The 144,179-nt window shown below is 45.0% G+C and overlaps 2 protein-coding genes across 4 annotated transcripts; one reads left to right on the top strand and one right to left on the bottom strand.

The window, feature by feature from the left end:
- Positions 1 to 16,651: 16,651 nt before the first annotated feature.
- On the bottom strand, positions 16,652 to 17,911 carry FJX1 (four-jointed box kinase 1). Its single transcript, XM_086613971.1, has one exon. It carries the CDS (start codon positions 17,909 to 17,911, stop codon positions 16,652 to 16,654), a length of 1,260 nt encoding a protein of 419 aa, XP_086470097.1.
- A 39,528-nt stretch (positions 17,912 to 57,439) lies between these two features.
- On the top strand, positions 57,440 to 122,611 carry PAMR1 (peptidase domain containing associated with muscle regeneration 1). 3 transcript variants are annotated; one of them, XM_086613513.1, is made up of 13 exons: positions 57,440 to 57,466; positions 57,571 to 57,670; positions 70,449 to 70,625; positions 71,386 to 71,514; positions 81,345 to 81,459; positions 86,592 to 86,809; positions 90,881 to 90,988; positions 111,976 to 112,146; positions 114,904 to 115,116; positions 116,715 to 116,781; positions 118,895 to 119,127; positions 120,514 to 120,809; positions 122,075 to 122,611. In XM_086613513.1, exons 2-13 carry the CDS (start codon positions 57,598 to 57,600, stop codon positions 122,609 to 122,611), a joined length of 2,337 nt encoding a protein of 778 aa, XP_086469639.1. In that variant the 5' UTR covers positions 57,440 to 57,466; positions 57,571 to 57,597. The 3 variants fall into 3 exon arrangements, with proteins under 3 accessions (XP_086469639.1, XP_086469640.1, XP_086469641.1); XM_086613514.1 differs by lacking the exons at positions 57,440 to 57,466; positions 57,571 to 57,670; positions 111,976 to 112,146 and having other exon boundaries at positions 70,457 to 70,625; XM_086613515.1 differs by lacking the exons at positions 57,440 to 57,466; positions 57,571 to 57,670; positions 81,345 to 81,459; positions 86,592 to 86,809; positions 111,976 to 112,146 and having other exon boundaries at positions 70,457 to 70,625.
- The last annotated feature ends 21,568 nt before the right edge of the window (positions 122,612 to 144,179 follow it).

The raw sequence follows: 144,179 nt of genomic DNA, 5'->3' as shown, positions 1-144,179 counted from the left end.
CAGGCTCACAGCAGCTCACCCTTTGCCTGCAGGCAGTGTGCAAGCCAGTGGCTCCTTGGGGAGAGCTGAAACAGCAATGCCCATGGCCGAGGGCTGCCATGTGTTTCACCTCCTTGTCTTGCACAGATGAACGCATCCAGAGCTCACTCCCGCATCAGCCATATCAGCCAGAGCCAACCTCTCACCCAAAAATACCGACAAAGACGCAGAGGCACTGTCCCACCCACGTGAGGCTCAGGACAGGAACTGTGCTGCGGCTCTGGCAGGGGAGGTGAGCACAGGTGGCTGCAAATGACGGCGCTGAAGTCTTTGAAACCATCAGTGGAGACGGATGCAGCTCTGAGCTTCCTCTGGTGCTGCACTTTCATGAGAGTGGGCCGAGGAGTTTGAGTCCAGAGCTGCAGTGGTGCAAACCTTACTCCTGCGAGCATTTATCAGCTTACTTTCATACAAAACTGCAGTTGTAGTCAAAATGCCACCCAGACAGCAATTTCAGCCCTCACTCCTCCATCTGACCATGGCAGGGGGAAAGCCACTCAACTGGCAGCTGAGAAAACCCCTCTATGCCCCAGGGAATCCCACAGGTGCCCTGTGGAGGGATGGCTGCAGTAGAGGGGACATGAGCATCATTCTCTGCTCCTCTCTATTTCGTAATACAACAGACTACGGCATCTCCTTGGCATGGTCCTTGGGTGCTTTTGAAATAAGGCTTGTCAAGAAAGAAGTTGAAGGCTCGAGAGAGCCATCTGATGAAGAGCAAGTGAGTTTTTATGTACCCTCCCACCCAATTTTTCCCCTGCTGCCAGGCAGTCCACCCCTTTCAGCACGCATTAGTGAACATCACAAACCTATTGAAAAAGTGCTGGAAATGAAAAAATGAAATGTGCTCTATTTAGTCTTCAATTAAGGAAGAAGAGTTTACTCCATCTCTCTAGGGCAGCAAAAACTGGAGCAGAGTGTTAGGTTCATTGAACATTAATGATCTTTTCCTATTATGCTAAATTATTGTTTCCTTAGCCAGTGATCAAATACAATAGCTTTATTAAAACCCATTTCAGTTAGAATAAAGAAAGTGCCTTTCTGCTGCAGTAGCTCTTACGAATGACAAAGGAGTGAGGGCCCTACAACAGGGTGATTGTTGGAAACAAGTCCCCGCTGCTTCTGCAGATGCCCTCACCTTTCCCCTGCCCCAGTAACAGACAGCGAGCTGCCTGAATGAGAAGCTAATTTCAGCTTGGTGCTCACCTGATTGCAGGGTCCTCTGACCCTCTCTGCTATGCAGCAGGCACCATTGAGCAGGTCTCTGGTAGTGCCCTGCCCACAAGTACACAGAGCTTGCCCCACAAAAAAAAAAATATAAAAAAAAAACACTAAAAGACATTTAACTCGTGACCTGAGCTAGATTAAAATGTATGCTTCCAGCAGCGAGGAGCAAGTGCAGGCCATAATGCAGGAAAAAGATAACCTGAAGCAAAAAGAGCCAATTTTGTTGCAAGTCTATGGAGGCAATACTACACTCTTTAGACAAAATTAAATAAAATAATTTTAATGGAGTTCTGTGGAGGTCACAGTCCAATGTAATTACAATGGCAAATTGATGTTTTGATATAAGTATGATGCCACCGAAAGGAAAGGATATGAAGCCATGGCAAGTACAATTGGTATAAAAAATTAGGTTGAAACTAAGTTAGGGGAACATTGTAAACCAGTTTTGAAATGTATTTATTTATACTACACCCCCTCTGTGTCCCTCTCTGGCACTATAGAGCTCTTGTGAGATGATCGCCTCTTGTCCACGGCTCGACACCTACCCCACGTGCTGCTCATGAAACCTGGGTGCACGGCCTCATCTGCTGCAAGAGGAGAACACAGAGGCAGAGGTGTCATCTCCAGAAGTCCCTGAGCCATGAGTGTCCATGTGTTCCCCTCTCCCTACCTGCTGGCCCTAGATGGATGAGCAGCTTGACCCTGCTGGGTCATTCAGCAGTCCGGGATCCTCCTGCAGGACTCTCAGACACTGATCTTCACACCACTCTCTTGCAGTATTTAAAATGCCATTGCTCCTTAACTCGAAGCATACACAAAAAACGACTTTTTCAGGCCATAGCTCAAATTTGAGTGGCTTGGGTGGGAAATGGGAATGACCTGTGCCATTTTCGTGACAGAAGGCACATAGAGAAGGGGAGGGAGGAAACGGAGTGCTGGCAGAGGAATGCTGCTGAGCACATGGAGAACAAGTTCAGCCACCCCCTGAGAGGCACAAGATTTGCTTTATTTCAACAAGACACTTTCGAGTGACGGGAACTACAATTTTAAAGTTGTTTCTCCCAGCCCCAATCTGTCTCTGTCTCTCATCCATGCTGCAGTGCCCTCTGAAGTTAAATATCCTGCTTGAAATCTAGCTGGATAAGGGGAAGATCAACAGGCTCTCAGTTTTGCATCCATGGCAACACATACTTTACATATCATTTTATCCTGAACAAAGGAAAATTAAATACTTGATGTGAAAAGACTTGGGGTTTCAGGGAAGGAGTGGGGGAAGGGAACAGGGTTTGCCTCCAGGTGCAAACCTGTCGTGTCGAATCCTTAATGCAATGCACTTAAGAAAAGTGTTGATAGAGCAAAACTCGAGGCTCTGTGGGGAACATATGAATGCCAGACTTATTTCAGTTGACACTACTCACAGTCTAGTGCAAACTAACAGAGCTGTCACCAGCCCTCAACAGACAAACATGTAAACAAGTCATTCTCAAAAAGTAATAATGGAAAAAAGAGACCCAAATGCCCACAAAAAAAAAAAAAAGACAAAAACACCAAGAAAGATCAAATGTTTACATTTTGGACTAATCACATTCTAAACCTGATTCTGATCTGACTTCTGCTGGCAGAAAGCTAGAAAATCAGTTTTCAAGCTGCAGTGATTTAAATCAAAAGAAAGTCCTTCTTGTGTTCCTGAACCATGGAAGTGTGGCTAATGCTAGCTGACGTTTGTGATTACATCGGGTTTGGTATCTGATGATCTACAGAAGCCTCACCTACATCTAATGATTTAAGTTCGTTACTTTTCTGTCTTAATAAAGGTATATTTATTTTCTTTTTTTCAAACCCAGTTATTCTGAAATTGGGTTGAACAGTAATTAAATTAGGTACTCAACATCATAAAATGGCGTGACTTTCTTCTCCTGTGTCCTCAGGGTTTTATTTACACAACCACAGAGTGAGTAAAATGCATAAAACTATTCATTTCTTGTATGGTTTAATTTTACAATCATTATGATCCACGCTTTTAAAAATGCAAATTCCTACACCAACAGCAAGGCAGTGGAAAAATAATTTCCTAGTTGTGTCTACCCACACAAAAACCAGCACTGAAATCCCAAACCTTTCCAAGTCATTCCTGTTTCCCTGTGAAGCGCACATACCTATGCTAATGTATAGCGTTGCACTGTCTCCTCGAATTATGCAGTTTCAAATTTTAATTTTAAAGCTCTGCTCTTCCAGGAACGGCTTTGAACTAGGCGTGCCTTGAGGCTGCGTGTGCTTCTGCCAAGGCAAAGGGAACCCAAGCATCAGGCCAGCTGGTGAGTGGCAGAGGGCACCGCTTGCTACAAGCGAGTCTGGGGACAACCCCAGAGGGATTGGTGCATCGCATCAGAGTAACCACCCTGCAAACTTGGACCTTGAGTCTTGAGTCAACAGCACCTAAGGAGCAGGAGGTTGGCCTGAAAGGCTTCACTGGCACAGAGCTTCTTCCTAGGCTCTTGTTAATGTATCCCAGATGCTCTAGCTGGTTGCTAGCAAAGGCAAGAAGGCAAAAAGACTGTAGTCTCAACGGAAAATGTGTACAGTTAATACAGCATTGTTGGGTAAAACTTATAGATTTTCAGCATACTTTAAGGTTGTGTATTAAGCTTTTCCCCAGGGGAGGGATCCCAGAAGACAACAGATGTAGGTATGTGAGCTACTGATGCTGCATTTGTGCTCGTTAAGAACAGAAAGACCTAGTGTAAATATGGGGAAAAAGAGAAATAATTCATCTGGATGCTGAGGAGTGCCTGCGCTTGGGTGCAGGCATTAAATCCACATCACTGCTCTTCAAGACACTTGTCACATGAGGACTGTGAGAGAAATATGAGACTGACAAAGATGTCACGTTAAATACAGGCTATAACCATGTCACAGCTTTCTTTTACTTGTAGTTATGACCCTGAGGCTGGTAACTATAATCCTAAGACTGCGTTACCTTTTGTTTACTCTGAAGCCTACCTGGCATTGTTGGGAAACAAGGTGAGCTCTGCAACGTAGCTGTGCTGCTCCTGCAAGGGCAGCAACACAGCACCAGGGGAAGCCAAGCAGCAGGAGCAAGCTTCCTGCCGGCTCCCAGCGGCAGCACGGGCATCCTGAGCTGCCAGCTGCTAGCGTGGGAAGCAGGTCTCCTGCGGGGCCATGAACAAGAGCCGCCCTGGCCCACAGCAGATGGTGAAGGCTCCCGCCAGCCTGCAGCGTAAAGAGCACCTCTGAAGCGAGAGCGTGCTGCTGCCCACCCAGCATGGCCAGCAGAAGAAAACCTGTGCTCAAGTCTTGGCCACTCCAGTGCAAGGTTCACTTTAGTTTACTTCCACCTTCAGTGCAATATTTGCTAGAGCTGGCCTTACTTTCCAGCTAAGTTAGGTGCTCTGGCTCTGCCAATGCCAAGCCACGTGCCCTTGGCTTCTCCATTCCAGTTTTCCTCTCTGTAACAGAAGGGAGAGCAATAAGAGACTCACTACAAGAGCATTGTGATGCCTAACTCATCTTTGTAAAGTGCTTCGAATCCATCATTAAATGCTCTGCACCAGTGCAGCATCATCAATATTACCACAGTATTTATTGTACTGCTGTCTCTGAATGGTCCATGCCGTTATCACTACGCGTGAATAATATTATTTGTTATCTACCCATGCTATATCTCAGCTCCTTGGCAGTTGTACAGAGATGCTCTAAATGCTTTTCTTATATTTGCCCTTTCCCAACAATTTCAGGAAGATGTACTCACATCTGCCATGTTAGAAGTCAGAATTCTGACATTTGTAGTGCACAAAAGGCTCCATCTGGCACACTTATATTTTTCAGCTATTACACAAACTGGGAACTGAAATGTTAACGAGCTTTGTGAGTAATTCATATCAGGCAGGATAATTTTTAAAGTTGTTCAGAGAGTGCACTTTTCTTTCTGAGAAGAAATTATCTTGATGACTGTGAACATACCAATAGTTGCTGCAACTGAAAGAAACGGATGGGTATCATTAAATTGACAGCAGATTGAAAAATCACAATGAAGAAAACGCTTATTTGCATTTCAACATAAAATAGCATGTCATGTGTTCCTTACCACTCTAGCTGGTATTTCTGAGGCACTGTGTGTAATTATGGGTAGGTCCTCCTAGCCCAGTGTAGCAAAGAGGAGGTAGCACACCCCACAGGGTGGGCAGACTTGCCTGTCTATGGTATAACATGTACCAGCATGTGCCAATATCAGTGGTGCCCAAGAACTTGCAGCAAAGTGTGGACAGGAGCAAACATGATCCAGATGGTAAAGAAAAGGAGCTGAGCGGTTTGGACAAGGCAAGGGGTCAATATGCTCAAGTTCCCTTTCCAGATGTGTCGTTTGCTCTTACCCTATAGGCTTACCATATAGCAAGGCACTCAGATGTGCCAGGGTGCCATAAATAAGGATTTAAGCATTTTAAGTGCCATCGGAATGGATGAGCTCACTGGAGCATATTCCTTCCTGCTGGCCAGACTCTGCTGAGTCTTTTGTGGAAGCAGTTGTCCTGCCCTCACCTTTCCGCGGTGCCCCTGGCTCAGCCTTTCCATCGCGGGGACCGCGAAGCTCAGCTGAGCGGCACACAGCTGCAGCCTCGGCTTGCGGGATGGCACTCCCTGCTTCCTAATAGATCCTTCTGCTTTTTCTCCCCAGCTCCGAGGTCGAACCCTGTGTCTCAAGAGCAAACTTAGCTGCTGAAGTGCTGAGGATGATCTTGGCAGGGAGAAGCACCAAGTCTGGAGCAAGGCAATACTTTTCATTGGCAAATATACAGAAATATCCATTTTTTTGCCACTTAGTACCTGCTAGAAATCACATGTTAGGTTTCCCACTTGCATCAGATAAGAGCTGTGCCTGTCCTGGCTCCTGGCATCAAGCATAGGCAACGACATGGCATGTGTGGTCCCACAGCTGTGGGGCAAGCTGGAGCACAGAGCTGTGGCACAGTGCTTGTGGCAGACAAGGTGACTGTGCCTGAGGAGCCCAGCTCCATCCCCTGTGCCAGCTGCCACTCTGCTGACACCAGATTATACTTACACCAGTGAGGTTAGCATGGATCTTGCAGCTTCCTAGGCTACCTGTTTTGATCCTGTATGAATGTGCTTTGGGGTCCTCCGTGACTTAAACTTCTATTTTCAAACAAAGGGGGTGGGAGGTGAAGGAGGAGGAAAGGAGATGGTTGCACTGGGGCTGATCCTGAGGGTTTTCTTCTCCCAGGGCCAAACAAAGCCTCTCTAACACTTGCACTCCCCAGTGTCCCGACTCATATTGATTGCTGACACTGTGTATGCATCCATGATCTACATACTAACCCAAACTGACCATGCCTTCACAAATCGTCAATACATCACCCGTGAAGCAATCAAGCCTTAGATCCATACTTCAGTATGTAACCTACCTGTCCTATGCCTCTTTGATCAGAGAAAGCTTTCCTGGAGTCACCAAAAGCACTGTTAAGACAGATGGGATTGTCGTGCTGTTTTATAGGAAATAGATGTTGCCACATGAAGCGGTTGTCTGCTCTCCTTTCAGCATAAAGGATCTAAACTTGACAGTTTGAAAGAGGAAAAAATCATAGCCTGGCTTGTTAAGATTCACAAGGAAAAAGTCCTAAATATTCTCTTTTACAAAATATATGAAGAAATAATGTTAATGATTTTTATGGGAATAGCTTAATTTGATGGAATGCCAATTGTAGAGTCTACAGTACAGTTACTGCAGTGTCCTGATTGTGTAGGAAAGGTCTAGAAAATGAAACTGCCTGCAGACTCATTATTGACAAAAAGTGCCTCATTTACATGCCTTGACTAGGAGGAGCAAAATATAAGTAAAATAACTATCTAGACTATTCACTGACAAGTAGCTTACTTTTCTAATTTAGTTTTAATCTTCTGAAGCACTAATAGAAACATAAGGCAGGGAAAGGGTGTGGTTTTCTTCTTAAAGAAAAACAGGAGACTTGACCCAGGAGCATCTGTTTAACAGATCTATATCGGCTCCAACAACTCATCTTCAGAAAGTCAGACATTTCACCAGCTCCATAATAAATGACAAACTGGCAAGAAAACTGTCAGTCATTGGTTGTGGTCCTTTGTTCTACAGCTGACAGGCACCTGACAAGCCTGGTTAGCAGCTCCTCTGCACTGGCTTGAATGGAGGGATAAATGCATGCACTGGGCTCTGTCATTTGTGATTTTGGAAGCCTCAGGCTCTATCATCACCGGACAGCATCCCACGTAACGTGCAGTCCTGGTCCCCAGTCTGTTTCCATCCCTCTCTGCACTGTGCCATGTTGTTGGACAGAGAATGACTCAATGCTATCTACTAACCACTTTAATGAGCCTTGAAAGCAATACAGCTGGACTCAGGGTAACATTCCTAGTTCGAACGTGTTTTTTTTTTCTTCATTGCCTCTACTTCTGATAAATTTCTACATAGGTAATTGTTTTTGTGAGACAGAAGATGACTGTCTCATTTTCAGCACAACCTGAAATATTCCTTGATAGAGAAGCTCATAAAACCTCCCGTCAGTCTGCTGGCTTAGTTGGCAAAGAAACGAGCAAGAAGCACCACTGTCACTCCCCCTCATAATTTCTAAAAGCGAGACGAAGCGTATCTTAAATAATACTCATCGTGGATATACTCATCCACATTGCAGTCAAATTCATGTTCTTATCCCTGCAGAGTCGTAACTCACTGTACTGGTTTTGTCTGGGATAGAGTTAATTATCTTCATAGTAGCTAGTATGGGGCTACATTCTGGATTTCTTCTGGAAGCAGTGTGGATAACACAGGGATGTTTTAGTTACTGCTGAGCAGTGCTTACACAGAGTCAAGGACTTTTCAGCTTCTCACACTGCCCCACCAGCGAGCAGGCTGGGGGTGCACAAGAAATCAGGAGGGGACACAGCTGGGACAGCTGACCCCAACTGACCAAAGGAGTATTCCACACCATATGACGTCATGCTCAGCATATAAAGCTGGAGGAAGAAAAAGGAAGAGGGAGAACGTTTGGAGTGATGGCATTTGTCTTCCCAAGTAACCGTTATGCATGATGGAGCTCTGCTTTCCTGGAGATGGCTGAACACCTGCCTCCCAATGGGAAGTAATGACTGAATTCCTTGTTTTACTTTGCTTGTGTGTGTGGCCTTTTCTTTACCTCTTAAACTGTCTTTATCTCAACTCATGAGTTTTCTCACTTTTACCCTTCCGATTCTTCTCCCCCATCCCACTGCGGGGAAGTGAGCGAGTGGCTGCGTGGGACTTGGTTGCCGGCTGGGGTTAAACCATGACAATCAGAAAACAATTTAGCCTGTTACTTGCATTTAACAAATTGCAAACAGAGGGCCTGGTTTTGATCTCTGGTGGCTATGAAACCAGAAGTATCTCCACTGAACAGTTGCCTTGCTGGGTAGCTGGGATGAAAGGAAATAATACCATTAATATAATCCAGATCGTTGCATCTAGGTTTATCCATAATGTATGCCACCTGATTTTACACTGCAATGTTAAAACATAAAAAATGACTCTTTGTCAGAGGAGCAAATCCTGTGTGTCTTTAACAAAACAAAGGAAGCAATTACTTTTCCGTAGCTTGAACGTACTAAAGGGCATTGAAAACTTTGCGGATTATGAAGGTGACCCAGCTAAACTAAAGCAAATTGACCAACTGCAATCACTTAAAAAATAAATACTGCGAGCAGACTCCTAGCTCATCTACCAGAAATCATGTATGGATAAAAAAATTCACAACGGCAGCTTTAAACCATAGTTTATTAATGCCCTTTCCCCCGCAGCAGGACACAAAAAGGAAACTGGCAAGACATGAGCATTAAAAAATGATGACTCCTCTGACTGAAACATATGCTATGCAGAAATACGCCCCTCTTCTTTTGTGCTGGGGCTGGAGATACTGATATAAAACGTGTTTGTTCCTTACCTCATCACCAGCTTGCATCAGACTGTTAGTATCACTTGAGGTAAATGCCTGTCTGTCCTCACTGCAAGGCATTAGTTAAGATTCCAGCCATGAGGGCAGACGGCTTTTGGCAGCAGAAGACGAGTTTAAGGGAGGGGTAGTTGGTGGGAGGAGTGGAACAGACACAAACACTTTAACAACTGCCTTTTGCTTTCTGTGAGATACCTTTGGCAACAAAGCCCTTCAGTGACATTTCAGTTACAAGAGGAAAATGAACTTCAACTCAGTCCATGCAGACAAACAGGAATTTGAACTCCCACACGTGCTTTTGGGGAACACAAAGCGAGTGGCAGCAGCAAGGGGCCCTCTCAGCCTCACTCCTCACCCGAAACCACACCGACCTCAAACCTCTGTGAATCCTCACTATTGCACAGCTGCAGGTGTCAGCTGTGAGGATGCCTCAAGGCCGACAGCATCCCCTAGTCCAAACAGTCTGGGAAACTCTGGGTTGTTACATACTTGGATATTACATTATACATTTGGACTTTAGGGTACCAAAAGGGAGCTATTTAATGAACTGGTCACAACTCAGACAAGGGAAAGTAAAAACATTTTCAAAATTTCATGAGTTTTGGTAAATAATATTGAATGGGTTGAATTAAATATTATGGTCAGTAAAAATTATTGATCATACATAAAGTTATACAGACTGAAATCCATCAGATAACAAAAACATTTAATGATAGGTTTTAAAAATGAGCCTGTGCTTTCAAGATCACAAATTGTCAGTAGTGTACGCAGGGGAAGGGCAGGTCCACGCAGGGGCTGCGGAGGACACGCTGTCTCTGTATCCATGCAATTTCCTCAGAGGATGTTTGCTGCTGACCATCCCCAGCATCTGCAAGGATTCAACTGTTTCTCTGTCTTTTCTAGAGAGCTTTCCCCTCTGTCTCTGTGTCTCTCTATACCTTGCAAGGAAGCACACGTGAATTCATTGAACATGTTCCATTGCTGCAGACATAGCTGGGGTGGAATTCACGTACTTTGAAGTGCCTCAAAATCTATTTCTTTTTGGAACTTTCATGCCTTTGACTACTTAGAATTATAGAATCATAGAATCATAGAATGGTTAGGGTTGGAATGGACCTTAAAGATCATCTTGTTCCAACCCCTCTGCAATGGGCAGGGACACCTTCCACTACACCAGGTTGCCTAAAGCCTCATCCAACCTGGCCTTGAACACTTCCAGGGATGAGCCATCTACAACTTCTCTGGGCAACCTGTGCCTCTGCCTCACCACCCTCAGAGTGAAAAATTTCTTCCTTATATCTAATCTAAATCTCCCCTCTTTCAGTTTAAAGCCGTTGCCCCTTGTCCTATCACTACATGCCCTTGGAAAAAGTCCCTCTCCAGCCTTCCTGTAGGCCCCCTTTAAGTACTGGAAGGCTGCTAGAAGATCACCCCAGAGCCTTCTCTTCTCCAGGATGAACAGCCCCAACTCTCTCAGCCTGTCTTCATAGCAGAGGTGTTCCTGCCCTCGGATCATCTTCGTGGCCTCGTCTGGACTCACTCCAACAGCTCCATGTCCTTCTTGTGTTGGGGACCCCAGAGCTGAATGCAGTAGTCCAGGTGGGGTCTCAAGAGAGCAGAGTAGAGGGGCAGAATCACCTCCCTCGCCCTGCTGCCCACACTTCTTTGGATGCACTCAGGATACAGTTGGCTTTCTGGGCTGCCAGCGCACATTGCCGGCTCATGTTGAGCTTCTCATCCACCAGCACTCCCAGCTGGCTTGACACCACAGACTGGCCTGAGACTGTGTGACACTTAAAAAAGCCCAGGTAACAGGGTAGACAAGAGTTAACGATATCCTGGCAGTACATGTAACGGTGCAATTTACATCTGCCTGTATTAACTGGCATATGTAATATGCTGTAACTTACTCTTCCCCAGCTTGCATTCTGCTTGTATCCTACCTGAAATCCCCCTACCTGTGTTTCCCTCCCTGGGATAGAAACTGGAGGAGTTCGGGTCTTCAGGATATCTGCTCAATTTTCCCTGCATCAGCCAGCGATAGCTGCATTTTGCAGTCAGACTTCCCTTGGGTTTTTTTTCTTCGCAGAAATGGTCCAAGTGCCACACGCACAAAAATCCATGAAAACCCACAAGAAGTGGTTGAATAGCAGGATCACTCAAAAACAGCCCATCCAATTGCCGCACCAGACCCTCTTTGTTGTCCTATTACTGTCACTCATCCTCCAATAATCCAGCCAGAGCTCTTTTCCTGGAGCGCAGTGTTGGATGGCTTTCAGATGAGATTACTCTCCCTCCTTCACCTGCACAGCTCCTTCCACACCTGCACAGAGCAGCGGTCCCGATTCACACAGGCCTGTGTGCATGCCTCTTTCCCATAAGCTCATCCTGTGCCTCTGCCTGGGCCGGGCAACAGAAAGCCACAGCACAAAAGGAGGTTAAGACGTTATAGGTTCAACATCTTGTTTCTACCCCATATGCAAAGTACACTGAGATTAAACAGTCCCTGAGGGTGGGTCTGATAATGTTTGTTAAAATACCAGTTGATTCACAACAAAATACTGTTTGTGGATGCAAGTTACCGAAGCAAGCTTCTGCTATCATAGAATAGTTTGGGTTGGAAGGGACCTTAAAGATCATCTAGTTCCAATCCCCCTGCCACAGGAAGGGACACCTTCCCCTAGACCAGGTTGCTCAAAGCCTCATCCAACCTGGCCTTGAACACTTCCAGGGGGATGGGGCAGCCACAACTTCTCTGGGCAACCTGTCCCAGTGTTTCATGTTGGGAAATAACTTCTGCTCAGGTGAGCGTGCATTACTTCAGTGGGGAGAGCTACATTAGCACCCAAGACATCAAGGTAAAAGGTTTTCTAGGTCATTGAGAGTGACAGGAGCTACGCAGATGCCTGGCAGGCACTGTGCAGCCCAGCCCATTCTTGTGGGAGCTTTGCTGCATTCAACCCAGGGAGCGCAGCTATGAAGAAGAGATTAAATTTTATGCTGTGGTTGTAAAGTAGGAATAACATGCAAAATGGGATTAAGTCTTAATATGATCTCATATCCAAGCTAGTCCTGGACCACCTAGTACTGACAGTGAGAACATTCTAAGTATTATTACCATTAAAAAAACACACCAAACTTCAAAGGCAAAGCAAACCACAAAAACTATGCTGGTGATGTTAAGAGCGTGCTGTGTGCCCAGTAAGTCGAAGTGTAAATAAGTACATTTTCACTGTCTTCCACTGGCCTCGAGTTATTTCCCAAATCTTTGAATGGGCTGACATGGCCTCAGTCAGGCAGCCAAGTGTGGCACCACTGGTCCACTCGGCTCTGTCACCAGGGCAGCTGCTTTTGTGTGAGAGGCAAGGGGACTCTGGGCCTGGGAAGAGCTTCCTAAGCAGGGAGGGAAATGCCGAAAGGGAAACCCACAATGAAAATAAATCCATATTGGAAATTACTTCGGATGCAAGCAAACAAAAGCAAAGGAGACTTGTGCTGCGAATGCCAGTCTTGCTTTTTTCACCAAGTGGGACCCTCACTGAATTCACCCAGGCTCTGCTGTCCAGTGCTCCCTGGGGGTGCAGTAGCCACTGCAAGCACCATTTTGATACCCCTTAGGCAGTTCTCGGAAACTGTGAACTCAGTCCTTCTTTCACACTAATAGGATTTGGAGGTAACATTCTAGTGACTATGAACTCAAGCTAGGAGTAGCAACACCCCCTACCCTACACACCTCCTTAGAGTCCAATGAAAGAAAAAATCTGGGAGCGGCACTCAATTTAATCTGGGAAACATACAGAAATATGAGACTAGATGAAGTGCATTCCAATTAGGACATCCTCCAGATTTTTTTTTCCTGTTTTTTTCTGAAGCTAGTGTTATCAGTTAAGCACATGAGTCTCCACAGAGCTCAAAAACAGACCTCCTGTCTTGCATCTGGGACAGACAGCATGTTGCCAAGTCCACTCAACCTTTTTGAGACCCTACTCAGAACCGTGCAACAGCCCACATCTGACTGAGGCACCAGTGCAGCCAACTCGTAAGCACGTACTTCCCTGAAAGTCTGTGAAAACTGGTGGGAAGTGACGTGCACCGTTCAGTGTTCTGCTGAGTGAGGCCTAAAGCACCACAGCCCCAATCTGACACAAGGTGCACGGCCAGTTCCTTCGGACTCAGGCAAAGTGCTGCTGAGCTGCAGGCAATGCACAGCCAGAACCAGCTTATCCTGCTATGGAGAACAATGTTCCACTCACAACTTCCCGGCCTAAAGCCTTCTTGTTCTCAAATAAGCAATGGCCTTCCTTGCCTGCCTGATGACTGTAACTCAAAGGAAACTCCACTGGAAGAAAGCAGAGTTAGGTGAGTGCCATTGAAACTTTTACAGAATTTCACCCTTCGGTTCTGCAGGAAAATAGTCAAACATCAGACAGCATATACAGCAAAAATGTAATGCAAAAAGTGTACCAGACCACTAATTTACAAAGCACTGTTTGCCTTAAAGAAATTACATGGAAGAAAGTAAGTTCTCCTTAATGTGATGGTAATTTAAAGCTTTCTCTGGCACAGAAGCAGATGATCTGCACCAGAAGAATAAACTGCAGCAACGAAGGGAAGTATCATCATCCATCCGAGCTAGTTTTCTCCATCCTCTTTGAATAAACACATTTCCCAGTACAGCACAGCTTCTCTAGCACAGCATCTCTAGTTTCACTCCAACGTACCACTACACCGTTTTTGAACACGTAACCTATATACAACTTGAGGTAGTTACCAGTCACCAAATAGAAAACCATGTTCCTTCTCAAAAGGTGAAATTATCTAGACTCTGGCTCTAAAGACGTTGCAAAGATTTATTTCCCATTAGCAGTCAAAATCACAGTTGTGCCACACTTATAGAAGTCCTTAAACAGAGATGTAACCTTAGATGCTTGTGGCATAGCAGTTTGCTCTTCACAGTGGTTTAAAATTTATGCCAGCAGTTTATTATTTAAATATATTTTCATTAGGTAAATGCGACAGAGCTGCTGCACTGAACGCTAAGGAAGAATTGAGAATTACACAGTTAAATTGTGTATTATCATGTAAATGGAAAAGGAATGTCACATGGGATTCTGTGCATTGTTCGAAGAGATAAATGCAGTGAACTATAAATACAAGTTCAATAGTGAGCCTTGTCAGGCAGTTGAATGAAAGCTAGTCTTGGAGGCTGCTGGTAGGTTTTAAAATAAATACTTATACACACAGTTGCAATATCTAATATAGCTATCTAATTGACCATTAATTTTGTTTGTAAAACTGTTGCCTTGTCCTATTAAAAAAAAAAAAAGAAAAAAAACCTGTGGAAAGCACTGTAACGGTCAAAGAAATTATCTTTACGTGAAATTTAATCTAAATAAATGAATATTAACAGACCAAAGAGCTCCTGCAGGTATGAATGCACAGCCCTCTCTGTGTTCAGGGCAAGGTTAGTGCTCAGCATACTGAAGACAGCACCTGCTTGCACAGCAGCCACTGAGCACACTGCTGCGTTCATCACGAGGTGCCTGTCCAGATGTAGAAGAGATTATGCTGCTGTTTGGTTATAGCAGGATATATACCGGCATTCAGGGTTTAAAGAGGATTAGTTTGTCCTTTGTCCTTATTCTGGCTGTATTTTGACCCACTGCTACTGTTTCACCCTACCTAGAACAACTTTTGTAGGAAAAAATACACCAACTACTTCAGCACGATTGAAAAGCTTTTCTGTTCTCCAATTCTTCCTCAGTTTCCATTACAAAGATAACCAAATTGGGAAGAGGACCGAGAACCATTATAAACATCTACTGAAAGCAACAGCAACCTCCGCTGATGTTTCTGGTACAGTAACACTGGTGGGTGGTTGGTAAGAGGTTAAGAGGTTGGTACCTTGTCCCAGCACCTGAAGAAGCTGACAGCAGCTAAGTCCACACCATTCGTACCAGTTTGCTGAAACTAACTGCTTCATCTATCTCAGTGCTAGTCAAGGCAGTTCATTTCAGGCTTTAAAAACAACAACAAAAATGTCTATTCAGCTAAAGTATGCAATAGTCACGTTATTTTAGCCACTTGAAGAGCTTTTGCTCTTTCAGTGACACAACAGCGGGGGGGAGGTGGGGTGGGGTGGTCGGGGCGCGGGGAGAGAGAGGAAGGGTAGCATTTGAAAGCTTAGCTTAACTCTCCCCGGCCTTGCATTGGAGGGGAACAAGTGAAAGTTCATTCCGTGCAGTGGAATGAGAAACTGGAAAGACAGCGTTTTCATCACCCATCAGAGAAGACCGAGGAGGTGCATGCTTCCTTGCCAAAGCTCAGGCAAACATTCAGGACAAAGAAGGCAAAACATTAACACACTTTACTGAAATATCAGTTTCTTTAGTATGTTACAGAAAAGCTTACGAACACATATAACGTACATAAAAGGCAGACTTTGTAAAATAAAAAGGTCTTCTTTTATAAAAAAGTCAAAAGTAAAGTGCATGAAACAGTTTTTCCTCCACTTTAACAATTGCGTCAAAGTCTTAGCACACAGCAATGTTTTTAAAACCTGGGAGATCCTCTTGTGTCACCCATTAGTCAGTCACTTTACTGGTCAGACAAAACGATGATGGTGACGATTACAAACAAAGGCTTAAGAATCGAAACAGTTCAGCCAGACGCCTCCACAACAAAGACTAAGAGCTAATGGAATATGGGCTTCCTATACACTTCTCATCTACACGATTTAACAATCAGCAGAAAGGTTCACTCTCGTTAAAGAAAACCGGTAAGAAACAAGCTTCATAAATAGGGCAGTTTTGCTAGTTCGGGGCTCCCCTCTTGTGCAATCAGTTCTTGGTCTACGAGTATCAACATTCGTACTTTAATATGCTGTTGCAAAAAGAACATATAAAAAAAAAGTTTCCGCCTGCTTCCTTTGGAAGAAGGTAGTCGACCTCAATCCAGACAAAGACGACAGCTTTCCTACAGGGTCTCTTGCAAGGGCGAGTGCACCAAGAGTTAAGGAAATCACTCAGGAAGCTGAATCCTCTCACTTTTTCAAGCTCCGGGAGCAGAGCCGCGGCGTGGAACTCGGCTATAATCATCCCGATTGCGCTCTGCATCTTCAGAGATCTTGACAAACGCGAATTAACTGCTTCTCTCCACAGCCCCGGCAGGCGGGGAGCCCGTGATTACCCGCACCCGAGCATGAGCGGCCGCTCCCGGCGGCCGCCACCCCCCCGCCCCGCCCATCCCCGGTAGGGTCAGCCCCGGCAGTCGCGGCGGTGACCAGGCACCGAGCACCGAGGTGGCGGACAAGGCCCGTCAGGAGGTCCCGCTCCCTCGGAGGGGAGAAAAACCGGAGCGATGCGGGTCGCCGGTTCTCGCCGCCGCCCTCGGGGCGGTCAGAGCACGGCGGCCTGTGCGCGGCAGTGGGCGATGTGGCGGTGCACGAAGTCGACGCGGGCCTGCAGCAGCTCGGCCTGCCGCTCCGAGAGGAAGCCGAGGCGCGCCCAGAGCGGCTCCCGCGCCCGGTAGCGGCGGCGCAGCTCGGCGGCTGCGCTGCGGCGCCGGTGCAGCTCGGCCACGCGCCGCGCCGTGCTCTCGCGGAAGACGCAGACGGAGCGGAGCAGCGGCTCGTTGTAGGGGTCCCACATGGCGAGGAGGCGGTAGCCGTGCACCAGCCCCGCCTCGTTGTCCATGAAAACGAGCCCGCCATCAGGGGCGCGGAGCAGGTTGCTGGTGGCGCGGCGCATCACCCGCGGGTCCCACTGCAGGCTGAAGAGGTTGCTGACCAGGCGGTCGAAGTTGGCCGTCAGGTAGTCGAAGAGGATCAGGTCGCTCCACTGCACCAGCTCCACCAGCTGCGACGGCGTCAGGCCGCCCAGCTCCCCCGCCGACAGCGGCTGCAGCCGCCGGCCGGCGCCCGCCTCGGCGCCCCAGGGCGCGGGGGCCACCACGGCGGTGAGGTTGTCCACCCAGCGGGTCAGGCTGACGACGGCGCCGTCGGCCCAGTGCGATCCGCGCAGCTCCTCCCGCACCGGCTCCCACTGCCGCCCGCGGGCCTCCACCAGGGCGAGGGCCATGGGCGGCAGCCGCTCCTGCATGCCCAGCACGCCGGCCAGGTGGTACGAAAGCGCTTCCCCTTGGATCTGCTCCGGGTTGATGCCGTAGCGGACGCAGGCGCGGCTGCCGTCCGACAGCAGCGCCAGCCGGTTGGAGCTGCGCCCGCAGCCGCCCCGCTCCAGCGAGGCCACGCGGGCGGCGCGGGCGGCCGACAGCCACGCCGCCGCATCCTCCGCCGCGAAGCCCGGCGGCACCTGCTCCTCCAGCTCACGGCTCCAGAAGATGCCCCGCTCCACGGGAGAGGCGCCGCCGGCCGGCGGCCGCCCTTCGCCGCCCCGCTGCTCGCGATCCGCCGCCGGCAGCGCCAGCAGCGCCCGGAAAGTTTTCCGCCCACCGCCGTCGGGCTCGGCCCGCGCTTCCGGGGAGCGCCCCCAGCCCCACCGCCCCGGAGGCGGCCCCGCGGGCGGGCGCGGCTCCGGCTCCGGCTGCGCCGCCGCCTCCCGCCGCAGTAGCACCGTCCAGAGCCCCGGCAGGGCTCCCAGCAGCAGCAGCCCCAGTACGGGCAGGGGGCCCGGCGCCACCCGCCTCGCCCACTTCATCCTGCCGCCGCTTCACGCCGCTGCCGCGGGAGGCGGCGGCGGCGCAGCCCCGCCGCTCGGCCGCTCGGCGCGGCGCTGGCGCATGGCCGCGGGCCGGGCCGGGCCGGACCAGCCGCCCGGGGAGCGGCAGCGGGAGCAGCCGAGCCCAGCACGCCCCGGCAGCAGCCCTGCGCCGTGTGCGCCCCTCTCCGCCGGCGACCGGGAGGCACGGGCACCCGCACCACGTGGGGCAGCCGGGGGGGAGGCTGGGGGCGCGCCCGGCCCGCCCCGTTTCCCGGCGTGGCCCTCCGCTTAAAGCGGCGATGCCACGCGCGGCGGTGGGTCCGTGGGCGACGGGGCCCCGCGTCGAGCAGGCGGAAGGGGGTGGTGCTGCGGCGTGGGGGCCGCGCCGGCCGCCCACGGGAAGGGAGAAGGCTGCGGCGGGGCCGCTCCGCTGCTTCCTCCTCCCGCGGCAGGCTCCACACCGGAGCCTGCACACCGAGGGAGGGAAGGAGGGAGGGAGGGAGGGCGGGCGAGGGGACAGGAGAAGGCGGTGCGCACGCCGCTGGGGCCGCCCTCCGTGCCGGTACGCGGGCTCCCGCGGAGGCCCCGGGCGCCGCTGCGCCGCTTCCCGCGCTGCGGTCACCGGCGGATCGGCACCGCCTCCGCTGCCCTGGCCGGGGGCGGAGGCCGGGAGCCGGTAGGTGATTGCGCGAAGGGAGCGAAACGCGCCCCTGTGCACATATAGCGTGTGTATGGGTACTTGTAGGGACACGCACGGCTGTAACGCCCGAGGAGCGGGACCAAGCCGGGACACTGTGGCGTGACGCCGAGGCTCCCTGCTGGGCCGTGGGTGAGGCGCGGTCGTGAGACCCCACGGAATATCACCTCCTTCTCCGACTCCTCCTGCTTCGGCGGCAGCAGGGGACAGCCGGTGCAGGGCCCTTCTGCACGGAGGGGAGCACCGTTCGCGTCCTTACACACCGGTGTGCGCGGCGTGCTCGCCCATCAAATGTGTCACGGCGTGTGCGGGGCGGACCAGCTTTTCCTGGCGTGTTAACCCTCTCGAGAGAAAGTTTAAAGCCGGCGGAGCTCCACGGCATTTCCTGCTCGAGGGAACGCCAGCCAACCCTTCTCTTCCAGTTTTGTCTCTTTGTGTATACTGGAAGATCAGCTCAGAGAAGAGCAGCTCTTTCTCTGTTCCCCCGTTTCCCGTTTCTTGCCTTCCCAAGGCAAGGAAGCTTAGCTCTGCTCTTTCTGTATTTTACTAGAGACCTCTCTTGGGAAGAACGCGTTTATGAGCAGAGTTAGATTAAACACCTCTCCCTTCTTCAGTCCGTGCTGCGGCTGTCCTCCAAAGTGGTTACTGAAGTTGGATCAGTAAAGCAAAACCACCACATACAGAATCTTAAACATCACAAAAGAAATCTTTCTCCTTCTCACCTCCTCAACTCTTCCTGCTCTCTTGAGATATCACAACTCCTAGTTTTCCAGCTACACCACAGTCCTCCAGGTTAGATGGAATGCAATTTATTTTGGTTTAGTGTAAGAAAAAGGGAATTCTCTTTCCGGCTGTAAGACACCAATGCCTTATTCCGCGTTGCCTGCAGCGCGCCCCGCATTATTTGCGGGCGGCGGCGCCTCTCCTGCGGTCACACGGCGGGGGGCGGCCCCGGCTGCCCCCAAGCCCGGGCAGAGCGGGAGAATAGCGAAGCGGGCGCTTCCCAGCCGCTCCAGCGGCGAGCCGAGCGGTCGTGTCGCACCAGCTCCTCCCGCCGGACCCAGCGCCGTGCTGCAGCCGCTCCGGCGGCACCGACGGGACCGGGCGGGCAGCCTGGCCCCGCCACCCCTATCCCCCCCAGTCCCGGCAGGGCTCAGGCCGAGGAGGACTGGCAGGAAGCCCTTCGGAGGTGAAGGGCTCACTCCTGGGTGGAGGGTTCTCTTGGCAAGAAAGAGGAGTGCCAGGTGCAGAAGGGACAGCCAGCACACGTCAAAAATTGTGGCTGATGCCTTTTCTAACAGCAAGACCTTGCATCTAATTGAGACTGTTGTAACTGGGAGCATTAGTGCTGTTGGGTCCCTCATGCACACAGGGACTTGCTGAAATAATGGGGAATAATCACCATTCTGGCTTCCCTCGAATGCAGTACAAGCTGTAATCATTCCCCTTGTTACCGTGAATTCAGGCCTCACGCTATTCCGACCCTGAAGCCCGATTGCCAGATGATGCTACACACTTTCACCTTCAGCAGCCACACGAGCTGCACGGTGAACACCAGGTGTGTGAATTGGAGCTGATGATTGCTACGATTCACGGAGGCCAATAAGAACAGTACCATTACACTAAGCAGGAGGCTTTCATCCAAAGGTAGGCTGAACGTTTTTACCAAAGGAATAGCAGAATTGCCTCTGTTCTCTGCCATTTTCTGGATTGACATAGCTTTAAGAAAACTCATAGCTTGTTGGAAAAGGACTGAAAGCAGAAAATGAATTTGATTCCATACATAGGCTGGACATGTATTTTGACTTAAGTGAATTATTTGCATTTCTTTCAGGGTGAATTATGCTTATAGTTAGCATCCAGCTGCCAGTGCATGTACTGGGAAGTCCCCCTGGAGAAGTACCATTGCCATGGATTAGGACACTATATTTCCTGTTATTAAGGTGAATAAAAGCTCAAAGTTATGCATTACCTTAATTTCAATTACAGCTTGCTTCTTGTAAGCTAAGCAGTTAATCAACAAGCTTAACTCTTAAATCAATAGCTGGGAAAACAGCATCTCCCCCAAATACTCAGCCTCCTAACTACACTGTTTGGAAGGAGAACAAGCCAGAGTTTTGCTGAGCCATCCAGCTGGCTAATAGTCTTGCTTACAAGCTGGAATACTTTTAAAACCAGACAACTAGTAGAGGGTTAACATAAGCCAAGCTGACGTGCTGTTCAATTTACAGCATGTTAAGCATTCCTGAAACTGTGATCATGGATATATTTGGGTCAATCAGACGCCTTGTTACTGCTTCACAGACACTGCAATGAGCAGCTTGGAGATAGAGAACAGTCTCCAGGCTTCTCAGCCCTATACTGAGGTAGGGAGGGCTGGCCACTGTCCAGACCCAGAATCCTAGTAAATGAAAAGATAACAAAATAATTTCTGGCTTCCCTGCATTGTTTCTTGTATTAACATGATTTTAGCTGCCTGACAAAGCTAGACTCCTAGAATACCGAGCTGCCAGTGTATTCCTCCCTGACCCCTAGTACTCAGCTTCCTGGTGTCATTCCTGTCATTGCAGGCAGCAGTGACTCCTTCTATCAAAGGTAGACGAAAAGGAGACTGAACAGAGACCTCAAGATTTCTCCCTTGCGGTGAAAGTTATTTCGTACTCAAGTCAAAAGCCAGACTTTAATGGCCTTTGATAAGATTAGGATCATGGGGAAGCAGATGAAGGCTTTACTTCTCTGGACACACAGCTTTGCTATGCTGGACTTGAGGAGCCCTACCTCTGCTAACAACCTCTGCTGGGCAAGGAGGGTTGGCAAAGCAGGTGCAGAGCGAGTCTCCGTTGCACCAGAGCCTGAAACTATCAACAGCTTGAAAGCACCTAGAGATCCACCAGCACTCTCTGGGGCAGGAGGGAGCTTCCACCCATGGCTGGAGCTGCAGCTGGCAGAGGAGATGCAGCTGCAGCCTGCTGCAGGGAGGACGGATTGGGAGGGCTGCCCCAGCCACGCATAGGCACCTTCTGGCTCAGGCAAGTTCTGGTCTGTGGTAGCATTTTGTATCTTCATCTGATACTCTCCTGCATCTCAAGGCTTCAGTACAATCCCTCCACCTCCGCCTCTCAGAGGCATTGCCATGGAAGTTATTTCCCAGCACAGACCTTTCTGGACTACCAAGATTAGCCTTCCCACAATACTTCCCACTCTCATGGAAATTTTTCTTCCTTCACTGAGTACTGACAGACACTTTCTGTTCACCATTGGTTTTGATGTATACCCAATGCCACATCTAACTCACCTCAACACCAAGCTACCGAGTCTAGTGGCTGCCACATTAACCTCAGCAGATCGGTGAGCTCCTTCTCTGGAGACTGCAGTGGGGGGAGCCTGAGCTATTGCTTCCTGTGGTGATCTCTCTCAGGAGCACAACACATGAAGTCCTTCATTTACTCTGAATTGTAGTTCAGGATCCTGAGTGGGGCGGGAATAAGGACTTTTTACTCCAGTCTAGCACAATTTTTCTAGATTTCACCCTCCTGAGACTTTTTATATAGCTTGTTCCTACCTTGAATACTTCTCCATCTCTACCAGCACTCTTTCTTCTTTATCCATCAGGTTACCAAACACCTCTATTTCTATCCAGCACTTCCTCAACTGTCCCTGAGCAGCTTGTTCCCACATCAATTTAGTAGCTTTGGCTCCTGGCAGTGAGCTGGTTCCAATGAGCTCGCAAACTAGTGATAGTCATTTTTAAAGAGACCACCTGAGATCACTGTCAAAGAGAAGCATTGAGCACATGGTGCAATGTGCCTTGCACCTGTGGAACTGGGGTCTTCCCTTGGGATGCGAAAGTGGCTGCAGACAGGCTGTAGCGAAATGATGCCCCTGCTTCCTCAGTGCTGCATGTTCCTGCCCCTCCAAACTTCCTCTGTGTTTTGAGCCACTGGATCAGTGAAAACATGGGTCTCAGGAGCCTTCCATCAGGGCAGTATCAGCTCTCCACATCCCAGTAACCTATACTGGCTGATTTTCAGCATTCCTGTTCTGCTGATGGCAGGTTCCTCCCGATGCAGCCTCCCCAGTGCAAGTGGTGGTGAGAGCACCTTACGCTGCCCTTCTGTGCTGCCTAAACCTGTGGCCTCCTGGAGGAAGGGCAACTCCTGCACAGAGCCTCTCGTCCATGTGGCCCGTGTGTTTCAATTCTTCCCTTCTCAAGGAAGTTGCTTAGACTAGCTGGCTAGGGGAGAACAGTTGTGCCTGCAAAGCCGCCTAGTACAGATGCAGGGTTACCATCAAAACAATGCTACTGCCAATACATCTTGTTTCTCTTGGGGAAGGGTGGGAATTTTGGAATAAACTATACTGGCAAAAAGTTAATGCATAAAAATTTTATGTGCTTAGTGTCATTATAAGTTATTTCCACACTAGGAGTGCTTTGTTCAAATATATCAGCAACGCAGCCCATGTGTGTGCCTGACTATGACTCTGTCAAGGTGGATTTGTATTTCTCAACCTAAAAAAAGCATTCCTCATGATGAGATATTCCAGCCACCAAAGGCCAGGATTTATAGCTGGTTGTGAATGAGGGAGTGCTGAAGAAGTTACGGTACTCTGCATTTCATAGCAGGGAGGTGAACATTAGAGACCTTGCCCTGCAGGCATGTTGGCAATTTCTGTAAGTGTTTACAAACTTGTCTCAGCCTGGAATAGAGAAATTTGGAAGCTTTTCTATTGCTTTGACTCCATAGTTGATTTTGCAGAAAAGATCCAAGACAGATGGGACTCAACAAGGATTTTTTTTTGTAATCTGAAGCACCATGTAGAACGTGAAGCTAGGCAATTTCCGTACACAGAAAATATCCTATTTCCCCTGTACTCTGGGACTCTCTTTTTAATATCTGGGCTTTCTGCTTTTAATATCAAAGCAATAAATGAGTAAGTGCTTGAGGTCTTGTACCTGGCTCTTGAAAGTGTTCATAAGACTTGTCAGGTGCCTGATGATGCTCAGTCATTTAGGGGATTTGTTCTTATCCCTATTAAAGGTGAACTGCAAAGATGGAAAGAAATTTGTGTTATGCTTAGACTGATGTTCTCAGGGTCTCTGACAAGCAGGCTCTGCAGAACAGTCATGAAAGAAATACATTGAAATGATAGGTAGTAGTGTCTGTTATACAAATATAATCCAGCCTCTCCAGACAACTGATGATTCAGCTGGGAGGATTTTCCATATAAGCAGCATCAGGCACAGCACAATGGCCTTTCTTTTCATGGCTTGGGGTGAGATCCTTAGCTGATCTGAACTGGCAAAGCTGCAGAGTGATGAGCAGCTCACTGAAACTTAGAGCATACACATTAGAACAGTTCTGGGAGGTCACTGCTCACTGCTCACTCTGTCCATTCTGGAGGGAAACAGAGTAGCCACAGTAGTAACAGTAGTAACACACAGTAGTAGTGTTCATTACAAAAAATAAATTTTTTTAGGCCAGAAAGTAAAGAGGTTCAAGAAACCTCTTCAAGTGAAACTGCTGAGATGATTTAGGGAGACAAAAGGTAATTACTACATGAGACCGTAAATAATGCATTGGGTATCAGCCTCTGCTTTCAAGCAGGGTTTCCTGAAGGGTCGGATCCCGTGGCCTGCAACATTTGTGTCATATATATCAATAACTTTTCTCCTCTCCTTCTTCTGACTGCCATAAGATGTGAGTGAAGAATATTGTTCAATACAGTTCACAGTAATTCCAGGCACCTGCCTTGGTGTGGCATAGCAGAAGAGAGAGGGGAAACCCAAACTCAGTGTCTTTCCAGAAGAGAGAAGGTCAAACCACCTTGGTAATAGCTCATAGACCTTCTTTCCTCCTGAGCCATCCTGCAAACCCATGAAATTGTACTTGAAGAAGTATGTATGATTTGGAAAGATACTGCCTTTAGGTAGAGACTCTCTGTCACCTTCTGGTAAGCTGAGACAGGGGTTAAATATCCTCACTATTAAAAATATCCTCACTTTAATGTGTTCTCTAGGCACTTAGCCCTGTGATGGGCCCAGTTAAAAACTGGGATGGACCATACTTGACTAGAAGAATGAGGCCAGGCTAGAGGCAGAGTTACTATTGTTACAGGAAGGAAAAAATTTAGCTTCTACTGCAAAAATACCCCCAGGACACATATTAAACTTTTCAACAAGTCCTAAGAAAGGTAAGCTTTTACTCTGCCAGTGAAACTCTTCTAATTAGCCTTAAGGTAAAAAATCCAGCTGTGCCAGTGGAAAGCCAGCTGCTCAGTTCTCTCTAAGCGAAGCAGAGAAAAGGACCAGCTTAAATAGCAAACCCAGTTTCCAGGCCTCTAATATCATCTCTCTGTTGCGTTGCCTGGAGAGGCAGCTGGATTCTTTCCAAGGACATAGGAGCCCCTCCGGCTGCCAAAAGTGCTGGAGGGGGAAGACACAGAAGCAAGAAATGTTTGAATTGCCTGGACCTTTGCTTTTCTTCCCCCAGTCTCTCCCCTCCTTGAAGGTGTCCTCTGCCCCTGCATGAAGCTGTGAGGTGAAGTGGTGAGAAATGTGGAGCAGCATCTCAGTGCATCTCCTTTGGCCCATGGGTCTTGCGAGAGGAGGTTGTGTCTGCGCTGTGCCTGTGTGGTACAGGGTTTCTCAGCTCTGCCTGTCTCTTACCCACACCAGGCACTCCAGGAAGCCTGTAGCTTGCCCATAGGGGCATCTCTGGCCTGATACTCAGTCGCTTAGGACTGTGCAATAGCATGCTGAAACAGCAGCATATACATCAGCGTATGCAGCGCCCCGTGGGCTCCAGGATGTGACCTTCAGCCACATATGGGGAGCCAGTCTACTACTGAAGACAGGTATGGTCCCATCTCGGGTGACAGTATAGTCTTTTGCATCAGGCCACACTGAGGGTCTCTCCTCACTTATGGAGACTCTTCCTTCCTCACATTCTCTAGGGTTTTGTTTAGTCTAATTTTAAGCGTCTCAGATGATGAGACTTCCACCCCTCCTAGCTCTATCCAGCAGACGTCTCTGCTGGGAGCATTGGCTGTGGCTGCAATTCCTATTGTAATAGTTTTTCTACACGTTCCAGCTGTTGGGATCAAGTTATTGACTGACACTCAGTCTTCACTGAAGAAAAACAGGATCTACCTTGATGTATGTAAGGACAGCCAAACTGTCTAAAGGTAAGCCAGCTGAGCCTGCATGTGAGCTAACTGCATTAGCCAGGCTCCCCTGTCTGAGCTCAGGAGCCCAGGTTCAGGTTATTAGCACTGGAGTGCTGCCATGCTTGCATGACTAGACTAAATTAAGACTGAAGTGGACTTCTCAGTTTGGGTCTCTGCAACCGCAGTGATCTCTACGCTGAAGTCCATTCTGCAGTGGAGATGTTACCTGTCAGCAGCCCTCCCACTGACGAGGTAAGAAGCAGGAAACAAAAGAACCCCCCAACATCTGGGTCACGAAGGTGTTCCAGTTTTGAAGGTCCCAGCTCATGATTTCTCTGTGGTTGGGGTTGGTGACATTGAGAAGTTTTCCTGCTTCGCACTCTCCATCTTAATGTGACCCATTTAAATTTCTAAGCCTTGTTAAACAGAGCATTAACATTCAATAAATGTCTCATTGATTACGTATTTACTTATCTGGCATTTAACTAACATTCTTTTAAGGAATGAATAAAGAGTCAGAAGCAAGTGATAGTTCCTGTATGTGATTCAAAAGGAACTGGGAAAGTACTTGTCAGGTTAAGACACAATATCATGTCGACAGAGGACAGAACAGGGCACTACCTCGAGCCTTTGTCAATTTGACCAGTCTGCCTCTTTCCCAAGGAAGCACAGGCAGCGGCACCAGCACAAATCCCTTATATCCTCTGTGTCAATTATTGAAGTTTCCGGAAACTTATATTTATATATAACAAGTTTATTACATATACTCGTGACAGGATACAGATTCAAAGATAGCCGGTGATAGGGACTGACTGCAAAAACAGATTTGATTTGGAATAATATAAAACTAGAACTGATCAGTGATAATACTCAATAGCCAGCAAAATGTTAGTAACTAAGTGCACGTAACACAGAGCTCTTACCCAATAGGCGTCCCTAGTGGGGGGGAGAAGAGAGGTCCAGCCTGTTGACTGATCCCAAATGTTTCAATGGGGGGCTTCTTCCTAACATCCCCCTTCTCTTTCACCATTTAATACTATTTCTTTACTTTCAGGTGGAGCTTGAGTGACTTTAGTCATACATACCTTTGTTAGGATTGCTGTAAATTTTCCTCGCTTTGATTTAAAGGTATAGGCAAGAAGAAATTCAGGGCACGCACTCAGTGAGGGGTGGTCACAGCCCGGAGGCGGGTAGCTTTCGAGGTGGAGGTGTGTTTAGGTATTATAATGACATTATGATGAACAAAGTTCAACTAAAGGACAAGATTTTACCATTATTGCTGAGGCAACAGTTGCGATCCATCTTCCTTGATGGCAATTAGATGGTTATCTCCACCAGATGTTCTTTGCCCCTGATAACAGGGATGAGCCATAGTACCTCCATACCACTCTAATCCCCACTTCAAGGACATTGCTCATTCCATCTGACCAGCAGGCCATGTTTGTCCTGGGAGCAGCAACTGTTTCTCACCTCAAAGCTGCTCTAATATTGCAGCCTTTGAGCTGAAGTTTGCAAAGCTGTATTTCTCCATTTTCCCTAGTTTCGGTTATTTTCCCACAGTACTCTTCAGAGGTTAAGGACTGCAGTCAGGAGCTGAATCTGCCCAATATCTAAGTCCCATAAACATTTTATATTCAACAGGTTTTTATTAAAAATATCATCATGCTTTTGTTAAATCAAAATGTATTTTGAACCTGAACACTTTGTCTACAAACAGGAAAGCATTTCAGTTAGTGCATGGCTTAACTGGCCCAAAGCCATGCTTGGTTCTTTAGCTTGCAGAGCCTATGGCTGTAAACCCACAAAATAAAGATATGATTTACAGTTCTACTGTAGCTGGGCTCTACGTTCTACCATGTGCTGTGGTAGGACATGCCTCATCCACCTTGCTGGGGAAAGAGCTGCTGCTCATCTTCCTTTAAAAGCCTAAGACAGGTTTAGGACTCCTGGCAGCCAATTTAGAAGCCGTGTAAGAGGCTCCATGTTGTGCTTCCCATGTGCTGCATGAAGTCTCTCTTTTATCAGGAATGATGAAATACAAAAGCATAACGATGAGCCTTTCCCTCAGCCTTTCTTGTATCCAGTAGTTTGACAAGACAGGTAATGTAGGTGTTAGCTTCTACAACTGGCCCTTCTGCATTTTCCCTCTGACATCGGGTGGGTCACTTAGCTTGCCTGTGCCTCAGTTTCTCCACTTCCAGAACGGGATGCTGTGAAGATAAGTTATTTGATGACATCTGAAGAGGTCTTTGAGTTCTCCTTGAGAGCTGGGAAGAGCTGATGGACACTCAAGAAAGTCAATGCAGCAGAACTTTGAGATTTTTGTTGTTGCTATACACTGTCATTTCATGTAACTCCTGAAATGTCTGGGACTGTGTCCTTCTCATTGATGTCAACCTAAAAATTGGAAAAAAGCAAAAAGTTTCAGGAGATAAATGAGCTTCCCTGTCTTCCAGACCAGCTACAGTTCATTCTGTTTTCATCCCTGCTCAACTCCTCATTAGCACATTTGAACTTTCCCAGTATGTGGGTGGAGAGAGGAAGAGCAGCACAGACATTACAGAAAAGAGCTCTTTTCCCTCCGGGAAACTGACCAACTTTTATTTTATTTTTTTTTTTAATTTAGCCCAGTTTCCTTGCAAATTACTTTCTGCCTAGCTGTTGAACTTTCTGTAAACAGTTTAGTGAGAGTCATAAAATAAATCCCCCAAAGAAGAGAAAAATAAACACAGTCATGAGTTACTGAAGTGAGCTCTCTCATCCTCCTGCTCTGTTACCCATCACAGGAGCTGATTTTCCACTGAGTCACAAAAAACAAACCAGGGAGATAACAGGAGACAGCACAAACAAACAAAGGCATAACAGAGAAAATATACTTTTTTTTTTTTAAGCTTTGAGATGGATTTGAACAGACATCTGAACCTTCTCAGAGGCAGTGGCACTAGAGACGCAGCTTAATGTAGTCTGCCCCACAAGAAATGGCAAGTAGTGATGTGGAGGAGCTGAGCTGGTCCTGGGTGTCTCCAGGCTGGAAAAGCAGCAGCATGGGCATGTGTGCTACATCAGCCCACCGTTCAGATCACCAGGACCCGCTTGCATCCCTCTCTGGCTTCCTGTCCTTGGATTAAAGATTGTCTTTAAGGTCTGCATGAGGATTTTGGAACCACTGAGGCAGATACAGGCACTACAGGTCCCTTCGCAAGCTCTATACCAAATGTTTTTTATTCTGGGACAGAACTAAATGAAAGAAATACATTGCATTTCTCTAATTGCCCTTTTACACAGTGCCTCAAATTAAGCACCAACACGGAGCAATTCAGCTTTGTAGGGCGTGTATCACCACGAACCCTCTCAGCACTCTGTACCGCAACTTGAAGCAATCACGTAAAATGACTTTTGGTGCTCTCTCCTGTGTCTGCTAGGGTGAAGGACAACACGGACAAAGCCTATGTGAAGTCCTTGGACCTTCCTTCTGTATACCCCCCACCATGAGCTGCAGCACTCTGCACTCCCACATGAGGAGTTTGAGAGCTTTCTGTCTTCTCCTGCCAAAACCAAAGAAAGCACAATATTCGCTAGGTTAAATATGCAGTGTGAGGATGATGCTCAGGCTGTGCTTAGGACTACGCTTGCGACATGCTTAGATGGGCTTATAGTATGAATTCTGCTCAGGAAACAAAATAACATTTAATGTGCAACAGCCATCGTAATTGCTTTAGTGTCTTAAAATGTCAAGGTTGAATTTGCTTATGGTCAAATGCTCTGAAATGTCCAAAGTAGTCAAAACGCTGCCAATGTACCACTAAGAGTCTCTACTTAAATGCAAATTATTCCGTGATTTGCTATTTTTTGTAGGGCTCAATGGTCAGAATACCAACATAGAAGTAAACAGCTCAGCTCTCTCAAGACATGTCTATATGAGACTTCTTCCTCATCCTGGATGAAATGAGGTCAAGGATGCAAAAGGCATGTGAAAACAAAGCATTTAATCAATAAGGTGTTGAGCTAAAAGGAGTCACAGAAACAAGGGAGGTCAGGTTCTTTTATGACCAAGCAGAACAAGAATCTGGATTGCACGTTCGCCACGTGCAGCTTGCACAGGACTTGTGTTTGCAGCACATGGGGCTATCACTGTGTGTGAGAAAGTCAAAACCACACAAAAATCAATCCTCGTGATGAGCTCTGCAGATTGGGATGTCAGCTTTGACATGAGATAGCGACTTCTTTCTGTGCACTTGCACACTGTGTCCGGAAGCCAAAGGGAGCCAAGAGCCAGCTGAGACATTTCTTGGAGCTCAGAGCCTTTGACACTCTGTATTCTTGGATGTGGTTGACTGTGTGTCGTGGTTTAGCTCAGCCGGCGGCTGAGCTACCACGCTGCCGCTCGCTCAACTCCTCCCTCCGGCGGGATGGGAGGAGAAAAATCAGAACGAGAGGGGCGAGACCAGTAGGTTGGGATAAGGATGATTTAATAGAACAATATCAGGAAAAGGAAAAAAACAGAGTAAACAACTATGAACGTACAAACGTGAAAACAATACGAACCGACCGCATGCGAAATGCGACGCACCGCCCGCTCCCGATCACCGAAGCGAACCCCTCCCCCGGCTGCTCCCCCAATATATACCCTGAGCATGATGCCACATGGTATAGAACAGCCATTGGCCAGGCTGGGTCAGCTGCCTGAACCGTGTCCCTTTCAGCTTCCCACGAAAAAGAAAAAAAAAAAAAAAAAAGAAAAAAAAAAATTAACCCTTTCCCGGCCCAACCCAGAACACTGTGCTAACAGGGGTGTAGTTGGCAAAAAGGCGACAATCTGGGATCTGGGTCTTTAAAATAAAACAACAGAAGATAGAATCAATCTTTGCTCTAGGGGAGCTGGTTGCCTGTAGGAGTTCCCTTCAGACAGCCTTGGTAGGTGAAGAGTTGTGCTATTAAATTTCTATTGGTGAAAATCTGAACATTGAATTTAGCTTGGCTATTAATTGACTGGTGAGGCGGCAATTAGCTGGGCAATTAGGTTGGCTGGTGAGGAGGCAGGGACAGAAATCATCTGTAGCCTGACATACAGAAGAGAGCTCAGGGAAGAGAAGGTGTATCCCAAGGCTGCCCCAACCCTGACTTACCCCTTGGGGTAAGTCAGGAGCCCCGCACTAATAAGAAACTTGAGCTGAGGACGTCCTATGTGCAGTCTCAGTACATGGTTGTATGCCTCTAATCTTTGTGAAACTCATCTGTCATGGATCTTTATTTAGGATCCTCTTCAGGATCCTCTGTAGGGTCCTTTAAAATCCTCTTTAGAATTTTAGATTCAACTTAAGTTTTTCCACTCTCAAGCCATGATTTGATTTTCACAATTGCAGTTCTGCTGTACAGCGTCAGATAGCACTGCTTTAATGTGCATCTTGATTTTACAAATGTTTTTATATCTCCCTTGATATTTACCACAGGCTCTAATTCGACCTGCCTGGAAATGGGCAGGTTCACTAATAGCCAGGGAGCCTGGAAAAGGAGAAGATCCAGATCACCTTACTTAGCTCTCAGTCTTTACTAGTTACTTCTTGTGCTCCTTGTTGGTCAGTTGAATAGACTTCATTATGGATGCTGGCAAAGCTAGAGAGACACTATGATGTGAACTGTTCAGGTAACAGAAATCTCAGCTGGGGATCTGTTGGGAAGGTCAGGTATTGTCCACCAGTCATTCATCTAGACTGCCCAACAAATGTACCTTGCTCCGCTGTAGATCCGCTTTGTGCTATGCCAGAGCTTACCAGCCTCTACTGAAGAGTCTCCATAGGGAAGCCAGAACTTGCCGGTGCCTTTTCAGAGCAGTGGCTCTTCACTGCTGCTGCAGCAAGTTTCTGCATGGTTACACAGTGCTCTGGTAGCAAGGCTTGGGAATTCCTGCTTGCTGAGGAATGGCATGCGGATCAACATTTTCTGCTTCCCTAACCATGATTTATCGAGCTCCCTCAGTTTTGTTGCTGTGTTAGCCCTCTTTTCTCCATGGACTTTCTAGAAAGTCCAAATGAGAGACTGTCACCCTGAGGATTTTATTAGTTTCCTGTTTGCCAGAAACATTTTTTACTTTCATATGCAAAGTGAAAAATAAAAAAAAGATACTATTTCTAGTGGTAATAAAAATAAGTCATGGTAGTATGGCCAACAAGCTCTTTATTGACATTCCTTTCTTTCAGGGGTTTTCCCTGTACATCAATGTAACCCATAAGTATTAGACAGGAAGTATTCATCCAAAGCCACAAGAAAACACAAGCGGGTAGAAACTAAGAAAATTGTTTGATTTTGGCACCACACTTCCCATTTTAGTCTCATTAAAAGTTCCAGGGATGATCTTGGATTTGCTTCTCAAAATCTGAGGCTCATGAATAGAATTTGAATGAAAAAAAGTGTTCAAAATTTAAAAAACACTGTAGAAAATGTTTGCATCTCCATCACAATTTTACTTCAAATTTAATTTAATTTCCCCGCTTTTTAAATGGCTTGCATTTTTTCACGTAATTTCCTGATACATTACTAGCACGCACTGCTGCTTCTGATATATTACAATATGACACAATATAGCAGCTGAAATGCTTTATTATTTTAACATAATTTAGCAAAAAGTATAATTTTAATAATTAGCAGTAGCTCTTACTTAGAGCTAGTTACTTTGCGCCATATTCCCTAGAGTATTTTCTCTTATTTTTCAATCTGTACTGCGATGTAACAGATTGACATTTTGTGCAGCATAAATAATTTGAGCACCAGGGTGAGTCAACAGCACTGATTTGTAGAAAGCAGTGTTAACAACACTGTAAGAAATAGCTTAATATTAGTGGCACTTTGTGATTAGCTCATATTTTCCATGCCTATATCAGCAGATGCTTTAGTAAGACAATCAAACGTCCACTCATTACTTCTGTTTTACAGATTGGTAACTGAAGGCTCAGACCAACGCAGTGATTTCAGGGCAGCGTTAATATCTGGGATCTGCGTTTTGTGAGTGCTGCCATACCTTTTCCACACCATTGTTTCCTAGGGGTTTGCAGATGTTGCAGGAATCCAGCACAAGAAGCGACACAGCACTTATACTATGCCTAGCCAAATTTTCCCTCTGAACTCTCTGGTATTCAGGAAAATTTCACTTCAGAAGGCTCAGGTTATCCCTCTTACACCAGCCACTTCTGGTCTCTTGAGGGACCCTTAATCTTGCTCATCCCTGAACACAGAGAGAAGACTTGACTCCAGTTTTATGCAGGTTGCAAAGATGGAATGTAGCAAAGGAGGGGCCACCGTTGTCATGCTTTCTCCCACATCCACTGCATGCCAGCAAAGATCTTAGCAACAAGCTAGGTCTAACCATGGACCAGCACCTCTTAAAGGGCTGGCTGAGTTTCTATTGCCTTGGACCAGGCCCAAACTGAACAATTTCTTTTGTCTTTGAGTCATTGTATTCTTGAGTGGGTGACACCTTCCCTCAACTACGGCTCAGACCAGGCCCTTACATATGGGTCAGCATGTAAGGTGGGGCTTGCTGGCCTTGGCCATCTCTCTTGGAGGTGCAACCTGGAGGCAAGCATCCTTCACACGCACGAAAAAGCCATAGGGATCACTGCTGTTCCATGAGAGGACAGATGGACTCAGAGGAATGAGACAAGATGCATAGAGGTCCGTTTGCTTCTTCCTCTCCTCTCTCATTCACTCTCAGCTGTGCTGCTATTCCTAGACACAGGGAACTACATCTGAGCCACAGACATTTACATGGTTTGATATTTTTATAGCAACGAAAATGACTTTCCCTTTAGCCAAAAGTGGCTGGAATCCCAGGTCTGGAACTGTGCTGATGGGGTAATGTCTGGGAAAAAAAAAAAAAAAAGGAAATCTCCAACATGGAAACACTAAATACTACGGTAACAAGAGGAGCAACAAACAGAGCTTAAAGACACAGGCTCAACATTAATTTAAGAGCTGAAAATTAGAGAGAGGGAAATATCAGTAATTTATAATGCTGTACTTTATCTGGGATGAGAAGATGTGATCCTATGCCCTTAAGCAGCAAGGTATAGGCACCAGAGGTAGGGAGACAGGCAGATTCCTGCTGCAGGCTGCTGGCTTTCATCAGAATCCCTTCTGGCCACTCAGCTGACGTTACATGTGGAAACTGAACTCTTCTCACATTATCCTTTTTTTCTGAGTCTTCTTTCCAGTCATGTGCTGTAAACGCAAAGCAGGGAGCATATCTGTGTAATTTGTTAATCCAGTGATAGGAGTTGGCTGAACTGCTGCTGCCAAACCATCCACTCTTGACTCATGGTGAGATTCCTCCCTTCCTGAAAAAGCAGAGATTTTTTTCCAGTGACATCTGACTTGCTCTGTGCTAATTGACAGCTCCCTGTTGAAAATGATGTATGCGTTCAGGATATGCTGAATTTTGTCCCAGTTTATCCTGGCCCTACCGACTACACTTCACAGGTCTCCCTTCAACCCCTAAAATCCCTGGCAAACACATAATTTCCATACGTAAACCTTCTGACTTCTATTCAGAGTAGCCCAAAGAAGGTTTTTCTTGTTCCTTTTATTTCCTTTGTAGATCTCAATCTTTAACTAGCACGCCACAGTAGTTTCCAGCAAACATCTGGAGAAGAGCGATAGGTAAAACGTAGCCTGAAAGTGCTCAGTGGAAGGCAGCGGCTTTTGAAGTTGGGATACAGGCTTCAGCTCAGCAGATCTGAATTTAATGTGTTTGCACTTCTGCCATAAACTTCCTTTGAGATCCTTGACAAGGCATCCCCTTGCACTATGCCTTCGAGCTCTGAAGCATCTGTGTTAGAGAGAGACCATAACCCATCTGGGCAAGGACTCTCTCATATACAGCATCCACCATAGTGAGTTTTCAACCCAAGCTGAGGCCTGACGAAGCTACTTCCAAACAACCACCAGGAGAACTTGTTGTGTAAGGTATTGACAGGCTGTTCCCTTGCAGTACATCATATGGCAAAGCTCAGTGCCTGGATTTCCGCGCTCCTGGAGCTGCTGCCTCCTAACGATGTATGTATAATACAAAGATTTAGAAGTCATTTTTGTGAAACAGACATACTTCCTTGTAAAAAATGGAGCAATTCTCCACTGTGTGTTTAACTCGTTCTGGTTTTTTAATTTAAAAAAAACGACATCACAAGATTCTACTTCTCTGCATCTGTCGTGGTTCAGCCCAGCTGGCAGCGCAGCCACCACTCAGCTGCTCGCTCACTCCTCCCTCTTGGAGAGGGGCAGAGGAGAAAAGTGTAACAAAAGACTGAGGGTCGAGACAGGAACAGGGAGGGAGCTCCCACTGACCATGGACCCAGGCAAAACGGACCCGGCTTGGGGACAAATCAGTTTAATCTGTTAGTAGTTCGATCAGAGAGGACAATGAGAAACAAAGCCAGATCTTACAAACACCTTCCCCCCCACCCCTCCCTTCTTCCCGACTCTACCTCCTCCCCCAGCGGCCCAGGGGGATGGGGAATGTGGGCTGCAGGTCAGTTCATCATGTGTTGTTCTGCTGCTCCTGCCTTGAAGGAGGAGGACTCCTGACACTCTTTTCCCTGCTCCAGTGGATCCTCTCCTCACGGGACGGTCCATGGACTTCTTCAACATGAGTCTTTCCCGCAGGATGCGATCCTGACCCATCGGATCGCTCCGGCGTGGGCTGTTACCACAGTCACGGTTCTGAGGGAGCTGCCACCCGCTTTGTTGTGGATTTTTCCATGAACTTCAGATGCGTCTCTTCTTCGTCGCCAGTCTCTCCAGCAGACAATTCTCTACGACTTCATTCAGGCACAGGCATCTCTGCTCCATTGTGGGGTTCTCCACGGGCTGTGGGTGGGTCTCTGCCCCACCGTGTCTCTCATGGCTGCGGGGGGCCGCTGCTGCCTCACCACGAGCTGAGGGGAATCTCAGCTCCGGCACCTCCTCCTGCTCCATCTTCACTGACCTTCATGTCTGCATGGCCATTTCTCTCAGGCATCAGCCCTCTCTCTGCTGCAGCCATGCCGGGTCCGAAAAACCTCAGCAGTCCCGGCAGGATAAACTCTGCCCAGTGACACCCCAGGGGCGAGGCGCTTCTGAGCTCTCCCAGACCTGGCCAGAGACTGGTCTGACCAGTTTTGGAGCCTGGGAGGTTACAGGGGCCCTCTCTGCAGCCCCTCCCTGCTACCAAACCCATCCCATAAACCCAGCACAGCATCCAATGGCAATGACATCTGCAAGTTGGGCAAGTGACTCCATCTCTTTTTCTGCTCTGAGCATCTCTTCCCCAGACTGGCCAATTTTTTCCTCCCGTAAGACAATATTGTGTTTCCTCACTGTCCTTCCCAAGGCCCTTGCTGTGAGCCTGTCCCAGGCTATGAGGAGTCATAAGGAGGAGACCTATGTCCTGAACGTCTGCTGCTCTGGGGACAGGACAGGCTACTGCAGCACTTCAGGAGCGCTGTGGGTCACGGTGTGCGTGTGAGCCATCCTTGCATGTGCGCGGTACACAATGTTGGTGTCACATACTCTTCGGAGCACTGATCACAGTGCAGCAAAGCAAGGAAAGCCACAGCAAACCTGCCCTCTCGTAGTGATGTTGTTTCTGTGTCCAGGCTGCTCAGGGTTTGGAGAAAACGTGCCAGGGTGGCAAGAGAGGATGAAGAATAGAAAAGATGAAATTTCATCAGTGTGCATTCCTCCCTCTGAAGAGCAGGTTGAGGAAGCAGCTCTCATCTTCAGCATGTTTCACAGGGCAGGCTAATCATGGGGGACAGGAACAGGAAAGTGGTTATTTCTCTTCCCCTGACCTACCATTTGATCTTGGACTATTTCCTTCATTTCTTGTTGTATAACTTCCCATTTTCTGTAATGACAGGATAAGAATACCCTCCTTTGTGAATTCTTTTGATATTTGAGGAGGAAAAACATCATGCAGAAGTTACAGATTTTTAGCTTTATCAGCATCACAGCCATCTTGCTCTTGGACAAAAATCTCTCACTTGTACAAAGAACATCATTGTTGAATAACTCTGGTGTCACACCAAAACATATCTGCTTTCATTGTACAAAGAGAGAGTTGTGTTCCTTCATTCAAGGACTTGTTAAACTTCTCAACATGTGTCCTGGCAAGGCATCATGAAGAAGTGGGTACAAGGGTAAATGAGAATAATGACAAACTTTTTCTTTGGCTTCTGTCTCAGTGGATTTCTGTTCCCTGAGTTTCAGCAATTTCCAAGTTAAAAAAAAAAAAAAAAGGCAGTTTATGGTTTTCACAATTTCTTCCAAGTTTCCCCAGAACTGTGGTGAGGTACGTTCCAGATGAAGGGATCCTTTTTGACCAAACTGCTCTGTTTCAAGTGTGTAACATTCATTCTGTGTGATTTTCTTCATCAGCTGAGCACGTTTCACACAGCTCTATTCAGGACTAGAGCTCTCATCTTATGCCAGCTCCTAGAGGACAACATAGTGCCAGTGCTTTCAGTCTCACTTGCCTGCCTATTTCATGCACGTGTGAACAGGTTCTGTCTGTATTAAGCATTGGTAGAGTACTGCTCAAGGTGCAATGGAAAGCTCTGTGATGCTATTCCCTGATGCAACCCTGATACATTTTGCATGGAGGTAGAACCCAACATTTTTGAAATAGTAGTCAGTGGGATCAGAGATTCATTGTTCGAGGAACATCTTTTGAAGACTGAAAGGCTTTTTTCTCTATGTCAGCTGTGCGTCCCTTGTATCTGGAAAGCAGCATACAGACCCAGAGCAGGAGAAATCAGCAAACTCTTAGAATCGTAGAATTTAGGTTGGAAAAGACCCTTAAGATCATCAAGTCCAACCATAAACCTAACACTGCCAAGTCATCACTAAACCTAATCCCTAATCACCATGTCTACATGTCTTTTAAATACTTCCATGGATGGCGACTCAAACCCCTTTCCTGGGCAGCCTGTTGCAATACTTGATGACCTTTTCAGAGAAAAACTTTTTCCTAATATCCGGTCTAAACCTTCCCTGGTGCAACTTGAGGCAATTTCCTCTTATCCTATTGCTTGTTGCTTGGCGAAAGAGACCAACACCCACCTTGCTACAACCTCCTTTCATGTGGTTGTAGAGAGCAAGAGGGTCTCCTTTCAGCCTCCTTTTCTCCAGGCTAAACAACCCTAATTCCCTCACCTGCTCCTCATAAGACTTGTGCTCTAGACTCTTCACTAGCTTCATTGCCCTTCTCTGGGGCAATGAATGCTCCAGCACCCAAGTTTTTCTTGTAGTGAGAGGCCCAAAACTGAACACAGTATTCAAGGTGTGGCCTCACCAGTGCTGAGTACAGGGGGACGATCACTTCCCTAGTCCTGCTGGCCACACTGTTTCTGATACAAGCCAGGATGCTATTGGCTTTCTTGGCCACCTGGGCACTCTGCGGGCTCATTGAGCCAGCTGTTGACCAGCACCCCTGGGTGCTTTTCTGCCAGGCAGCTTTCCAGCCACTGTTTCCCAAGCCTGTAGTGTTGCATGGGGTTGTTGTGACCCAAGTGCGGGACCCGGCACTTGGCCTTGCTGGCTCTTGTGCTGCAGTGTCAGAATTCAAAACTGGTGGCCACGGACTGTCAGGCCAACCTGGGCCATGGTATCCTGGTATGAGTTGAGTTGAGCTTATTTGAGTTAAATTCAGTTCTTTTCCCAGCTTTTGGAGATGATCTCAAGAGAGAGACAAATGGGTCTGAGTCTTTCCTTTTCTAGTATTAAAGAAAGCTTGGAAGAGTTTTTATTTTACAGATATTTTGAGAGAACTTTTCAGCAGATACTTTGTACGTGAAAAATTCAGATCTTGTCTCTACTGTTTTTCCTGATAGACTCTCTGGACAGCTTGAGAACTAATAGGATTATTATATCTATGATAAAGGTATAACACAAATAGCTGAAAGAGGAAGTAAAATTTATCTAGACTGTTTAAAATGCTGTGTTTTGTTAGTACGTATTTAATGCAACCTCCCTATAGACAGTTGGAGAAAAAAAAATCAATTTGCTAAAGATTCAGCTCAGTCTGCTCTATACAGCCAATATCACAGATATCCATGCAGTTTCACAAGAGAAAGTAGTGAAGATAAGTCCTGACCTTTCTGATGCTTCAAAGGTTAAAAACAAGAGGAGAATGGAGACTTTTCAATAGGGAGAAAAAGTCCCACTTTTCAGGCCTTTTTCACCTGTCTCAAAAAGAAACAAGAAGAGCACAGACTCATCTTGCACTTCCTTTTGCCATTTCACCTTTCTGCTTCTCCTTACAGCTCAGGAAATGTCAGAAAAGAGCCACAGTAAAAGCAAATGTTTCTGGCTGGAGAGTCTCCAAGTGGCAAGCAGCCCAGCTGTGTGTTTCCACCTTAGCCTTGAGAAGCCAACCTTGCAACTGGTTCTGGGCTCGAAACATCCCAGAATGTTTAAAGTAATGAAATAAAAACAAAATAGTGATTGCTCAGACAGCAGGATTTTCTGGGAGCACTGAAAGCGCTGAACAAAGGCACATCATCCAAACAACCATTTCTACCAATTGCTTTGCATATCTTGTATAAAATGACACAAAAAGAAAACTTTGCCAGATGTTGCCTTATGGTGTTTTAGCAAGTGTGGAAAGTAGTCAGACCTCTGCCTTAAATCCTGCAGAAATTACCAGTATTGTGGAGAATTAAATCAAGGAATACAAGAAGAAGAGGATGCCTTCTGCTCAAAGAAGCAGAATCCTGCAAATTTTATCCACAGTACTGTTATAGCATGGTGCAGAAGAGCTGAACACCTCATCTAGGTTCCTTAAGCCAAGCTTTTCAGCTATTTGCATTTCATTTTTCCAGGTTCCTCACTTGCCATCTCAAGATTTGACCAGTAGGAGAGTGGGCACTCACAGCAGTATCAGAAGCCAATAGGAGTCTGCTCTGGTATTGTTAGAAGGAAAAACAGAATTTAAAAGCAAACAAAGAAAGGACCAAAAACACTGTCTAAGCATCTCATTTTGGACAGCAGAAACAAATACACTTCTGAGCTTAATCTGTCAGCCCGTCTGTCTCAGTCTCTCAAGTAAAAAACGAAACACAGTCACCACCTCCTTGCTCAGAGCTGTGAGAAAGCATTCATTGTTGTGAGGCATGAGGGTAGGACGTTTATTCAAGTGTGTTTAGAAGAAAGATGACAAACCTGATAGCCTTTTATGAGGGTATCACCCAGTGGGTGGATGATGGTAGAGCAGTGGATGTGGTCTATCTTGACTTCAGTAAGGCGGTTGACATAGTCTCCCACAGCATCCTCACAGCTAAACTGAGGACGTGTGGTCTGGATGATCGGGTAGTGAGATGGATTGTGAACTGGCTGAAGGATAGAAGCCAGAGAGTAGTAGTCAATGGGACAGAGTCCAGTTGGAGGCCTGTGTCCAGTGGAGTCCCTCAAGGGTCAGTACTGGGACCAGTATTGTTCAACATATTCATCGATGATTTGGATGAGGGAATAGAGTGCATGGTCAGCAAGTTTGCTGATGACACTAAACTGGGAGGAGTGGCTGACACACCTGAAGGCTGTGCTGCCATTCAGAGAGACCTGGACAGGCTGGAGAGTTGGGCGGGGAGAAATTTAATGAAATACAACAAGGGCAAGTGTAGCATCTTGCACCTGGGTAAGAAAAACCCCATGTACCAGTACAAGTTGGGGACTGAACTGTTGGGGAACAGCACAGGGGAAAGGGACTTGGGGTTCTGGTGGACAGCAGGATGACCATGAGCCAGCAATGTGCCCTTGTGGCCAAGAAGGCCAATGGCATCCTGGGGTGTATTAGAAGGGGTGTGGTTAGTAGGTCGAGAGAGGTTCTCCTCCCCCTCTACTCTGCCCTGGTGAGGCTGCATCTGGAATATTGTGTCCAGTTCTGGGCCCCTCAGTTCGAGAAGGACAAGGAACTGCTTGAGAGAGTCCAGCGCAGGGCCACAAAGATGATGAAGGGAGTGGAGCATCTCCCTTATGAGGAAAGGCTGAGGGAGCGGGGTCTCTTTAACTTGGAGAAGAGGAGATTGAGGGGGGACCTCATTAATGTTTGTAAATATGTAAAGGGTGACTGTCATGAGGATGGAGCCAGGCTCTTCTCACTGGCATCCAATGATAGGACAAGGGGAAATGGATATAAGCTGGAACATAGGAGGTTCTGCTTAAACATGAGGAAGATCTTCTTCCCAGTGAGGGTAACAGAACACTGGAACAGGCTGCCCAGAGAGTTGTGGAGTCTCCTTCTCTGGAGATGTTCAAAACCTGCCTGGACACCTTCTTGTGTGATCTGATCTAGGTGGCCCTGCTCCGGCAGGGAGATTGGACTAGATGATCCTTTGAGGTCCCTTCCAATCCCTAACATTCTGTGATTCTGTGAAAGATATTCGCAGTCAACAACCCGAAATCCACTATTGCCATAAAGAGGTTAATTACCTTCGTGTCTGCTTTCTGTCCAAATCCAGTCAGGAGATGTACACAGTTATCCCACAGAGATGCTGGTATCAAGTACACTTGTTAAGGTACAGATTACTATGACGTATGGGGTTCAGTATCAGGTCATGAACTCAGAGTCACACATGTAAGGCAGTGGGAGGACATGGAAGGAAGCATAATGCGTGGGCAAGTGGTCAGAAAAGAATGAGAAATAACACCCAGTCCATTGCAGAGATGTTTAAATTCCCAAGAAAGTCAAGCAATCATATTTTCATATAGAATGATCAGGCTCCTGCCTGGATAGAAAGGAAATAAGCTAGTGTCAGAGAGGCGGATCACACCTGCCTGCATCCCCTGGAAGGCTTCAAAGGGGAGACCAGGCTTGAGAGATGTCATGATCTGTGTAGCCAAGTCCTTCTGCAGGTTAAGGCTGAGGTGAGAGGCATATGGACAGAGACCACCCCTGCCAGGTGAGCATGGGGAAAGACCGCAATGAACTGCTGAGAGAAAGGCAGGGAGAAAGGGAGGAAGAGTGTAAGAGATGAATCTCAAATGTTTTTTTCCTTCTATTGCTTCACCTTTACCTTTTATAAATTTTGTGACAACATTTTCTATTTTGGATCTCATGAATAAATACTTTTATTTGTAACTGATCTTATTCTGGCTTGAATTAAGAGCAATTTCAAGGCAACTGGATGATAAGCCACTTTTCACCCAAGGCTATGCCAATTTATAAAGCGAGATGCTAGGGACACTTCAGTAGGGTCTCTTGCTCCCAGTACATTCTCCACACTCTGTCCCCAGAGGATCCATACAAGCCAGTCTACAGAAAGAGGAAACAGCTCTTGTTATACCAAATGATATGGCAGAGAAAAACTGACAAACTTCTGGGCTCACTCATGCTTGTGTGCCTGAAAGCCTCTCTGTTTTTTCCAGCTATATCACTTGGCCTAATCAATAATTTCCTCCTCCTGTAAACTGTGCCATATTATTAGCCATGTGATTTTTATCGTATCTTTTGCCTCTGTTACACAAGGATAATATATTTAAAGAGGCTGAGATAGGCCAGAAAAACCAAAGGATAAGAAAAAACAGTGGCTAATCCCTTATGCCAGGAATATAAGGTAATTATACTTCTGGAGATACCTGAAAACTTTGTAAGCCTCACATTTGATAGGTAAATGTAAGCCAGATTTTGATTGTGATATGACAGTTCTTCCCCTCAGGAAAGTGCAACAACTGTGGCTGGTGAAAGTGTTTCAGTCCATCTCCATTCAAGAAAGCATTTAAGGACCCATTCAATTGTAGACATTATCCTTTTGAAGAGAAGCATCTATTTGAGAGCTTTTTTGACTGTGTGTGCTCCACCATAGGAAGCGGTTGCCTGTTTCTGTTGCAGTTCCCCATACTAGCCAGCCACCAGGTCATGACTGAGCCTCCCCATAAGGTGCCTTCTCTTCCCAGTTGTCTGAGGGCATTGTCTGTAAAGATGCTGGGTTACCCTCCCCAAAGTGCCCTTATGGAAGTGTCACTGTGGCATCACTTCTGCTGCAATCCTGTGAAGTACAGGAATAGGAGCATCTCTTCCAGGCATGTCTGCCTGGAGGGTGTTTGGGATAATATTGTAACTCCCACGGCAGAGAAAAGAAACACTCTGGATGCAAAATCTTGCAGAATACAATGATTTACTTAAATAAAAGCAAAAGTTCAAAAAAGTAGTAGACAAGTAGTGAAAAATGCCTGTGTTTTAATTTTCTCTGACAGGCATTTGACTTGAACAACAAAATGAAAATTACTGTGCTCTTCATTCATGGTGTTTCTGTCTCACTCTTTTCTTCCTTGCTACAGAACTGGTTGCTTTGACTGCCTATTTCCACACATTAGGAGAAGACCTTCTGCTGTGAAAACATTTCTTTGATCCTCTCACCTGCTAATATTTCCTGTCCTTTACAGCCCATCATCAACATCTGGTCCTTTTGCTTTGATGTTAGGCATCTTCTACTTTCCACTTCCCTTTTCTCTCTTGCAGAGAAGTTGGAGGTGCTAATGAACACTTGTAGCCAGCTCATCCTCCTAAAGCGTTTCCCTTAGTCAGGCTATCAGTAAGGTTTAATGACCAATACGTTCCCTTTCTGGCAGGCACTTGTTGAGAATCTGACAGGCCCACTTTCCATGGCAGAGCAGTTCTGGAAACCAGGGTTCATGCTTGGTACTGGAGCACCCGCTCTAAAGCAGGGTTTCTGTCTCAAGCAAAGGTACTCGCAGAACATGCTAGGGAGTTCGCTGTCACACTGGCCCAGCACCTATTTAGTTTTGTGTTTCATAAATTAAAAGTTATCTTACACAACAGGTAAGATGGGTAAATCAAAGGCAATTTGCAATGCTAAAAGAATCTCTCCAATAGTATTTGCCCAAGGGTGCTCTCCAGAATAAATAACTGTCTGGCAATTAATACTCAGAACACTCATGTATTAGTTTCTGAAGAGTCAAAACAGAGTACAGAAAAGGTAAAGGCCTTTCATGGGAAATCCACTATCTAGAGATTAATCTTCCATAAATACATTCCTTATTGTGGGTAATGACAAAAAAATAAAAGAAACGATGCATTTCTGTGGAGGCTGAAATTAGATGTTCATTGCCTGTGATCTCCAGGGAGTTCATATTTATTTTGCTGAACATTTTACTAACACTGGGAAAATATTCTCTTTCCCTGAACATTTGCCCTTTGCCACATTGCCAAAGCTTTACAGAATGATGAATCATTCTTTAGTGACAGTAGTGCTATTATTTCTCATTTGTAACGTAACCAATTTTTTTGTGCAAAAATTTCAGACACCTCATAGTGATGTTGCAGTGCGACCCAATGTCTGTATACTTGAGCGTATGGGAAAAAATGCAATAAGTGATATAAAAATTCATGATTTCTGTGGTAAAATTAGGCAATACTCACACTGATCACTCATACCAATAAGGCTGCACGTATACTTGACAGTGAAATCCACATCCTAAATAATGGGGAATTGCACAGGTGAAGACAGAAGTTCAGCCAGAACCATCTGAGGCTGCAGATGAGGATAGTGGTAGCTATGCCAGCACCATGAGGAGCTCTGGGCTCAAAATAGCAACAGGCATTGCAAGAAAGAAATCCAGTGAATTTACATGCAAGCAAAGCAGTGGGGAGAGGTAGCAGGTTGCCATAGCTCAGTTAGACTTCCCTGCAACCCCTTCTGAGGTGCCTTATAGAAGGACACAAATACATTTCAACTATCATGACTGAGAAACAAAGTATATAGGCCAAAATTGTCTGAGAGACAGGAAGAAAGAGTAGGTTTTCTTCTCATAGCTGGCAACATAGGGGTGGCGACGTGTCTAACATGGATGTGAAGCCATATGTAGTTTAATACACATCTTAAAGAGGGGTGAGCTGAGAAGCAAAAGAAGCGTGGGCAGCAGGTCAAGGGAGGTGATTCTGCCCCTCTACTTGACTCTCATCAGACCCCCCCGGCAGTGCTGCGTTGATCTCTGGAGTCCCCAGCACAAGAAGGACATGGAGGTGTTGGAGTGAGTCCAGAGGAGGCCACAAAGATGATCCAAGGGCTGGAGCACCTCTCCTATGAAGACAGGCTGAGAGAGTTGGGACTGTTCAGCCTGGAGAAGAGAAGGCTCTGGGGTGATCTTCTAGCAGCCTTCCAGTACTTAAAGGGGGCCTACAGGAAAGCTGGAGAGGGACTTTTTACAAGGGCGTGTAGTGATAGGACAAGGGGCAATGGCTTTAAACTGAAAGAGGGGAGATTGAGATTAGATATAAGGAAGAAATTCTTCACTCAGAGGGTGGTGAGGCACTGGAACAGGTTGCCCAGAGAAGTTGTGGCTGCCCCATCCCTGGAAGTGTTCAAGGCCAGGTTGGATGAGACTTTGGGCAACCTGGTGTGGTGGAGGGTGTCCCGGCCCATGGCAGGGGGGTTGGAACTAGACGATCTTTGAGGTCCCTTCCAACCCTAACCATTCCATGATTCTATGATTCTATAACTGTGGCAGAGAGCATAAGATTAAGCTGATCAGTGCAGACCAAGGAATGTTTGTCTATGAGGAACCTGCAAAGGGTGCAAGCACAGTCTAAGCAAGGTTCTAGGGAAGCAGACAACATGACAAGGAGAGTTCAATATAAGCATCAGCAGAGCAAGTTACCCCTGCACTCCTCAGTTATAGGTTAGTTACATCAGCTCAGACAAGTGAGTTGGGTCCTGCTCTGGGCAGGCCAAAGAGGTGGCAGTGGCAGCTGCAACCCAGCAAGCCAGCAAGTATGGACAGAGGAGAGCATGATCAAGATAATGATGTGACTCTGATCTTATCAGTGGGATACTCACCTCATCCCAATCACTGCATTTCAAATGCATGCTGTAGGACTAGAGGATGGAGAGGAAAAGGGGAGAGGCAAAGAAAAACCATTAAACTAGTCTCTTGGTAGCAATTAAAAAAACCATGAGAATCGTCTTTCAAAAAATAGTATCCTGCTGAATCAAGAAAATGCTAGAGAGGTAGAGTTTAAGTGTTTGCCTTGGTTTTTAGGAACCAAAGGGTAATTTAATGAAATAGAAGGAGGCTAGTTCAAATCTGACCGGAGAAATGATTCTTGGTGCAATGTGTAGTTAGATAATTGATAATTTCCACTGCATACCTTTGGGAGCAAAATCTTAGCAAGTTTAAAAGGAGTATTAGACATATGTGTAGACAACAAGAGGTAAGGAGTATAATTGCTAAACCATAAACACTGTAGGAGTTGAGTTAGTCTTTTTTAGTGGAGAACAGGATAAAACTGTGAGCTGTTAGAAATATATAGTTCTGGTCATTTCTGGAGGTAGAACACTGTTCAAAGAGGATACTCAACCTTGTCTGGCCTGACTGTGTTTATGCAACAATATTCCAACAGACCTATGAATCACAGGTGTGAAAGAAAAGGAGGGATTGAGGAGTGAGGCTTTTTGGCAGAGCAGTTTGTAGTCCAATAATGACATAGCAGGGGATACTTCAGGTCAGTCCTGAAGTGCACTGCAAGAGCCATCCAGTAATAGAAGTCATTCATTATCACTCAGGCACAAATATTTTGAAAGGAAAAATTCTGGACAGGCTCAGAAAAGCTGGCTGGCTCATAATTCTGATGAGATTTCCATAGGGAAGTTACAATATTTGCAAGGTTGCCAATTTTTAAGCAATCCTATCTCAGCCAGTTTCTTTATTTCCCTCTCCACACTACCAAACATGATTAGATCATATTATGAATGCATTGCCTGCCAAATTTCATCTCCAGTTAATCATACTGAGTGCTGTGACCTTATAAAAGAATCTTAAACTGATTAACCTGTTTACTCTGTGCCTACATACAGAGAAAAAAAATCTCACCAACTTATTTTGGAGTATTATTTATTAAGGCATCCTGGTTTGTTTTCCTCCTCTTTTTGCAGTTGATATGTCATGCTTCAAAAGAAAAGGCTGTAAAAGAAACCAGTGGTTCCACCTTAGTTGCAATCACATGCAGGAAGGGGGTGATATATTAGTAAATACACTCCAGATAGCCGGGAATATACAGAGCTCTGTCATCTGCATGTTGCTGTTCTCATTTATTTATTTACATTGTGGCCCATGTGGCTTCTTTTGGTTGAGAAAATCATAAAAGATTTAAAGCAGCTCATCTGTGCTGGCCAGTAAGGCTTTACTCTGGTAAAACAGCAGAGAAAGGCTGTCACTGAAAGCCAGATCCTCACGTGGTACTTAGCTACCACCCTTCTGGCACCTGTGCACCACAGAAGCAGACAATATTTTGCTTCGTTATGAATGGCAACCTGAACAAGTGCAATCTGTTCCATGACATATAGGTTTGCACATTCAGTCAGTACTGTGTTTTACTTTCTTACATGGCATGAAGTCCTCACATAAGTTCACCAGACTGGGTTTAGATTCACCTTATCTAGAATCAGACATCCTAAATGACAGTGTTTACATCAAAGGTAGTCATCTAAAAACCCTTTTTAGTGCATGGAGAAGAACAGAAAACTCATCCTAATGCTAATTTTTAAAAAAGTGCTAATAAATCACATACCAGATGTTTCGAGTTCTCTCCATTTACAATGAAAAGCACCTAAAGTGCTCAGACATCTATGTACCATCATCTAACATTTGGTGAGATGGATGCTATACTCATGTCTGAAATGGAAGACCCATGAAAGAGTACAAAATGCTAGAGGCCAGGACTGAGCCATGTTGGTTGAATTACATCTTAGATCAGGAATACAAGATGAGGCAGGAGAATCAATTTTCACTGATTGATGCCATTGAAAGAGTAAAAATGCCATGTATTATGAAAAGGAAACTGATTGCTGTCCACATTAGTTATGCATTGTAATATTCCACCACACACAACGATCCCATTAAGTGGGTCATTGAGTTGTTATTGTAGGCTTCTGCCTAAGATCTTTCACTCATAATGACCTATGTAACAGTTGCATGTTTAGAGCAGAGAGATAAAAACTGCATGTGAAAACTAATTAAACATTTCAAGGTGCTGGTATTGGCTTCGGCCTTGAGATACTACTGTTACAAGCTAATTGTCTAAAAGCCAATGCTTACTAGGTGGCTCAGGAAAGATTCATGGTTTATACATTTCAACATGCCAAAATATTTGGGAAATACAGCTGAGGATATTGACAAGAGATCCAATAGCTGGACTTACTCAGTCTTTGACAGTGGCTACTTCTGAAGGCATAGAAAAGCCAACTTTGGATAGTTCTGACACAAACAATCCCCATAGGAAATTTCTTCTTAATGCTTGTTTTGATAGCATTTGGGAAAATCCTTGTTCGTAAGCACATTTAATACAGGAAGAAGTACTATACTTAATTTACAATTTCGACTGTAGTCACATGGATCTAGATGATAAAGTTATATGAAGTGGCGCACTCATGTTAACTATGTCTATATTGCCTGCAAAGAAGGGTCCCAGTCCCATGACTGTCCCAAGAAATGAATTGCCTGCCATATGGTGAGCTTCCATGGCTTGAGGTACAACTGGAGGACCATTTCCATCATCTATAGGATCATGTATGCTCAGGCCAGCCAAGAGGTAAGTCAAGACAAGCAGGAAAGGAAACAAATCAGGCTCACAAACACTCCAGAGGGTTCTGTTTAAACATGGGAAAGACATGGCCTTCAATTTCAGACAAATTTGTATAAACCAGTCATCACGATCCTTACGGGCCTGCTCTGAAGGCCATTGAACTCAGTGATAGTCTTTCCATTCACTTCAGTGGCTTTGGATCAAGCTGGTTTGGATTAAAAATACATGAAGAGGAATCTAAAACAAATGTCAACGGCTAAGAGATTCTTCACATAGAAGACAACGACCGAATATAAGCAATGCAATTATGGACAGAACCAAACATATAGGAAAAAAAAGGCACAATAGCCAATGGTTTTTCAGCACCAATTAAAAATTCTCCACAGGATCCAAGACTGGCTCTTCTGAGGTCCTTCCTGAAGCAGTTTAGACTACTCGAAACAGATTTTTCTGTGTAGACTTTTCTTTCCTTGCAAAATTTTTTTGTGTTATAGTGCAATGGGAGTTCAGGAAGGTCTCAAGGAGCCATGAATAGATATCAGACATTTAAAGCTATGCTGTCATGAGGCACGTGCTCTCATTGTGGTTTCAAGATAGAGAAATAATAACAAAGATGGAGAAATGCAGATTTTCTAGCAGGACAGAGTGCAATGGAATAGACTATTCTTTTCTTTTACTGCTTAAACTTGTAAGATCCAAGTCCTGCTGGAGAAAACAAGAAGTGCTATTATTTATTTTCTACTCTTTTTTGTTGCTTCTCTTCTACAAAGAAGTGTTCAAAGTAATAAAAATCAATACCCTCTCTGTCAGCTTGCACGCCACTGAATGCTAACAGTCAAGGGGACCAACAACAGTGTGGTAAAATCTTTTACCTTACCTCAACTGATTTTTTTCAGTCTTTAAAGGGAAGCAGCAGTGTTGATTTCTAATCCTGGAGATTTTTACTAAAAACTCTGATATACCTAATAACAATGAATGTTGAAGACTGTCCTGTTTAGAAACTCCTGTCACTCTTTCAGTATCCCCAAAGTAGCAGTCTGGTTCTAGCCCGTTGGTAATCCCAGTGGGAAATCTGGTGTGATGGAATCTAATTCTTTTTATTTCTTGTGCAAAGCAGGCAGCACACTGCAAAACGAGAGCCTCATTCCTGTTTGCTGCTGAGAGCAGCAACTGCAGTACTGACAGCAACACTGCACACCTCTGGAGGTGTGGGAAGCCCAGCCAGCCCAGGACTTGGGCAGAAAGCTTTCCATGCGAACCCTGATGTTGTCACTTCTCCCAGTTTCAGTTATGGTTATCCACTCAGACCTTTAGGCTTCAAAAACTTAAAAGAGTGTCATTTAGCCCTGCTGAATTCAGTGGGATTACTGATTTAACCAAAGGTAAGCACATGCTTAAACCTTCACTAGGTCAGAGCTTAAAATACCATTGCCTCAGTACTGTGTAGTATCTCCATGGATATTTTAAAGAGATGTCTTACGAGCTGTACAAAGTCTTCCATTAACTTAAATGAACTTGCTAGCTCATGCTTTTGTGTATAGAGTCTTTTTCCTTGATTAACAGCTTGTAAGTCTTCTAAATCTCCACATATTATACAGCTATAAGTAACAGAATTATATTAAGATTTATTTTTTTTTGGTGGTGTTAGATCCACAGTATTTCCTGAAACAAAAATATCCTACTACTCACTGAACATGCATTCCTGAAAAGTGCGACAGTTAGTGATTTGGCAGAGAGCGAAACAAATTTTCCCATAGGAATTAATGTAGGGGTGGTGAGTGGGATCAGTGCTTCAGAATTACACACAGTTTAAATACTGAGGGACAGTATGTTTCAACATATGATCTTTCCGATTCATATCCCAATATCACTGCCTAAAAAATAATAAAAGAAAAATTATTAGGAAACATTTTTCTTTTTTTTTTTTTTTTTTTAAGTTTTCAAGTGAAACATCAGTAACGGTCTGGCATGCCAGAGTTCAAAGATGACAAGGATGACATGGAAAATAAATATGTGGTAGCAGAATCACTGGGACTGTCATCTGCCACATCAGTGTCTTGATAGGGACAGAAGAGGTAGACAAGATGCTACTTTTCAGTAACTTGCTTTTCAGCATGTGGTTTTGCCCTAGCTGAAGACGCTAAAGACTTTTCTAAAAATAAAATTGAAGACATGACTCCATATTGGCCTGTGATTTTGATCAATATATCTTTTTATATCATGAGACCAAATTCTCCAATGCCCCGGTGATCTTATCCAATTGTTCTCAGAATGGCCAACTGCTCTGAAAGACCTCAGCCACTTCATCTATTAGTTTGAGCAATCTTGCTCTCTCTTTCTAAATCATTATATTTTTATTGTCTTTGTCGTCTTATTCAGGTCTCCCCTTTTTGTCAAGGTCAGTCAAATCAATCAGAGGAGAAAAACAGAAAAACTGGGAAGTTATTAGCAGATGAGGGTATTAAATGATTGGTGGCAGAACTTCCAAAATATACATCGGGAAGATACATTGTGTGTTACTGTACATTTCCCTATTTACTTGTATGACATGTAAGAGAACTGTATAAAAGGTGAATGATTTCATTACTTCTTGTAATTAGAATTTCATAAGTGTTCCTAACTAGACTTTTTCACAGAACTTTCGTAAGGACATTTTGGCAAATTTGACCTACAGGGACAGAGAAAGTGAGCCTTAATATCAGTTTTTACGGGGATCAATGGAAGGAGAAAAGGAGATCACAAAAAACCCTGCACTTCAAACTAAGCTCTTAATTTGTTAGACAGCCCTGCTTAAGTCTTACGTCACTCCATTATCTAACTGTCCATTATGTAACAAGTTACAGCTTGTGTGAATGGTATTTCCAGAAGCGCTATACTTCTACGTTTCCGGTAGAAAAACATTAGACATTCAGTACCTCTGAAAAATTAACCTTCCACCAATTACTTCCAATGTACATTTTCCTGACCTTTATTTCATGCACACATTCATCTGGTTGGACTTCATGCTGCAGTGATAGGCTGGCCTTCTAGGTGGAGCGTGGTTAGGTTTCTATATCAAAATCATTTTCTCTTCTTGGCTTCCATGCTGACTCCTGTGTACTCAAGGCCATAAAACATAAACTTAACCTAAATAATACCAAAACATTTGCTAATTTTCTGTGTCTCTGTTCTTTTGGTGATCAGTTTGAATCTGCTATACAGTCTAAAAGTTTTATTCATTAATCTAGAAAGCCTTATTAGCCTATGAAGCAAAAATGTATATCACAAGAATTACTGAATCTACAGGTTGTTCTTGTCCACGGAGGGAAATATGTAATTGCAGCTCTTTTTTGTTACCACCTTAGACTGTAATATCAGTGCCTGGCTGATTGTTAAGTAGGCTTGACTTGCTAGTTCTAATTTCCCTAAGTTCTGTATCTTCCACCTGTTTCTTTTCTTACATGTTGCTATGGTGAAGATCATCATAGACTGTATATAAAAGTGAAACACAGAAGGATCACTGAAAAAAATTTCTGGATAGGCTAAGACATGAAATAACAACCGAAAAAAAGCCTATTGCTTTTAGTGCCACTAAGCAGTTGTATTTTTCTGGCCATATTTTGATGATCACCTGCCCAGAAATGTATTTGGAATTATAAACTTTAAACTACCTCGATTTTCCTCACAAAATCTTTTTTACAAATACAAGTATTACCATTGTCATTACAAGTCCCATTAGGTCAGGGACTTAATGTGTGCTAGCACTACAGCTCCTAGCTCTTTTGGCTTCTCCCATTCTCATTCACCTAGCTTTCCTGGATTGTGATGCCTCAGTCACTGAGGATTAACATCCCACACAGAGCTGAGAATAGTTTGTGCCCTTGCCTGTAGATGCCTGTGTAGGTAGGCTGCTGCAATCCTACTGTGGTTCATAAATGCTGGACATGGCATTGCACACATTTGGCAGAACTTGAAACCCAAAGGGCAAAGTATACTCTTAATACTCCTAGAAATTTAAAAAATGGTCCTCAGATGTTACAGTAAGGTTGAGGATTTCTTGTAACAGCTGTGTTTTAAAGGCAAACACTTTGTAATGTCCTCTAAAAGGACCCCTTATTTGACAATAATGCTTTGAGAGGAGGAATAAAACATTAATGCTACTCTTTCATTAGCTGCTCTTGCTGCTACTCTTAAAGCTCCAGGTCTGAGTTTCATTTGAACTTAATTTTCCCTTTGAGATACAAGCCCTTTCTAGCCTCTCAATGGGTCCATTTTCCTTTAAAATATCTTTCACATGGTTTCTTCAGATTTGTTTGAGTGGGATGGGCATTAATGGGCAGTCACTAAAGTTCAAGACCTAGCTCCATGCTGGGAGCATATCTGAGCTCAGATGATTCAAACTCTTTCTTTGGCAGAAGACTCTACGAGTTTCAAGTGGGGATCTTGCCTGTGAGAAAAGAAAGGAATGGGTTTGTAAGAAGGATGTCCTGTGAAGTCATCCAATTTGTAGTAGCATAAATGAATAACATTGAAAATCACAGATTTCCTTCCAGCAGAACTTCTGGAGCTTTGGAAGATGATCAGGGCCATTTGGGATGGGATCATCTGAGCAGAAGTCATAAAAGAAGAAAGTTTTCTGGTAATGTTTCAGTAACAGAAACCACAGATTTCAGTAGTTTGTGAAAATGGGGAAAATAAAAAGTTCATTAAAATTTCAAAGACTGAAAAAAAGTCCTTCTGGCTCCAAAACAGTGATTTTATTTCAAGTCCAATTTGATTTTATTCAGAACTATACATTCACCTCTAGTTATTCTTCTCTGAGTCCTCTCAAGCAGGACCGTCTAGAGCTTCAGGTATGGAATGGGGGGTGAAGTTACTGTCTTCCCTTCTTGACCCACCACTGCTTCGGGATATGAAGCTCAGCTCACCTCCCTGCATCTCAGTTTTTCCCCAGTATAAAATGGTGACGTTCTTTCTGCTCTTCCAGACTGGACCACACAGTGTTTTCAGGTCTCAGATTTGATGGCAGATTATTAGAAATACGAGTTAGTGGTATTAATTACACATTAATTATTCACTCAGCCATGAATTATTCATTACCAAAGGGCTTATTTTACTTTAGGTTGAAATGGATACTTATTTTACTCTAAGTTGCTAGATACTTTAAAAAGACTATTAAAATATGATAACTTTATCAATTTTTGCAGCACTCTGTTTTACAATTCAGCTTCAGTGGAATGCGATTTTCAAACCTGTGCTTAAGTATGTTCAACAATAGAGCAGACACAAACCTTGCAGCCAAATGCTACAGTGAGATTCTTCAGCAGCCAGACACATGGTTAAGAGCTTTTAGCTTTCTTTCGTGGAGGATTAGATACAGCCTGAAATATTTGGCCGGTGCAATCTGCCTGGTTTGGTCCTTGCCTCTTAATAGGAATACAAGAAGTGCATTCAGGAGCACTGTATGAGTTGCCCAGAGTCATTCCTGGGGCTAAAGCTACATCTCACCAGACAACCCATGCAAATAGGCCATGTGCAAATCTGTGGGATCGTGGCTGAATTCACTTCTTTGGGTGCTGAGCCATTCTCTAAGGAGGCAGTGGATCCACCAACTAAACTGATTTTGCAAGGTGCCAAACTAAGTTAAGTGCGGTAGAGTAACGTGGAGCGCAATTATATTTCCTGGTGACCTAATTACCATCTCTCAGAGACAAGAAAAATAAAAAGATGTCATAGATCTACCAGTTTTGCCCTTCAGCCTACTCCTCCATAAAATGGAAAGGCCACTTTTCCACCCTAAAACAGAAGGTGTCCTTCCACAGCTGCTCCTTGCACAGGACAAAGACACAACTTCAGCTATTCCTTTTCTACCGTGTTGAAGCCACAGAAACCAGTTCAAATAAACAAATAGTTGTGGCCGTTGTGGGTGTGTTTGCCCCTACGGTTCTGGCCTTTGTGAGAAACCTAAGCATTAGGTCCTCTCCATGTCTGGCCTTAACACTGTTTCCTTGTGTCCAGACTCCTTCGGTTCTCTGGGATTTCCCTTCACTTCACACACCTAAGTCAGATTTTGGCTTATGTCCTCATGAGACTCCTCCGCAGAGATATCTAAGCCTCAGATAGCTGTAAGTCAACTTTCAGTCCTAAAGGACTTCCTAGGTTAAATAATTTGTTTACTAGAAATAAGATTGAGGAAATAAACTAATCATGGTTTCACAGACATTATTAAAATAGTTTTGCGTTTCTCTGTGAAGAGGTTAGGGCTCCCTGTTTTCACTGTTTTCATTTGGTTTGAGGGGCTTCAGTTTTTTTCCTCAGTTTTTTTCCTCCTGCCACTGACCAGCAATGGCTTGTTAGAGGAACCCAAATTTAATCAGCAAATTAGGAAAGAGTTTTGACAATATGTGTGAGCGATCAGAAAGGAGCAAGGAGCCACCAGAGCAGGGTTTCAGGGCTCTGAGGCATAAGACACCCATCAAGGGCTCTGGGGTAATGTGGCAGCTGAACCATAATAGGGTCCAGTGGGGCTTGGAGAGCTTTGGCAGCCTCCTCCTGAGCTGCTGAGCACCCTGAGCACCCGGGCTGGCTCAGCAAGGATGACTCATATGCTAGGATTGGTGGAAAAGCTTTAGTCCACTTGTTAGGACATCTGGTGTCAGATTGCTATGGACTGTTGTTGCAATGATACCTGTGCTATGGACTGTTGTTGCAATGATACCTGTGCCCAGAGAGCCTTGGTTCCACTCGAGAGCCTTGGTTTCTTCACCTTTTACAAAAGCCGTGAACATTTTGCTTGTGATGTCAGAGGTGGAGAACAGGAGCTACTATGAAATATAGGGAGGTGTGGAAACTCAATTACTGTATGGTGTCCCTGGTGACGTTCTGGCAGCAGAGGCCGCAGAGGCTTCTGAGGAGGGATCAGGGCTGCCCCATGCCCCACACGGCCAGTTCCAATGGCCCCACCACAGGGCACAGCCAAGCCCCTCAGCTAGGCTGGTGGCGCCTTGGAGAAAGCGTGTTTAAGAAAGGGCAAAAAACACTGGACGGACAGAGAAAGAGAGAAAAAAAGCAAGTAACAGTCCTGAAAACATCAACGTCAGAGAAGGAAGAGGAGGAGGAGGTGCTCCAAGGAGATAAGGGATTCCCACAGAGACCCCACACCAGAGCAGATATCCACACCACAGCCTTTGGAGGACCCCACGCCAGAGCAGATGGACATTTCCTGAAGGACTGCAGCCTGCAGACAGCCCATACTGGAGCAGAGTAAAAGTGTGAGGAGGAAGGAGCGGCAAAGAGGAGCTGCAATGGACTGACCACAGCCCCAATTCCCTGTCCCCTGACACTGCTGGGAAGGGAGGTAGAGTCATAGGGAGTGAAGGTGTGAAGTTTTAGCCTGGGAAACGGGTAAGGGACAATGTGTTGCTTTTCTTTTTTTGTTTTCGCTACTCAAACTTACTTTAATTGGCAATAAATTGAGTCAAGTCTGTTTTGCCTGTGACAGTAACTGGTAACCAGCTTCCCTGTCTTTATTCACCCTCTATTGTGCTGAGAAGGAGGGGTGAGTGAGTGGCTGGGTGGGAATCTGGCCCTTAGCCAAAGTTACCCTGCCACAATTAGGATCTACAGATTGTACTGAAAGAGTTAAAAAGATGGTGTTTGAGAAGTGAGAACTATGTTTATTGACTGATCGTTACTGTATTTGCAGTTAGTGTCAGTTCCACTGTTGGGAGCCATGCAGAAAGTCGAACAGCAGCTAAGTGCAAAATGTCCTTCAAATACCATGTGATGTTGACATGTTCTGAGTAGCACTATGTGCCATAATGGTTAAAATCTTGGCATCTATCTCAGGTCTTCTTGTATTAGTATTGTCAATGGTGAGTTTGGATCAGTGTTAAGAGACTTCGAGAAAATAAACGATCATGAATACTTTTGTATTGTTCTATATAGAAGGTGCACAAACACTAATCAATAGGTTTGTAGACAGACAAGCTTAACCTAGAGAGATGTCTGGATAAAGTAATCCACCCTGTGAAAGACCGCCTAAAGATGCAATGGATTTTCCACTGCAGTAGAGAACTCAAGGATTCCATTTGCTATTGTTGTGAAATTTTTGAGGTTGCTCAACATGTCTAAGAGCTTACGAACAGCTGCAGGTATTTGTTAGAGCTTTTTGAGGTACTTGAGTTTCTACTTCAAAACAAATGTCAATATTTCAATTTTTCCCCCTCACAATATAAGCAAATTTTGAAAACTTGCTTTAGAAATGGAATTGAGAAAGTCTGATTTAGAACTATGAAATATTTCCTTTGGATAGTATTGAAAAATTGTGAAAGAAAAAAAAATAGAAAAAATAAAGTGTGCTGCTATGAAATATGGCCTGAAGACCAGACAAAATCAGTAACACGTGCTCATAGAAAAGGCAAAACAAAATATAACACAAAGATAAAATCTCAATTAAATGGTCTCCTTTGTTTCAATTGAACATTTCCTCAATATCAACATGTTCTGACAAAACATTTCAATTTTGCCAAAATTGCATTTTCTGGCAGAAATGGACTCTGTAAAAAGGTTTTGACTAGCTCGAGCGCATGTATGCCAAGTGATTCCTTTTGTGTTTTGTGGTTTTCATCCACTGTGGAGTGAACTTTTACTGAGCCTCATTCATTCATCTGACCCACCATAAAAACGTATGGCTATTTTAAGCACATCGTAAAGTGGAACATGTCACTTGGCCACGCTGCCCAGTCATGGGAGCATGGGCCAGGAATCCCTCCCTGCACTGACCCCATGCCCAGCCCTGCTGTTAGGGGCAGCACCCCTGGGACACATGGACCTCTGCAAGCCCAAAGGGGGCATGTATGAAGTGCCTCCTTCTGGAGACATCCGTTAACTTCAGCTCACTCCCAGCATCTGGCGTGACTCATATAAATAGATACTCGCATTTCTGTTTCTTCCCCCTTTACAAATCTTTCTTTCTGGGATGAAAATCGCTATCTCAGAGCTGAGCGCTGAGGCAGTAAACCCATCACAAAAGGGATCGGCTGCCAGAGTCCAGAAAGGGTTAAGGCAGCAGTTGGAGAGGTTTGGGGTGACGTCGTGCTTCTGGACGCCTGAGAAGTCTCTTGAAGGTAGTTCCCCTCTAGTGAGGATGGGAGCGAGCGGAGGTCTGAAATCCGAGATCCCTTGCAGTCTGGAGCTGGTGAGGTCCCAGTAAAAGCTGTTTGCCTGCTTTCCCTTCCTGAGCAGTCACACCACTGCACTGGCCTGGGCAGTATGGAGCGAGCTCCCTGGACACATGTAGGACTCACTCTCCTCCAGCTCCTGCACATCTCCTGCTTGCCAAGAGGTACCGTAAGTGAGCGTGTGCGTTCCCGGCACGGCCGAATGAGTCCCTTTCCTTCAGGGTAGTCAGAGGGGTTTGGTCTCATGTGCTGTCATGGGAAGCAGAGAGATCTGCAGGGATGGTAATAATAGAAAGAAGGGGCTCTGCTTTATTTATTTATTTCTTGCTAGCATGGAGTGTGTGTGCAGGGGGAGGTTTGCCCAGGGATGATTTCCAGGCAAACTTAAAGAGAAACAACTGGCTGGATTTGTTTGCCAATGGCCATCAAGAAAAGGGTATGCAACCACTTTGCTTACTACTGCTTTATTTTCTCAACCCTCAGTGCTAAGGAAATGATGATAAAAAGAGGTATTCAAGTCTCTGAGTTATAAAGCGTAATTTGTTTAGTTTGGCAAGACAGAGACTTTCCTCTCCAGCCCCAACACCAAGAATGAAGGCAAGGGAGGGAAAAAGTGAAGGAAAAAAGAAAACAAAAGCCACACATTGTTTCCGATCTGGGCTTTAGTTCTGCCAGTATTATTCTTTCGAAGGGGAAGCCTCGTTAAAGCAGAATGATCTTTTTTATACTCCAGTTTCTGCTGAACCAGCATGTATGGTTTCTTCTTGATAAGGTTAAGAAAAAGCATTTACTGTTGAGTGCAAATTTGCTGTTGTTATGACCACGAACATGGGCTGTTTACACCTGGAAGTGGCTGGAGCTCCTTGCAGCAGCTAGTGTCAGCATTGCAGGCTGCTTTCTCAGGAGCTGCAGCCCTAAGGACTGGGAGGTGAGGTGCCCTCAAACCACCCACCCTTCAAGCTGCCACAGATTGCGGTGATCCTGGCAAAGTAAGAGCCTCTTCCTGGGGAGCTGTCAGGTACGCAGTGACCCTGACTGTGATGGCTGTAAATAATCGGTGTCAAGGACAGCGCTTCAGTGCCCGACCTTGCCAGGGACCACAGCAGAGGGTCTGCCTCTGCAATGTCCTTCCCTGATGGTCCCTTGGGGCCCAGGGTGCCGGTGACAGGTGGTGACCAGGGATGTCTGCCTGCTGCAGTGTCCACCATCACCCGCAGCAGTCCTGGGACACCAACCTCCTGCCAAAGTTTCCCCCTGGGGCACAAGCACAGAGAGCTTTTCCACACCTCTGTCCCACATGCATCGACTTGTCCCTGTGGTGGCCTGTCCCTCAACCATGTGCCACCTTGCACACTGGCCAGGTGAGATGGCTCCATGGCACATGCTGGAGTGACACAGCAGTAGCCCTGCCAGTGGCTGAGCAGCCCTAGGCATGGGCTGCAGTTGTCAAGCAGCTAGATGGGCTACAAATCTCTCCTGCTGCAGGGGTGTCTCTCATGGTGAGAAGCTGGTCTGCAGAGCAGGCAGGTGCTGGACTGCTGGGGCCTGCCTTGGCAGCAGTGATGATGGGAGGCGGGAGGAAAGACAGCAATGGGCAACAGGACGTGAGGGCTATGGGGCTGCAAGCTTGGGAGGGAGGATGCCAGTTTCCCCTGACACCAGGAGAGCTGTCCTTGCTCCCTCTCCTTCCTTGCCATGTCTCCCCTGCCCTGCTGCTGGTGGAGTGGGCAGCATGCAGGCTTGCCCAGCACACAGCTGGCAGCATGAGGAGGAGGCCAGGAGCTCCCCTCCAGCAGTGGGCAGGAAGGGCAGTCAGGGAAAGGGGAGTGATTCAAAAGTGCAGTGGCCTTAGCATGTCAGGGCAGGTTGGAAAATAGCATTTTGCCTCCTCCCCACAGATGTATCCAATTTTTATCCATATTTATTACACCCAGTTGCACAGGGCCTGCCTCAAGAGTTGGGGGCAGGAGTTGGGGAGGTCTGGGAATTGATTTTTGGAATAAACTCAAAGTGCAAGTGACTCACATTTCCTTAAAAGTATATGTGTGTTTGTGTGTGTTTCTGCCTATCTAAACCCTTCCCAACCTCTCTTGCCTTCCCCCTCCAGCCTCTGTCTACGGAAGTGGAGGCCAGATGCACTCAGACGCTTCCAGATGCATTCAATCTTAGCAAATGGGTTACTCCAGTTCACATGTTTAGGTTCCTAGCATGGCCAAAGGGAGAGAGACTCGCTTTTTATTTTGGAGAAAAGCTGGGGTTACTCACTCTCAACCCCGAGGCCACCCCAAGGGGCTCCCAGCAGTCCCTGCAAGCCTGCTGGTGCCCAGGATTTGGCTCTCCATTGGCCCAGAGGGAGCCCTCACCACCGCAGGGCTGTGCTGGTGCTGCTGGCACCACAAGCTCCCTTGGGAATGTGGATGCTCCTCTCCCTCCTGCAGGACCAAGGATGTGGTGCAGGGGAAATGGGGAGGGAGGCCATGGGGCAGGGGGGCAAGCTACCAGCAGGGGCAGAGGGCTGGCAGCCTGAGGGCATCTGAAACTTCTTCTCCACATATTCCTAAATATTATCGCCTACTGCAGAAGTCCATCTTTACCCCCCCAGACACCATTAGCAAAGGCTGGCTCTCTAATATCATCAATGCTGTCACTAACTCAAGAGTGACACATTCATTACCTGTTCCTGTTCCTTGTCTTGCTGTATGGAGAAAACACAATCTCTTCCTCATCACACTAGCATAATTTTTCCAGCCAGAATAAGCTCCTCCATCCTAGAAATAAATCAAGGCCTGAAGGGTAATGTGACAACCTCTTGAGTTTTAGCCTTACCAGGGCTATTTTATCCTGTCACCGCCCTTCTCGGATGAAGACACGAGGCCACAGTGCCAATAATAAGATCACAAATGCCGGCTCATAATTACAGAGAAGAAACCAAAGGAGGAGGAGGTTTAGGGCAGACTTCTTCAGGTTGCTTTAGATGCTAAAAACATCCTGGCTAGTGGCATGGACGGCCTGTAATTTAAATCCAACTATGTCAAAAAGATACAGCAAAAGGAAGCTGTGTGGTGTTTTCAGGGCAAGGGGAAGATGCTTGCAGCAGAGAATGAGGTTTAAACTGGAACTGGATCTGAAATGTGGTGGAGGCATGAACACTTGACTCAGCTCTCTGGGCCCGTGGCCCAACTGGCCCGTCCCCCAACTGGCCCGTCCCTAAAGGGAAAGGAGGGGATATAAGGGTTCAGTACCAGAAAATGGGGAAAGGAGCACTTTCAATTCGGGAGGTGTGCAGTATGCCTCTATTTTGCATATTACAGCTTACCACCAGGGAACAAGGGCTGCAGAAAGGTAGGAAGAAAGGGAACAGGAACTTTCCAATAGGAATGAGCATCCTACCCTAGAGCTACCTGTCAGTCCTCCCTGCAGCAGTGGGTAGAGCAGGCAAGAGAAGGGGCTGCAGGACATGCAGGTTCATTGAAAGAGGAAAACATGGGAATGACACAATCAGTTAGGCATCACAACTGAGGCAACACTGGCTGAGGGGCAGTGGGATGACTGAGGCTTTAACATGTAGAAAGACTGAACTGACAGTCCTGTTTTCAGCTAAGACTGGAAACAGAAAATCCTAGAGCTATTTGTGTTAATGCTGTTTTCGCATTAACCCACCATTATAGTGCTTAGATAGGCAAAGTCCTGGAGCAGGTCCAGAGAAGGGCGACTAAACTGGTCGAGGGGCTGGAAAATAAAACCTATGGGGAGTGGCTGAGGGAGTTGGGACTGTTTAGCCTGGAGAAGAGGAGGCTGAGGGGAGACCTGATTACAGCCTACAAATACTTGAGAAGGGATGGTGGGGAGGTGGGGGAAGGGCTCTTTACATTAGTGATGGGTGATAGAACAAGAGGAAATGGGTATAAGCTTAGTCAGGGGAGATTCAGGTTGGATGTTAGAAAGTATTTCTTCTCTGAAAGGGTTGTCAGCCACTGGAATAGGCTGCCCAGGGAGGTGGTTGAGTCCCCATCCCTGGATGTGTTTAAGAAAAGGGTGGATGAACCAGTTAGGGATATGGTTTAATGGGGGATTAGGGACAGTTGGACTGGATGATCTCTAAGGTCTTTTCCAACCTAGAAATCTATGAAATCTACAAAAGTCTAGACCCCACAAATAGGAAGCACAATTTTTATTTGGCTTTCCTTTTAGTTACACTGAGATACTTGTTTATTATGGACAAAGTAAAACAAAGCAGTGTGGAGAGAGATACAAGTTTTAAAAGTCACATGGAAAATCCTGTTAAGGACCCGATGGAGATGTCAAAAACAATTTTTATATTGAACTAAAAATTCTCTCCTTGGAGCAGAAGTGTTGAGATTTTATGATTTGTTTGTCATAGCCTAGTTAAGAAGTTTACAAATGTAAAAAAGGCATTACTGTAGGAGCATGATGAAGCAAACCTACAGCCTATCAGAAACAACATCAGGACTATTTATTTCTGAATTTATAGCTACTAAACACTATATGACAACTGGAAACCTGGAATAGAGACCCTCCTATCTGAAAACATTTGGCTGACCCTAATTCCTGAATCAAAGGAGAATGTGCATTAGCCTTTTTTTGATATGTGAAACATGATCTGACAGTTTAAAAGCTAGAACTTAAGACAACAGTGGTCTCATCCAGCAGAACACAGTTGTACTTACACTAGAGACGTTTTCGCTGTGTTTCTTAAACAGAATAGTTTTTTCTGTAGCAGTTTAGTCTGCTTTTGACACAGTCCTGCATTTGGGACTTTAAAAAGCCAATCGGTTAATGCACATTTATTAAGAGGACAGATTCAGCTTAGAATAATAGATATCCCAGTGTTTACCCACTGGCTTTGATTTTTTTTTATATAGAAATCCTTTCTTTCCCCTCCCACTCAGCATTGTGGGAAAGTACACACTAATGGCCAGGAAAAGATGCTAACTGAATCTGTAGGAGAAGCAGTCTTATCATTCAGCAAAGGTCTGTGACCCATAAAGGTAGCACACTGAGTAAAACTAAAATGGGGATGTATTTTAGCTCCTTTAATTAGCTCAGCTGCTAAAAAGAATAACAGGTACATAATTTCTAAAGAGAAACAAGTGTTTTTAGAGATAGCATTATTCCTTTCATCCTCTTAACACATCTATTAGGAAAACAGGCATCATCTATACAACAAGTTATCTGAGGCAAAAAGAGGTTAAGAATAAAGACCTGCACTCTCCTTCATTATTAATGGTTTAGGGTATACCATTTTCCAAGAGATCTAGTAGAAGTCTCTTAAAGGGAACACCTCTCTTCCCTTCCAAGGTCTGTTCCTCTTGGCCTTACTGAAATCAAATGGAGAGTTTTACTATTCATCGCAGTGGAGCCATAGTTTCATGCAATGTTTCTTATTTCCAGCTGACAAATTCTACATCTCCTGTGTGCTTAGAGCTCTTCTTCTTGTTAATCTTAACGTCCACACATGATACCTATGGAGTGGGACCCAGCTTCCACGTCTGTGCAATGACAGTAGAGCCGAGTAAGAAAGGAGCAGGATAAAGCAGTAAATAAAAATGAGACAGACCTAAAGAAAATGTTAGCTGTTACTAGGTTTCACCTCCGTTGGAGCTATTTTTTCTTTAAATGAGAAAGCTTCATTTCAGAATTACTACATGGCCAAACATTCCCTAATAAAATCCTTAAGAAATTGCTCCTTCAAACTCAAATGCTCATTTCTTCTGCAGAAGGCAGTAATTGTTTTTGGGCATCATGCTGAAAAATCAAAATGCAATCCAATAAAAAGAGACATGTTCTCATGTGTGGAACATGAACTGGTTAAATAATCACTTGAAAAAGTCATCCTCTATGGACTCCAATTTTAGAGACGTATCTGTTCATATCTGCTCTTGTTTACAACGCGCTGTTAATTTGTATGGCACTTTTCAAAGAAATTTGGAATAATACTTCTGTGAGCCTAAGTAGTGTTTTACCAGTGTGCTGATGGATAAACTGAGACATTGAAGGAGAACTCATCTTTGCAGGACAACAGGATGGACTTGTAGGATGGGAAATTCCATCAGTTCCTATCAAGATATGGATGTCCTTGTAAAGCACTTTCTTCCATCTTTCAGGAGTTCTGATAAATACGTATATCCATCAGGGTCCTAAGGTGCTATCTCTTTTGGTGGACTGTAGAACACATTTAGGTTATAAACTTTTTTTTCCCCCTAAGGATGGATGGAGATAGGAAACTGGTTTTCTGCTGGATTGCAGAAAATTAGCTGATTCCACATATCAGCTAATGCCAGCACGAAGATAGGGAGTGGGAATGGGAATTCAGGGAGAGAAGGGAGAAAAGTGTCCCATCTCAGCAGCAGCATGGGCTTATATCAGCTTAAAGTGACTGCCTCCTAAAAAAGTAATTCTTCCAAAGAAGTGGAATGTTGCTCACCAGCCTGGGCTGCGGCACCAGGGACGCTGTTGCATCTTCCGCAGCCAGGAGGAAATGGCCTGCCTCTTGTGGGCAGGATAGGTACCTTGAGTTGAGTGGTTAATTAGTAGTTCATTATCTCAACTCAGTCCAGCTGGATAAGAATGATTAGTGCCATAATTCCCCCTTTTTGTTTTACCGTTTTTTGTTTTCACAAAGGCTTTATGGGTGAGCAGAGACCCAGCCCATTCATCCAACTCCAGCACGCTTCCCTCCCGCGAATACCACGTCAGGGCTTGCGGCTTTACCTTCTTCTCCGAAGGACTCTCACTTGAGCTCCCAGCTCCGGCGCTGGCTCCAGCTCTTTTGGCTCGGGCTCCTTTGCAGCCAGGGCTCTCAGCTCGGCGAGGGAATCGGGGCTTCCCAGGGTCTCATCGATGCATCACGTCGGGGTCACCAGTTGTTGCTCACCAGCCTGGGCTGCGGCACCAGGGACGCTGTTGCATCTTCCGCAGCCAGGAGGAAATGGCCTGCCTCTTGCGGGCAGGATAGGTACCTTGAGTTGAGTGGTTAATTAGTAGTTCATTATCTCAACTCAGTCCAGCTGGGTAAGAATGATTAGTGCCATAGTGGAAGACACAAGAGTTAGTTGGTGTAACTGGGCTTGCTTCAATTAACCTTAGTTCTTAACCATATAATTTTCCCAGCTTTCAGACCTCTGGAAGAGAAATCTCCTTTTCTATCTAGCAAGGTATCTATGACTGACAAATTCACTATGGCAAAAGACAAGTGTGGTGAAGCCGAAGTTTTACCATGATGAGCTGCCTGACCCTGAGGCAGCAATGTGCTTGTGAATCTGTTCCCAAATCACCAAAGCTTTAAGCCTCACCTAGTAAGATAACCCAAAACTGAAGCTGGTTTACTTGAATATTCCAAGGTGCAAACTGCAGTTGGTTAGAAGCTCACTAATATGTGGATCACCCTTCATTCACTTCCACACCTGCAAACCCTTGATCACAGGTTCCTCATAAACAACCTCCCTGAAGATGAAAGCTAATAACTCACTGCATTCACCACCATGGCCTTACATTTCATCTGCACCCCAATCCCACAGGAGTTTCTCTTCCTCTTTCCTTGTTTGTTTTTTTCTTTATATGGCTGAAGAACCTTTTGCTATTATTTTAATTTCCTTTGCAAGGTCAAATTCAGCTTGGCTTTTGACAGATCTTCCTTTGTCTCTGAGCTCTAAGGCATAGCTTGCTTTGATGATCAGATTTTTTTCCATCCCTGACAGGTGTCTGCTTTTCCCTTAATGAGAGATTTGACTGGGCTCATTGTATATCTCACAGTATTCATCACTATCCTTTCCAGCAGACTTTGCATTGAATAGCACTAGTGCTTTAACGTGGTCTTATCCTTGCAGCTATTTTTTATTACTAGGGCATCCTCTTTGAACTCACTGGCATAAGAATAAGTAACATATCTCCAGTCTTCAAAGTGGGTGCTAATGGAGCCTTCATTTACTTTCCAAGGAGACTTCTGGCTTTTCAGAATGGTGTAGTAAAAACTACCCTTTTGGAAGGTTGCATTTTTAAACAGTATTTCTGACAAACCTCCATTACAACCCTTCCCAAGTACTAATAAAAGAATTTCTTGTGTGGTTTTTATCACCTCATTTTCCGAAGTCCTGCAGTTCGGAACAGTTCGGTATTTGAGGTTTATTGAGGACAGAGATGGCTGAGTTATATGTGTGCCCAGATCATGAGGGTGATAGGAAAAACAAACACACTTGTGTCAGGGAGATGATGACTACATCGCTAACTGTTCAAGCTCCTCTGCTGCACACCAGGCTGCCCAAGCACATCTTGGCCAAGGAAGTCGGCACGTTTTGAAAAGGTGAAGCAAAAATAAGAAGGAAAAAAGGGAATTCTGGGACAAGGAAAGTAAAGGATGTGAGTGAGCATGGCAAGTCAAATCAGAGCTGGATTTGCTGCAGCTTCATAAAGGAAGTGAGTGACACTAGAAGCTTGATAGTCCAGCAGATTAAAACTATTTACCCTTCAAACTATTGCAGCACCAGGAGTAACCTACTTCCATTCCTTCCCTTCACTGGGTCCTGTGGGTTCATGGTACAAGGCACGCAGGCAGACACCACTTTTAAAACGGCAAGCACTGAGCCGAGTCAAAATCAAGAGCAAATGCTGAAAGTTTTGCCTTTGCAGTCTTGAGGTTTCTCTGTGGAGAAACTGAGGTCCTGTCACTGACAGGGGAAGTCAGTAAGCATTAAACTACTCAGCAAACTGGCTGTGCATTTCATTCAGTGCAAGCTCCTCTGTAGATGCTCTTTGTCTGGTTTTCAGCAGCTTAGCTCCCAGTGCTGGCTCAGTGGAGGCCAGAGCAGGATGAGCCAGCCCATCCCTCCATACAGTCCTGCTGCATCTTCTCCTTGCTGTGGCTCATCACCTGCAAGCAGGTTTTCACAGAGGAAGCTCAGGGCCCATCTGTTAGTGGGGAAGGCTCCCAGAAGTAAGGAGCCTTTGGCTCCTCCAAAGCCCTGGCTCAGCACCAGGGAACAGGGGAGGTGGCAACATCAGTGTGATGAATTGCCATCACTGTAACTTGGTCCTCAGACAGATGTTGCTAACAGGGAGGACAATAACTGGGAACATCCCCTCCTACTGCCATCTTACAAAATCCATTGCTGACAGCCTTTAGGATCTGAAATGTGCTATAGTGACTAGGTGGTCTTGCTAGGTGTAGATGTCATTGAAAAGCATGAACATGTTGGCATCCGAACCTGGAAATGCATGAGAATTACCAGCCACCCTGAGTATGCCTCAGTGCTTGTCTCCCAACTGACTTGTCCCTCAGGCTGAACTCAAAGCATTGGGTGAAACGTTGTGTTGTACTCTGCCAGGCTCCCAAGCTGAGCACATCTTCCTTGCGGCACCTTCCCCAGAGGTTTGGGGCCTTCCCAACACGGCCATTTCTTGCATGGTTTCCATGGTCTTTAGCTGCTTCCATGTGTGCTGTTTATGCCTGCATTTAACGGGCTTTTCTTCCATCATTAAAATCCCATAAATTAATCCACTGTTTATTTGCCTGTCCAGAGACTTGTTTGTTCTTTTCAGCTAAATATTTTGCATGGGTTGTCAAGCAGCTTCTTCCTGCTTCTCTCAAAATCAGGTCAAGCTGCTTTCTGGACTGTGTTTGACACTGGGAGGTGCAGCCTAAGCTGGACTGCCTGCTTTGGAGGATTATCAAAGTCAGGCTCAAAAAGCACCCCAGAATTAACTCTGCCACAGCTGAGTATTTTACTCAGTATTTTACTATTTTACTCACTATTTTACTATGTATTTTACTCAGTCAATACATCTCCCCCTGCACTTCTCTGCCTCATTCTCTTCTGTTTTGGGGTAATACTGGCCAATAATGTGGGTGTGGGGAGCCACCAGTGGTTACCATTCCCCAAACACACAAGGAGGGAGCAGGGTTATGCCTTTTCCTCCCTGGAGCCCAGGCTGAGCTCAGCAACACAAACAAACATTCATTACACATGGTAGTGGCTCTGTGCATCTTCCTCTTAAATTTCTGAGGGAAAGGTTTTCTTTGCCTTTTTTTTGGTAGCCTGGAGACACTTATGCAAACCAAAAGGGATCCCACCATTATTAAAGACGTGCATAAAGTCTTCATACAACTTTCTTTGAAGAATAGCTTTGACAAAACTTCAGATTTCATTAATTCTGTGAAGAAAATCCTAGAGTGGATCACTGAAAAAAAAATCTCAAATTCACAAATTTTCTTGTCAAGGCTATATACGTTGCCCAGACTGCAGTACCTGAGAACCTGAAAGGGAACTAAATTGTCAGTAAATCAAAAGACAACCTATTTTCATTGTATCAATTGAGACAAGGGCAAGAAGCAAGCAAAGAGCATTTCTAGGTGGCAGCAAATTTATTTTTACAATTCTTTAAGGGCCAAGATCTGCTGCTCCCGTCTTAACACTAAATATTACCTTAAATTCAACTTACACTACAAATACACCCATTTGATTCACCAAGAATAAGTGTGGCATCTGCTTTTTGGCTCTGCTGTGTACACAAACTCTACATATAAAAATAAATATGCATATGCACACACACGCTCTCTCTACACACATACAAATGCATGTGTAATATTTTATGGAAGCATAGAGTAGTTTAGGGACCTCTGGAGATCATCTGGGCCAGTCTCTCTCAGAGAAATGCTATCATGGAAGTTATGTCGTGTTGCTCACAGCCTTATGTCGCTAGGTTTTGAATTCCTGCAAGGATGGAGACATGCCTTAGTCACCCCAGTGCAACTTTGCCTGTGAACATTTGGATCATTTTACAGACAGCAATTTCTCTTGGGCAATTTACAGCTACAACCTGAATGGATATAGCCATTGTATTAATAAGCTTAGCTGTCCTGAGAGAAATTAGATTTGTAGCTTCAGTTGGGAAACATGAGAATTTGAAGGAAGCTTTGCAAAAGCTCCTGAGTGTTGGTAGATATTTATTACTCAAACTTTGGGGAGTTCTCCTTCAACAAGGAGTGATGCCCCCCACTCCCATACACCACAGAAACAGCTATTTTCAGTCATGTATGGTGAGATGTATCAAACTGAATGTCAGTTCTAACAAGATAATTAGACATACGTAATCAGTTTGATCTGGAATCTGAATCAGATACAGATCATAGATAAATGGCGTCGTTAAAAGAGAATCATAGCCATAGGTTACGAAGACCCAACTTGGCCAAGTTGATTGACTGCTCTTCTGGGAATTAGAAGGCACGAGTTTAACTTCTGGGTTTGCTATTGTTTTTCTCTGGGACCTTAAGCAAAGTCACTTCACCTCCCTTGTGCTTCAGTTTCCCATGACTCTACAAAGGACTTTGTAGAGCATGTCGAGATCTACAGGCAAAAGGCTACATAACTGCTAAACACTAAGGTTATTTTGATGCAAGAATTTGCAATTGGAATAAGAAATTACAGAGCCTTATTGAATGACAGAAGAAGCTTGCTTTTTCTTTTTGGAATGATTATGGGGGTGTGGGAGGGGAATAGAAAGGTTTCAGTAGAAATGACAGCCTGGTTTCCAAACTCAGAGCAGCGGTGGACTCTCCCTGGTCAGTACACCACGCACAAGCAAAAGGCTCAATTCAGAAGAGCACAAAGGACTGAATTTCATTTCCCAGCCAAAGGGAAAAAAATGAAGAAACAGTTTGGTGGTCCATTTTTTATGGACCCAATAAATATCATCAGAGGAAAAGTTAAGCTTCCAAGAACCAGGCTTTATGAGGCCACGGAGAATCAAGTGAGACATAGCAGCAAGGTTCAGTGGTAAGGAGCTCCAGCAGATACGCTAATTAGGTTATGAGGCACAAACAAAATACAGCAGGGTGAGAAGGGAGCCAGGAACAGCCACAGACGGGACTGCTGCATCTTAGAGATGTATGGCTTGTTGCAATGACAAGGCAGCCCTGTTACTCAGAGTTTAAAACAAAAGGAAAAAGGATGTTATCTAACCATTATAAAAACAAAAAAGAAAAAAGGGGAGGAGAGAGGGAAGAAGAAAGACATAGTCTCATCATGTTTCTTTCATGTCTCTTCTTTCTAGTCTGCTCTCTCTTTTTTTACCATCAAACCCCATGAAAGCAGTCATCAGGTCTGTCAGCTGGTTAGGACACATGCTGACAGCACCGTGTACTCATTAGATTTCACTTTGTAGAATTCAGACAGCACACTGGAGGAGAAAGATGGGATCTGCACTTACTGTGGCAGTTCGGAGCCACTGTCTGACGTCATTTCCTAAAAGGGCACTTCCAGTATAGCTTAAATACCATTATATGAGGTTATCCTAAATAATAAAAAGATATTGATACTGTCACCATATTACAAATGCAAGACAAAATGAACCTGTAAAAATAATGAAAAATCTTGTTTCCTTTGGTAGTGAAGCAATATGCAACACCGTGTGCTTCTGAGTGAAATTAGGGAGTGAAACCAGCTAAAATCCAGTCTCAAAATTGGCCTTTCCTAGTGGACATCCTAGGCTTCAAGAGCAGCAAATTCAGAAACAGAAATACGACTAAAACATGACATTATAGTTTAAATAATCTATACTAATCAGGCGGCTGTAAATCAGTCCTGCAATCTGAAGAATAGTTTCTCATGTGACATCATCCTCTGTAGTTTTTTAAAGCTGTTTTTCTCACCACAGAAGTAAGAAGGCCTTGCAGAGAAAAGACTTCCTTCTGATCCGTTTGCCTCCTCTGACTGGCACTGCAAAACTGCCCGTGTGTTCTTGAGACACCCAAAATAAGCTGACATTTCAGCCCCGTGTTACCACATAGTTTGGGATCTCCTGGGCTAAAGACCTTGCCCGGCCTTATGCCATACATGATCTGACAAACCGCTCAGTAACAGATCCTGCCAATCCTTGGCAGATAATGGATTATTTCTGTGCATGTCCCTCTCTGTTCCCCGCTTGCAGAGTACACAGTGATCAATGAAAACTGCCCGGGTGCCGAGTGGAACATCATGTGTCGGGAGTGCTGTGAATACGACCAAATTGAGTGCATCTGCCCAGGACGGAAAGAAAGAGTGGGTTACACCATTCCCTGCTGCAGGAACGAGGAGAACGAGTGTGACTCCTGCTTAATCCACCCAGGTATGTCTAGGGCCACACTACGTTCACAATGGATCTTTGGCCAAGGCATCAGCATGTAATAGTAGCTGCTGGGCAGGGGAGTGGCAAGAGCAGGCACATCCCACTGAGGCATAGGATTGCCCTGCATCTCCTCAGGAGCTCCCTCTGCCACTCTGCTGACAGCAGCAAGACACTTGGCAAAGTGTCCCCGCAGCAGGTAGCATTGCTGGCAGAAAAAAACTACTTTCTACTAGCAGTGTTGTCCTGAGGGCATCTTGGGCAGGCTCAGGCACTGCCAAAGGGTGATGCTGCAGCTGGCTTCATGCCAGGAGTGTTTTGTAGGTGCTCTGGGATGATCTGCATCCTCAAAGCATGAATGGAGAGACAATGTGGAAGTCCAGCTAGCAACGAGGAAAGGGCAAAGTGAAAGGTGAGAGCAGGAGGAGACAGGACCAGGTTAGAAGACATCAGAATCACTTGGGATGGGCCCGAGCAGCACCAGCATCCACATTCAGACTCCTGAGAGAAGCATTTACAGCCAGAGTAATGAGATTTAGAGGTTTGTGCAAGTCAGATTGGGAGTTTGGTTCCAAATCTCAGAGTCTGAGCCGCCGAGGGTTTGGGAGTGGAGGCTGGGTACGGTTCACAGCAGGGAAGCTGTCAGCACTGCAGCAGTCACTAACGTCATGGGCATTTTTTGCAGAAAAGAGAGTGAGGCTGCTTCTTCCCCTGCAGGACAACCCACCTTGGCTTTGCTCTAATGCAGTGGCTCTCCTTTCAGGATGCACCATTTTCGAGAACTGCAAGTCCTGCCGCAATGGCTCCTGGGGAGGGACACTCGACGACTTCTACATCAAGGGGATCTACTGTGCAGAGTGCAGAGCTGGCTGGTACGGAGGGGACTGCATGAGTAAGTGTCCTACACAGTCTGGGAGGCATGTCAAGGATAGGGAGTGGTGGGACAGAGCCAGAGCCATGCTGTGCCTTTCCAGCTGTTCTGAGTGGTAAGTCTTGCAAAGGGCACTGACAGGAGACAGCAGACACAACCAGGTAGTAAGTAGACCTGCAGTTGGGAAAACTTCTCTCCCAGTGCTCATCTGCTAGGGATTGGCCTGAGCCCCACGTCATGGGAAGTTACAACCCTACTAAACTTCTGGTTTGTTTTGGTTTATTTTAAAACTTTAACTACTGTGACTCTGGAAATCTTCTGTTCTCTTCATTTCTTGGACATGCTTCAGCATAACTGATTCCCCAGAGGCCTTCAGCAAAGCATAAACAAGAGCAACAGCGATATCAAAGAGCTTCTCCTCCGTCCTCTTTCAACTCTGGGCTGCAGAACCAGCCCGAAGGAAGTGCCAGGGCTCCCTCCCTCCTTCACGCAGCTGCAATGCACTCCAAGGCAGCTCTGGAAAACAGTGTCTTTCAGCTGCTAACAGCACCATGATGGATCAAGAGTGTTTCAGACTCTGGTAGTGATATGTGAAGATTTTGTTCCTAACTGTACAAAAGCTCCTGCATCTTGGATTTTGCTAAGCTGTTGGTCCCAATGCTATCTTTCAAGAATGAGTTCCATAAGCTAATTCGATAGAGTTTAAGATTAATATTTCCTTTACCAATTTCCTACCGGTGAAGGTATAGTCTTTCACCAACCTCTCCCCATTTTTATTGACTGTCTCTTCGTTCACATTTCACTGAAACGGATGAAAGCAGACTCTCTTTTTCATTCTCTGTTCTGTCCATTATTCTACATACCTTAGTCTTGTCTCCTCTTAGCCATTTTGCTCTGGGACCCTAAACACAAGAAGGACATGGAGCTGCTGAAGCAAGTCCAGAGGAGGGCCACAAAGACGATCAAAGGACTGGAGCATCTCGTCTATGAAGACAGGCTGAGAGTGTTGGGGTTGTTCAGCCTAGAGAAGAGAAGGCTCTGGGAAGATATTAGGGCAGCCTTCCAGTACCTAAAGGGGGCCTACAGGAAAGCTGGAGAGGGACTTTTTACAAGGGCGTGTAGTGATAGGACAAGGGGTAATGACTTTAAACTGAAAGAAGGTAGATTTCAATTAGATCTAAGGAAGGAATTCTTCACTATGAGGGTGGTAAGGCACTGGAACAGGTTGCTCAGAGAAATTGTGGATGCTCCGTCCCTGGAAGTGTTCAAGGCTGGGTTGCATGAGGCTTTGAGCAACCTCATCTAGCGGAAGGTGTCCCATCCCATGGCAGGGGGGCTGGAACTAGATGATCTTTAAGGTCTCTTCCAACCCAAACCATTCTATGATTCTATGATTTTAAAGGAACAATTGAACCTGCTTTCCCAACACAGACTGTGACCATTCAAGAGGTGAAAGCAAACAAAATCATTACTTCGAATAGCAGAATATGGGGAATCAACGTTTCAGCAACAGGGCTTACTCAACCTTAGTGCTTTGGAAGTTGATAAACTGAGTCCCTGGCAGTTTACAGTGTGATTTCTGATAGCACTTTAAAGTCGCATTTGCTCTGGGTCGATGCTAGATCTCCCCTGGCACTTTTTATAAAAGCAGAGGCAAGAATCATTAGCTCATCTAATCCTTCCTCCCTCTACCTGAGTAGATTGTTTACCTATAGTATATTTCAGCCTGCTCTGCCTACTTGTGTTTTAAACCAAATACATCCTCACACTGCACTCTGTTTGGACATTTTTGCAATACTGGAATTTTGCAGAGCTTTGTCTTACAGTGTTTTTCCTACTACTTGCTCTTTTAAGGGAAGCAGTGTGACACTAAAGCTGTGGTTTCTCTTGTGTGGTTTTGGGTTACTTCAGAGGCAGGGTAGGATGGACAGATAGAATCATAGAATCATAGAATGGTTAGGGCTGGAAGGGACCTTCAAAGGTCATCTAGTCCAACCCCCCTGCAAGGAACAGGGATATCTCCAACTAGATCAGGTTGCTCAGGGCCTTGTCCAACCTGGCCTTGAACGTCTCCAGGGATGGAGCATCCACCACCTCTCTGGGCAACCTGTTCCAGTGTTCTACCACTCTCATGGTAAAAAATTTTTTCCTAATATCCAACCTGAACCTACCTCCCTCTATTTTAAAACCGTTACCCCTTGTCCTATCATAACTGGCCCTCCTGAACAGCCTCTCCCCATCTTTCCTGTAGGCCCCCTTGAGGTACTGGAAGACCGCTATAAGGTCACCCCGGAGCCTCCTCTTCTCCAGGCTGAACAGCCCCAACTCTTTCAGCCTGTCCTCATAGGAAAGGTGCTCCAGCCCTCTTATCATCTTCGTGGCCCTCCTCTGGACCCTCTCCAACTGGTCCATGTCCTTCTTATGTTGGGGACTCCAGAACTGGACGCAGTACTCCAAGTGAGGTCTCACGAGGGCAGAGTAGAGGGGGAGAATCACCTCCCTCGACCTGCTGGCCACGCTCCTCTTGATGCAGCCCAGGACGCGGTTGGCCTTCTGGGCCGCAAGAGCACATTGCCGGCTCATATTGAGCTTCTCGTCCACCAGTACTCCCAAGTCCTTCTCCTCAGGGCTGCTGTCGATCCATTCACCACCCAGTCTGTATTTATGCCTGGGATTGCCACGACCCAGATGTAGGACCTTGCATTTGGCCTGGTTAAACTTCATGAGGTTGGTACGGGCCCACCTCTCCAGCCTGTCGAGGTCCCTCTGGATGGCATCCCTCCCTTCCAGCGTGTCGACGGCACCACACAGCTTGGTGTCATCGGCGAACTTGCTGAGGGTGCACTCCATGCCACTGTCCACGTCACCGACAAAGATGTTGAAGAGGGCCGGGCCCAACACGGACCCCTGAGGGACGCCACTCGTGACCGGTCTCCACTTGGACATTGAGCCGTTGACCACTACTCTCTGAGTGCGGCCATTGAGCCAATTCCTTATCCACCGAGTGGTCCATCCATCAAACCCATGACTCTCTAGTTTAGAGAGAAGAATGTCGTGCGGGACAGTGTCAAAAGCTTTGCACAAGTCCAAGTAGATGACATCCGTTGGTCGACCCTTGTCCACCGATGTTGTCACCCCATCGTAAAAGGCCACCAAGTTGGTCAGGCACGATCTGCCTTTGGTGAAGCCATGTTGGCTGTCACCCACCACCTCCTTGCTCTCCATGTGCCTTAGCATGGTTCCCAGGAGAATCTGCTCCATGACCTTGCCAGGCACAGAGGTGAGGCTGACCGGTCTGTAGTTGCCCGGGTCCTCCTTGTTCCCCTTTTTAAAAATGGGGGTTATGTTCCCTCTCTTCCAGTCATCGGGGACCTCGCCAGACCGCCACGACTTCTCGAATACAATAGCCAGTGGCTTGGCAACTTCATCCGCCAGTTCCTTCAGGACCCGCGGATGGATCTCATCAGGTCCCATGGACTTGTGCACCTTCAAGTTCCTCAGATGTTCTCGAACCTGGTCTTCAAGTACAGTGGGCGGTGGTTCATCCTCACAGTCCCTGCTAGTTCTTTCCACAGCTTGGGTGGTAAGACAAGAGGCTTTACCAGTGAAGACTGAGGCAAAAAATTCATTGAGTACCTCAGCCTTCTCTATGTCCCGGGTAACCAGAGCACCAGTATCCTTCCGGAGGGGGCCTATGTTCTCCTTGGACTTCCTTTTGTCCCCTACATACCTATAGAAGCATTTCTTGTTGCTTTTTATATCCCTTGCCAAATTCAATTCCTTTAGGGCTTTAGCCTTCCTCACTTGATCCCTGGTCACTCTTACAGCTTCTCTGTATTCCTCCCAGGCTATCTGTCTCCGCTTCCACCCTCTGTAGGCTAACCTCTTCATTTTCAGTTGGTCCAGGAGCTCCTTGCTCATCCACGCCGGCCTCCTGGTCTTTTTGCCCGACTTGTTCTTCGTCGGGATGCACCTCTGCTGAGCTTGGAGAAGGTGCTCCTTGAATGTGGACCAACTTTCCTGGGCCCCTTGTCCCTCCAGGGCCGCCTCCCACGGCACTTTGCCGATCAGGTGCTTCAAGAGGCCGAAGTCCGCCTTCTTGAAGTCTAGGGTACAGAGCTTGCTGAATGGTTTCCTTGCTGCCCCATGGATCTTGAACTCCACTGTGTCGTGGTCACTGCAGCCAAGGCTATCCTTAAGTTTCACATCGCCCACCAGTCCCTCCCTGTTGGTGAGCACAAGGTCAAGCATGGCACCCCTCCTTGTCGGCTCCTCTATCACCTGCAGGAGGAAGTTGTCATCCACGCATTCCAGGAACCTCCTGGACTGCCTGTGCCCTGCCGTATTGTCTCTCCAACAGATGTCAGGGTGGTTGAAGTCCCCCATGAGGACCAGGGCTTGTGACCGCGAGGCTGCTCCTATCTGGCTATAAAGCGCCTCATCTGCTCTGTCCTCCTGGCCAGGTGGCCTGTAACAGACTCCTACCGTAACATCCCCTATCCGTCCCCGTCCTCTAATCTTGACCCATAAGCTCTCTGTCAGCTCGTCCTCCGACCCCAGGCGAAGCTCCACGCACTCCAGCCGGTTGCTGACGTAGAGAGCGACACCCCCTCCTCGTCTCCCCTTCCTGTCCTTTCTAAAAAGCTTATACCCCTCCATGTTGACACTCCAGTCATAGGAGTCGTCCCACCACGTCTCCGTGATGCCAATAAGGTCGTAGCCCTGCTCATGTACACGCATCTCTAGCTCATCCTGTTTATTTATAGATAATATAATATATTATATATATATATATATATATATATATAGATAATATATAGATAGTGCTACTGTCTCTTCCACTCCTGGAGGAGCACAGGGGACAGCTGTGATCTCAACACACTCTTGAGCTCCCCTGCTCTGGCTCTTATGGCTATCTCACTTTTGGCCTTGACAGTAGGCTCAGGCATGCACAGACTGCATGTCCAGAAAGCAGCGTATAACCATGCCGCGTTCTGGCCTGCAAGCTCACTGCTAGGTGGCCTTGGGTCTGGAGGGCAGCCAGCCAGTAGTCTTTGAATGACAGCATGCATTGGCTGCTGGAGCAGTGGATATGGTAGCACAACACATTTTGGAGAGCGAAGGAGGAAGCATCTCTCTTTGGTACCTGCACGCAGGATTACATCTGGAACTTTGCAGACTGCCCCAGGTGCCCTGCCAGTGGCACAGCGCCGTTAAATTCTGGGAACACAAGGGAGCCCAACCACAGTAACTGGGGGATGTAATCTACTCCATCCTATATTGCAAATGCCGGTGCCCTCTGCTAGCAAGCACATGGATGGCCCGTAGGACATACAGACTCACAGAATCATAGAATGGTTAGAGTTGGAAGGGACCTCAAGGATCATCTAGTTCCAATCCCCCTGCCATGGGCAGGGACACCCTCCACTACACCAGGTTGCCCAAAGCCTCATCCAACCTGGCCTTGAACACTTCCAGGGATGGGGCATCCACAACTTCTCTGGGCAGCCTGTTCCAGTGCCTCACCACCCTCAGAATGAAGAATTTCTTCCTTATATCTAATCTAAATCTGCCCTCTTTCAGTTTAAAGCCATTAAACTGCATTAAAGACATTAAACACGCCCTGACCAAGCTGGTTGTGCAAAGATTCACCCCGCACCAGGTCGGCAGCTGTGGTGAGCAGCATTGCCACAGCAGCCTGAAAAGAGGGCTCTTCCGGCAGAGCTGTCCTTGCAAGGCGTCCCCAGCGGAGGCTTTTCCCCAGATTTTACCTCCTCCTGCCGTGCCAGGCCCGCGTCTACCTTGCCCTGCACCCAGGGCACCCACCCACAGACCTCGCACCGGCTGCCCGGAGCGCGGACGAGCGAGCCGGCGGTGGGCGCAGGAAGCCCCGGGGGCTCCCGCCGGGCTCCGAGCGCACCCGCCGCCGCCCGGGGAGCGTCGGGCTCTGTCTCCCTCTGGCGGGGCGCGGGAGGCATCGCCGCGGAGCACCGATCCGGTCCCACGCCGCCGCGCCCGGGGCCCAGCGCGCCGGGACCGGCCCACATGATGCGCAGCTGGGGTGGGCTCCGTCCTAACCGGGCAAGCGGGCACCTCCCCTCCGTACCGGCCCGCCCTAAGAACCCGCCCGGCGGGCACTACCGCCATCTTCCCGTTTTCCTGCGGCGGCACCGCCGCCGTGCGGCCGCTCGGAGGCGCCTGCGGGCCCCGCAGGAGGCCCCGCCGCGCCCCGGGCCCCGGGCCCGCTCCTGTCGGCCGTGTCGGGAGGTGGCACAAGGGGATGCGTGCTGGGCATGCCGAGAAGCGTGCAGCTGCAATTAGGGATTAATGCCAGTTTAACACCGCGCTGCTGTGTGTGGGGGGGGGCAGCTGCGGGGTAGGGTCTGGTTACCCCAGCCATGGAGCAGCCGTCGAGGGGCTGCGAAGCGGGGGTGAGTCCCCGGCAGCAATTTCTGGGAACCGCCAGCAAAAGTGGTGACGTGCCTGGAAGGCTGCGGCAAGGAAGCAGCAGCATGGGCCAGCCCGTGAGGCTGGCTGGTTTGTACTGTCTGCTGGCATAGCCACGTGCATGGGCATGGCTGAAAAACAGCCAAAGGACACCAGACCCCTTGGTAAAAAAAGAAATGGTATAGGGTAGTCCAAAGGAACATTTTCAGGAAAAAAGGACACTGAATAGAGTTAACTGGGTGATGGAACATTTCCTAATGGGACTGTCTATTGGACTGGACTACCACATCCTAAAAGGCACATCAGAATCTAAAACCAGAAGAAAAACGACCCTGCAGGACCCTTTCCTCTGTAACCTGCGCTCCAACAGCCTTTGCCAACCTTCAATTGTCATGTTGCTTGAGAACACATACTACATCGAAGCAGGGAGAAAGTGGTGTTATCTAACAGCTGTCAGCCTTGCTGTCTGCATGTGGTCCTCGTGACAAACAACAGTACTTGTAGTTTTAGAGACTTTGCAAACATTAGTGTTTCTGATAACTGTTTCTGACCAGCAAGCAACAGGCTTGATGACTGGCAGCTGCTTTCCCATATGAACCTGTTTCTGTAACGTTTCTACTCTCATTCTCCTCTGTTCAGTCCTCTTGACCTTTGAGGCAGCCCCACATCGATGCTGTAGCACTCCGACAGCAGATGAGTTCTTACCAGAGGTCTCCGCAGGACCTCTCCCTCCATTGTCCCACAGGTCTCCGTGGGCTACAACTCAGAGGTCTCCTGAATTGTTTTCTTTTCTGTTAGTAACAAGCCTTAGAGGAAATCTTACTGTGGCCCTGAAAGCTGCCTTTTTTTCGGGAACAGGAATGTAACAAAGATGTTGATACTACGCCAAAGTGGATTATTTTTTTATAAATGAGATAGAATTTGCCAGCATTTCTGTTTAGGATGTAAATTATTTTTCAGAGCTTTCCAGGTCTCCCGCAGATTCAGAATGGGAAGAGAAAAGACTCCCTTTGATCAACAGATGATTGAACTGTTGATCTGGGGAGTCAGCCTAACTTCTGCTAGAAGGGCTGGAGATACAAAAGCACAGATCTGATGTGATCGCAAAGGCGCTTTGTGCAGAGAAGCACGGTAGCAAATCTGAGAACGTTCTTTTGGAGGCAGTCATTGAATGGCTCCTCTGTAGCCTCTGGACCACCTGCTTTGCTGGCCAAACCTACTTCCTTGACACTAGTGTTCAGAGAGTTCAGGCTGTACCACTGCAAACAGAAAAGTGCATTTAGTATGCCGTGCACACAAGTATCTCTTTGCACCAGTTCTTTGGCTTTCCTTTGTTAAAGGCATCGGAAACTCAAAAGCTCTTTGGGACGAAAGGGAAACTTTCTTTGAGGTGGTCCAAGCCCCCTTTCAAACCATCTGAAGATTTCTAGCAGCTTTGTTTCAGGTTGTTTTTGAGGCAGGAGCAGGGGCAGCACAAGGTCCTGTTTCTTGCTGTGGGAAGGAGCATTATCATGTGCACCACAGCAGATCCTGCTATACTCGCTGAATCCTAATGTGTTTGCTGGGCACAGTCATTAATCCTTGCCTTTTACAGAGGGAACTAAGTGAGCCACAGAGGAGGATGAAGCACTTTTGAGGAACTCTTCTGAGCAGGATTTCTGTTTCCTTGGGTCCTGCTTAATTAAGGGTAACCGGGGGTAAACGAACAAAGGGTATTTCATTTGAGCAACACTTTCTTAAGAAGAAAGAGGAGTAATTGACCTGCAGTTTTCACGTTTCCCCAGATGCAGCAGGACTGATTTCCAGACACTAACATCAATGGGAACCACAGATGCTTGAACCAAATCAGGTCACTATTGCCCTCTTTTCCCAAAAGAAGGAAGGGCCCTGAGGCGAGTGTTAAAACTCACTTTTTCAGTAGGAAACATTAATCCTGTGTTAGTGGTTAAAAGTTTAGGATTCCTCTTTGGAAACAGATGGAAGGAGCAGGGCTCTAATATTGGACTAAAGAAGTGGGAGAGTTGCTGTGGATGTCTTATGTGTCATTGGTCTTTTTACTTATCCTCATTATCTGTGGTGTGCAGCCTGGGTCAGTGATGCTGTTAGACTCAATTGCAATTCCTGGGTTATGGACACGGCCTCATTCCCCAGCAAAGCAACAGAAGGCTTACCGGGGAATGTAACCATGTGCAAGACTCCATTTGGAAAGATGTAGTCAGGAAAGTAGAAACTGAGAAATTAGCTCTGTTTGATGCGTAATGGTTTAACTGTGCATTTTGCTAGCACTTGCATTTACAGATCGCAGGAGGCTCTACAAAAATCACTAAGCAACTTTCCTTCTTCCACAGAGGAAAACACCATTAGCCGTATTTTATAGCTGGGGGAAAGGGAGAGGTTACCAAGGGTGAGAGAACTCGCTGGGCTAAAAATATTCTGTATCCAAGATGGGGAATTAGGACAACTATCTCTGGACAGCTGCCTAGGGACAGCTGCAGGTTAGTGATGAAAAGATACTGCTTCCTTAGTTTGTGACCTTGTCTGCTGTTTGTTCAGGTCATTGTCCTCTGATGGTTTTCTCCGACTGGGCACAAATGACCAGAGTACTTCATCTTTTATGTTGATGCTGGGCACTGAAGTACATTTCATAGTATGGTGAAAAGCTGAGAGTGATACAGGCAGACTGGGACAGGAGGAGTGGAAGGATAGGAATGAACCTGAGTGAAGGGATGAGGGTTGTATATTATATATGTGTTACATTGAGTCATTGGTGGAGGAGCTGTGATGGTTATATGTCTTCATCAGCATGGTGGCATTAACATGTAAGGATGATGTAGTGAATCCTGAGGACAAACGGATGTCTCCTTTAGAAATACATCAGTTGTTTTTCCTCCAAGAGTCTACTTGTGAAGGACTTGAAACTATCATGTTGGATGCAACAGCTCCTCCTCTCTTTGTTTTGCGTACTTGAGATAATTTCAGATTTCATCGTACCTTTAGCACTTTCCCACCAGCTTCCTCAGCTTCAGTAATTACACAGGTCAACACGAGATCCACCAAAGCTGTTCTAAGCTGGAGTGTCAGCCAGGTGGGTGGGTGGGCTAATCAAGAGTGGGCCAAAAGCTGTAAGAAATCGTTTCATGGAGCTGTGTTGCAAACCAGGGAGAAGCAATCAACTAAAACTTTTCTAGGGCTGCTTTTATCCTAGGCAGTAGCCTAATAGAGTCATGACTCTTTATAGCCATTGTATGGCTCTCCCATTATTTTATATACTGCTTTGTAAGAAAGTGTGTATCTTCCTAAGCCACCCTGTCATCTCATTCTGGTGTTGTTTCTACATGTATTTTCTTCAAATGCCTCTTGAAGGTCCCTCCCACAGTTTTTTTTTTCCTTCTTTTGCTCCCCAGGGTGCGGGCAGGTTCTTCGGGCTTCTAGAGGTCAGATTTTGCTGGAGGGTTACCCACTGAATGCACGATGCGAATGGACTATTCATGTTCAAGCTGGATTTAATATTGAATTAAGGTAGGTCATACTGACCACTGGATTCAGGTGGGCTTTGGGGCATGTGGATAACCAAGAGTCAATGAGGGTCAACAGCTGGGAGCCCTGGGGCAGTGAAGATATTTCCATCACTTTGCATTTGGTACCTCAGCTCTTTCCTCTTGGTTTAGCTTGTGATGGGCAGCCACTGTACAAATCATCAATGCTGTGCCTTCAATTCCCATTTAGGACAGCTGGATGCTAAGAAGAGTTTCTCAGATATCAGGCACAATGTATCTCTCTAGAGGTCTCTTGAAGACCTTGACACCAAAGCACCCAATATTTTCTAAAGAGTCTACCAGGCTCAACTAAGACATTCTTTGAAGAAAAGCTGTAGGAACATTTTGATATGAGTCTCATGCCAGAAGTTGCCCATGGTACCTGCCTTGCACTTAGCCTACATTTTCCCTCTCTTATTTTTCTTTCACTGGTTTTACCAGCCCTGTCCTCTACCAGGCTCAGTTATTCCTATTACCATTCCTACTTCTGGAGGATGGAGGTTCTCCTGCAAGTCATCGCTCCTCTGACCTGTGTATGCTTAGACCTGTTAACCTGCCCCTGCTGACTCAAGCTCTTAGTTCTTGACTGGGTGTCCTGCCTACTGCAGGAGAGCCCCTTGTTGGAGTAATTAATACTGTTTTCACCTGTGTGTAGAAGGGAGATCACACATGCAGAAGGAAGCTTGGCAGGGGATTGTATTCGAAACACACTAGCTAATATAACAAAAACAGTAGCTAAAGCCTTCATATCAGTGTTTCACCAGCTTTGGAGCCCAGGCAAAAGAACTCTGCTAGATACACAAACACATTTCTTCCTATATGTCTGAAGAAAGGCTTAATGTTTAATAAGTGGAAGAGAAATCAATTTAATAGAAAAGAAGAACTTGGGGCATTCCCACACTAATGCCTTTTTTTTCAGAGTTCCAAATGCAAGCCTGTTGTGTAGTTATAAGCAGCAGCAATTATTGCCTGGATAGCATTGGAGCCTCTTGACTCTGGAGAAATGCGTAGGAGGCAGAGGAGCGATGCTGTAAGGAGTTTTGTGTACTTGTGACGCAACTTTGCATTAGTCTAAAGCAGGTGTGAGCTGTACCAATCTTGTTTTTAAAGATGTTGTTGGCTAGGTATATGATTTGCACAGCGCAAACTCAAGGAGGTGGTAACCAGGTATTTTTACAGTTCTGAACAAGGCTTCGTTAATTGTAAAGCTTAAAAAGTGCTTCAGGAGCTACAGGTGTCACCCTGTCTTCACTTTTATGGGGGCGGGTGTGAAAGTGGAAACGGATGCTGCGCATGCACACCACTAGTGAATGCACCCATCTCTAGGTAAAGAGTTGACAGCCAGCTGGCACCAGGCGCAAGGTACAAGAAAGGGAGGAACGACTATTTTAACAAAGAACACTACATCGAACAGCAGTACTTTCTGTGGCTGGCTAAGGAGACTCTCCTCCATTTTCAAGGCAGAGGAATGGGGAGTGCTGTAAAGCAAGCTAACAGATATACTCACTCTTTGGAGAAATCAGACCTCCATTCTAGACCATGAGGGCCACCCACATGCATGCTAGAAAGATGCTAGTGTCACGTGAGATCTGTACAGTTCACTCCATTTACCTTTGCTGTTACCGGAAGATGCAAAACTTTAACACAAGAGGCATCCTGTAGAGAGTGCCTTTCTCTTTCTCCCCTTGTCCATCCTTTCTACAGTCAAACACAATACTAGGCATCTCCTTGTTGTGACATAATGTCACATTCCAACTGTGAAAGTCTCCAAAAGGGAAGCCTGAGCTACCAACATTCTATTGTCAGCAACTACATTTATCTGAGCTGAGTAGTGTTGGAGAAACCTAAAGCCTTGCGTCCAGCGGAGCGTGATGTCTGGCTGCCTAAAGATCCCAACAGATGACATGGCACTTCTAGGGAAAGATCAGGAACTGTCCTGGGTGTCTACACTTAATCCTGCCACCCTGCAAGTTAGGAGGCATAGGAGGAAGCCTCCAGGGCAAACACAGAAGATGAGGACCCATATCTACCTCACATAAGGTAACCCTGAAGTGTGTTCTGAATCAGCTGAGGTTTTCAAGGCAGACCATCTCAAAGCTGGTCATTGAGGTACTTCAGCAGTTAGGTACTATGGAAAACTGGTACATTTAGCCTAAAGCTTCTCCTTTAGGCCATTCCTACACAGAAGGGCAGATACAACTAAGCAGACCACCAAAGTCTTCCTCCTGGATCTGCTATCCATGCTGAATCATTGCCTTCACTGAATTTTCATATAAATGCACTGATCTCCTCTGTGGGTGCTAACTCTGCTTAGAGCTGTAAGGCACAGCCAACATTGTGCTCAATCAGCACAACTGCTAACAAAAGAACTCCTTTCTTCATTCCCTCTGTGCACAAATCCTGCTTGCTGCTGCTCTCATGGCTTGCAAGGGCAGAGATGGGGACGGTGTGATGGAGAAAGAACAAAGTGGTTTGTCTCTGCTTACACAGGGCAGGAAGAGTAAAACTCTCAGGAGCACAGATAAATCTTCCCTTGCTTCAAGCTGTGCCACATGGTCCTTTGGGGTTTGGCTAAACAGAGCTGCTTTGATAAATGGTGCCCAGATTGTGGTGGTAGTTTGTTTTCTCTTCTTTTTTCCAGCCTTGTTTTCCTTTGGGTTGTGATGTATGGGCTCCCTCAGCCTGAGCCATGTCAGGGATGTCATACCACAGTAGAAGTAGCTCACAACTTTCTATCATTTTCTTTAATACTTCAGCAGAGATGCAGTTTTAAATATTTTCCTTTGGCTAGAAGCTTTCCTCAGAGAGGTTGGTGAATGTATTCATACTACAGACACTGATGAAATCAAGACAGTACTTCACATTCCATTTTGTATCTGATGACCTGTAGCACTAAATTAGCATGCTTAGTTTCATAATATCCAAGAGAATTATGATACAGTTACAGTTTCATAAGTGAGGGAACTGAGGTTCATTCCATTGCCTTTACCTGTGATTTAAACAGCAGTGGACCTCATGGTCTGAAAAGGGTCCCGTTAACTGGGCCATAGCCAAGAGGTTTTGAAAAGCTTTGGCAGGTTTCCTGACCTGCAAATTCTCAGTCTTAATCATGGGATACCATGTCATCAGTACAATGTATCTGCTTCTGTGCCAAGTTAAATAAAATGCAAATCAGAACCCCCTATGCCTTTCACATCTTCCACTCGGTTTTAATCATTTTTTAAAGCAGAGAAAACAAACAATTAAAACCAGTATTCTGTGTGTGGCTCTTTCATTCTGTGCCTTCACTCTGTGTGACTATCTCGTGATATTCTTTGTTGTTCAGCAATGCACTGCTAGACAGTTTACGTCTGTAAATAATACTGCTCCCATTACATGGTGGGCATCCTAGAAACTTTCCTTCTGTACTTACACATATACTTCATTTTAATCGGAAATGTGCCAGTTCAGAGACCCAGTAAATATTTTTAAGACTAAGTCAGGATAAACTGCAGCCTGATAAGCGTGACAAGGATGAATGGGTTATTTTGTATTGCTCTATAACTTCCATAAGGGTAGATCCCTGGGGTATGATCAGTCAGTGAAAGAATGTTTCGAAAACGTAGTGTATATCCTCATGCCTGTGAGGATGTCTGTGGCAAACCTGACAGAACTAGAATTCAACTCACGCATTTTATGCAAAGCTAAACTGAATTAATCTATCTCCAAAGCATATTAAAAGCAGATGTCATTTTTTTTTCTTATTCTACATTCCACAAGAAGATTTAAAAAATGAGGGGCTCTACTCCATTGGTGTAGCTTCCTACAACTGCTCATTCATTTCTCTGTATGTAGTGTACTCCTGATGCTCTAAAATCAAACATATGACATGAACAAAGGTGACTGAGTAAAAGACCTCTTAAGTCAGCTCATGAGTCATCAAAGAAAGCTCATTTCACATCATATGGGGCCTTCTTAACATGGAGGCTTGAGTCCCAAGAAGAGAAGAGCAGAAAATAGGCTCCAGTACTCTCTTGCCTCTTCAGACTGTGAGATCCAGCAGCAGATCCAAAATTTGTCTCACCTCTTTGGTGTGAAAATGCAGCCTTTGCAAATCACTAGGCCCACACTGGAATAGGTGATGTGGGAGATTTTGCCTAATGTACACGTCTGCAGCATTAGGAAGATGACTACACAACAAGTTTCATGTATAAAATATTCTGCTGAACAGTTAGTAGCATGGCCTCTCCCAGGCCTAGATCTTCTCTTTCTTATCTGCTGTACCAAGCCTGGCCCAGCACCCCTGGCTGTTGCTCGTTTTCCAGAGGCACTTGGTGTTTCTCACTCTGTTTCTCATTCGCATTCTGGTGGGATGCTTTGGCTCTGTGCCCCACTGAATTCAAACAGCAGCATATGACATTGCTGCTAACACACAAGAGGCTGGTGCAGTGGCTGGATCAAAGCTAGGACAGGTAGACATTGTGGGAAAAGGCTTTATATATTTCCCTTCTGCACTACCTCCTGTGCCCTATTTCTGCCCTCAAAAGAAGGGCAAGTGCCAGATGCTGGGGATTTACTACCATTTTGCTTTGTGATGCAAAATATGCTGTAGTGTTTTGGATTCCCTTTCTCTGCCTAGTTCTACTTGTTACATCCCTGAGGTTTCCTTGTACTCCCAATTGCTGACTTAAAAATATCACAATGTAAATAGCTTTAGAGCATTGATCTTTGATACTGTTACTTTCAGTACCTGGAACTTTATTTAGAGGAAAGAGAACAATTTTTAGTAAACAGCCATGACAGAAATCTGCCCCCTACAGTGCCTGCCCCTAGATGAAAACTCTGATGTTGTAATGTAGTTAGGGATCTGATGCATGCGAACAGATTGTATGACTTCAATTTATTGGACTTCACTGTTCTGCTGCTTAAATATTCTCATGGAGCAACTGCGTAGAGTTGAGCTGGCTTCCAAGGATCGCGATGCAAAAATTGAGATGAAGTGAGGGGGACTTCGAGTGATCAGGGACTTGATTCATTGTTGGGGGAGGCACTAACATAACTAAACATCCAAATAAATGAGAGTGAGGGTGCACCGGTGAGAGTATGCAGTCTGACTGCGTGTCCTTGTTCTCCAAGGTTTTCCATGCTGAGCCTGGAGTTCGACTACATGTGCCAGTATGACTATGTGGAGGTCCGTGATGGGGACAATTTGGACAGCCGAATAATTAAGAAATTCTGTGGAAATGAGAGGCTACCTCCCATTCGAAGCACTGGATCTTCACTCCATGTCCTCTTCCAGTCTGATGGATCCAAGAACTTTGATGGATTTGACGCTGTTTTTGAAGAAATTACAGGTAAAATAATCCAAAAGTGGAACATGCCACTCATTCTCACTAATTCAATTTCACTAATCTCTCTCCCTGTTTTGCTTCATTAAAAACTTTCATGCTGTGTTGCCAACAGCAACTTCCACAAAGTCAGCGCAGGGAAGATTCAAAAGCCTCAGATGGCATGGGAATGTGAGGCTCTTCTAACAAAGACTGAATTCCTTCTACCTGCTGGAAGAACAAGCACATCAGCTAGCAAAGAAAAGCTGCTGTTTTGTGAGACTTCCCTGTTTGAATCTGAGAACTAAGAGTACAGAAGGAAAGAGGGAAGGGGCATGTGTATGTGCAACTGCAGAATTGCTCAGTGCTGTGTGCAGGAGCAGAGTCACTATCTCAGTTAGCAAAAACCTAATGCAAAGCCTCATAATTAGCTCAGTGAAAATGCCCCAACATGATGCTTATGTTGGCTCATGTATCATACCATTAAGGCTTAAAAAAAACAAGCGTGCACGAAGGACAGATTATTTGCTTTAAGAAAAAAAAAAAGAGGCATTTCCCATTCTGTGATGAGCTCAGTGTTATGAATGACAGAAGCAGGGCTCCAGGATTCCTGTGTTTTTGTTAGTACTCAGTGATTGAGTTCCCCCACACTTCTTTCCGTCATTTCTTTCTGGCTGCAAAATAACATTGAAAGTGTAGCTGGCTTCTCATTTTACCATTGCACTTGCAGCAGCCTCTACAGTCTTCCTGGATCTTCCTTGTTTAGCTACGCAGTGAATTTTGGTGAAATCTATTCACACTATTCCTGGCAGAGAAGGCTGACCAGAGTGTGCTGCTTTGCCATATATAAACCCTGCAGGATCTATGACATATCATAATTTGCCTTCCACACACCCTCGTGACCCACATTTCATGAGGTCATCCATATCTGGCTAGGGAAGTCTAGTTAGTTTATATAATCCTCATACAAATGCACAAACCTACAGCGGATCAACTGTTAACAGCGATCAGGGGTGCAGCCAGCAATCTGAAATGTCCATACCACTGGATGCAGTGCCTGTGCCATTTCTTAGCCTGCCCTGGTCTTCAGATGTTACCTTTAGTACCTGTTAGTAACATAGCAGGAGCAGTTAGCTATTAGATAGTTCTCCTGGGCTTGCACCAGAAGAGTTGATATAGAACAAATGAATACGGTGTGGGCTATATTGCATAAGGGCTGCCCACACTCAAGGAACTAACATTTTCCATATGGTGCAAGCTGAACTGATTCTGTTTTCTCCGCCCAGCAGGGAACACTTGGTATTCAAATACTGTTGAGCACTTTATTTCTGCCCCATTTTTAGTGGTAATTATTCTGTGGCTGGGTGGCTGCAAGCGTGTTATTCCTCACAGAGCACATTGGAAAGGGCTTCTCAGAGTTTGTGAGGAGGTCTTACTGTGCACTTTGTTATGAGGCTGTAGCTGCAGTGAAAAGCTTTTAAAACACTCACAGTATCTTTTTATGTGAAGCATTAACCTGGCCAGCAGGACACTTTAGAGGACGAATACGGTGTGCACAGGGCAGTGCAGAATTGAAAGCGGGGGCAGCACAGGATGGAAAGGTCTGGCAGCATGTTGCAAGATGAATCGTTTCCCTGAAATTTCCATCTGTGCACAGCACTGTGGAAAAGCCAAGGTCCCTGCAACAGACAGCACAGGGCTTGCTAGAGCAATTGCCTGTGCTGAGGTGAGAGCAGCAGCAGCACTTGTGCTTACAGGATGTTGACCAGGCCACATTTACCTGATGTCCCCAGCACCTTAGTAGTATAATGGAGAGGACTCAAGTGTCTTGTGCTGTCAGAACTGAATTCCTTCCCTTTCTGTCTTCCCTTCGTCTGAGCTCTGTGCTGGCTTATAAGTCATAGCTTGCTGAAGCAGTGACACTGGTTGTACAGAGGTCACTGGTTCAACTGCCAGAAAAGTTTTGACACGCAAAATAAGCTGCAATGCCTATATGCCTTTTAGGAAAGGTCACTGCACGTGTAGTTATTAAAGGGCAAAACCACACAACCTGCTGCGCTGCCTGGTCTGGAAGCAGGTGTTAGGTCCCATCCCTTGCCAAGTGTATAATGAGAACCAGTAATTGGCATGAGTGACTAGAAGTCACTCAGCAGACTTCAGATGAGAAGGATGAGGACCAGATGGGGAGGCATCAGGGTCTCCTAGGGATTAGACATATGCTGGATCTAGTTAGATGAAAGCCTGTTATTGAGTTTCCATAACACTTTAGTGTCTGTAGCCCCAAGCTAGTGATCTTTGACACAACATAGGGGCTTTAACCTTTTGTAGTACCGTCCCATTTTGTTCAACCGAAACCAGGAAATCAAGGCTCCTTTAAAAAGAAAAATATTTAGTGCTTTTGAGTATCAGGCATTTTCAAGGACAGCATCTGGCACTTATCCTCATTCACATGACATTCTTACTTTTACAAAATCATGAGACAAAGCCGGGCCAAGGACAAAGCTGAAAGCTCACTGGCTTTGAATCACTGACTACAAAATATCAGTCTGTACAGGCTCTTCTGCTTCTCCTTCCCTTTCTCAGTGGTATTTTATGTTAGCTGGATACAGTACAATTGCCACATATCTATTTCTTTTAACGAATGAATTACTGTCCTTAGTGAGACCTTCATCTTCAGTGAGACCTGGAAGATTGCCCAGCCATATATGAATTGCTGTTACATCACCACATGAAATCTCCAGAGAAATCCATATATGGCATTATATATTTCTTGTCTCTTGCCATGTGGATATAAGAGACTCAAAGATTACGCTTCAAGTGAAGTCTTTGCAAGGAAAACTGCTGATTCTGATATCTGTCGTTCTGGACTGAGCAGAGAGAATGATTTAAATGTGATAATACACAACCTCACCATAGGGCCCCCAGGGCTCATGATTGCAACACTCAACAGCTGGTACAAAGATTCATATTTCTGTTACAACCGAAGTAATCAGTCTACTTAATGTGGAAGGACAAAGATGATCTGTAAATGAATTAGAATGCAGACCTTTCTAGCAATTATGATTTCAAAGTTTAGTCTGCAAGATATCAACCATGCTTGGATGACTCTTTAAGAAGGCAAGGAATATGTTTTGTAGTAAATGATGTGAGCTGAAACTGAACTCAACTTCTGGTAGAGATCTGGATATGAACTTTGCTGCAGAGTCTTGTTTTGTTAAGATGGACTTGAAGCAGGGCATCAGATCCTGAACGCCTCAGGTGCTGAAGTTACTTGAATCTTAAACTAGATCTAAATCTTGAGATTTTGGCTCTACTTTCTGTCTGCCAAAATGCACACTCAGTTCGGAAAATAATGTAAGTGGAAATGATTTCTTTGTATTTTTAAGAGTAAATTATGTTCTACTCATCCATCTCCCCTTAGAGCAGGCACAAAAAAAAAAGTGTGTGTGTTATTGCACGGTGGAATTTGCTGATATTAAAAGGCACAATTAACATTCTGACATTATTTTATGCTCGTATGTACAGTTTTATGTGTATCACTGCTAGATTTGGGGTGTGCAAGAGCTTCCCCACTAGACTTGGGGTCATCATGACCATTCAGAGATTCCTGAACCCAACGTCACAGAAGTGTTCCTTAGGGCCAAAGCAACTTCCAAAGTCTGGGATGACAAGATCCGAGACCCAGAAAAACCCACCAGAACCATGAATCTCAGAATTTATCCCTAAACTCTGGGATGAATGGCAGGAGAAATGTAGGCTGATATTAAACTTTTTTAATTTAGGCTAAGCTCTAAACACTGTTGGAGTTTGTTGTAAATTATTTTTCTTCCACAAACCTTTCTCACCACTTGACTACAGTTAAAGGAAAATGGTAAGAGTAAGTGATGAATGCTGGGAAAAGAACTGCCCATCCCTGTAAGATCCCCTCTCCAGTAAGTAACAAAGAAGAGCAGAAAGCATGCATTAGGCTCTTTATTGAGTCTTCCTAACTTTTAACAAGAATATGTAATTTACCCCAAGACACAACCGTCATAAGGAAAAATAGAGAGGATCCCCATCCTATGAGAGACCATGAATGTTCTTGCTTTTCTTTCATAGCTTGTTCTTCATCTCCATGTCTTCATGATGGAACATGCATTCTAGACAAAAGCAGTACCTACAAATGTGCCTGTCTGGCTGGCTATACAGGGAATCGCTGCGAAAACTGTGAGTACTGGCACTGTGTTTATGACCAGCCCCAGGGTTGTCACTGATGCAGGCCATTAGTTGTTAGGACTGTCATTGATGTGTAGGCTAGGTCATTCATAGTGCCAGAGAATGCACTGAGCTTCTTGTGGCATTTTTTTAAGAGACATTGCTTGCAGTTTATGAAGATTTATGGAGCTTTATATCTATGCGTAAAAAGGTAAAACAGAATTGGAGGTGGGAAACAGCACACAAGAAACCTTGAAATGAGCTAGCCTTATCAGACAGATATATACATGCCTGCTATTTTCCACTGTGTAGATCAGCTGTTCTCATCTATAAGCACATACCCCAGCTGAGCCCTGCGTTTGATGCTCTAGCCAGACCCAGTCCTAGGAAGTTTGTCTTCCCTCACAGCCAGCTGAAAGGTAGAGTTCTGGCACCAAAAATGACAGAGACTTGGGATCAAAGCAAATTAAAAAGGGTAGGTTCTGTCCATATCTGTGTTGGTGGTCCTCACTGTACATATAGTCATACAACTGGTTTTGTCCTGCCAAGCGAATTGTAAAATAACTGAGTTCAAATGAGTTCAAGTCAATTGTCTGTTCTAGTGATTTAATTTGTCGTGCTTGAGCAAATGTCTTCATCTAACAGGGTTTGAAAGAGCAAGAAGGAGTAAGAATTGTGCAATATATGCTATGATAAAGGCTATATAATCTCTACTAGCTGAAAGGAGCGTTGTGCCATATTTAAAGTCACTGGCTAGAGCTAGAGCTGAACTTGAAGGATTTCAGTTATACTAGTGATATCCACTTGGGATCATATTTGGCCCAAGACAGAAAGCATGGCTTACTGTGCCCTGCTGTGGCATTACTTTGGCTGTGAGGCACACAACGCCTCGCCTGCTTCCAGAGTTTTTAGTTCTATGTCAGAGCAGCCAGTATACATCAAACCTCACTACTTCAAAATTTTTCCCCACACATGCCACTGTCAAGAGTGGATTTCTCTCCTGGAATTGCTTTTACTTCATCAGGGGAGTTAAATCATAGTGACATGGTGCCTCCTTGTGTGGATCATTTTGAGATAAGAGACCTTTCGATATCTACAGATCCAGAAGTAACTCATAAGACTTTTCTCTCTGCAGACCAGAAGAGAGGTAGTTTCACATTTTCTATAAACCTGAAAAGGTTTTGATTCTGAACAGCATGCCACATTCTGCCAGATTGCACAGATTCCTGGTATGTTTTCTGTAGGGAAGGGGTTGCTGAAAACTGAGGGTTCCTGACCTCAGGGCCAATGTGGCTGGCTCTTCTGCTAACAGCCTCTTTCCTGTGAGTCGTTGTTTAGCAGGTCATTTAGGGACTGGAAACTCCCGAGCTCTTTGCAACTGCTCAGTGAGATTAGTTCCGTTCCTGTCTTTAGGAGAGAGTTAAAAGAAAAAAGATTCCTGTTTGGTTCAGAACCAACCTAAATTTCAAAGTAATTAAATTTCCAGCAAACCTCAACCGTAGTTTTGGCAGACTCTGCACTACAGTCAAGGCAAGAAATGAAGCTCACAATCTTTTACTACTTTTCTTTTGTAATTCCAGTGTAGAAACGTCACCCATCCAGCACTCAGCAAACAGGGGAGGTAGTTGAAAAACCATAGGATGAGACTTCTGTCTTATGGTAAACTATGAAGGTTGTAGGTAGTAACAGAATGAAAGAGAGGAGAGACTTAAAAATATATACAGTAATATTTTTAACTTGACAGGAATCCTCTGGTTTGATTTGTGAAAGAACAGTTCAGGTGGATAAAATATTGTTACTTCATGATGTTTGCAGCTGTATGATTGCCTTTTGCTTGTGCTAGAAAACATTTTTTTTTTCTGGCACTATATTGCTGCCTTTCATAACATCAATAAAGGTTGACTGTTTTTCTTGTATATGAATAGCAAACCTCACAGTGGGAAAACATCACGGCAAATCTCTGTTCCCTCTGGCTTCAAAGAAGTTTTTTCCTAAGATATTTCCTTCAGTTTTGCCAAAACGTATGCTAAGTATTTTCCAGTGTATCGAGGCGGGGGGAAGGCAGAAAATTAAAGTTTGATTTGTTTTTTTAAGAGCAAAAGGAAGAACTGGAAAAAATATCTGTGGCTGTAATTCTTTTAAAATTAGTCATGTAGTTTCCTGAAAAGCATTGCAGTTTAAATGTTAAAGGGAGATCATGTCATGCTCAGAATCTTTCTGTCTGTTAGGTCTTGCAGCAACAGAGCTGTCTTGTGAGGTGGAGCCAAGGGAAATAAACTCATTTCTTCAGAAAACAATCATAAAATGGTCACTTTTGGAATACTGAATATGACTTTGGATGCCATGAGATGGATTCTTCCAGGCTGGTTTTCTTGGAGCAAGTCAGGTGCAATCCCATTAAAGTCAATGGATTTATGTTGATGAAAAATAGGTGTAAGAGAGAAAAAAAATAGAGCCCCTTAATGTTAAGTGCATGTAGAAGATTTGAGGCAGTGCAACAGAAGGTACTAAGAGAGATAAGAGGGTTTTAAAGAAATCCAGAGGACATACTTCAGAGGAAGGGAGACTGTGGGATTATCTCATTGAGGAATAAGTTAAGGCCAAATTAAACAAATTCAGCAATGGACATTTCATGACAAAATCAGAAATCTAAGTACCTCACCATGTCTTTATGTCTGTTACCAAGTTTAGTTTTGAAGATGTGGGAATCATTGTTGCAATTATGGAAATCACCTTAATGAGATAAACCACAAGGAACTTATTTTTTCCACTGTTAACTAAATTCTATCTATTTAAAAGGATGATCAACATTGGTCAAGCTGCTTTCCTGGGGTAATATTCAACCCTGATTGCTCTGTCAGTTACAATTTGCAATATTAATAAAATAATTAAAGGCTCAGGTGGCTTATAACTAGCAGTCTCTTTTCTCTTCTTCTGTGGCAGCCAGGAAATTGTCTTTTTGTTCACAATTTGAGGGGCTAAATATAGTGATTTAAAAGGCTTCAACAGCATGAAGTGAAATGCAGGCATGTATCTCTCTAACAGCTGTTAAAATTTCAATCAGCCAGTTTCAGGGCAAGAAATATTTTATCTAACTATGTCTCATTTCACTCCGGAGATTTTTTTTTTTTTTCAAAAATAAAACTATTAAAAATTGTAAAACAAATGCTAACCAATAGAGTGAGATCTTTCCTTCTTTCTTCTACCCTAAAATCCAGTAAAGACATGTCCTCGAGACCAGGAAAAAATACATTCTTATACACAAGCATGCTTTGTTATGATGATACAAGTAGAGAATGAGTAAGAAGAGAAAACTAATTCCTATTTTAAATACTTGGGCTTCCTTCTGATCTTAAACTGAATTTCCAGTTTACTTGCATACCCCTCCTAGTCACCCCTTAGCCATACTGACATAAGTGAGGTCAAACTCAGGCTTTTCTGTCTGACCTTTATGGGGTTTAATGCAAATAATCCTGCAATCAAAGGCATTAAAAAAAAACCAAAACAGATCATCTTTCTCTTAGCCTGCAATACCCTGAAACAGAGCAGCAACTTCCTCAAAAGATGGCACATCTGGGAAAAAGTAACAAGCTGACTAGTGGCCTCATCCTGGTGCTCTGCATGCTAAAAAGCGTCCACTCAGGTGTCAGACTGTCCATGACTCTGCACAGTGTGGCAACTACTGGTTCAACTCAAACTAGGAAAAGTCTTTTCCAAATCTCAGTGTTGAGTTTGCCTGCTGAAGATGCGGCTGTAGAGAGGTAGTGCTGCTGGCACCCAGTGGCAAATGCTCTCCCGCTTTGCTTGTCCTCCTCCTAGGACGGGGTGTTCTGACTCAAGAGTGCTCCCAGGGCTTGCTGGCCCCAAAGCAAAAGACCTTGACCTCATCTTGCCCTGATATTTCCTGTTACCTTTATTTCAAACAAAGCCAGGCGAACTACAGTTCCTACGCAAATAAGAGGAACTCGGGCTGAATGGGGAATTCGGGGCTCAGATCCGATTTCCATTTTTATTCTGTTTCTCGCTCCTGTCTGCCAAGAAGAAGAGGTTTGTTCTGCATCCTAATGAAGGGTCTAATCCAACTGACTAAGCTGTATAAACTAACTCCTTGCTGTAGCCTTTGATGTTGCTAGGGCTGGCCTTACTATGTTCCAACAGACCTTTGAATATAGCTTTCAGGCCCTTCCCCGCTGCTGATACAATCCCCTTCCATCCTTCTTGGCCCCACACAACTGTGACTTGGGCTGGTTCTTAGGGATACCCTCACCCTTAACAGACCAACTGACTGATATTTAAAATAAAGAGAAAGCATTAACACTCCCCACCCCTTGCCTTGTTCTGCTATGGCAGAAATGAGGCCAGCTGTCAGTGCTTGGTGCAGGCTAGACAGAGTTTTAATCCCAGCAGAGTCTAGGATGAGGCACCAGGGAAAGGGTCTCGGTATTAAACCTAGTTTTCTTCCCTAACCATGGACGTGTAATGCAGAGTCTTCTAAGGTAACATCTGGATTTTTTTTTAAATTTTGTCAGAAAGATTCACAATAATAGGTTTCAAGGAGTGCCATAACCACTGTCTATAATTACTGGTATATATTGTGCCATTTACAGCCAATGTATGTTAGACCATGCCTACACTGCATGATTGCAGTGGAGAACTTCAGGTATAACCAAATGCCTCCAAGCCCTTTCTTGCCACTCTGACCTGAAAATCAGTCCTATTTCAGTTAAGGAAGGTATTCCAAAAATAAATATGACTCTTAATTTCCCTGCTCGTAGCCCTACCATTGGTCTTTTTGGTTGTTTGTTGGGTTTTGCTTATTTTTTTCAGTGGAAAGTAGCTTATTACAGCTTCTTTAAAGGGACAGAGTTCTTCTCCACTTGTGTCAAGGTGGCTTTTTTGGTGGCTATGTCAAAGAGAAGAGATTAATGCCACTCTTTCTCTATCTTGTTACTACTGTCACAGAATCATAGAATGGTTTGGGTTGGAAGAGACCTTAAAGATCACCTAGTTCCAACCCCCCTGCCATAGGCAGGGACACCTTCCCCTAGATCAGGTTGCTCAAAGCCTCATGAAACCTGGCCTTGAACACTGCCAGGAATGGGGCAGCCACAACTTCTCTCAGCAACCTGTTCCAGTGCTTCACCACACTCACAGTGAAGAATTTCTTCCTTAGATCTAATCTAAGTCTACCCTCTTTCAGTTTAAAGCCATTGCCCCTTGTCCTATCACTACACACCCTTGCAGAAGGTCCCTCTCCAGCTTTCTTGTAGGCTCCCTTTAGGTACTGGAAGATTGCTCCAAGATCACCCTGGAGCTTTCTCTTCTCCAGGCTGAACAGCCCCAACTCTCTCAGCCTGTCTTCATGGAAGAGATGCTGTAGTCCTCTCATCATCTTTGTGGCCTTCTTCTGGACCCGCTCCAACCCATGTCCTTCTTATGTTGGGGACTCCAGAGCTGAATGCAGTATTCCAGGTGGAGTCTCATGACAGCAGAGCAGAGGGGCAGAATCACCTCCCTTGACCTGCTGGCCATGCTTCTTTTATAGAATCATAGAATCATAGAATGGTTAAGGTTGGAAGGGACCTCAACGATCATCTAGTTCCAACCCCCCTGCCATGGGCAGGGAAATCCTCCACTACACCAGGTTGCCCAAAGCCTCATCCAACCTGGCCTTGAACACCTCCAGGGATGGGGCATCCACAACTACTCTGGACAACCTGTTCCAGTACCTCACCACCCTCAATGCAAAGTTGAACACAGAGCTGAACACAGTATTCCAGGTGGGGTCTCACGAGAGCTGAGTAGAGGGGCAGAATCACTTCCCTCGACCTGCTGGCCACGCTCCTTTTGATACAGCCCAGGATACGATTTGCTTTCTGGGCTGCCAGCGCACATTGCCGGCTCATGTTGAGCTTCTCATCCACCAGCACTCCCAAGTCCTTTTCCTCCAGGCTGCTCTCAATCCATTCTCCGCCCAGCCTATACTTGTGCATGGGATTGCCCCAACCCACGTGCGGGACCTTGCACTTGGCCTTGTTGAACTTCATTTGGATCTCACAGGCCCATTTCTCCAGCCTGTCAAGGTCCCTCTGGATGGCATCCCTTCCCTCCAGCGTGTCCACAACACCACACAACTTGGTGTCATCTGCAAACTTGCTGAGGGTGCACTCAATCCCACTGTCCATGTCTCCAACAAAGATGTTAAATAGCACTGGTCCCAGTACTGACCCCTGAGGAACACCACTCGTCACTGGCCTCCACGCGGACATTGAACCGTTGACCACAACTCTTTGAGAGCGACCATCCAGCCAATTCCTTATCCACTGAGTGGTCCATCCATCAAAACCACGTCTTTCCAGTTTAGAGATAAGGATGTTGTGTGGGACAGTATCAAATGCTTTGGATAAGTCCAGGTAGACAATGTCAGTTGCTCTTCCCCTATCCATCAATGCTGTAACCTCATCATAGAAGGCCACCAAATTAGTCGGGCAGGATTTGCCCTTAGTGAAGCCATGTTGACTGTCACCAATCACCTCCTTGTTTTCTATGTGCCTTAGCATAGTCGCCAGGAGGATCTGCTCCATGATCTTGCCGGGCACAGAGGTGAGACTGACTGGCCTGTAGTTCCCTGGGTCTTCTTTTTTCCCCTTTTTAAAGATGGGGGCTATGTTTCCCTTTTCCAGTCATTGGGAGCTTCGCCAGATTGCCATGACTTCTGAAATATGATGGATAGTGGCTTAGCAACTTCATCAGCCAGTTCTCTCAGGACCCGCGGATGCACCTTGTCTGGTCCCATGGACTTGTCCACCTTCAGGTTCTTTAGATGGTCTTGAACCTGATCTTCTCCTACAGTGGGCGGTTCTTCATTGTCCCAGTCCCTACCTTTGCCTTCTGTGGCTTGGGCTGTGCAAAGCCAGATAAGAGAATAGTACTGCAGTTCTCAGAAAGATTTTTAATAAGTCACCTTCAGAGTTCAGTTCTGGTGGGATAATGCCCTCTTTTGTTTGCCTGAGCTGATCAGAACATTGTGATGCTGGCTAGACATTTGCTTGGATGTCATCCTTGGTACCCCATTCTGACCCACAGCATACTCCTTTCCAGGAGAATCATGTGTTTACAAGGCAAGATCTGTATTGTGTAATGCCTAGTGCATGAATTTGAAGGGCTTGACTCAAAATGGAGGTAGAGATTTCTGCTCCCGGTTCTTGCTTCAGTATATTTTCTGGAAGTTTCTCGCTTGGTTAGAAGAATGCTGGAACTGTTCACACAGCAACTGCCAAACCATCGAACGTTATGTCTGGTGCTTTAAGGTAACCTAACATCGATTTTGGATTGTCTTAATTCACTGAGTGAAAACCTAAAGCTGTTCAGCTCCTGTTACACAAACAGCCAAGATGCCCATAGGAGGACAGAAACACCTAAGGGAAAAATGAGGTGGATGGCTGAAGATGGAAATTGCTACAAACATCTGAAGCAAACACTAATCAGCCTGCAGAAAACTGGTTCCTAGGACTGCTCTTTCATTCAGCTCAGTCGATACAACTGTCAGACTGGGCAAGTCATGCAATCTCTGGGAGGAAGTTGCTCATACCATTTCGCAGTGTTTGATCTTATATTATATTTTTACAGTGTTTTGAAACTCCAGTGAGTAGTTGTTGCTGACAGCAAGGCTGAAATAGACAGGACGTCTGCTTCATTGACAGCTCCTCTTGTCCCTTTGTTATTTTCTCAGTGTCTATTAGGTAGTCATTTTTTTTTTAGTTTTTCAGAAAGTGAAACATGGGTAAAAAAACATGGTATTCTGCCCACAGCATAGCCCCAGGCATTGCTACAATCTAAATAAATCAGAAAGTCTTTGTTAACATCCAAGAATAAGCCTTCCATAGGAAAAGAGGTGTATTTCTAAACCACATTAAATGGATTCATAGGGAATCTCCACTCGCCTCACCCAAAAAAAATCCTGAGCTTTTTCCTCAGTCTACTAATGTGTCTTAGAGATAAAACAATCCACAGGATTTTCCCTGGTATGACTTGCTGTGTGGAAGGATGATTCAGTGTTGCAGGAGGACAGGTTGAACCAAGCTACATTCCAGGCATTCTTGCCACGCTGGATGGAACAAAGATATATTTCCCTGTCATTTAATTACTGAATCACTTAAGAAACTAAGTTTTCCTGACAAGTCGGCTCTAATGCATGGCATAAATCAGCTCTTCAGCACAGAAAACTGCATGCAGGCCAAAAAAAGGGTCTGCATCACTTGCACACTTTGGGCTCACCCCCACCTTTTGCAAAGGTCACAGGTGACAAGGAGCTGGTATACAGTTATAAATCGATGACAGAGATGTTTTCTGGCTCCTAGCTGAGGGGGAGATGTACCTTTTGGTTTCTCTGGAGCTAGAAGAAATGAGAGAAGATCCTGGAGCAGGTTATAAATTTGAGATCTCTGCCTCTAACCGCTACCTTACACACTTCCCTTTGTTGTGCTTGTGGGCATAATTTCACTCTCTTGGAGGCTGTTTGCTGCTGGTACAAAACACTGCCAAGACAGAATGGCCCCAAGTGGTAGGAATGATGGCAAAAACAACCAGGCAGTATCCCAATCGCTGTTTCTTATGGCTCCCATACTCCTCTTTGGTTTCTTCATGAGCTCAGGAACTGCATTTCACAACCAACCAAACTGCCCTGTGACTTTCGTAGTACGCTCGTGCTCCTTAGTTCCCTTCATTTTCTTTTTCCCTATGCTCTCATCTCAACACTTGGCAATTTCCGTCTCTTTTTCTTAAACAGGCAATGCCAGATATTCCTTTCTGTCTGAAATCCAGCTCAGATCACTGCAAAATGCCGAATAAACTGTTGTCATCTATGTTAGGGTGAATCTATACCATTAAATAGTGTTTTCCTGTTGCAGTTAATGCACATTCACAAACATTGTTTCAAAGCAATATGCATTTCTTTAGAATGTCTTTCTCATCCAGCATTGCCTGGGCTTGTCCCTGTTTAGCTGGAAAGCTGACATCTCCAAAATGAAACACCTCAAGATGATTTACTCTCCTTTGTGATTTGGTGTAATAATGAGCTTCTCTGTCGCCTTACAGTCTTCCCCCTGAGCAGATAATGCTCTTCTCTGCAGTGATGTTTTCCAAGGGACACATTGGAGAACTTACTCTAAATATTAATTCTTGCCACTGATAGAGAAAGTGAATGTTGAGGATCGTTAGGATTTCATTCAGTCCCGTGTCCCATGCACAAACAGGTTCAGTTGTATAATTAAATAGGCCATCCAAGCACCGGAAAGGTTGCATCCAGAGACACAGCTTTCTAAGGGCTGAGAACAATGCTGATAAAGATCAAATGGCTAATTGTAAGCAACAACCTCCAAATTGTCTCCGTATGAATAAATCACAGTGGGTGATCCAAGCATATTTTCACATGGTTACAGTCTCATTCACAGAAGCAAGGAGCTGGAAAACTTCAGGGGTGAGTTCCAATTGGCTGGAAGGAAATGAAAAGTTTTGGATTTCAGTAGGGATTGCGTCATAGTTTTATATAATTATTCCTAGCTGGTGGAACCACTGCAAAAGCAAAGGGGCCCAGAAAGCAGGACTGGAAATCTACTATCTCTAGTACTTGGGATTGGCTGATCAGCTGCTCTCGTTATGATTTCCTTTAACATTTCCAGACTTAATGTGAGGACTGGCAAAATGCAGCAAGAGGAGATTTGATCTTCTAGGACTCTTTCATGAAGCACAAATTAAGGCCAAAAATCTTTGTGGTGAATTATCTGACCCAGCATTTCTGCATGAGCTGTGGCTGGAGCTGGGCATGCAGCTGGCAGAATGTGTCCTGGGGCATCACAAGAGACACAAAGGAAGGTAGAGAGTTTCCTCTCTTTTGAAACACAAGTGAGTGAGGGCAGAGGTAGTTTATCCAAAATCCTCCCTTGCTAGCAACCTGAATGGAAACTACTGCAATGCAGAGGGGCACTTTTGAGGAATAATCCTTGTTACCCCTCCAGGACTTGTATTTGATACTGAAAGCCCGTTCCTAAGTGACATTTAGGCACTTATTTGCTCTTTTAGCTACTGAAATCACCATGACAGGGGCACCTTTGTGGAGATGGCTGTTAGTATCTTAGCCTTGCTGGCTAAAGTGCCTGTGATAATGTAGAGGTTGGAGGTACCTCTGAGACCCCCGCCTAAAGACTTACCCACTCATTGCTGAGTCTATGGTTACAGGCAGGACCAGGCAGAAGAGTGCTGCTTCTGTGTGTGGCTGTAGCTGTTCAGTGCATCCTTCTTCAAGGTCCAAGAGTCTCCATGTTTCAGAAAACACTGTCATCACTGTGAACACCTTTTTATCACAGTGGTTTCTGTGCCCTTTCCTATGCAGGACCTACTGCAGTGTTTGCATCTGTTCTCCACTTTGAGAGTCTTGCTTTAAAAAAAAATAATTTTCAACTGAAACCTTGGCACTCTTGGTTTTCTTTGTTCATTCCCTTCTAATTTCTGGTTGTAAAAGTTGCAACTGCACCCTTTTTTCACTTAAAGCACAGAACCCGTCAGTTCCAAAAAGTAAAAGTTCTGACAGGCAACAAAGAAGACAAACAAGCATGCTAGACATCACCAGCGCCCTCAGACATGGCCCGCGTAAACACATACCAGCCCTGGAAGGCGTGTCCTTCAGAGAGTCGTGACCAAGACCACCTGTCCTCCAAAGCAGTTCAGCTCCCAACAGTCTGTTCTTGCTGTGGGGGAGAATGATGGGCACAGAGCAAATCTAAGGCCATTGAGCCTCCTGCTCTCATTCACATCCAGTTCTTGCTAGGGTCTGGAGAACAGCTGGGCGTCTTGTCAGTGCGTGGCTTCCTAGTCAGCAGCGCTCTCCAGCGTAAGAGAGGTGGGAGGTTCAGGGAGGTGGTGGCAAGAAGGTTAATGTCCTTATGGTGGATCTGGCAGTGTTTGCTACCATTTATTCAGGAGAGCTTGAGCTGAGAGTTGATCTTCAGAGCAGCATCAGAAGATGACAGGCTCTTTCCTGAGTGTAAGTACCATCACTGTGAATTGAGCTCCTTGTAGGAACAAAGCCTGTGCTGAAACTATTGCAGGCTCAGGGAGTGTCAGCACTGTCACAGAGAGAAGGACATTGAAGCCACAACTTAACACAGCTTGCTCTATGAAGTGCTGCAAGACCTCATGAATCCAGTGTTGCTATCAGTAAACTTATGTGCCTATGATCTCAGCATGCAGAGAACCTTGAAGGCAGACAGGAGCCAGACAAGAACACTAGGACTCCTAAAGCATAAGTCTGGAGTAAGGGCTCCTGCCTCACAGTGTGTGTGACCTGATATATCGAGGTCTGCCAGCCCTGCACAGTGGAGAGTGCAGAGCTGCACTGCCTCAGGATGGCAGGATGGCCCGATGCCTTCCGATGGTGGAGAGCTATTTCATCAAATCTGTCGCCAGACTCATATGCTTGCTTGAAAGCCCTGGTTACTGCTTATGAGAAGAAATGAAAAAGCAGTTCTCCTGAGCACTCTGAGCCACGGCCTCCAGAAATCCCTCACCTCATTCTGTCGCTGAGGAAACAGCCAATCCAAAAACATTTTGACTGCCAATGTCTTTATGCTTTTGGCTAAAGTTAGTCTCCAGGAGCTTATGTGTTAGGCATTAACCATCTCTGGGCTGCTATGCCAAGCTGTAGAGGGACAATGTCTCAGGAGAGCCATCTGAGTTCTCTCCCAAATCAGTTCTGTTCTGCCAGCAAACCCTGTGAGAAACTGGGGCGTCCTCACCTTATGGATGCATGCTGGGAAGAGGAGGGATAAGTGTAGGAATAAATAGTGTCAGATATTTACATGGACTGACAAGGCTCATGGGCCAAGATTAGGAAATAAGCTCTGTTATGAGTGAAAACAAAAAAATTCTGTAAATCTGAATTCAGAAAAGCTCTTTAGTCATGGGGCTTTGCAAAGGGCATCACAATACTCAGCAGTAACTGCTGAGCTGTTTGCGGCTGGCTCCCTCCGTAACTCCTGTGCCACACCGAACTACCTGCTCCCATATGGCTCCACCACCTACAAACCACTGCTGCTGAGAATAGTGTGTGGATTCTATAACAGTATAATTATTTAATGCTGATTCCTGCACAAAGCCGGGTCAGTTTAAATGTAAACATAGTAAGAATATCAGGAGATGACAAGACTGACCCTAGCTCTGTCACTCACTCACTCACTGTTTGCCTTTGGGTAAATCACTTGATATCTTTGTGCTGTAGCTTCTCCAGAAGTAAAATGCAGACACTGATTTTATAAAAAACTTTGGAAATACAAAGATTATAATATTTAAGAACTGTTATATAATGATACTCAGGTAGTCAGGTAATCAGACTTGCCCTCTGTAAAACAAAGTTAAACCAAGAAAAAGAATTTGATCAAATCAAAGACTTGCAGGCCAAAAGTCAAACCTGATAGGATTTACCACTGTTGACTTTAGCATGCTTGGCCATAGGCAGCAACTGCAAATATCAGTAAGCTGCATGAAGTACATGTAGGTATAACTGGCTGGGAGTTTTCTGTTAGACTGGTTTCACAGCAGTATATTTTCAAAGAAATTTTTATTTTCTGCTAGAATTTTTTAAATTACTGTTTTCCTAATTAGAGAGAAAAAAAAAAATCACTGCCACATGTTCTGCATGTTATGCTTCCTCCAGCAGCAGCATCTTGGAGCTGTGATTTCTGGGGCTTCCAGGTTCTCTGGCTCCAGAGCTCTAGCCAGCCACTGCTATGGAGCCAGGAAACCCCAAAGCTCAGGATCCAAAATCCAGATACTGAGGTTCCCTACACAGTGTTTCTCTGGCTCAGAGGCTGCTGTGGCTTTTAGCAGCATGCTGGGTCATGATAGCATTCACTGGAGAAAAGAATGTAATTTAGGCTTTCTCCTGACAAAATGTCCTCTTTCTGAAGACAGTTATTTAAATTTCTTCAGTTTCAGTCTCTATCAGGCTTTCTATGACAGTCATTAGACTGGTTTGGCTAGGATGGTGGCATCCAGGGTTCCAAAGCAAGTCCATAGCGCTCTCGCTGCAGAAGACATATGCTAGGATTCGTAACAGCAGAACCTGCTCTACTCCTCTACTTGTTACCAAGTGCAGTTTCTGTGGCCATTTTCAGTGTTTGGCCTCCACTGAGCATGCCAGCTCACCTTATGCAAAAGCAGTATTACAAGTATTACAAAATGTTCCCCAGAGCCACTACTAAATATGCTACATACATTAGCACGTGTCAACCTGAAAGCCAGACTGACTTAGGAATATGCAACAAAAAAAAATTTCTTTGGCAGTCGCAGTATTAAAAAATCCTGCAAGCAAATTAAGAACAAAACTCCATACAATTACAAGCTCTTGCACCTAACATTTCAGAGGGGACAAAATGGAAATGTAAACTTTTTATTAGTACCAGCAATGAGAAATGAGATTTATTTCAGGCATGCGGAATATTATTGAAAGGTTGTGCAGAATTTAGAGATGATGTATGATATATATGAGAGAGTATATATTTTTGAACGAGGAAGTGGGTGAGAGGAAGGCAGCAGAAAAAAATGGTGTTCATTTGATGAAGGGACCCTAGGACAAAAGCAAATGATAATTCCATCAGGCAGGATTTGAAGGACATTGAAAAGAAAAAAGTGTAGCTCAAGAGATCATCTAATTTATCTCACTAGTGATAAAATGAGCATGAAAACTATTTCTAAATGGCAGATAATTCAAATCTGATGAATGTATCTTACAAGTAATTTAAACAGGAGAGGAATTTGCACTGTTATTATTAATAATGGAACATTTTACTTAAAAATTCAGGAACTTACTGTTCCTCTAGTCTAGTTTTTCTCAGATTGCGGAAAGTTGTCTGTGAAATGTGGAGCCATTTAAATGTTTAATATGGGACAGAAATATTGTTTTCTTTTTTTCAAGACACCAAAGTAAGAGGCAAGAAGGGTAATAAGTTTTATCAGGAATCTGTGAGTTTGTTATATAGACACTTGAGGCAGCTCTGGTTTTTATTCTCTAACAACTGGGCTGACACGGTCAAGCTTTTCTGCCAGAGATGCCTGTAGCCACCTTGTCTTACACTTTCCTACTTTGCTGTCTTATGAACTGTACAGAGCTGTATCAGGCCAAAACTCGCCTCAGACCCTACTAAAGTGACAAGGGTTACCTATATGCCTGTATAGATTAATTGTGAAATTTCCCAGCAACAACATTGTGTAGCAAAATACGGAAAAATTAAAACCATAAAAATCTCTGAGCTCATAAGGGGCTTGGAAGTGCCGCCCTGTTCTCTCCAAAGTCTGTTCCATTTTTTTTTTAGCTGGAGTTTCAATTTTCAAATGGTGAGACTCAGGTCATTTCCGCTCACATTCTACTAGGCCTTTTAAACATTGTCAAGGAGACTTAGAGAGTTTTGCTTGAGTAAGAATTCTCCTTAATTTTATCCTGCCTGAATATACATCTTTGTCTTCCTTTAAACATTTTACTATATCCTTTCTGATTTAGCTTTTAGATTATTGCAGGCTTTAGATTTGCATGACGATGGTGGTCATTCTTAGCTCTTAGTCACTCTCAAGATTGTATTTCCCTAACAGCAGTTTCACCTTTCCCTAAAAGCTCTCCAGTTTTCCTATTGTCTTCTAGATACAGATTCACCAAAATCTTTATAGGTGTGACGACACCATGGCATGAAGAATGGGATCAGCCTGATCCTCACGGAATCTCTGGGATGGTCAGATTGTTTTGGCAGACCTTGAATGAATGTCTTTTATATATGGCCATCCATTACCATCACATAGTAAAATTTTGCAGCCACCTAGCCCATTTTCTGGGTTCCTGGTGACTTTGGTCTTCTGTTTGTGGAGAGAAAGGTGCAGAGACTGTGTACTGCAACCTGAAATCCTGACACTCTTAGTTCCATTTTGGCAGGGTTGTCTCAAACCCTACAGTTTGAGGTGAGTATTGCTGACATAGAATGTACATCATGGTACCTTTCACAGATAATTCTGTTTGAAGCTCTCTACCTTGTCTTTTGCTTCTTCCTCTGTCTACTTTTCAAAGCGCACTGAGAGAAAAGGTAAGGTAAGGTATTAATCTCGTGAAAAGCTGGGCAGTGACTGCTATTCAGAGGGCATTGCACTTACAATAGGGAAATGCTGATAAGGCCTTTAAGTAAGATAAGACCTATGGATGACATTTCTTTTTTTAAACACTTCTGCATCAGAAAGTGGTTAAAGAGAAAGCCCTCCCATGGGTTATCAAGACAGATTTTCCTACTCCTTCCTCTCTCATTTTACTATGGGCAAGTAGTGCCAAACACAGCACAAACAACTCATGTCTAAGACACCTTAAAGGTAGGAAGCCAGTCACAGGGCAGTAGGAATCATTTATTTCACGTGGAGCAGAGCAATCTAACTAGTGGCCTAGGAACAGTTCAAGCCCATGGAGTACTCCTGGCCAGCTCACCACCTGCTTCCCATGGAAGTGCTGTCCAAATGGCTCACAGCCCCATCTTTGCTGTAGCAGTCAGGCTAGACCAGGCACAGGTGTAGCTGGTGGTGCAATACAAGGTGGGATGGGGATGGCTGTTTGTGGGTGAGGAGAATCCAGCCCGTATAACTGAAAGCTGGACCATGCAGAGAAGGAGGACTGATATTTATAAATACACAGTAGATGGCAGGATCAGGCCCATCCTGCCTAGTCAAGGGAATCTGAAATCATATCAAATATCTTAGAGAGCTGAGAAACTGAAGAGAATTGGGTCAGCGCAGGTGGATTTTATGGCTAGTGTGTGTATCCAGAGGGTAAGGGCAGAGCTAGGAATGAATGACATTCACAAAATGTTCTTTTCCTTTCTTTTTGACTTCTGAGAAACATCTATTGGAGAGCTGGATATAGTCTTACACCAGGAGAGAATGTTGAAAGACTTCAATAAAATATCTCAAAGGAGGCTGTCCTAAAAGTCAATGGAATATACTGCACGTACTGAAAGATGTAAGAACCAGTTTAATTCACATTATTGATGGGAAGGTATCCATAAAAAGATAAGAGCAGTGGATGAAGCACACAGGGGCTAGGATTCCCTTCACACTAACTGTTCAAAACTCCATTGCCTGAAGTGTTCACAAGTAAAAGGAAAAGGTGCAGAAGAGCTGCCTGAAATATATTAGGTGAAAGGGATAAAAGGCAAGTCAAACCGAAGAGGGAATAAAGCTATAGAGCTCAAACCAAGTAGTAGAGGCAGGTACTAGAGTAACTGTATGTGACTTTCAGGCTAGATAATATAGCTGAAAACAGAAAGCTCAGCTGTGGTACTGAGATGCAGGGAACATTTCAAGGTTCAAAACCGCATTTAATTTGTGGAGAGAAAGAATGAACTTACAAAATGATCCAAAGAAAAAATAAAATGAGTGGCCGTGCAAAGTTGTAGCAAATTTAAAGTATAGGACAGACCATGAGGGAAGATCCTGTGTTATAACAGAACAGACAACCAGTAGATAAAGGCATGGGTAACAAAAGGGACACATCTGTTAATAATACTTAGCTGCTTTGCCATCAGAGAAACCCCACAGTGGCTCTGCGGCACAAGTAGGAATGAGCTAATGCTTATAACATGCCTGTGAGGAAAGGGGTGCTCTCATTTGTTAGATACAGCAGATGAAGCAACTTACCCATGGCCACAGTTTTATAGCTGTTATTAGTTCTCATGATCTTCGGCCTCCATATCCTCTACTCTAAGCTGTAGTTCCAGTACTAAATGAATCTGCACAAAACACTGAATTTACATCATAAATAAAACCAGAGTTGTTCCAGCTGGGTCACACTGGCACAGAGAATCTAAAGAAAGTCTGGCAACCAGAGCAAATCAAAGGGACTAGAAACTAAATATCTTAATCACTTATGAGACTGAACAAGAACAAATACCTATAGTTTATGGAAAAAAAAGTAAGTGTAGCTTGGTGACATTTATTCCAGGATGGACCTAGAACAGAAAAGTACCAAAACATTTGTTCTGCAGAGCTGAACTGGACCACAAGCAAAACAGAAAACCTGTACTCATGATAAAAAGGAGAACTCTGAATGGTGCACAGGTGTTTCTAATCCTCTTTTCTCATTTGACAAGCTGAGTGTGACTTTAGATTGAAAGAGAGAAATATAAATGTAGTGAAATGAATTGCTGTTCAGAGAAAGATACAGAGGGAGTGACTGGAAAGACAAGTGTTTTGAGAATTTAAACCACCTAGAAAATCTACGCTCTCTTTATTTTCCTTTCATTTATATATGTGCTTGTGTATACACATATGCACCTATATATGCATATGTATGTCTGCCTATATTTCACATGAGAAACCTCAAGGGCTAGGAATGAATTTTGTTGAATTTTTATCATTATTCTTTTGCTAAAGATGACACTGATGCAGAACACTTCCAGACAAGAGAAAATGTTGAGCTCCCCTAACTGAACATGTCTTGATTTGGAGCAGTGAGTCTAGGCCCTTCTCTAATGCTTAAATGTTGGACAGTTTGTCTTTCCAAGACTTGTACTTACTAGTGCACAAATGATTCTGTCGACTCATTGTTTGACGCTTGCAGTAATCCTCAAAATGAGGGGAATTTCTGTGGAGCCTTGTTCTTGCAAATGCTTTAGGACTTTTACTCAAGAGTCTCCTCCTTATGTGAATAATTGGATGGTCCACAAGCGGTATAAATGGATACATTCATGTGAGCTCTGTGTAAGGGCTGAGGCCTTAGAAAAGTTTTTTTGTCTGGAAGAGTAAGGGTCAAAATTCAGCTGCAGATTAGTACGCAACTAGCTACGAGGCAAACCAAAAAAAAGGCAAATTCTAAAAGTATAAAGTAGAGATGATCTCTTTAGCATTCACCTATCTGGCCTCAGCAGACCACAGCTCCCAGGTAAAAAAACAATACGTGTGTCTAAATATTGCATTGAATCCTTTCCTATGAATTTCCACAACAAATGTCCAGGCAAAGCCTGAGACACACAGAGAGATGGATAACTGTGTAGATACTAAAACCCGTGTTTCCTACATTGTTGTAATTTCTACATATAGAAATATATACATATCATTTCTACATACAGAAAACTGATCTTAAAAAGTGACTTGGAGAAGGAGAATACGGCATAGATGTTCTCTGTCTCTCGTAACAGAGAAAATAGAGCACCAAATGAAATTATCAGATAGCAGGCTAGAAGGCAGCAGTGTATTTTTCACACAATACTTAGTCCGTAGAACTCATTGCCACAGGATATTGTGGACACCAAGTATGTAGTTGAGTTTAGAAAATACTCAGACAAATTAATGTCAAAAAAAAAAAAAAGTATCAATGGGGTATGTTATACCAAAAATACCAGTGTAGTTCAGGTAGTCCTTGAGCCCCAGATTTCTGAATGCTGTCAGCATATGCCAGGAAAGTATTCTATATGCTTGCTCTAATTTTATATTCCTTCCATCAAATCTCCTGTTTACCACCATTGAAGTTTCTGTGCTGGATGGACCTTTGTTCTGATTTAGTATGCCTGGTTTGATGCTCTCAGAGAAATCTTGCTTATGATGTTGTCATGGTTTAGCCCAGCGGCAACTAAACACCACACAGCTGCTCGCTCACCCTCCCCCACCCTCAGGGGATGGGAAAGAGAATTAAAGGAGAAAAGGGAAAGAGACCTGTGGGTTGAGATAAGAAAAATTTACTACTACTAATATATGAATATCTATATATGTATAATGATAATAATATATACAAACATGTGATGCACAGTTGTCATTGCTCACCACCCAGTGACCAAGGCCTGTCTCGTCCCAGGCTGGACTAACGATCCCGAAACAGATAAGATAAGTCCCAACATCACAATCCCGGACAAGCGAGAGGCCCAAAAAGAAAGCGAGACAGAGATAGCATTCCAGGGGTCTGAGAGTGAGAGCTCCTGGAAGAACAAAAACCCGTCTTTCTGGTTGACCCTCACTTTTATACTGGGCATGACACTGCATGATATGGAATACTTATTGGCCAGTATGGCCCTCAGTCCTAAGTCTAAGTTCAAATCATAGGGGAGTTGTGGACCCTCTGTCCCAGCCATGCTCCCCCCTATCCTGTTGTGCTCCTGCACACTGGTGTCATGGTTTTTGGACTGAGGGTCGAGACAAGAACCGAGAGGGAGCACCCACCAACCATGGTCCCGGGCCAAACATGAGACATAAGGGAACAAAACCGGTTACTTGAGAGGAGAAAGAGAAAAACAAGGCCAGATCTTAAAACAACCTCCCCACCCCCCTATTTTCTTTCGTTCCTGGCTCTACCTCCCCCCCAGCGGCGCAGGGGGACAGGGAATGGGGGAGTGCAGGTCAGTTCATCCATGTTGTTCACTGCCGCTCCTTTCTTAAAGGAGGAGGAGTCTTTACACCATTTTTCCCTTGCTTCGGTGGATCCCCTACTCACAAGGAAAAAGTCCCCAAACTTTTCCAGCATAAGTCCTGCCCGCAGGATTGCAATCCTTCCCCATGGGTTGTACCAGTTCGGGCTTTACCAGTCTCGGCCTCTTAGGGAGCTGCTGCCACTCACTTCGGTGTGGGCCGTCCCACGGACTCCAGATGCCTCCATGACCCCGTCGTGCATTCCATGCCCCATTATTAACAGTACCTGGTCGTGCATCCCCTGCTCCACGACCTCTCCTGGGCTCAGGCATCTCCTTCCCGACGTGGGTTTCTCCACGGGCCACGAGTGGGTCGCTGCTCCGCCGAGTGCACCCTGGCTGCAGGGGGGCCGCCTGCCATCTTCACACCGATTGCAAGGGAAGCCTCAGCTCCAGCACACCTCCTCCTGCTCCATCTTGACTGACCCGGTCGTTGTGGTTGTTTTCTCTTAGATCTTAATCCTCTCTAGGGGAGCTCGGCCCGGTGGGCACCCCGGGACCGAGGCGCTTCCCGAGTCCCCCATGCGGCTCCCCCGGCGCCATCTTGATTGAGCACATGGCGCCGGCCCGGGCCCGAGCGGCCGCCCGGCCGGGAGCCGGGAGCGAGGGCAGCGCCCTCCTGCTCTCTCCTCGCTCCTGAGCAAAAGCCCTTTCCCGCCCCTTTGTCCCAACTTAAATAGGGCCATTCGCAGAGGCGCCGATTTGGCGCAACCTCCCCCGAGGGGGATGGGACTCAGATCTGGTGGCACAGGGAGCAAATCCCCTCCCCTGCCGCCAGAACACCCCTCCCCCCCCCCATCAAACTATCACAACTGGCAAGAACACGGCAGCTGGAAAGTCCTTGAGACCTCAGTGCCAACTATAAACATCACTGCACTATCAGCATTCTTCTCAGAACAAATCTCAGACTAAAACCCAAACACAGAACTCTTCTAGCTGCTAAAAAGAACTAACACTGTCTCAGCTGAAACCAGAACAGATGTTTAATCTAATATCTACTACTTGTGGTAGTTAAATAGACCATTGTCTGTAAGTATTTTCCCAACAGAGCAAACACACAAATAATGATGCTATAATACCTTAGTGAGGTTATCTGAAAAACTATATAAAAATGGAAAGAATAATTTGAAAAAATTTCAGTGTAAGGCTTTTAAGGAGCTGAATTTTTTCTTGACTAAGCATGGTAGCTCATTCAAAACCTCTGTTGAGATGGAAAGTGCTTCAAGTACTAATATTTTGAGCAAATGAGCCCTAATGATACAAACACTTATTCACATGATCACTTTGCGCTTCTGAGTAATCCCATTGGATGGGATCTAAATATGTTTTGAAAAGTGGTGTATATGTAAGTGTGTGTAGAACTGACATCTAAACAACTTTCTAAAGATCGGCATGTACCTGTCTTGTAATTTTGACTCCTGTGCCCATTTTAATTAGTTTTTCAATGTTCTAAATAAAGAATCATCCTAACACAGTCCTGTTTTTGTAATAAAGTGGATTTTTTTGAAATATCTGAACTATCAGTGGTGATGTGTAGGACTCCAGGTGCTCCCGCTCATGGTATTGTGGAAGGAGATGACTTTAAATACGGGGCCCAGGTTTACTTCAAGTGCAACGCAGGTTACAGCTTAAAAGGCAGCCCTGTTGCCTACTGTCAGCTTGATGGGATTTGGTCAACACATCATCCTGAATGTGGTAAGGTCACTTTAAGTTTTGATTCTTATCAAATGTTTCAGCCAATGTATTCACATGAAACCAGAATACCCAAATATCACATGAAATTTGGAAGATCCATGGCTTAACATGATGTTCTTTTGTCTTCCTGTCTTTAAGAAGCAGTAGGGATTCTTATTTCACTTTGCAGGAGCCCAAGTCTGCAAGACTTGCTTGAATAAAGGTCTGACTGAAACATCAAATAACTGAAAAAATAATTTCCTCAAAGACTTTAGGCATACATCCTTCTTACACACAGACTGAAAATGTCTAGGACCAAAACCAAGTGAGGGATGTCGTACAACAATGAATAGCTACTTCCCGTTACTATGTACCTCTGATACCTTCTCTGCAGAAGTCTGGTGCCCTCTGTGGAAGCGATTAGAAGCTTACTGCATGAAGGCTAGACTCTTATTTCAACAGAATGCCCATACTAGAGAAAAATTGATAAAAGAGAAACTTCCTTTCGTTCTGGCTATGCAAGTTGGCATGCATACCATTCACATGGATTCAGCTGTAAAATTCGAAGCCTCTTCTTCTCATCCGAAGAGAATTTTAATTTTTCTTCAGTTATTTTGTATTGCACAGTTTTATTTCCATATTCCAGAATAATTTGTATCAATTGGAAAAGTGCTTTTACAAGGGTGTTGTGGCAAACAATGTAAATTGAGAGGGAGTGTTGTGAAACAGCTGTATATAAGTTCATCTGAGAGAGCAAGCAATAGCCATTCTTATATCTAGAAAGAACATTTCCAGTCGCAGTAAATATAATATCAGGATTGTGCTAAAGCCTCTGCTGCATGATAGAATCATAGAATGGTTTGGGTTGGAAGGGACCTCAAAGATCATCTAGTTCCAACCTCCCTGCCATGGGCAGGGACACCCTCCACTACACCAGGTTGCCCAAAGCCTCATCCATCCTGGCCTTGAACACTTCCAGGGATGGGGCATCCACAACTTCTCTAGGCTAAGTGATGTCCCTGGCTAAAGATCTGTTGAAAGATCTGTTTCTAGACTTGGCTGTTACTAAAGTGCTAGGTGGTGTAATTTGAGTCTCTCCTTCCCAGGTGTTTTCTCTTTGTTTTTAATCCATCAAAAAAAGTCATAATCCTGAGCTTAGGGAAGAAGAGAATTACTGTTCAAGTTTCTCGTAGGCATAGGATGAAATAAGAGAAAGCCTTCATTGATTTATTTGGTCAAGCTTAGATCCATTTAGAAACATGCACTCGGCTCATCAGATTATGCCTCTAGGCTAGATATCAGTGCAGAAAGCAACTTGCAAATAAAGCATTATACTGTAGGTGATTCCCTGTAGTCTTTAGCTGCTATCAAGTTATCAGTCAGTTATGGAAAGTGACTTGTGGAAAGAAAAGTGGAGCCAAATTAAAAGGATTCAGGGTTCTGCTTCTCCCTTTCTCCTGGTTGAGAGAAAGTTCAGATGTCTTCTTTGTTTACTTAAAATGACTTATGGAAAAGTGTTTAAGTACATATATAACCTTCAGCACATGCTAAAATCCAATGTTGTTAAAGAAAGCACTGAAATACATGCTTAGCTTCAATTATATACTCAATGTTAAGAGCATATACTCTTCATTGAACTTGTTAACTATGTGCTTACACGCTTTGCTGAACTGGGCTCTGGTGACTTGAGGATATGGGAACAGGACAGGGCCATACCTATGCACTGTTACTGTGCTGATTTCACAGGGATTTAAATAAATGTTTAAGTGCTTTGTTATACATTGGTGCTTTTGTAAAGTGAGGCTCAGCAGGCAGCCGAATCCAAAACAATGACATGAGAGGTCATTTCTGGTCAACTGATATGTCTCAGTCTTCTCAGCCCTCCATAAGCAGAGCAGCACCAGCACTAGCTGTCTAAACTAGATGTTCACTGGTTATCATACAATGAGACATCAGACAGAGGAATTAAACAGAATTGCATGTTACTGTCAGCCTGACAAGAAAACTGAGATGGGAATCCAAGGGAAAAAAAGTACAATTTCAGCTGCTAAATAGAAGGAGCAGAGGAGTGAAAAATATAGGGGAAAGCATTTATTAGCATCACATAGGGAATACTGTCATCCAGATTTAGGCAAAAAAAATAAGTTTCTTGAGAGAAAAAAATACAACAACAAATAAAAAAAGGGAAAATATTGGGAAGGAGGAAGTAAAAGAGGTTTTATAGGCAGAACCTAGCCTATCAGTAAAAATATATATATAGTTGTTCTCTTTCAATTCCTGTATTTCTCTGGTTTATTGAGATGTCTCTCTCAGTGCTAAGAAACTAAAATGCAATGAAACATACAGTAAAATTAAGTAGTCTAGTTTTATTATCTGAGTCCAGTGAAGTATTGAAAGTATAGAAAAGGGAAAAGAAGCCAAAGGCCTGTTTCCTGCAAATAGCTTAAGGGCATCCTTTTATACTCTTGAAGTAGCCCTGTTAACGAGACACTAACATCATGTAAAGTCAAGGTTCTTTTTCAGGATTGTCAGCTATGTTTTAAGATCTTTTTGCCAATTTGAGAATCTTACGCTCTCAATGAATACTAAAGTGTGTATTATAAACAGACATCTCTATATTTTCATTTCTTCTTTAATATTTACCTTTTTGAGGAGAGATCACAGATTGGTCTTGAAAAGGCATCTTTAATAAAGTGTAGACTGTGTAATGTGAATGAAATGCCAAGCAATCCGATGGGTCTTGACAAAATGGTTACTATTTTTTTCCCCTATCATTAGTTCTAGATGAAAAAAACTGCTCAGATCCTGGTGGCCCACTCAATGGCTACAGAAGAGTAGTAGAAGACACTGGGCTCTTGAATGGACGCTATGCAAAAATTGGCACAGTCATTGCTTTCTTTTGTAACAACTCATATGTTCTTAGTGGGAATGAACAGAGGACCTGCCAAGACGATGGAGAATGGTCAGGGAAGCAGCCAATCTGCATAAAAGGTAGTTTACAATCTTTTATACCACAACTTAAGAAAGCTGCTATGTTTTTACTGGACTTTGTTTTATGTAATTTACACTCGCCGAACAATCATTTTTGCTAAGAATTATCCGTCTGACTGACACCTGATACTGAGATTGGTAGTTTGCCAGCTCTACCGGCTGCCAAACTCAGTCAGAGAAGATTCCAGTGATTCCAGAAGATGTTTCCACCTTTAAACTTGGAAAGGAATGTTCACTAAGATCCTTATTACCCTCATTCTGAGATCAAACCTGCGTAAGATCGAAATCAGAGAAGATTGGGAGGGAATAGAAATAGAAGGAAATAATTCTCTCATCGGAGTTGCTGTCATAGGGCTCAGCTGTCCTCTCACAATCGTTATAAGTCAATGGGACCAGTCATGAGTGTAAAAGGCCAAGCCTAGAGATTGGAGCCTTGAAGGTGTGGTTCAAAAAACTACTTGAGGACATGCTTAAACTAGCTGTATTCATCAAAACTCTGAAATAGATCTTTAAAGACTTTGCTAGAAAGGGAATTATGTTGTTGGCCTGGAGCTACTCTAAGCATATCTGAAACCCTGAATGGATGAATGAATTTGGGCTGGGGATATGCCAAATTCATTTTCCCAAAGCAATTGTTTGACATATATTTTAATGGATTTTTTTTTTTTTAACTGAAGTAACGATAGTATAAGGAAATATGTCTGTCCCTTGGGGAATTTGCTTTATTCTGTTATTTTAGATGGAAATACTCTCTCCCTGAAGCATATAATCAGCTGTGGAAAGCATCTTTATTGATGATAATCGTTTGTGGAAAGCATCGTTACTGATGTTAATTTGATAGTGACATAAAGATTAACATATACAGAAATCACAAAGAGCTAAATATTGTTATATCCCAAAGAACACAAGTGCTCAGGCATACAGGTAAAATCCATCCTGCAAGATTCCTTTTCTTCTACTGTCTGCAGCAGAAAGAGGACCCTGGCAGAGTTGTCTGAACTGATAAACTTGCATATTTTATCCTGCTTTTAAAGTAAATAAACAGAACATGCAAAATTAGAAATCCGGTATCTCCCTTCTTTTATTTTGTGCATATTCAGATAACTCTGAGGTGTTTCTCTGAATCAGTCTCCAGCTCCTTCCAATGGGTGCACAAGCAAACAGACTCTTAGAAGTCTGTAATATCCTATAGCCTTTATCCTGAGTCACTGACTACAAAGATGGAAATTAAGTATTTTTTATGTAATTCCATTATTGCAAAAGTTTGCTCAGATTCCAAACCATCAGCTGTAGCAGTGTAAATCTGGCATTCGGACACACTGATGGACAAATCTTCCTCCATGGCTGAATGTGCCAGTGCAGAAGACGCTCAGTTTCTTCCGTCATTTTAAAAGGGATAGATTCAGCAATCTGTGGAAAGTACTTTTCCAAGGCTTTAGGTTTTAGGGCATATCTTTATTTTAATGCACAGAACTTACTGCTACTTTTCTTAACACAGTCCACTATGGCTAGTGAGAGAAAGAGTGGAAATGCGTATGAACCACAAGTCTTGAGTTGTGAATGTGAAAAAGTACTGTGCAACTTTGTATTTTTTCTAGCCTGCAGAGAGCCGAAGATCTCTGACCTGGTGAGACAGAAAGTGCTTCCAATGCAGGTTCAGTTAAGGTGAGAACGCGATATCTCAACTACAGTTTAAAGAAAAAATGTGATTGCTTTTCCCCTCTTCTCCTTTCCACTCTGTGGTTTAGCCTGCCTGAGCAGCCATTGCTACAACTCCACTGATAACCAAGCAATGAGAGCTGCTTGGAGGGGATGTCTGATGAAGCACAGGTTTGCAAGCTGCTGAAGGCAGCCAGGAAGAAACGCAAAGTTGGAGACATGCAGACTACTGGACGATGCCGCAATCAGGCTTGCAAGCATGTGACAGGCTATGAGAACAGGCTGAGAACAGTTCCATGGAGCTAATGATGTGTCTTAAAATAGGAACATGTGCCATCTTAGCAAAGAAATGAATGGGGAGAGTGCAAGGAGAGAAGGGGATATAGCAATGTAATCTGCTCCCATTAAGTTTCACCATCTAAAGTAATACAGTACAATTGATACAAAGTTGGGTTCGGGGTAGTGTGGAGGAGAGGAGGAAGGAATGAAGTATCAGACCCTGCCTGTCTTACCCTTCTGCTGATTGCTTGAAATAAGACCGATCTGAATTAGTTATGCTGCGATGTTCAGGTTCATTTTTGTCCAAGGAGTAATTTCTCATTTCAGGGTTGGGTTGTTTTTTTTTTTTCAGTACGATTCATTTATTTTTAGATGCAGTGCAAGAACCGTCCTCATCTTTGGTCTTAAGAACAGCCATACCAGGTCAGAATAAAGGTCCAGCTCAAGCCGTATCCTAACTCTGGCAATGGCCAGTAGCAGATTCCTAGAGGAGACTTTAGGAGCAAGGCAAGCATGTACTTCCCAGCTACTCTCCCACTCTCCAGCTCTGTGATGTATGATTGCAGAGATGGCCCTGAGAAGCCATCAGGGGATTTTTCTTGCTTAAATTTCTCAGTTCACTTTTGCTGAACACAGGTCTTCTTATGCTAAATGTTTCAGATATTAACACCAGCTGTATAAGAGGGCATACATGCCTGCACCTCCGTAGCATCATGATGGCATCTCATGTTTGTGGACTGTTTTTATCCCTTGAAGTAGGATCTCCATTTCATAGATTAATAGTGAGGCAAAGTCTGAATTATGCAATCTTACAAGGACACATATGAGCAGGGAATGGGACCCTGGCAGTCTAAGCATGACCACAGCAGCTCTCATCCTTCTTCCAAAATACAAGAAACTTGCCATTGCTCTTGTTTTTAGTAACTTTACTTTCCTTGAGTGCTGTTACGTATCACCTCACAGATTCTATATGATGGAGGCACTCTGTGTCTCTCTGTGATCAAAATGGAATTACTATGTGAAAAAACATCCTATGGCTTATCTAGATGCAGGCAGTATCAGAAATCTCAAGGGAAATTAATTTCCTGCTAAATTCTTCAGATGTAAATAGTTTTTTTTTCTGTAGATACATGCTTTTAAGCATTAGAGCAAGTGATACGTTCTAAGAGATTAAGATTTAAGTGTGAATGTAGTCGAGCTTATGGTTCATATCTAGGCTGGAACATGTATTATTTTTTTAATTATGTGCCATATTTCAGCTAATCAGTACAATTTCTAAATGGAAGCTTAGTGATTACTGCAATTATGAAATCTCTGTGGTGAGGCAATTACCTCTGTTAATTGCTAAATCAAGCAACTTTGTCAACATGATTTAATCTGAATCAACTCCTAATACTGCCTATTATTCACTAGAGAAAAGATGTGCTCAAGTCCTCTCTAGTGAGAATTAATTACAGTAATGCCAGCTTCCAGTGTAATGTCTTTATTTAAAAACATGGTATCTCAGTCCTTTTGTGAATGGCAAAAACTATTCCACATTCAGAGGTCACTGCTTGCAATCTAGAAACTTTAAAATGAAAAAAAAAGAGACACAAATAGAAAATGTATATAAGCATATGTGTATTTATATATGTGTACCTATATATATGTAAATAAAATAGTTGGCATGTAGTGGGAGCATTGCTAAACTATATTGGACTATTTTTGCCGAATTCTTTCACAAGCAAACTTCATAAGCTTTTAACTGATACTTAACACAGCTGGTGATAAAGCTATGGTAATGATCACTTTTATAATATCATTATTGTTATTACCTTGTGTTCTTTGTGCCTTGAAACAGGGAAACACCTTTGCATCAACTTTACTCATCTGCATTCAGCAAGCAAAAGCTTGAAATCTATCCAACCAAGAAGCCAGCACTGCCGTTTGGAGACCTGCCCCCAGGATACCAGCATTTGCACACTCAGCTTCAGTATGAGTGCATTTCTCCTTTCTACCGCCGCCTGGGTAGCAGCAGGAGGACTTGTCTGAAGACAGGAAAGTGGAGTGGGAGAGCCCCTGTGTGTATTCCAAGTGAGTCTCCAAGGGAAAAAAAATGCACACATCTCTGGGTGGACGGGGGAACAGGCTGTGTATTCATCTTAGATAATTAGGGAGTCCTGGTGGTGCAGGCTGCCTGTGCTTCCAGCTGGGAGATCAGCCCAATAAAGCTTGGAGGATATATGGCTCTTTTTATCCACCAGCAGAACTTCTGCAGTCGATGGTAAAGGGCTCAAGCTTTCAGCACTGTAATTTGCCATCAATTTTTCTACTCTTTTATTGAGCAAAAGATGTAGTGAGTTTCTCTTCTGACTTGAAAATATTTGCTACTATCACTTCATGTTTTCCTGTATTGTTTACTGCAAATGTGATTTTTCTTTCATCTCTACACTTTGGCGCACAGCTTACAAAAACATGACAATTTAAGCAATAGAATGATGAGTCTGCATTTTGAAGAGGCTCTTCCTTTAATATACCCTGCTGAGGAAGGGTTCATATAGCAAACTGTAAGTCCAGATAAAATCTTATCCAAAGCTAGTGCACAGAGTAAATCAGGGTAGGAACATCACAAGACCTGGTACAACCCGCTACTGACATCAGGCAAACTGGGAAAAGTAGATCCTAACATCAAGTAAATTTTTAGGATTCTTGTTTATGGTTTTGCTGTGAGATCATCTCATGTATTGAAAAGTATTTCATTCAATCCTTTTCACTATGGGCATGACCAGACTACATCCCCAGAAAAAAAATATCCTAAGGAAGATTAAAAAATGTGACCACATGATGTAACTCTTTCAACTGATGTAAACCCTTCCTTATACAGGAGATTTTACCCCAGATCTGAGCCCAGGTAATATACTCCTAGCACAGGGCAGAGCTTTTTCTTTTCCTCAGGATGGCTGTTGATTTAGATGCATTTGCTTCAAGGTTTTGTTGCAAGACAAGTCTGTTCTCATAGGCATGAACTCATCCATGCAAAGGTCAGCTCTAGGAGAGGACCTCACAATTACTCTGTTATTGCCTGGGGTGAGTTTTAGTGCTCTGCTGGCTTTATGGTGTTTTATTATAAGCAAGAATCAGGATTGTTCTTTCTATTTCTTTATGCAGTCATGTCACTATAGTGCAGCTTGATAAGGTTGTCATGAAAAGTCACCAGCTCAAGTGCTAAATCCACATTCGTACTTCACTCAGGAACACAGATAATAATGGAAAAACTAAAAGTTTTTTTAAAAACTATATAAAATACTCTTATATTGTAATTTTGCAGGTTGGAGACAGAGATTAATTAGAAAGCTGTCCCTCATGCTAACCATTGCAGTTTTGTTTCTTTTGGCACATCCTAAGCAAGAATCAGGAATGATATTCAGATTCTTTGGTAGGGAAAACGTGTTACCTCATTCTTGGTTCATATTTCCTCAGTCTGTGGAAAAGCAGAAAACATCACCCTTCAGAAGACGGTGACCTCTACCAGGTGGCCCTGGCAAGCAGCAATCTATCGGACGGCCAATGGGGTGAAGGAGAACAGTCTCCGGAAAGGGGCCTGGATCCTTATCTGCAGCGGGGCCCTGGTGAACGAGCGCACCGTGGTGGTGGCAGCTCACTGCGTCACCGACCTGGGCAAGACTGTCGTGCTCAAGACAGCAGAGCTCAAGGTGGTTCTGGGGAAATTCTACCGAGATGATGACAGGGATGAAAAGACCATCCAGAACCTGCGGGTGAGTAAGTCTGCTGAGAGTGGAAAATGATGAGCACAGACAGATGCTGATCATGTCCGTCTTGTATGGGGAGAAAAAGGTTATCCTTTGAGAGATACATCGTTTTACACAATGTTCTTTGAACTGCATATCTAGAGATTCAACTGACAGAATTGTCATGGCACAAGGAGGGCACAAGCCAAGCCCAAGTTCATTAAATTCCCCTGATACTGTCCAACTCATATGTTCACTCCCTAATACAGATTACTAAGAAACTAGCTCAGGTTCCATGGGCCATAATGCCTTGAGTGATATAGCCTGAAAAAAAGGAGAAGAGATGCCAGCTACTGTTGAAGGTGATTAGCATAATTTATGAGGGAAACACTTGTGCTCTAGATACTGGTTTAATGCCATGAGCGCATTTCACATCTCAGCCCCAAGGCTGTACAGCTCTAAACTCGAAAGAAGTTTATATCTGACTCCAGCTCCAAAAATAGCACCTCAGACTCACCAGTGTGGGTGTTTTTTTTCAAGTAGGACTGGAAAGGTTGAAGTCAGAATGAGAAATAGAGCAATTTTGGCTGTGTGTGTCTCTCCCTCTAGAGTGGGGGGAGTATGTGAGTTAATGAATGGATTTTATCCAAGAAATCATAGTTTATTTGATTCCTCCCTCCCTCTCCCAATTTTTAGCTTCTCTATCTAATTCCGGCTTTTTCAGAATTTTCCTGTAAGGAAATATATTATTTTTTACAATATTTCCTTATAGAAATCCTGTCCATTCTTGTCGTGTTTCATCAAGGTAACTAGCAGTGAAGGTTTGGCCCTAACATTATGTAATGTATCACTAGTATTCTTTTTTTTTGGTGGGAAGATGGTTGAATTTCAATAAGAAGATAATATTTTAATTCAAAGCCCCCCCTCCTTCAAATTCTACAGGATGAAGATGACACGGCAGGTAAAATCTTTTCAGTGAACAGTGGAAAACTCGAACTGCACATTAGCTCCCCATTTTGCTAAAAATGTCCTTGACTGCTTTTCATTAGGAAGAATTTAATGCAGTAAAAACTGTCCTGAAACTCAAACCAAAAAAAAAAAAAGTCAGAAGATTCTTGATCTCTTTGTGTGTTTCTCATTTGAGTGAGCACTATGGTGAGAGAAGAGTTTGAGAGTGGAGGGTAAAGAAGAAGTATGCAAAATAAACATGTATTATAGTGGTATGGAAAGGGTGCTGCTGGTTTGCCACTGCTCTTAACTCTCCTATTCTTCCTACTCTGTTTCCTCCCTAGATTTCTGCCATCATAGTGCATCCCAATTATGACCCTATATTACTTGATTCTGACATAGCTATCATAAAACTCTTGGACAAAGCCAGAATTAGCAGTCGTGTTCAACCCATTTGCTTGTCATCTTCTCAGGACTTGACTTCATCCACAGAGGATTTAAAAATAATGGTTACCGGCTGGAAGGTATTGGCTGACATTAAAGATCCAGGCTACAAAAATGACACAATCCGCATGGGAGCTGTTCAGATGGTGGATTCGTTGTTGTGTGAGCAACAGTATGAGGATAATGGGATACAAGTCAGCATCACCGATAGCATGTTCTGTGCCAAACAAGACCACACAGCCTTTTCTAATATCTGTCCTGCTGAAACTGGTGGGATTGCAGCCATAACTTTGCCAGGAAAAGCATCTCCTGAGCTAAGGTGGCACCTAATGGGATTAGTGAGCTGGGGCTATGATAAAACTTGCAGCTTAGAACTCTACACTGGCTACACCAAAGCTCTTCCCTTCAAAGACTGGATTGAGAAAAACCTGAAATGAAAAGCTGTGTCTGGAAATGGCATTTTATAACTATCATAATATCTCTCTTGGTCTCTGCTGCTTTAGGTTTCTCATCTCAGTGATGAGCTACGTCTGGCATAAGGTTAAGGCAGACAGCCTGGTAATTTGTCCTAGGATCAGATGTTCCATCAGGCTACTTTTGCTTAACCCATTGCAGAGGGTCTTAGTGCATGAGATGTTTTGCCATATTTCGCCGGTCTCCCCTGGTGGGAGGATGATGCTCTGCTCCTGAGTCTGACATAGAGAAACAGGACAGCAAATTCAGACTGAAATTAATCTGTAGTGTGGAGTCCCCTGGAGAAATCAACGGTGAGCCTCTCCTAAAGATCTGTGTGACTGAATGAATTAGGAGGCTGGAAAGAGTAGCCCGAATTCATTACAATGGGTTACGGTACGTGCTGTCTGTATTGCCATAGTACAATGTAATCTTTTTCCCTCCCAAGTACTTAACACATTTAAATAAACCATGGTTTGGTTTTTTTTAACCTACATACCCATGTCTGACATTATTTAGATTTCTTGTTGTTTTATCTGTGTTGCACTGTAGGGACTCTCTACTGCCCTTGTCTGTTTGCATGTGACTCTCACTTGGGACTTTTCAGGCACACTGAAAGGCAAAATTAGCTCAAAATTCAATTACTACATAAATAACAAGATTTTTTTTTTCTGTGCTGCTATTGTTGTACATGAACCCTTGCAATGAAATGTACAGGCGATTTCTCTCCCACCTGGTATTTTGAACAGATGAAAACCTGAAATGCACTTTTAAAAACATTTTTCCATGTGGATTATTTCAAAGACTTATGAAAACCTCAGGAACACTTCTAGTTCCCATCAGTTCCCATCAGTTCACATACCTTTGTGGCAAAACAACTCTGATGCTGTGAAATCTTGTTAAGAGTTTCTTAGCATTCAGTAGTTTTCACCTACTTTTGGATCTGAAAATTGCTGCTAAAAGGGCAGTTAGTATTGGAGGTCATTCCATGTAATTTATTTTTGCATTCCCGGACAGAAAGATTTAATGTGTTACGCTTTTGCACTTCTCTTATTTTCACTGTCAATAGGACCGGATGATGTCGCTTGAATCAAGAAGTTTAAGGGCCACAACCAAAGTATATTGCTTCTTTTTACCTTGTTTGTCTGTGTCCTCCTGCCAGGAGATTATGCTTGGCTGACAAACTGCATGGCAACAACAGCAACAAAAATTAAATGTGAAAAATAAGATGTGTTTCATTCCTCTGCTGGGAGAAACACGTGCCAGTGAACGTGTGGTACTCCCCTGCTGACAGAAGGGGTTAGAGGAAATTAGGGGACAGTTCTGGAGAAGGGCAAACCTGCCGAAAGTTAGTATGTGTTTCTTTCTAACACTATCAACAAAGAACAAAATGAGAAAGGAATAGAATTTTTTATTGGAGCCTGGCTCGCCCAGTCAGAGCTCTTCCATGATTACATTAAATGACAGTCTGTACACTCTATTGGTAAGAGAAATTCACTCCTAAAACAGAAATCATAACCGTCTGTGAGCTGGTTCTTTTCCCAGTTACGACACCATGACTGCATTGCACTCCATAGCATTATTGTTCTCCACTGCTGCAACTAAGAGAGAAGAAAAGGCCCCAAATGTTTTTTCTCCCTCTAGGATAAGTCCAGTAGAGAACTAGACAGTCCACATAGACATGCAAAAGACTGTGTTAATTCCAGCTTTAGCTCTCACTCTTCTCCTTTTACTAAAGATCAGCCATACCTAGTATTTACTGATCCTCTAATTCCTCCTCTATGTCAAATGGCTTCAAACGGCTCACAGATGTGGCAACAAATAGCTGAAAGTTTCTGAGCTTGACAGCAACAATATAGGTGTTCACTGACTGTATATCACACAGAAGTATATTCTTGAAGAGAAACCGAAGGAATTAATGGAATGAAAGTCACAGGAGGAGGTTGCTACAGCGGTGCATGCACAGCAGAATTAAACCCCCCTTCTTTTCACAGTCATGATGCTCTTCAAAGAAAACAGAAGCAAGAAAATGGCCAGGCTTCTCTCAAAACTATTTCAAGCATCTCTCTAAACAGATGAGGATCTATGCCATCTGTTGGAGAAAGGGTGTGAAACAGCACAGTATGGATACCAACACATCTTCCCTCTGAGGAAAAGAACTATGCATCCTGGAAAGGCCGTAAAGATATTGCTATGAAAAAAAGAGAGCAAAACAGTTTCTGCACTCTTACTCACTCCAATGGATTTATACATCTCCTTTTGTACGTTTTTGTGGCTAAGGGTGCATTAAATTACTTCCAAAAGTCAGAGTGCTTAGCTGAAAAATAGCACTGTAGGGAAATGGATGTACTGAAGTACACACTCTTCTCAGGCATACCTTCAGTGACTCTTATGGCATTGCCCTGGTAAGTTGTTTGCCTTGAAAACTCAAGTCTATGCTAAGATTACAAGAAAAAATGTGTATTTGATGAGGTCTAAGGAACGCATACAAAGCCGCATCCTGCCATTTTTAAGGACAGGTACTGGAATCAGCTTGGTTGCAGGAAAGGCATCCTGGGGGAAGCAGGAGTGGTGGGCAGGGTCGGGCAGCTTTTGTTCAGCTGTGCATCCCCTGCAGCCTCACAGTTCCTTATCGTGGCGAGGTGCTTCCTGCATGGCTGCTGGCTTTCTGTGCCACCTTCTTGGTGCGGAGAGAACAGTCCACAGCAGAAATATTTGTTCCCTGTGAAATGGGACATCAGGTTGGTCAGACTTGGATGGAACAGCACCGAAGTTGGCAGGCAGAGCCTCAGCTGGAGGAAACTGAAGCGCAGGTGCATGGTAGTGTCGTGACATAGCACGAGTTTCCCGTGCCCCAGCACAAGAGCGCGGTTACTGAACAGGACGAGAACGTCTCGCCTTACACTGCAAACACGGCCTGGCTGCAGCTCGTGGGCCAGGCAGCGGGCTGCCAGGCCAGCCTGTGGATCTGGAAAATTCCAGCAGAAACCGCGTTGTGGTTCCCAAGAGCGATACGGTGAGGAAGAGGGATGCCACCAGGATATCCCTGTGCTCTCCTGGGAGTGCCCGTCCAACCCTCCGCTCTCTGCAGACTCCCGCCAGGGCGGCAGTGACCCGGGCCGCTGCTCGGCTCTGCCCGGCCATGCCCCACCGCCCGCCTTGGCCACGGCTCCGGCCTCACCACGGCCGCCGCCGCCACACTCCGCCCCGCCGGCCGCCGGCCCCGCCCGCACCTCCGCTCCCCCCGGCCCCGGGCGCCCCCCGGCGGCGCGGGGCGGTGCGAGGGGCGCCGCGGCGGCGGGAGGCGCAGGTACGGCGGCGGCGCGGGGCGGGTGCGGCCGAGGGTGGTGCGAACGGGCGGAGGAGGCACTGCGGCCTTTCTCCGGGGCGGCGGCGGCGCGGGGCCGCGCGGGCGAGCCCAGGCTCTGCGTCCCGGTCGGGCTGCGCCCGCCAGGCGGCTGCCGCCGCCGCCGCCTCCCCGGCAGGGGGCAGCACCGGCCTGCGCCGCGGCGGCCCCGGAGCCCCGCGCGCTCGGTGCGGGCGCGCCGCGCCCTCTTGGTCCGTGAGAACGGGCGGGCCCCGCAGAGCGCCGGGCCGCCCCGGAGAGACAGGGCGGCTCACGCCGAGGGACGAACCGGCCGGGCCCGGCGAGCGGCGGCCGCCCAGCGCCGTGCCGCGCTGTGCAGCCTCGGGCGGCCGCCGCCGCGGTGCGGCGGGGCAGGTGCCTCGGCTGCGGGGGCTCGGGGCGCGGCAGGCGGGGAGACGGTGGTGTGCCCCCTGGGAACTCTTCTGTCACCGGGGTGCTGGCCTGTTTTCCAGGGGACATGAGGGGCGTGAGGTGGCAACCCGATATCCACAGGGTGTGTGCGGGGTTCGCTCCTTCCCGTCGCTCCCGACCGGCTCCCGGAGTCCCGGCGGGGGGCGGGCCTGCCCCGGGGAGGCGGTGGCGGTCCGCGGCGAGCGGGGCAGGTCGCGGTCGGCAGCGCCCGGCCCTCCCCCTGCGAGGGGCTCGCCGCCGCCGCAGCCTCCTCCGCTCCGCTTCGCTTCCCACCCCCCACCCCCCCCGCTTTTGTCAAGGAGCGGTCGGGGGGATTTATAGGAGTAACAACGGCTCGTGATGTCAGCCCGTGCCCAAAATAGAGAGGGATAGACTGCAAATCCACGGCTCGAGGGCTAAAACCTTCCAATCCAGCCGCAGCCAGCGCCGCGCCGATGTGAAGTCGCCCCCGCCTCTCGCACACGCACTCGCACACACGCACACGCACCCCGCGGCGAGGGGAGGGCGCCGGGGACCGCAGCTCAGGTGCCAGCGCCTGCTCGCCCCGCCGGCCACTGCTGGGCGACCGCGGGGCAGCAGCGCCGGTCCCCGGGGCGCGGAGAGCCCTCTCCGGGGGGCAGCGGCGGCGGCGGGTTGGGGGAGAGCTGAGGAACGGAGCTGCCGGATCCTCGCCCTGCGAAGCCCCCGGGATTAAAAGGAATTGCGTGCTCCTTCCCAGACGCGAGCGAGGGTTATCCCAAACAGCCAACCTCCTTCGCGCCCTACTGTCCAAAATAATCCTTTGGACTCTCGAGAAGACAGGGGGGCTTTCGGGACCATGGCATCGACAGAAGGGTGAGGGGGAATTGTCTTTTGGGAGGGAGGAACGGGAGGATGAGTGGGGGGCCCGGCATTGTGCTTTTGTAACAGTTTCCTGTCATCTGCTTCATTGTTAATCCTTGCCCCTCGCCATTCCTTAACGGAATAATTAGGGAGCGAGAGGAAACAAGACGCAGACGAGCCCCGTTTAGGAGGGGAGAGAGAGGGAAAAAAGAATTTCAAATATGAGCCATTGGAAAGGTTTTGTTTTTCCTCCCATCACTTCTTTATTTAACCCTTGGAGGGCAAATCAGGCTTAAACCACCTGCCTGAAAGAAGAGTCCAAGTGAAGGGTTAACTCAGAGGTGGAGGGGCGAGCAGCCTCCTAAATATAGTAATAATAACCAATAGTTAAAAAAGAATCAAGGAGCTGCCCCTCCCCCCCCTCCTTAAAAAGGCAACAAATAAATCCAACTTCTTGAGGAGTTTTGCAATTTTGCAGTTTTGTGGCAAATGCATTTGCAGTTCTAGGAAGAGAAATGCTGGGAAGAGTGAAGGTTATACAAGAGGCTTTAAAGAAAAGCAAACACAGTTCAGCCCTGATAGCGTTCCTTGAAAGGAAGTCTTTCTCCCTACCTGTGACTGGATGGCGAGGATCAGCCGCTTCATCACTCTGATGGGGCTGGGGTCTTGTTCAGTTTACAGAGTAACTGGTAGTAGGAAAGAAAAGAAAATATTTCTTTGATCTCTGGTTGCCCTCTTAGGATACTAGCTAGTATTAGACTGCGTCTGGTGTGAGCCTCTCCTTTATCCCTGGATGTTGTCAGGTTGTATCAGCATCATCTGCTCTGGACAGGACTCTCTGAGGACAGAGTGCAAAAGGAAGCTCTGTTTATGCTGCTTTTGTGTCTCTCAAGCCGAAAGACTTGCTGAGCTGATTTAAATACCCTGACACATGTCTGGGAGGGTATGCACACAAGTGTCCTGTTACCTGGACAAAGGAAGGAGCTGGCTCTCTGCAGAGTGGCCCCCCGAGCAGTTGACTTGGGAGGAGTGGAAGGTTAGAAAGTACTAGCTTTGGTTGCTTTAGAAAGAGGACAATCCCTCAAGTCTGACAGAGGGCAAGTCTGTGGGGCTTTCCTGGCTCTTCACGGGACTGTGACAGAGGTAGCTAGCTTACCGCTTGCTACTGCCTTGCCTTTGCAGGGAATTTCTGCTCCAAATTGGTACATTCCTCTTTTGGTGGCAGCCCAGCAGTTTAATCTACTCTGTAGTGTTTCCTCTGACAATGAAATCACTTAACTAGATACTGTCAACAGATAATTGGAGCTACGAGGAAGAAGCTCAGAGACAGAGGAACCAGCCTAGATCTGTAGGGTTGCAGCTTTGTCTTCTCTGTCCCTTCTGTATCCTCGAACTACTCCAACTTCCACTGCTCTCTGGGTGCTCCAGTCACCTGCTGTTTTCGTTCCCACATAAGGCAGCTGTAGAGATCTATGCTTGTTTCGGATGGATGGGGAATGTGGAATCTGTTGTGCAGGGGTTTAGTAAGAGGAGACGTGATAAGAGGTGACTGTGACAGAGAGATTTGTCAACTTTGGATGAAAGATTTTACATGTGTGTAGAAAGAGAGGTACTTTTAAAAGAAGTTGGCTAAAAAAGATCAGAGTGCCAGAAAGAGAAAGGTGTCAATAGATGCATGCTTTTGCCTTCCTTACTGGACACAGCTAAATTGTCAGGGTGAGAAAACAAACAAAAGTTTAGGCTTTGCTTTCAAACATTTTAGGAAACTTACCTGGACTAAGGCAAGCTGAAACTGTTTATTTTGTATCATTCAGCTAGTGCTCGGTGATAGTCGAAGAAGGTGGAGAAAACAAGTTGAGTGGGAAGCATTTCACTTGACAATCCCTTTTTACCAGTGAAAACCTCTTCCAAAACTAAATTGTCATCTTTCCCTCCCCTCAGATAAAAAGCTGAGGATGGAGATAAACTTTACACTCTGGCCTAAAGATTAGCAAGCTCAGGTACCATAAGGATCATCAGGAAAAGGGAATACTGACCAGAAAGTCTTTCCACCACCATCAGCGCAGTGGGAAAAAGGTAGCAGAGAGTACCCATTGCTGCAAGCAGAGCAGTATGTCTCAGGCACACATAGGTACATGAGAAAGACCTGCTGGAGGTGGGTGCAAACTGTGTACACTCCAGGTTTGTGTCTGGTGGCTCTTGGAATGTTCAGATAGATACGTTAGTTGAGATCTGAATTATATAAAGGCTTTTTTGTTGTTGTTGTTGTGGTAGAACTACTCCAACCACAGTCGTTTTTGCAGTGTGTTATTTCTTCTCTAACGGGGGAGCTGACATAAAATCTCCAAAGTGGGAATGTTAGGATTGTGACAGGATACTTGGTGAACAACAAAAGGCTCCGGTATATAGGCAGAGGAAGGCAAATCTGTATTCCATTGTTAAGAAGTAGTGGTCGCTTAGAGCCAGGATTTGCTAGGAAAGATTTCCTTGTCTGTGCCTTTTCAGTAGTTACTTAGTTCTTTCAATGTCTTATTTGGTTAGGCTTATGCATGTATGGATATTTGCTGCCCAAATCTTTCTGTTCCAAGAGGATTGTGGACAACAGGAATCTTAAGTCGGTTTTGAAAGGGAGAAAGTAAATGTTGCCCAACATGGCAAAATCAGACCCTTGTGTCCTCTGGGTCTACTTTGCTGTAGTTGCAGCTAGCAGGGCTTTGGCTGGCTGTTAAGTCTTCCATTCACAAAATCCTCTGATACAGATCTTATTACCAAGATGGATTTTTGGTGTTTAGCTGGTTCTGAAAACGGAAAACAGCTAGTTGAAAGAGGAAGGGCTAGAATCAAGTACTGATCTTTTCAGGGTTGGTTGTTTTTACGTTCTCTGTTTAAACATCCTCTGCTGGTCATGACTGCAGACAGGGTGCTGCTGGGAGAAGTGGCCTTCTGCTCTATGCCGGCATTGCCTTTCATGAGTTCTTAGGGTAGTTCAAAGATCCAGTGACATTAGTTCATACTCACAGATTGTGGTGTCTGGCGTAGGGTTCAGTATGGGGCAGCTTGAAACTATGGAGACTTACTGTGGCAGAGCATTTAAGCATTTCCTTTGCTTTTACAGGGTTTACAAGGACCTAAATGTTAAATGAGATTGACTCTAATTCAGTTGGTGTCCATTCTTGCTTTCAGACCTTAGAGCAAAGTCCTCAGCACCTTGCTTCGCATGGTTTCGTTCTGGCTCTCATCTCTCTCTTTGGTGTTACTGTTTCAAAAGGAAAAGACTGGAATACTTTGTTACTGTGTGTTTTGTTTGTTTGTTTGTTTGTTTTTAAAAAAAACCCTACATTTGCATAACCTAGAGACAGGTTTTAGCTGTTAAATCAGCATGCAACTTTGTGACGAAGATATTGAACCTTGAGTGTTTAAATTGTTTGTTTTATTTTACCTGTATGAGTGATACTGTTTGAGATATTCTAAAAACCTAGAGATGCCTTTGCGTTTTGTATACCTTTGAAGAGCAGGAATTTCAAGTGAGAAGTTTGGGTTCGGATCTGTTCCTTCAAGAGCATAGCCACTAGGAGACACTGTCACTGCATCTATAGTGGTAAAATAAACAGGCAGAGCAGGTGTCTGAGCCGGGAGCTCGACCTTCTGCATGCAGGTCAGAGTAGTCCCACCATGGCTTTGGCCAGGCAGCCCTCTCCCAGTTCACAGGCATGGTTAGAGAGTCAGTGTGGGCCAGTGGCCATTCCCAGTGGGCAGTTTGGATGTGATCACCATATTTTGGAGTTTAATAATACTGGTCTGGGCTCTTCCATTTCCATTGGTCTCGGTGTGAGAGTATAGTCCCAGGGCAGGTTTCTGAAAGAAACAGAGATGTTACCCTTACAGATATATGGTACACAGTTGACAGGCCAGTCTGTGTGTACCCTGCTACAAAATAAATCTAGTGAAGTGGAATAGTATGCTGAAACATTATTATGTTTGAAAATACAGAAGTCTGGGAATTGCTTAGCGTCATGATTTGTTTAATAAAATAATTGTAAGTGCTTCACAATTTTATGTACACTTAATATAAATGATGTTTACGTAATATGAAATGGCGTGGATGCAGAGCTCCCATTCTGTTCAGAATAGCAGATATACTGCGTGCAAGCTACGGAGATCCCCATCTTGATATTTGACTTTATTGATATCTCACTTTACAGGAAAAAAACCCAAACAAAACCCGTAGCTGTGGTCCATTCCTTCCAAACTTGATTGTTTCTGCATTCTTCTTCTACAGATACTCTCTATCTTCATCCCAAGTTACACTGTCTCTGAAGCTAACAGTTCGATGGTTGTGAATACGGTTTGTCTGTACTACCTGATCACCAAACAATATAAGTTTGGTGCAGATCAGAGAGTGTATGATTTGATTTCTCTAAAATTAGCCACAGCTTATAGAATGGAACTTACACAGGTTTTGTACTAGTTGTAGAAAGATGATTATTAGTCAATTAAACATAAAGTTAACACAGGAGGCACAAATAATAAATACCTTACCTGCCATCAAGCCCCGTGGATGCAAGTTAACCTGCCAACGTTTTTTGAACAAATTAGAATCATAGAATCATAGAATGGTTAGGGCTGGAAGGAACCTTCAAAGGTCATCTAGTCCAACCCCCCTGCAAGGAACAGGGATATCTCCAACTAGATCAGGTTGCTCAGGGCCTCGTCCAACTTGGCCTTGAACGTCTCCAGGGATGAGAGAACCTTAAATTAAATTAAGGATTAAATTGAACCTTAAGAATTAATTGATTATACGGGATTAGTGTTATAGTCGTGCCGCTGTGGTGTTGGATCTTGGAGTAGGAATCCTAAAGCCATTTGCTGCATTGTCAAGACTATGCCTGAAAGGGAGATTGCTAATATGTATTATATGCCTAGCCCAGAGGCAACAGGACACACCTGGGTGAGTCAGAAAAACTAGCTTTGCCTTTCATGATAGGGTTCAGGCACCTACGCGACGAGTGGCCACGTTGAGAGTGGGTTTTCAGGATCAGGATAATATGTACAACAAGTACACCCACAGATTTCTTGTCATCTGACTTTTTACTCTGTAATTTACCCACAAAATTCCTCTAAATGGAAACTTGATGACATGTCCTGGCACAAATGTTTAGATACTTCAGAGAATGAAATCCTCCAAGTGTTCTCACTGTTATTTTTACGCAGGATTTGAACAGCACCAACTCAGGATGGAGATGTTTTACCGTATGCTCTTTCTCAAACATTTTGTGGGACAGATGGAATGGATGCAGCCTGTTAATTAGACATATCAGCTGTGACTCTGACCTCATTTCACTGTTGCCGATTTCAAGAAAATAGAATTAGGCTTTACTGAAGATAACTCATGTTCCTGAAAACTAATCCGATGACACGATAGCTCGAGTGGCCCCAACCTTCAGTTGGCCTTAAGCTACACTTTCAAAAAAAGATTGTCACCTAGACATTGACTCCATTTTTCTACATATCCAGATCCTTATATAGACACACAGGATTAAAATACTTCTTATAAAGTCTACAGGGTCTTATTTATTCCGAACTTCTTGGAAAAAGCAGATTATAGTATTGGATTAGATATACAAAGGCTAAAGGGAGATAGTGCTTCCTTAAAAAACGACCAGAGTTTTCAAAAGTCTTGCCTTGCTGTAGCTTTCTGAGATAAACAAACACATATGTACACCCTCCTTCGTGAACATACGTGCAGATGTAAATACACAAGTGCACTCAGAACTCAGCATACAAAGCAGTACTGTATTTCTATACTAGCAAATTACTGCATTTAATTTTTCTTTCTGTTTCCCCTCAGTCTACAGGCTATCCCAACCAAGATCACTAATAACTGTAAATTTGTGAGCAGAGTTTTTAAGTTTAACAGTTTTTCAGTTAAAAGAAACTCGCATTAAAACTCCATCCTGTTTCACCTGCACAGCAGTGCGATTGGCGTGGATGTTCCTTCTCGGTGTACACCACAGTGGGAGCACCTGGGCTGTGTACGTGGGAGGACAAGGAGCCCACATGAACCCTCGTCTGCAGTGCCAGGCTATCTCTGCAAAGAGTTGTCTTCGTGGAGGACCAAGCTGTGTGCTTGGGAGGGGTGTGGAGAGAAGGCACAGTGTGAACAAGTGGGCCTTCATCTTCGATACCTTCTCATTTAATACCTTTTCATTTTCTGCATGGTCTAATTCCCTTCCCCAACCCAATGTGTTGCAATATCTGCTGTTCAGAACAATTAATTGTATGAGTTCTTGAAAACACTGGCTGAATCTGTCCAATTCATCATCTCTGTTATTGTCCATATGAAATGAATGGAAACTCCTCTCTCGCCAAGTCGGTACAATATTTCACACTTTTAGCCTCCTGCTCATTAGTTTAAAATGCTGTTTCCAGAGGCATACAAGCAATAAAAATAAGTATGCTTTTATTAATGCTATATTAATTTCAAAGCCTCTCAGTATATTTAAAGCTTTAAGACTATTAGCTACAATACGTGTCTCAGTGCTTGGGAAACAGACTAGGTTCAAAGATTATCACATTATCTAACTTTTATCTAGAACATATTTGATCCTGTATAAGCAATTCCAAACTGGGGATCCTTTCAAGGAAGAACAGGTTATCTTGAGTGCTATTAATGAGCACATACAGGTTAACCAGGTGATCAGGCCCAGTTAACATGGGTTTATGAAAGGCAGGTCTTGCCAATCAAACCTGATCACCTTCTATGATGGGGTGACCTGCCTGGTTGACTAGGGAAGGGCTGTGGATGTAGTTTTCCTTGACCTCAGTAAAGCCTTTGATACAGTTTCTCATAGTATTCTGGTTGAGAAACTGATAACTGCTGGCCTGGATAGGCACACCCTCCTTTGGGTTAAAAACTGGCTGGATGGCCGGGCCCAAAGAGTGGTGGTAAATGGGACTAAATCCGGCTGGAGGCCGGTCACCAGTGGGGTTCCCCAGGGCTCAGTGCTGGGTCCAGTTCTGTTTAACATCTTTATCAATGACCTGGATGAGGGGATTGAATGTACCCTCAGTAAATTTGCGGACGACACCAAGCTGGGAGGCTGTGTTGATCTGCTCGAGGGTAGGGAGGCCCTTCAGAGGGATTTGAACAGACTGGATCGTTGGGCTGAGGCCAATGGCATGAGCTTTAATAAGGCCAAGTGCAGAGTCCTTCACTTGGGGTATAAAAACCCCAAGCATCGCTATAGGCTCGGGGAAGAGTGGCTGGAGAGCTGCCTGGCGGAGAAGGACCTGGGGGTGTTGGTTGACTACCGGCTTGATATGAGCCAGCAGTGTGCCCAGGTGGCCAAAAAGGCCAATGGGATACTGGCATGTATCAAGAATAGTGTGACCAGCAGGAGCAGGGAAGTGATCCTGCCCCTGTACTCAGCACTGGTGAGGCCGCACCTGGAATATTGTGTCCAGTTTTGGGCCCCTCGCTTTCAGAGAGATATTGAGCTCCTGGAGCGGGTCCAAAGAAGGGCGACTAAACTGGTCAAGGGGCTGGAAAATAAAACTTATGGGGAGCGACTGAGGGAGTTGGGGCTGTCTAGCCTGGAGAAGAGGAGGCTGAGGGGAGACCTGATTACAGCCTACAAATACTTGAGAAGGGATGGTGGGGAGGTGGGGGAAGGGCTCTTTACGCTAGTGATGGGTGATAGAACAAGAGGAAATGGGTATAAGTTTAGTCAGGGGAGATTCAGGTTGGATGTTAGGAAGTATTTCTTCTCTGAAAGGGTTGTCAGCCACTGGAATAGGCTGCCCAGGGAGGTGGTTGAGTCCCCATCCCTGGATGTGTTTAAGAAAAGGGTGGATGAACTACTTAGGGATATGATTTAATGGGACATTAGGGACAGTTGGACTGGATGATCTCTAAGGTCTTTTCCAACCTAGAAATCTGTGAAATCTATGAAATCTGTGAAAAATAACCAAGGCATAAAAGAAGGAGAATGGCATGAAATTCACAAAAATGCAGTATTTCCGGTTCATTGACATGTCTGAGAAATCAAATTCATTGAAGTATTTTAAAGAAAAGAAGGTGGAATGGGAATTTAAAAATGAAAAACAAAAAAAATTACTTTTCAAACATAAATGCTTAGTTTCAGCCCAAACATTTTCATTTCAACCTATTTTTCAATTGAAAAAAAAAGATCAATGAAAAAAGGAAGACTAAAATGAAATATTCTCCAATATGAAGGAAAACACTTCACTGTGTATTAAGGAAACATTTTGGGTTGACTAAAACAATATGTCTTTTGTGGTTGGTTTTTTTTTTTAAGTTTTGCTGACAAACTCTAAACTTACCTTTTTTAGTGTGACTGTAACTGATCTGTTTCTTGACCTCTTTAAAATACAAACACCAAGTCAAAAATCAGTATTTCCAGGCTGCTTTCTGCTCTGTAGCCATTTTCTCTATGTTCTCAGCACATGACTTAAACTCTGGGCTATTCCTGTAGGCATTTAAGTTTATATAGAATCATAGAATAGTTTGGGTTGAGTTGGAAGGGACCTTTAAAATTCATCTAGTCCAACCTCTCCACAATAAGCAAGGACATCTTCAACTAGATCAGGTTGCTCAGAGCCTCGTCCAACCTGACCTTGAATGTTTCCAGGGATGGGGCATCTACTATCTCTCTGGGCAACCTGTTCCAGTGTTTCACCACCCTTGTTGTAAAAAAAACCACCTTCCTTACATCTAGTCTGAATCTACCCTCCTTTAGTGTGAAACCATTACCCCTTGTCCTATTGCAACAGGCCCTGCTAAAATTTTGTCCCCATCTTTCCTATAGGTCTCCTTTAAGTACTGAAAGGCTGCAATAAGGTCTCCTTGGAGTCTTGTCTTCTCTGGCTGAACAACTCCTACTCTCTCAGTCTTTCCTCATAGGAGACGTATTCCATCCCTCTGATCATTTTGTGGCCTTCCTCTGGATCCACTCCAACAGGTCCACGTCTTTCCAGTGCTGAGAACTTCAGAGCTGGACGCAATAATCCAGGTGGGATGTCATGAGAGCAGAGTAGAGGGAAAGAATCACCTCCCTTGACCTGCTGGCCACGCTTTTTTGGATGCAGCCCAGGATACGGTTGGTGTTCTGGGCTGTGAGCGCACGTTGCCGGCTCATGTCCAGCTTTTCAGACACCAGTACCTCCAAGTCCTGCTCAGCAGGGCTGCTCTCAATCTCTTCATCTCCCAGCTGGTATCAATAAAGGGAGTTGCCCCAACTCATGTGCAGGACCTTGCACTTGGCCTGCTCGAACCTCATGAGCTTCACATGGGTCTACTTCTCAAGCTTGTCCAGGTCACTCTGGAATGCATCCTGTCCCTCAGGTGTGTCAGCCACACCACTGAGCTTGTCATCTGCAGACTTGCTGAGGGTGCACTCCATCCCACTGTCTATGTCATTGATGAAGATACTAAACAATACTGGTCCCAATATGGACCCCTGAGGGACACCACTTTTAACTGATCTCCATCTGGACATTGAGCCATTGACCACTACCCTCTGGATGTGACTATCCAACCAATTCCTCATCCACTGAACAGTCCAGCCCTCAAATACATATTTCTCCAATTTAGAGAGAAGGATGTTATGCGGGAGCCTCTGGCAGGCATCTTGTCAGGTCCCGTAGTCTTATGTATGTTCAGGTTCCTCAGGTGGTCATCGACCTGATCTTCTCCCACACTGGGAGAGACTTTTCTTCCCCAGTCCCTGCCTTACACTCAGTCCACTCAAGAGGTGTGGGAAAAGGGGTTGCCAGTGAAAACTGAGACAAAAATATTGTTGAGTACCTCAGCCTTCTCCTCATCCATTGTTACCGGTTAGCCAGTGTTGCTTATCAGGGAGGGTACACTTTCTTTGACCTTCCTTTTCTGGCAGATATACCTGTAGAAGCCCTTCTTATTATTCTTTGCATCCCTTGCCAAGTTCAGCTTCATCTGCACCTTGGCATTCCTGACCCCATCCCTATACAACCGGGCAGTGTCCCTATACTCTTCCCTGGGTATCTGTCCCTGCTTCCAGTGCTTGTGCATTTCCTTCTTGTCCTTTAGTTTGACCAGCAGGTCTTGACTCATCCATGTCTATCTCTTGCCTTCCTTTCCTAATTTCTTACACCTGGAGATTTCTTACACATTGAGACCTCTTGCACTCTATGGAAAGCATCCTTAAAGGTCTGCCAGCCTCTGTTCTGCTCCCTTGTCTTTGAGGGCAGTTTACCAGGGGGTCCTATTGACTAAATACTTGAACAGCTGGAAGTTTACTTTTTGCCTGACACAGATCCCTCAGGACTGCAAACTCCACCAATGCGTGATCACTGCAGCCCAGCCTTCTCCAATCTTGATGTCACTGATTAGCTCACTTGCATTGGTGACCAACAGGTCCAGTATCGCATCCCCTCTGGTAAGGGTGTCTACTACCTGGCTTAAAAAGTTATCCACAACACGTTCCAGGAGTCTCCTGGATTGCTTATAGCTCACTATGCTACTTTTCCAGCAGATGTTGGGGTGGTTGAAGTCCCCCAGCAGGATGAGAGCCTGCGAGTGCAATGCCTCCTGTAGCTGGAGTAAGAAGACTTCGTCAATAGGCTCCCTTTGATTGAGCAGCCACACACCAACCACAAGGTTCTCTCTGTTGCCTTGGTCTCTAATTACCCATAAGCTTTCAACCTGCTCCTGGCCATTCTTCAGAGGCAGCTCATCACAATCTATTCATTTCCTGATGTAGAGGGCAATTCCTCCACCCCTCCTTCCTCACCCGTCCCTTCTGAATAGCCTGTAACCATCAGCAGCCGCACTCCAGTCATTGGATTAATCCCACCAAGTTTCAGTAATGGCAAGTAGGTCATGGATTTTAAGCAGCATGGTGGCTTTCAACTCCTCCTGTTTGTTGCCTGTGCTGTGCGCATTGGTGTAGAGGCACTTCAGCTTTGCTGTCGGCTGTTACCTTCTTAGAGGAACACCCCTTAATTCCTTTGAGGTATTTCACAGGTGTTTCCCCGTTGGCTCCTATTATCTCAGCAGTCCGTGGCTCACCTCCGTAAGACTTCGGGTGTGCTCTAGTGTAGCCAGCATATCTCAGAGCAACAGGTTGAGGTCCCTCTCTAGCACCCCATCCCTCTAACCTTGGCATGTCATTCCACAGCTCGTCATGGGCAAGCCTGGTATTATCCCCCTCCCCCTTCAAGTCTAGTTCAAATCTCTGTCAATGAGCCCTGCTAGCTCATGAGCAAAAACCCTCTTTCCCCTTTGAGAAAGGTGAATTCCACCTGATGCCAACAGGCCTGGTGCCATGTAGGCCATCTCATTATCCAAAACCCCCAAATTGTGGCAATGACACCAGCCATGGAGCCATGTATTAATAAACTGGGCACGTCTGTTTCTTCCAATGATGTTGCCTGCAACTAGAAGGAGAGAGGCAAAAATAAGCTGTGTTCCAGATTTCTTTACCAACCATCCCAAGGCCCTAAAGTCTCTTTTGATGGCCCTTGGATTATTCATTGCAGCTTCATCACTAGCCACATGGAAAAGCAGCAATGGGCAATAGTCTGAGGGCTGTACCGGGCTAAGAAGTTTCCTAGTGATGTCCTTAACCTAAGCCCCAGGGAGGCAGCAGACTTCCCTAAGAGGAGGGTCTGCCCAGCATGTTGGACCCTCTGTTCCCCTCAGAAGAGAGTTACCCAGAACTGTAATATACATTATGTATCTGCATATGTGTGTGTGTATGCATATATGTGTATGCTTCATCGCTCCGTTTCAGATACTGTCTCCTTTCTCCAGCAATTTTATTTGGTAGACTTTGCTGCTGTTTCTGTCACATCCATGCATTTTAATTTCACCTCTGTCATGTATTTCCACAGTGACTTTTGATTTTCTCTTTACCGTTAGATATAGGTCTACTTCCTACACTCTCAGCCATCTCTGTTGTAATTCTTTTATTTCTAGTCCTTTGTGGCTTCTGTTTTGTCTTTTTTTAATAATAATTCTCTTTCCTGGACACTAGACACTGACAATTCACCTAGGGTCTCTGAAGAGAGCTGTTGGAGAAGAGGTTTTGCCAAGTCTCTTATGCTTCAGTGCTATTTTTTTTAGTTTGAAGTAAAATGTTTCTTCTTCTCTGGCTGCATGCAAAGGCATACCTGATTCTGTCTTCAGCTGGTTCACTGGTGTTACTTCCAAAATTATCAGAAAGTTTTGAGCCTTTTCTCTGTTAATTTCAAAACCTGTTAGTCTATTGTGCGATGTTGATTTTCACAGAGGCAGGTTTGCACCGTGTGTTTTTAATACTGGTGACCATAGGGGCTACCTGCCTGTCTGTGTTGGGTGGGCAGGATGCAGCTGCCATTACCAAAGTTAAGGTCCTTGAGCTCCATACAGGAATCGAGAATCTTTATTCTGTGTTAGCTCATTATCAACTGCATCCCCAATAAGAAGGTACTGGACAGCACCTCTGAAGTAGATATTTTGGAGCAAGTTTAAATTTAATAAATCATCCCTTCAGCATATCCAGAATAATCAGCGATGTATCCAAGTGTAAAATCTGTGTGAGTGAGAAGATGGTCAGCTTGGTACTGGAACGCTTAGAGAGGGTATCAGTAAAACCTGCATTCAGACTGACACTTGCGAAAAGCATAAATGCATCAGTATATCCCTGTATGTCTACCGAGGGGAAGACAGGTAAAAGGTCTAAGGGGAGCTGTATCACCTGCTAGTTCACATTTCTGTGTGAATCACATCAGTCTCACTTAGCCCCACTGCCAAATTTGTGCTTCAAATCTGAGAGTGACTGCACCTCTGATTTACTTGTGGCCTCCTTAAGCCATACCATGTGGTTTCCAGAAGGTGGAATTTATCTCCCCCAAGGCAGGAACCCCTGGTGTTTGTATTTCCAACCGTTCATTGTACTTTCCTCCTGTCATTTACTGTGCTAACCCTGGCAGCTGGGTTAAATTTGGATCTTGGAGATTTGCTCTCTTGCAGGGACAATGACGGAGATCACTGAGCACACAAGTCACATGTGTGGCTAAGCTTCTGACACGCTGCACATCATTCACAAAGGCTGTCAGGCAGACGCTGTGTGCAAACCTGTCCATTCCTACTCCTTTGGGCAAGTGTGTCTGATACAGCACCCTCGTAGAGAGGTTGACTGACGCTACTTGTACATCTTTCCAACCTGGAGAAGCAACATGATCAGGGACCGGTTTGGATCCTGATGGTGGTGTAACTGTGTCATCCCAGCAATGTATCCAGACTAATGACTGCCTCTTAGCCAGGCTAGTTAGCTTGAGCTCAGGAGAGTGCTAGTATGGATGTCCTGGGCTAGCATAGAAGCAGATGTGAATACCTTTTATGTCCCAGGTCATGCCCATAGAGAGCTTGAAAGCCTGTTTCTCAACAGGTTTCTCAGTCCAAGAAAAAAAAGATCAATGTTATTTCTTCTAGAGTATGAAAGCCAGCATTTGTGATTTTTACTAACCACCAACTGTCTAGGACTGTGGCTTCCTTAATCTAAAAAAATTCCAACGCATATGTAACATGTAACTGGGGATATGAGTAGACTAGAGGCTCTCCAGAGGTCCATTCCAGCTTTAACTGTTCTGAGATTCTGTGTACCACAAATACACGGCATGCAGCTGTCTCCATATAGTATCTTCATATCTCACTTCCTGGATATGGCCGTGATGCCATATACTGCTGGCACATCATACTGTACTACACTACGTCCGTGTTACTGATTTTTCAGGAGATTAGCTTCAGGCTATATATACATGAATAATAGTCCAACCCAACAGGAATAGTTAGTCCTGATAAGTCCACACTATACTGGTTAGTACGTGGAGAGCCTTAGGTGTCCTCTCCTACAATGCATTTTCTAATGTAGCTTAATGCGAAAGTAATTCAGTGCATCTGCTCCAGCACAGCTCTGCAATGTGAACCAGAGTGCAGCAGGTAGACATCGTCAGGAAGTTGACTCCAGAAGCTTGCTCCTGATTCAAACTAAATTGCTAATATAAATTTACACTCAGTTGGTTACTGATAGTCCTCAGCTGAGTGTTCCCCACTGGGCAGGTTCCCGGCAAACTCTTGTCATTTTCTGGATACTGGTGTGCATGCCAGCAGCAGGTGGGTGCTGCTCCCACAAGCTGAGATGCTGCCATGGCCTGTTGAAACATTTGCCTTTGTAAGCCACTCGTGAACAGCACTTGGGCCACTCACCACAAGGAGCATAGACTGGGGCAAAGCATGGCTGGAGGTAAACCATAGTCTCACATCATACAGAATGTGGAGGCTTCTGTTGCAAATTCATGCCAAATGTGCAGAGTGCTCTTGGCCCCACACAATGTCAGAAGCAGCATACCAAGTCCGTACAGTTGTAGTACAGTTCCTTTCAGGCAGAAAGATATCTAATTAGTTAAACATCAGGTCCTTTTCTGTGTGAGAACTACTCTTGTAACTGAGAAAAGATTTGTCCTTGAAGTGCACATCTATATAATAAACACATGGCATCCCCACACGTGCATACACATGGAAATTAATTAGCACCTGGCTGCTATTTGTATCACAGCAGTCTAGGACAGGAAGTGAAAAACAGATCAGAATCTCTCACTCAACATTTTAGGGGGACTTAGAACAGGCAGATGGCAATGTCCCGTACTGGAAACTGCCAGGAGATACTATTCCTATTGATATAAAAAGTGCTGGAGGAACCTTCACAGCTGTGTAGGCAAAATCATTACAAAACCTCACTGTAATACCAAAGCACCTCAGTCGGAAGCCTTCTGCTGCTTCCAGGATTAGCTGCTGCCTTCCTTCTTGCTTTCTTTCTTGTCTTGTTTGCATGCCTTAGCCACCTGGTGGTCTGCTAAAGGGGGTTCCCAATAGCCCTTTCCAAAGAGGAACCTGGAGGACTCTCTGAAAGGCACAGTACTGGGCTCAAAGTTAAGGGCAGAAGGGCTCCATAGCAGTCACTGTTTCTTCAAGCGAGTTGCTGGAGTGCCTTGAGGAGAATATTCCTGTCTCTCTCTTCTGAGAATGGGTTTGTGTCGCATGGTGGCACCCTTGCAAACCAAATAAAGTTTGGACTCCCACTGCAGGCTCTCTCTCTAGGTCAGGGAGGCCTAAGGGGTCTTTACCCTTACTCAGAGGCTTGAATGTCTTTCAGATGTTGATCCTCTGATTCTGTCTGGCTTGAAATCAGTGAAAAAATAGACTCACTGGGCATTGGGAAACAGATAAAACCTACAAGAATAGTGTGGTTGTGTAACCTCCGTTGTTTTAGGTAACCTGGCAGTACATGCAAAATCACAGTGCAAAGAGTAAAATCCCAGTATGCTGGATGGTATTTATCATACCTGGCTATTTTCTCCAAGACGTATTTTTTGTTCCTCAATAATATTTAGCAATGAGTCATTACTGTCAGTAGCATTTAAAGATTGTGTGAAACATAAAGCAAGGATATATGTAGCTAAATTCAGACTGAATGAATCCCATTCTGGCCACCTGGATTCTCACCAGCCTCTTAAACATTTAATTGTTATTTTACCTTTCCACAGATGAGGCAGGCTGATATGTTTAGGTACCTCAGTTTCACAGTTGTGCGTGCTTTGGAAGCCTCCGTGTCTTAGGAGATCAATCCGCTTGAGATCTTGCGGTTTGTCATCGTGCTGACAGTGTCTAAAAGCCTGAGCTGGGGGTCAGAGCCCAGCAATAAATTAATGGTTACGTACATTTACATTAGGAAGACAGGCAGTGATCTGCTTTGGACAACTTGCACTCTTTTACAGAGATCCAGCAAACTGCTACAGTGAGAGCGTGGCAGTGTTTATTACCAGAACTTCTTTGTGAGCTGCATTTTTCATTTTTCTATCAAAATAAAGACACCATCAGTTGTTATGGCCCTTTGATGTAAGGGCCCCAGTGAGAGCAGGAGTAAGGTGGAGTCTGAAACCGACTCAATTTGTAGGTTTTATTTATTCACTAACCTACAGAGAAATGTTTCTAATTCAAAATAACAATGGTGTTAGTTAACCTGGATGTATTGTCCAAATCAGGAGAAAAGAATGCATTTTCTTATCTTGAGGAAATAGTAAAGACGTAGTCATAGAAAGGCTTGAATGCCAGTATCTTTATTCCTGTCCATTTTGAACTTGAGCTGCCCCCAAAATATCCTGCAGATCCAGCGTATGTAGCCCTTAGCAATAAAAACATGAAGAATGATAATATTTAATCAGTGAAGTTTCCCCTGTGTCTGGATCACTCAGTCTAGAATTGCCATTTGCTTTGATAACTACAAGTGATTTTCCACTACATGTCATGCTGTTGAATCTGGATATGAAACTGGTTGGTTGCTTAGACTCCTTGACAAATTGATGTAATGACAGTGTAGGATTGATATAATTGACTTGAATATGTGTTAAGTGACAGTTTAATTCTACTGGGTGGTAACAGTTCATAGTGTTTTCTATTCAAGCCCTGTATTGAAGGTATGAACTCATTGTGATGCCTGAATCCGTGTAGCAGCCGTTATATCCCTCCTTCCTGTGCAAGTACAGGAGGATTTCAGCAGGTCAGCATGTGTCTGAGATCACTAGGCTGCTTCTGACAGCCATGTCCAGATGAGTGCTGGAGGTGACTGGAAGAAAGAGCTAGCGCTCTCACCTTAAAGCCACCAGCTCTACATCTGCAGAGGGAGCACTAGAAGTCGTCACTTGGAAGGTGGTCAGAGCTGATGAGAGGAACACAACAGAATAGGGCATAGTTGGACAGGCACATCAAATGGGAGCTGCAGAAGCAGAGGTTGGTGCCTGGAGGTCAGACTTGGTCTCAAGACTGAGAACTGAAAAGGAGGGAGCAAATTAATTACCGTCTTGTATCTGTGTGTTAATGCCTGGTAATTACCCTAGGTTACACAGTGGCCATA

Source organism: Tauraco erythrolophus, chromosome 6, assembly GCF_009769465.1.
Source record: "Tauraco erythrolophus isolate bTauEry1 chromosome 6, bTauEry1.pri, whole genome shotgun sequence".
NCBI classification, from domain to species: domain Eukaryota; kingdom Metazoa; phylum Chordata; class Aves; order Musophagiformes; family Musophagidae; genus Tauraco; species Tauraco erythrolophus.
Note: the sequence above shows the minus strand (reverse complement) of the source record. Positions and strands in the feature narration are given on the sequence as shown.

Coding starts and splice junctions, on each gene's coding strand:
- FJX1 (XM_086613971.1), bottom strand. CDS start 17,911: ATGAAGTGGGCGAGGCGGGTGGCGCCGGGCCCCCTGCCCGTACTGGGG.
- PAMR1 (XM_086613513.1), top strand. CDS start 57,598: ATGGAGCGAGCTCCCTGGACACATGTAGGACTCACTCTCCTCCAGCTC. Junction 90,989..111,975: donor AGGGAATCGCTGCGAAAACT/GTGAGTACTGGC, acceptor CTGAACTATCAG/TGGTGATGTGTAGGACTCCA. Junction 112,147..114,903: donor AACACATCATCCTGAATGTG/GTAAGGTCACTT, acceptor CCCTATCATTAG/TTCTAGATGAAAAAAACTGC.